Source organism: Myxine glutinosa, chromosome 5 (assembly GCF_964187855.1).
Source record: "Myxine glutinosa chromosome 5, kmMyxGlut1.1, whole genome shotgun sequence".
NCBI lineage: Eukaryota > Metazoa > Chordata > Myxini > Myxiniformes > Myxinidae > Myxine > Myxine glutinosa.
In genome coordinates, this window is record NC_136265.1 from 90,988,831 (window position 1) to 91,112,220 (window position 123,390).

Sequence of the window (123,390 nt, forward strand, 5' to 3'; positions counted from 1 at the left end):
AAAGAAATGAATATCAGGTTAGAGGGGAAGGAAATCAGACGGGGAAATATGTTTGATTACCTGGGGAACAGTGACCAGGACATGGTGGTGGTGGTGCCTCCGGCTGCTTGGCTACATCATTTTCTGGGGTGTGGCTGTGCCGCTGATACAATGCCCCCGTTACCATTCAGCTGGTACTCATTTTGCCGACGTCGGAAGGATGACAGGCTGAGTCAACCCACTTGGTGTTAATTCAACGGCTGACAGGGGCTTGTATTCACGACCCTAAGATCTCAAGCCAGCCACTTTAACCATTAAGGCAACACCAGGCTTACCAGTGATGGTGGGTTGGAAGCATAGGTGCACAGGAGGACCCAGGTGGGTGTGAATGTGTTTATGAGGGTAGAGGGAGTAATGACAGACAGAAAGATGTCAATGAGTTTGAAAGGGAAAGTTCTGATGCCGTGTGTCATGACAGCCTACCTTCATGTTCTGGAAACTGTGGCACTGGCAGAGGGACAACAACAGAGGCTGCATGTTTGTAAGAACAACTCGGTGAGGAGGATTGCGGGAGTGAAGAGGGTGGATAGAAAGAGGATGGATGAACTGAGGGAGGAGATTGGTGTGCAGATGAGTTTGACGGGGAGATTGGTGAAATGCCGGCAGAGTTGGGCTGGACACGTGGTGTTGATGGGGGAAGAGAGACTCGCAAAGATAGCGGATAGGTTGACTGGGCAAGGTAAGAGGAAAAGAGATAGGCTACGGTTGAGATGGGAGGATTGTGTGAAGCGGTATATCAATAAGGTGTGTGAGCCTGGTGTTGGCTTTCAGTTAAGGTGGTTGGCTTGATGGTCTTTGTGGTCCCGAGTTCAAGCATCTGTCATGGCATTGGATTATCACCATGCGGGCCTGTCATCCTTCTAAAGTTCACAAAATGAGTACCAGCTTACTGGTAATGGGGGGTGTTGCATCAGTGGTACAAACGCACCCACAGAAAGTGATGTGCAGCTCAGCAACCACAGACTGCATATGAACCACCACCACCCGTAACGTGGGAGTTGCTGGGGAGTGGAGAGAGTTGGCGTAGAACATAACAGAGTGAAGTGGAGGTGTATCGTGGTCAAGGTAGGGCAGAAGCTTGGAGCCATTGGACCCTCCCCCCTTACAACGGGAAGAGGACGAGGAGAAGAATTATTCTTCCTATTTCCTGAGAAAATATACTGCATTTAATAATAATAATAAATTATGCATTTTTCCACATTGCATTTCCAAAAAACTTAACTTTCCCACAGGGTTCAAAATATCGAACTTTACAAATGCTCTTCCGAAAAAACTTTAATACAGGTGAGTCAGTCCTACTTCCCAGTGTGATGATCTTGAACTGAATTCCCATGGACATGTCCCAGAGGAATGTTGTTGTTCCATCCGATTTTATTATTTATCTTATTTCTATTATTTTATTGTTTATTTCATCCTATTATGTTTTCGGGTTGTCCGTCCGTGTGGTCTAAACCTCGTTTTTCTCAGTAACCACATGTCCGATTGAGACGAAACTTTCAGGGTAGGAGTGACACCCATGCAGAATATTTTTGTGATAATTGTGATGTCATAGGTCATGTGGTATGGCAGCCATCTTGGATTCAAAGCAAATAATTAAAAAATTATTTACCGCAGAATGGAAAAATTTGAAACTTCACACATTGTCAGGTCCTCCCAAAGGGAAACAAAAGTGTGATAATGATGACATCATTGGTGAAGTGGTATACCAGCCAAAAATATTTTATTTGAATTCCTTATCCGAAAAATCTGAGATTGCATGCACATGATCTGTGACCCATTTGTATTGAAATATTAAATTTATGACATCATAGGTCACATGGTTTGGCAGCTTTATTGGATTGAACCTAAAACCTGAACAAAACATCTTCTCCCAAACCACCAGATCGATTGACACAAGGCTTTATGTGTGTCATTGACTGGGCATGGCGATTAAAAGATGATCACGAAAACATCATTGGTCAAATGGTGTGGCAGCCATATTGGATTGAACCTAAAACCTGAACAAAACATCTTCTCCCAAACCACCAGATCGATTGACACAAGGCTTTATGTGTGTCATTGACTGGGCATGGCGATTAAAAGATGATTACGAAAACATCATTGGTCAAATGGTGTGGCAGCCATATTGGATTGAAGGAAAATATAAAAGAATTACATCTCTGAAACTGCTTACCCCATTGATGTGAAATTTAACAGATATCATCTAACACCATTGTCGCACATAGTTTGAAAATGATGTCGTAGGTCACGTGGTTTGGCAGCCATCTTGGATAGAAAAACGCACCTTATCCGTTCAATATGAAACTTCACAAACGTTATCCCCGACCCACACATATGCAGAGTGTACAATTTTTTTAAGGTCATATGTCACGTGGTATGGCAGCCATCTTAGGCTTAAAGCCAATATTTAAAAAATTCCCTTCTCTGAAAGTGCTTCACCAATCGATGTGAAACTTGTCATGGCTGGTGAAAATGTGATATGTGAAAACAGCTGAAGGGATTTCAATCAAACTTGTTTATTTTTACGACAGTGAACGAGGGCATATACACGCTGTGGGACAATGCGGAGGCATATTGGTGACACAATCGCATTGTTCTCATTTTACATAGTTTTATATTTGGCTAAATCAACATTCACATCAACATGTAATACAATCAGAGTGTTGTCTTAAGAATCTGCACCATGTACACTTTCTTTTTGGGGGTGTCACATGGTGTGTGTTTGTGTTTCATGAAAGTTTAAAGGGCCACAGACACAGAAAATCATGCTTGGTTTAATTAATAGATGTTGCTTCACTTAACACTTAATCGTCCTTTTTTTTGAATAAATATCACTCGATTGGCCCCCGCCACCCAAAAAACGGCGATTTGATTGCTCATGTGACTGGCTACGTCATCGAGGGAATTTTTGTTGCTGCTGGTAGTTTTTAGCTGGTAGTGGAGTCCCGCCCCTAAAATCGTGATGTTCATTCATGATGTCACCTGTGTGATGTAATCGAGGGAAAGGTTTCTCAGCACGCAATGATAACTGCCCGACCAAGAATCTTCTGATAGTCAAAATCATTATTAAAAACTACCAGCAGCATCAAAAATTCCCTCGATGACGTAGCCAGTCACATGAGCAATCAAATCGCCGTTTTTTGGGTGGCGGGGGCCAATCGAGTGATATTTATTCAAAAAAAAGGACGATTAAGTGTTAAGTGAAGCAATATCTATTAATTAAACCAAGCATGATTTCCTGTGTCTGTGGCCCTTTAAGTGCTTGCTGTAACTGATGTTGGGAGAGGATAATGTGTCAAGTACAGAGGTACTTCACATGTAGGTACTTTATCAGATCAAAGTACTCAGAGTGGAGCAAACATCAGGAAGAGCGGTATGTTTCTTGCCCCTCTCAAGGTTCACTGACGATGTATGCTCAAGTTGGCTGTTGGAAGGATTCCTATCGTGTGCAGCTGAAATCGGAACAGCCGGCTGTGCTTGCGTGTGGAATGAAGGTTGAGAATCTGGAAGGATTTCCTGAGATTGTGCAGATAAAAATAGAGGATGTGAACTCCTTTGGCGTGGAAGAGGAGCAAAGCGACCAGCCGAATGGTGAGTTGTGTGATCGACATGACTTCTGACGGGATCTGTGTTTGGTTATTGTCAAGTTTTTTATGTACATGATGGAGGCTCGTGGAAGAAATGGAACAGAATGGAAGGGAATGATATGGAGAGGAGAAAACAACAATTTGCAGAGTCAACACAACAAACACAACAACATGCATTTTAAGGCCATTTTCCCTGCTAGAGCGGGGGTTAGCCTTGCGGTCCCCATGACAATCTTCTCCATTTTGCCCTATTTTCTGCCTCTCTCCTTGTTAACCCCCTTGCCCGCATATCTTCTTCCACCATCTTTCTCGGTCTTTCCGGTCCTCTACTTCCTTCTACATTCATTTCCATCACTCTTCTCAACCAGTCACTTTCATCCTTCCTCAACACATGACCAAACCATCTCAACCTGTTCCTCTTCACAGCATCAATCACAGGCTCTATTCCCATCATCTTTCGCAATTCATCATTTGTCTTCCTCTCTCTCAACGATACTCCGCCCATCCACCGAACCATTCGCATTTCCACCCTTTAAAGCCTTCGTTGCTGCTCTACATTCATGACCCATGTCTCGCTCCCATAAATCATAACACTTTCTCACACATACAGCATACACCTTTCCCTTCAACTTCAATGACACTCCCCTCCTCATCAGCACGCCACTCAGTTCCCGAAACTTCTTCCGTGCATATCTCTATAGGGTTGGTTTTCTAAGGCTTATATCAAAATATTAACTTATATCAAATGTCTTTTAAGATGAAAGCGCGATGACGTCACCACGTCACGCGGCACGAATGCACACCTGTGTCGTTGGAGGTATTGACGTCTATAGGGTTGGTTTTCTAAGGCTTATATCAAAATATTAACTTATATCAAATGTCTTTTAAGATGAAAGCGCGATGACGTCACCACGTCACGCGGCACGAATGGGTCCATTGTGCACGCTTTCGTTTTATTTCCAAATTAAAATCTGTTTTCACTTTTGCCGTAAAAATGACATCAGTGCATCGAATGTGGTATCTTATTTGGTGAAATTCGGTCGATTGGAAGTTGTGAAAATAAAATGTGATCGTGGAAAATCGTAGCGAGGGGCCATTTTGAATCGGTTTTCGATTATTGCACCGGATTATTGCACCCCCCATCACCCTCCCATCACCCTCCCATCACCCTGCCCCAACACCCTGCCCCATCACCCTCCCCCATCACCCTGCCATCACCCTCCCATCACCCTCCCATCACCCTGCACCCTGCCCCATCACCCTCCCCCATCACCCTCCCCCATCACCCTGCCATCACCCTGCCATCACCCTGCCATCACCCTCCCATCACCCTGCCATCACCCTGCCATCACCCTCCCACCACCCTCTCGTTGGAGGTATTCACTTATATAGGGTTGGTTTTCTAAGGCTGTCGGCCGCACCTCATTTTGTCGAATAAAGTGGTATTCGGGTGGTTCCGGTATTTGGGACCGCAGGGACAGAAAGTGCAGGTACGGGGTGCCTGGCACTCCCCAGCCATCCCGCTCTGAAGGTTCGGATCGGGACACCGGGATTCATTCCGGTCGCCCGGTCGGCCCGGAGGTGGGGGTGCGGGGCCTGTCACGGAACGTCAAAACAAACGGCCTGCCGGGGCCGCCCAAAAGTCGGGCGTGAGGGGCGCATCAACTAATGGAACGCCTCTCGCTTCCCAGATCGAGGGCCACGTGGTCAGGAGAACCTCGTCCCTTCTGGTTGCCCTGCCGTCCCACCGGGAGCGCTGGCAGGGTGTACTTCAAACTAAGCTTAAGTGTCAAGTGTTAAGTTCCTCCTTGCCCTCGCAAGGGAAAGGCTAGGGTCAAGCTCTTCCAAATTTCCAAACACTAGAAATCGGACGTCTCAAATTAATTAACTAATTTGTTAAAACATCTCAGTCACCCGCGACCTCTCTAGCGCGGGCGTCGAACCAGTTCATTTCCGGGCGACCGGGCCGAGTATCGGCTCGGCCGTGGCCGAAGCCGTTGATTCCGCCGTAGCACACTAACGTGTAGGCTTGCGCGTCCCTGGTCCGCCGGGGCTCCGCGGGTGGCCTACCGTGCCCACGTCGCCATGCTCCCTGAATAAGAGAGTCAGACGTGGTGCCCGGGGACGGAGTTCGCTGTCTAAACATGGTAGCGCTAGGCCAGTGGGACTGCCGGGACCCACGTGCACTCACAAGTTGTTCTGCGCGTGGGCGGCAGTATCAGACCGGGGCGCCGAAACGCTCCCCGGCTAAAGTTCATCCTGAAAGCGCCCACATTGTGCGGCCAAACCAAGTCAAGGGCCACGTGGTCAGGAGAACCTCGTCCCTTCCGGTCACACTGTGCCTATCGGCCGGCCTCGAAGACCAAAATTGTGACGGTGTCACCCGAAAACAAGATAAGAGGTAAGAGGACAAGGTAAGAGGTCTCTCCATCGAACCTTCCGCTGTGTCATTTGCCCTTGTAAAAGAAAACTTACGCAACCCAAATGGAGGTCTTTTTGTTTCGGAAAACCATTGAATCCTATGCTAAAGGAGGTACAAGGAGGAGAGTTGGCAAGAGAAAACTTGCAAATAAGTTCAGGAAAGGTAGCAGGAGAAGCACCTTGTTCATTGTCTGCTTGGACTTGCTCCCAATTAGGTGCAAGCTGTGCATAGGTATGAAGCACACAGCGTAACATGCGTGCCACAACTCTGGAGGATCGCACGCCAACCAGGCTTGCCAGTGCATCAGCTCCAATCCAACTGCCATTTGGGCTTAAAAGATCGGCGACCGATTTTATGGTCTTCGCGACACAGCATTGAACGAGACACCTATCAGCAGGCATATCGTGGAAAATTGAATTGTAAAACAAAGGCTCCATCAAGAACATTTGCTTTGTGTACGAATGCGTGGCTCTTGTTGTCATTAGAGCTCGCCATGCGTTTAGTACACTCTGATAAAACCGAGAAAGGGGAGACATAGCAAGATGCGAAAGATCCATCAAGAATAGAGCGTGGTCATAGCCTAGTCTCCCCGCCTGCTGCAAAAGGCGATGAGCGACGTTAACCCAAGGTGGAGAGGGGTGCATGTACAGCATGCATAGAGCAACCGAAAGTCGAAAGGCCATTAACCGGCTCTTTATGTCAACCAGGCCTTGGCCTCCATCGGTCAGTGGCAAGCTGAGGACCTCGGGTCGCAACCAGTGCTTTCCATCCCAGAAGAAAGACACAAAGCACTTCTGGAGCTGTTGAAGCAGCACTACCGGAGGGTGCAGCACAAAGAACCTGTGCCATAGGGTAGAGGCCACCAAACTGTTGATCACCAAGACCCTTCCATGATAAGACAGTTGTGTTATCAGATTTCTTCATTTTTGCAGTTTTCCTTCAACAAAATCCGACACACCAGCCCAATTCTTTGCTACTGTGGCGTCATTACCCAAGAACACTCCAATATATTTCGTGCCATCAGTGGCCCATGCAAGAGGAGCAGGAAGTCTTGGTGCCAAGTGACATGACGGACCAAGCCAAAAGGCACTCGTTTTGTTCCAATTCACTTTGGCTGAAGAAGCCTTTTCAAACACGGATAGACAATAACGGACAACGTTTATGTCATTGAGGTTCCGCGCAAAGACACACACATCATCGGCATATGCCAGCACCTTAATAGGCCGTTCAAGATGAGAAAACCCAGCCCCGGTTAGTCCAGCATGCAAATAAACCAGTAAGAGTTCGATGGAGAGAGCATAGAGCAAGCCAGAGAGGGGGAAACCTTGTCGAATTCCCCTGTTAACAAGCAAGGGTGTAACAAGTTCATTGTTTATCTTAAGCACACTAGAAATATTGTTGTACAGCTTCTTAATGTAAGAAATGAAGGTCAGACCAAGTCCAAACCGTTCAAGCACTTTGAAGAGGTACCGATGATCGACGCGGTCAAAGGCCTTCTCCTGATCAAGGAGAAGAAGTCCCAAATCTGTGGGGTTTTCTTTGCACAGTTCAATCATGTCTCTTACGAGGGAGATGTTGTCATAGATGGAGCATTTGGGTACACAATAGCATTGGTCTTCTTTCAACAATGAGGAGAGATGAGGAGTAAGTCGCGATGCCCGGGCTTTCGAGAATAACTTATAGTCTGTGCATAACAAAGAGATTGGGCGCCAGTTTTGAATAAAGAGCAAGTCTCCTTTCTTTGGAATTTTTTTTTTTTTTTTTTTTTTTTTTTTTTTTTTTTTTTGTATACAAGGTCGAGGCTCGTGAAAGAGCGAACATTAATCACACAGAAAGACAAACCGACACAAAAAACATATAACATAGGGAGCGGTAGACAAGATGGGGAGAGAGGGGGAAGGACACAAACACAACATTTGAGAGCAGGGACCGAGAGACATGGAGACATCGAGAGATCTGAGAGAGGGCGAGGGCTTTGGGGGGGGGGGGCGTGGGAAGGGGGCGGTGGGAGAGGTATAAAACATATGGACACTGCCAGGACTTCCAGGAAAGAAGTTGGAATTTCAAACAAGGTGGATCTGGGGTGAATTAGCGGGGGTAGAAAAGATCAAGGTTTTGGATGGGGGAAGATAAGAGATGGTGGTGAACAGCTGTTTTAAAGACCTGGAGGGAGGAGTGGGATTGAAGGGAGTGAGGGAGTTTGTTCCAGAGGCGGGAGAAAAGAGGAATGAAAGAGTGAAGGTGAGCAGAGAGCCGAGATTTCGGCAGTTTAACCATCAGAGGGTTGCTGGCAGATCTTGTGCGACCTGTAGGAATATTTGGGGGACAGAGCACAGAGAGAGCTGGGGGTGCAAGGCCGGAGAGGAGTCGGTAGAAGACAGAAAGACCACCTACCTGCCTGCGGTGAGTGAGTGAAAGGCCCTCAGAGATAGCTTCATCGCGGGAGATTCCAATAATTCTGAAAGCTTTGGTTTCAACAGCGTGAAGCCGAGCTAGGTGTGAGGCAGGAGCACCGGCCCATAGGGGAGAACAGTATTCCATTGAGCTGCGGATGAAAGCCTTGTATGTGGTGAGGAGCTCAGGTGTGCCGAGGAAGGACTTCGCACGACGGAGGATGCCCAGTCGGCGACTGGCTTTGGAGGCCAGCTTGGAAATGTGGTTTTCCCAAGAAAGATCATGGCAGATAGTGAGACCCAAAATCTTGAGCGACAGAACTTCTTGGAGAGGATTGTTGAGAAAGTAGATGGGAGGGTTGTCCAGTCGATCTTTTCGGAGAGACATAGTAAGAGTGTGAGATTTGTCAGGATTGAAAGACATGTTCCACTTGTTTGACCAGTCTGTGATTTTGTCCAGGTCTTCAGAGAGTGAGGAGGCAGCAGACTGCCGATCTGAGGGAAGAGGAATGGAGCGGCAGAGAGTGGAGTCATCAGCAAAGAGATAGAGAGGATTTTCGAGAGAGTCAGAGAGATCATTGATGAAGACCAGAAAAAGCACGGGGCCCAGAACACTGCCTTGGGGAACTCCAGCCTGAACAGGAAGAGGAGATGAGAGAAACCCATTCAGGGCCACACGTTGACGACGACTAGAGAGGAAGTCCGCCAGCCATGCGTGGAGATTTCCATGGATACCAAAGGAGGAGAGTTTGGTGAGCAGAGCGGGGTGCCAGACCGTGTCGAAGGCACGTGATATGTCGAGGGAGACAGCTCTAATTTCCTGTTTGGCATTGAGGATCTCCATCCATTGTTGAGACAGCAGAAGCAGCATGTCCAGAGTAGAGTGACCTGGTCTGAAACCAAATTGATGATCAGAGATCAAGCCATTGGAGAAGAGGAAAGATTTCATATCCGAAGCAATGATGGATTCCATGACTTTGCTGAGAATAGCCCGTCGGCAACTCTGAGGGAGCTCTCCAAGCTGGCAGCTTGCGTTCAAGGTGTTGAGGAGTTCGGGACCCAGTAGATGCCAGAATTTTTTATAAAATTCAGTTGTAAGTCCGCCCAATCCAGGCGCTTTCCCAACAGCAAGGCTGTGCAGAGTGGCGCCAAGTTCGTCCAATTGGCCGCCTGCACAAACCAAACGTCGGCCTGTGCTTCCCAGAACTCCGGGAGTTTGACGGCGACAGCGTTGGTAGCCATGGCGCGTTCAGGGGTCAGCTGCGGCTGAACCAGTCGGGGTCAGCAGTGTGGTGCCATGCACACACAACTCGTTTGCCAAGAAGGTAGGCCACCATGCGTTGAACAAAACCAAACACTTTATTCTATGCTCGCACGTAAGCACTCGACTCGACTTTCGAGCCCGCGTATATATCCCGAGGCCACGCCTTGCCCTCGGGCGTGGCCGGTCGGCCGAAAGGCGGGGCATGTATTCCAGTTCAACCCTGAGCCTCATGACTCCTTTGCTCCGGGCATGGCCCGAGCCTTGCTTCCACGTCCGGTCGCTCGCGTCACCCACTGGTGCGCGGAATTATGACCCGCTGGCATTGTGTCCGCCACAGGATATTCAATAAGTGAACAGAAAAATTCATGCTAAATTCAAAAGGCAATGTGGGGATGACAAACTACAGTCTATAAAAGGTCCGAAACAAGATGAGGATGATGTTGGTTTAGAGAGTAGCTAACAGTATCGGTGAGGGCGAGACTACCGGAAGTAAGCTGGAACACGTGCCCTGTTGTGGTTTGTTTTCAACGTATCCAATCACGTGACTGTTGTCGCGAAGGGTGCACTAACCGAAAGTTTCGTAGGTCTGCGGGCGTCTATTGCCATCACAAAACAATCCCTACAGACAAAAATACAGTCACGAAAAACCATCAGAAAGGCGTTCGTCAAACACAATGTACACGTGACACGCTTTCTTATCTGCGCATGCGCATAGCACGGTTCAGGGTTGATTGAGTCGGTGTAGGGAAGGGCGTGGCCGTGTAAAACTACAATGGCCTCGGTTGAGCACGAGAGAACACGCTCTCCGAGGGTATCTGTAAATATTTAACTGGAGAAATAAACTGGAGAAACAAATGATAACAAAGGATTCTGCACCAAGTAAAACTCCAGTCATTGCCATTGAGAAAGGCCCAGCTCAGAAATACACCATCTGAATAAGTATTATAATATTTGAGTAGATGATGTTCTACTACTGATTTACAAATGTTGTAGTACAAACTTTACAGACGTGCTCACCAGTGGTGTACTGAGGGTGTCCGGCATAATTTGTAATTTTTTAAATAACATCATTGTTCCCCCTCCACCGCCAGCTTCCACCTCCCTCTCCCAAATCCCCAACCCCAGTAGCCATAGGTAACACTAATAGGGCATAGACATAAGGAAACTAGGATCTTTATATTTAAATATCCATTAATTGACCATTGACCACTCCAGGCGATGCAGTATGCCAAAACAAAAATGAAAGAAAGACGGAATGTCAGTTCAAATATTTATTAAACTAGTGGGCCTGTTGGTCTATTGGACCAAATTTTAATTGGGGACTTTTGGGTCTTCGGGGACTTTTGGGTCTTTGGGGACTTTTGGGCATTCAGGTACTTTTGGGCATTCAGGGACTTTTGAGTCATCATTGTCATCTGGGTCCTTTTGGTCCTCGGGGACTTTTGGGCGATTTGGGTCCACGGAACTTTTGGGTCATCTGGGTCTTTTGGGCGAAGTGTTTAAGGGTCTTCCAAGGTTTAAGGGGTCTCAGCAGTCTAAAGGGTTAAAAGGCACATCTGAACAGTACGTAATTAATTGACATGAAAAAGTATCTCACACACACACACGTGCGCACACAAACACACCTCCATTTATAGTAGATTCAGTTTGAGTGGATTCCTTGTTCAGGTTGTTTTATACGACTGCATCAGTGATGCACCGACGTAGTGAATCTGGTGCCGAGAAACCGTGACTCGAGATGGTTTGTTGATCAGGTGGTTTACTTTTACCTTGACGAGAGGGTTCGTGATCACCTGTCCCATGTGCAGTGTGCAGCACTGGTACCTCGCCATTATTTTATTTTCACAAATGTAACTGAAAAACAAGGCATTTCCCAGAGGCATGATATTTCTGCTGATATTATTTGATCCCACATAACATTATCACACATAACGCCGACACTGAGGCAAATGTGTCTAGCGGCCCCGCCCCCATCAAGCTGATTGACAGTCATAGCCACGCCTACCCGTCCTATTCTTTTACATAGGATTAGGAAGGTCATTTTTCGTACTTTTCGTGGAATCCTTTCAAGCTATGAGAATTATAATACCAAAGGATGTTGCAGGAAGTAAAACTCTGTCGAATGGTAGCATAATCATTGCCATTGAAAGAGGCAGCTCGGAAATATGCCGTCTGAAGAAGATTGTTATTATTGTTATTATTATGAACAAGAAGATGAATTCCCGGGTTTGACCGATCTCGTTTTTTCGCTTTATTTTGCTTTTTCCACAGTCTGGAGAACTAAAAAGTGATCCCTGCCTCGACAATCAACTGAACAGACCAGGTAGACTCTCAGATGTAGCCTCAGCGAATTTTTTAAAGAAGATAATCCAACTTTAGTTTTGTATGTAGCGGTTGAGAGCGACAATTTTTCCCGCGCCATCCCTACATAGTGAGTACCAGCGTACTCTCCGATAACCACAACCTAAATTAAAATGCGACAGTATACTCTGAAATGCACCTCTCCTTGCTGACACAGTACATCAGTTACAGCTGTTATCAGATTTGTTCCTTCAGTAATCAAACCAAAGACTGGTGATGAATCGTGAACACGACACCAACTAACATATCCTGCGACTCTTGTACACATTTTACTCTTATTTAAATAAATCAGTGTCGGACATGGCTGCAAGTCGTCACTTTATTCAAACAGGTATTTTTCATGCCAGTTCAATATCTTGATGAAAATATTTTTCAATTGAAGGGATCTGTGTCCCTTTTTGCACTTCTTGGTAAGTCTGAGTTCAAAAGGGTGTCCTCCACAAAAGAGGGTTCACCATTATTGGGAAATCTTTGGTTGCAGCTAATCACGTGTCTTTCCGCATGGGATGCTGGTTTCTTGATTTGGGTCACTGATATCACTCAGCGAAATTGTGTCAATCATCATCATCATCATCATCATCATCATCATCATCATCATCATCATCATCATCATCATCATCAAACTACAATGGAGATATGGCCTATGTTTTATGTGTGGAGGTACATATGTGTATGTACGAAGACGAAACTCATTTCCTCAGTTACAATTTCACATTTCCTGAGTTAAGATTTCACATTTCCTGAGTTAAGATTTCACATTTCCTCAGTTAAAATGAATACATGACTATTTTTGGGGAACATCGCTGATCTCATGTCTGATGTTGAGGGCCTCCATCCATTGTTTGGAGAGTAGGAGCCTCATGTCCAAGGTGGAGTGACCTGGTCTGAAACCAAATTGGTGATTTGAGATGAGGTTGTTGGAGGAAAGGAGATATTTCATATCAACAGTGATCATGGATTCCATGACCTCTGAAGAGCGGAAGCGGCTGTGGTGTCATTTGAAGAGAGCGATAGCGGAGGACCACACTCCTGAGAAAGACTAACAAGGCGCCATCAGGTTTTCAAGAAGGGAACAAGTTTGAAAGTTCATTCATGAGGTTGGACAGATGTCATTTTCTGCCTATTCCTGAGAGTGGAACTGAGAAAAAGCATTTCACACAATGGACATTTCCACGGGTGTTTTCAATTGTGAAATTTTAAATCTCCTGCGATGACGCACAAATTAGTGAATTATTTGCTCAAACTGTGCATTTGTATGAACGTTCTTGTTGGTTATTATCTCCATAATTTGGGTTTCAGGTCGAACCTTCCCAACTCTCAAAGTATCCACCTCCGCGTGTGTGTGTATGTGTGTGTGTGTGTGTGTGCGTGCGTGTGTGTGTGTGTGTGTGTGAATCTAATATGTAAAAAAAATCAAAAAAATCTACGAACCCCATCCCCTCCTTTAAGGCTTATCCCCCCTTTCTACACTCGTGCTGCACCCTGCAGATAATGCTCCTGTGCCCCAATCTCTCATTGTGTATTCCCATGTATATTTTAAGGGTGGATAGATGAATGAGAGACTTTCCACAAATTGTGCGTTTCTCCAGGCGTTCTCCATTTTGAATTTTCATGTGCATTTCATTTAAGGTGAGGTGACTCGTTAAATTTTTTTCCCAGAAATTGTGCACATACATACATACATACATACAGGCGTTCTCCCGTTCGTTATCTCCATTTGCAGGTTTTCGAAGTTGACGAAGTTCTCTTTGAACTCAAAATCTCCCCCTCCTTTTTCGGCAAAGGATCATTATTCAGGAACGTCCATTGTGAATCATCATGTGCCTTTTAAGGTGAGATGCCTGATTAAAAGATTTTCCACAAACTGTGCATTTGAACGGGCGTTGTCCATTGTGAATTCTCATGTGCAGTTTAAGGCCGGATGGCCAATTAAAAATTTTTCGACAAATTGAGCATTCGTATGGGCATTCTACATTGTGAATTCTCATGTGTAGTTTAAAGCTGGACGGCTGATGAATAGATTTTCCACAATTGGTGCATTTATGCGAGCCCTCGCCCTTGTGAATTGCCAAGTGCCTTTTAAGGTGGGATGAATGATTAAAAGATTTTCCACAAACTGTGCATTCGTAAGGGCGTTCTCCATTGTGAATTCTCATGTGCAGTTTAAGGCCGGATGGCCAATTACAAGATTTTCGACAAATGGAGCATTCGTATGGGCATTCTCCATTATGAATTCTCATGTGTAGTTTAAGGCTGGATGGCTGATGAAAAGATTTTCCACAATTTGTGCATTTATGCAGGCCCTCGCCATTGTGAATTGCCATGTGCCTTTTAAGGTGGGATGAATGATTAAAATATTTTCCACAACTTGTACATTTGTATGGGCGTTCATCATTGTGAATTCTCATGTGGTGTTTAAGGGTGGATGGTCGATTAAAAGATTTTCCACAAATTGTGCATTTGTGTGGGCGTTCTCCATTGTGAATCATCATGTGTTGTTTAAGGTAGCATGAATGATTAAAAGATTTTCCACAAGTTGTGCATTTGCATGTGCGTTCACCATTGTGAATTCTCATGTGTGTTTTAAGGTTGGATGAACGATTAAAAGATTTTCCACAACTTGTGCATTTGTATGGGTGCTCGCCATTGTGAATCATCATGTGTGTTTTGAGGGTGGATGGCCGATAAAAAGATTTTCCACAATTTGTGCATTTATGCGGAAGCTCGCCATTGTGCATTGTCATGTGTGTTTTAAGGGTGGAAGAACGATTAAACGATTTTCCACAACTTGAGCATTTGTATGCCCATTCTCCATTGTGAATTATCAAGTGACTTCTGAGGCTCACCCATGCTCGATAAGATTTACCACAAACTTTGCATTTGTATGGGCATTCTCCACTGTGAATTGTCATGTGTGTTTTCAAGTTGTCTGGGCGACGGAAAGATTTTTCACAACTTGTGCATTTGTACGGGCGTTCCCCACTGTGAACTCTCATGTGTATTTTCAAGTTGTCTGGGCGACTGAAAGATTTTCCACAATTTTTGCACTTGTATTGATGTTCAGCTTTCTTTCTTGGGTGAGCGTTGTGAAAATTATTCTGTGCAAACATTTCCACATTCATTTTGTCTTGTTTGTAAAAAGTCCTCTTGCTTGTTTCATCTGGTGATTCCTGCGGGTGTGCGTCTGCACTGTTCATAAAAGTTGGTGCAGTCTCCCTTGTAGATTCAGTGGATTCACCTGTAAATACAACAGCACATGATCTGTAAAAAAAATGACATTCACATGACCAGACAAATGTGCCCACTGCCCAAACATGTGCATGGTATTTGTTCCACTGCAGGAAAGTACAAAAAAATATTGTTGTGTACATGCAATAATGTGAAAAAGTTTGGGTTATTCCATGATAATCATACTGTTATGAATTTTGGGGTAGAGTGATATGAGTCATTTCACCAGGTTGGGTCACACTGTGACTTGGGCATAGTTCATGCATGAAAGGGGCAAAATATCACAAAAATTATATATATGTATATATTTTTTTGAAAACTGAATCGAGGCTCGTGAAAGAGCTAAAAGAGCTAAAAGAGCACAAAAATTCTATGTTTTCTGATGTAAACTGGTTTGTGGTAAAAGGTGTGTGTATACTTGTATATCTCATGAACAATACAAAATTTTAGAGAGAAATACTATATTTTAGATTTGAAAATCATACTGGTGTCCAGGGCAAAAAAAAATGGTACCAAAGTGTGACATTATTTCTGTGATAGATTCAAATTTACATTTCATGAAGAAAGTTTCGACAACAATCAGCAATCCTCATGAATAGTAGGTCAGTAGCATAGACATGAGTGTGCACAAGTCGGAACATTACATGTCATGTCAGTGCACAAATCATGTAACCCCGTTGTGGGGAAACATCGACGTAACGCATGGTGTCCATTAATAAAAATCCTTGTTACATCGATGAACCGGCACGTTATCAAGAACCCTTATGATATTCGTAGGTCTCGGCAAGTTTAACTACTTTAATTGAGGGAGCATGATGGTTAGAAGTTTTTCTGAAACGTTCTTCTTTCCCACCAACTCATAAAAAGAATATTTGCCACGTGGGTGTCTTGTTGATTTTATGTTACGTCGGAGTATTTCATCATCTTCATCATCGTCATTTCATCATCATCATCATCATCAATAATATTTGCCACGTGGGTATCTTGTTTTGTGGCAACGGTTGCTGGAGTGAGAAGTGCATGGAAGAAGTTTCGGGAACTGAGTGGCGTGCTGACGAGGAGGGGAGTGTAGTTGAAGCTGAAGGGAAAGGTGTATGCTGCATGTGTGAGGAGTGTTATGATTTATGGGAGTGAGACATGGGTAATGAACGTAGAGCAGCAACGAAGGCTGGAAAGGGTGGAAATGCGATTGGTTCGGTGGATGTGCAGAGTATCGTTGAAAGAGAGGAAGACAAATGATGACTTGCGAAAGATGATGGGAATAGAGCCCGTGATGGATGCTGTGAAGAGAAACAGGTTGAGATGGTTTGGTCATGTGTTGAGGAAGGATGAAAGTGACTGGTTGAGAAGAATGATTGAAATGAATGGAGAAGGAAGTAGAGGACAGGGAAGACCGAGTAAGACTTGGCTAAAGGTGGTGGAAGAAGAAATGCAGGCAAAGGGGTTAACAAGGGGAGATGCAAAAAAGATCGGGCAAAATGGAGGAGATTGTCATGGGGCCCGCAAGGCTAACCCCCGCTCTGGCAGGGGAAATGGCCTTAAAATGCCTGTTGTTGTTGTTGTTGGAGTATTTCATCATCTAAATAATAAAATTCACACCTTCTACGGAAATGGTATGAACCAATCAATGATCGTAGCGCGAACATCTCCACTCGATACCAGACGACTTTCCTGGCATGATATTGGGTCATTTCCGTGGGAGTGGCATCGCTAACTTTAATCAGATTAATCAGATTTAATAATCAGTTAATCGTCAGAGACCGTGATGAAAATGATTAACTGACACATTAGAATATCATTTTTAGACCTTTCTTTGTGAATAAATGTTGTATAAAAGGTTCAATAATTTGGGAACAGGCAAATTAATACATTTCGTTTTCCTTTGAAGCAACTTTTCCTTTGATGTTGAAACTTTTACGTTAATGTTTCAATTTTATTGAAAAAGCCACAATAAAAGGATTTTAAAATCCATTTTTCCTCAAAACACTGGTTTGATTCTTTGAATGGTTTTAATTACATTAACCCCCTCCCATAAGGTTATGTGACAGTGACTGAAGAGAGAGAAATATGTATGCAATAAAAATGTACAGGAGCAAAAGTTAAAAATATGGTGTCGATGTTACTTACGTCTGCATAATATGTGCACACACAGTCATTAATAACATGCTTACATTTTTTTGCAACAAGCTTTCCACTAAATCTCTTGGAATATGAAAGCAATGTATGTACTCTGTCGTTTGAGGTGCAAGAGTATGTAATTCATTGCCATTAAAAAATTCACTTTCATGTCACACACTGTGTCCCAACCTGTTGAAATGACCTACTATATATAGATCAGGTAGATCTGTATAGGTAGTGTGCTCCGATTATCGTGGTAGGGAACCCCACATGTAATAAGTTTGTTTCGGCTGATTGTTCGCGTAAGTGTATCTTTGTGATCATTCAAGGATGATCCTTGGGATAATTATCGTAGGGATTATGTTAATCCCCCTGTGTGTGAGACCTTGTGATTTATCCATTGTCCCTTATGGCACTACACCAATAGACACGAGGCAGGCCCAATAACACCACACATACTAATTAAATTCCCTCCACAATAAAACTCACCGGAAGTGCAAGCAGGAAGCGCGCACGCATTGCGCCAAAATGGCGCTAAAACATTGTTCAGGCCGGCTGAGGCCACGCCCACCTCGCGACGCATCAGTCGAGGGGTTTGATGGGGGAGATCACACCAATGAAAGGCCAGAGTAAGGAAGGACTTGTGATTGGCCAGGGGCAGAGCAAGGACACGCTGATTGGTAGAAGGAAGCAACGGACTGATTGGCCACCGACCAATGGCATGAGGAGGAGAGCGCGAAATGCTCGGCCAATGGTGAGGGACTGATGTGGGAGGAACATTCTAGAGGTCGAGAGGCGACGGACTGATTGGAAGGGAGGACCAATGACGTCAAGAGACAGGACGTAAAAACCACGGCTGGCCGGCATTTAGCCTTCTCGTTTTGGATCACTTCGTGGTCGGACCTTGTTCCCTACTGCCCTCGTGATTCCTCGACCTCGACCTCTTGCCCCTCTCGATCACCACTGCCCTTGACTCTTGCTGACGGTGTTCCTTTGACGAGCGAAGAGCGGGGTCTCATCAAAGCGGCTGGGAGACAAGCTGCACGCCTGCCGCTCGAGATGGTTGGTGGGGCCTGGATAGCGTGCATGCGTGCCAAGGACGTGCGGTCATTCCAGAGGAGAATGCCATACACCTCGGCTGGTTGAGTCAAGCCTTTTCCCCCCCCTCCCTTTTCCACACATATCCCCAGACCCCCCCCCCCCACACCCTCCCCTTCACCACACACACACACACGCACACACACACACACACACACACAAAAACACATCCCCCTCCCCCCCACACACACACACAACATTTCTTTTCATTTAAATTATCCCGTCGTCCGTATGCAAGTCTGGTGTGTGGGATCCCAAACTAGGTTCTAGTTTCATCGTCACGTTTTCCTTGTTCTCGGGTTCCAAAAAATAAACCTGTTTATTTTTGTACATAAAATCCGGTTCATTTCAGTTACTTTTGCAGGGTTGAAGAATGCTTGGAGATCGCGTCAGGTAAAAGCTTCCAGCTTCTTGTTTTTCTTCTTCTTTCTTCCTCCCATGCTTGTATGGCGAAATCCGCTATTTGAACATAACGCCTTCGTTAACGCTCGATTGCTATCTGTGATTTCCCGGTCTTCACTGAGGGGGACCACGCGACAATCCTTTAGGTATCAGAGTTTTGAGTATGCACATGATCTATGACCAATTTGTGTTGAAATATTAAATTTATGACATCATAGGTCACATGGTTTGGCAGCCATATTCGATTTAACCGAAAAACCTGAAAAAAACATCTGCGCCCAAACCACAAAATCCATTGACTGAAAGCTTTACTGCACGTCATTGACTCGGCATGGTGATTGAAAGTTGATCGTGAAAACAAAATTGGTCACATGGTGTGGCAGCCATATTGAAATGAAGGAAAATATTAAACAATTATATCTTTGAAACAGCTCACACTATGATGCAAAATTTTAGAAATAGCATCCAACACCATTTGTTGAATTTAATTTCAAAATGATGATATCGGAGGTGATGTGGTTTGGCTTTGATAGAAAAACAAACCTTATCCGATAAACACGAAAATTCACAAAAACATGAGACCCCACCCATACATATGCAGAGTGTACATTTTTTAAGGCCATATGTTACGTGGTATGGCAGCAATATTAGCTTGAAAGCTGTTATTTAAACAAAATCCCTTCTCCGAAACCGCTTCACCGATCGATGTGAAAATCGATGTCATGGATGATTCTTCACCTTCACCGATCGCTTCACCTGTCCTGCATGGTGAAAATGGGATACTTGAAACCAGCTGAAGGGATTTAAATCAAACTTGTTTATTTTTAGGACAGCGAACTAGGGCATCTACCCATGACATGCGGATACCTTTTGATGACAGAGTTGCATTGCTCTAGCTTTTTTGCTCACCTGGAACAAAGTTCAGCTGAGTTCATGAGATGGCACGTTGTCCATCCATCAGTCAGTCTGTCCGTCCGTAAACACTTGAAACTTCTTCTCCGAAACCGCTGATGGGATTGCGACCAAATTTGGCACAAATTACATTTGTTGTGTTGTGACTAAAGTTTGTTCACGGCATTGAAAGAAATCGGGGTCGAAGGGAGTCTACCGGGGTCAAAGTGGATTCAGGTTTGACCCCCCAAAATAGGAATTTGCTTTCTTCTCTGAAACTACACATACAATTTTGATGAAACTTGACCACAACCTTCATCACCCGTGATGTACCGAAGTTTGTTCACGGCACGAAGGAAATTAACGTCTTAGGGCGTCTATCGGAGGTCAAAGTGGGTCCAGGTTTGACCCCACAAAATAGGAATTTGCTTTCTTCTCAAAAACTTCACACACAATTTCAATGAAACGTCACCAAACCTTAATCACCATTGATGTACCAATGTTTGTTCAAGGCATTCCAAAAATTGGGGTCTTGGGAGGTATATGGGATGGAGGGGGAGTTGCCCCCCAAAATAGGTATTTTTTTCTTTGTTTGTTTGAAGTCTGATTCTGAATGAATGAAATGACTGATTCTGACTGATGATTATGTTCGTATGATTCTACATGCTGCCCTGTCTCCAGTAACCATTGAAATTGGTTTTAATACCTTTAGTCGGTGCAGTATACTGTTTATTCTACCAGGTGAGTGCCAGGGGTATTGTCCCTATGTTTCTTAACACCAGAGTTCATCATCAAACTGTTCAAATCAAAATGTATAGACATTCACAGAAACCTTCGTGGGGATGGTTCTTGAAGAAAGAAGCTTCAGCATCATTGGGTTCGGGTCGACCCAGGTGAACATCAATGTCGTGCTCAGTTTTCACTTCCACTTTCACAAATAAATCTGGAAAAGGTAACTTTTATTAAATGCAGGCAGTGTTGTGTTACATGCATAGCTGGTTCCAGACTCTTAAAATAGCTAAATAAATATAAATTTTGCATTAAAATAATTGATTTGAGGTCTTACTTGGAGAGAAAATAAAAACTATCCCCATGGGAATAGTGTCGTGTCAAAGCACTGTGATATTGTGGGAGAAATTAGTAGCAGAATAATGATGACATCCACCATCAAAGGTGGATGGAGGTTATGTTTTCACCCCGTCTACCTGTTTGTCTCTTTGTCTGTCCGTTTATGAACAAAATATTCTGACGGATTCGGACAAATTTGGCAGAGATGTAGCGTATGTGACAAGGACGAAATTAATACATTTTGGTGAAGATCCAGATTCGGATCTGGCTACGAGAATTTTTTAAGTGATTCTTCACCATTGGGAGATTGGGCGAAAAACTATACATGGCAGGATATCTCAATAAGTTATGGATGGATTTGGACGAAACCTATTGTACATGTGTCCGCGGAGTCGTGGAGACGAGGAAGAATCAATTCAATTCAACTGAATTTCTTTGTTTAAATTCATTTCTCAAGATAGGGAATACTAACCTCAACAGAGACGATGTTAGACAACCTCTTGTCATGGTTCCTTAGGAAACAAGGCAATGATGAACCATTTGATGTTATCTTTTATTTTGTAATTATGTCATATGAATGAAGGGAACTGATTGAGTACATGTATGTTATTGTGCTTTGACATTTCAGCATGATGTTTGGGCAAAGTCTTGTCAGTGGTGGGTTTATTGGGGTCCTGTTACATACATGACGAATTGAATCTTGTGACATATTAAACATGTGTATGTATTGATGAAATGTCTCACGGCACTGGCGTCATAGTGTTTGAAAACAGATTGGGGCCGAATCTGCATATTCTGTTCATCTAATCTGCATGAACAACACAACAACAACAACAACAACACAACCGGCATTTTAAGGCCATTTTCCCTGCCAGAGCGGGGGTTAGCCTGGAGGTCCCCATGACAATCTTCTCCATTTTGCCCGATTTTCTGCATCTCCCCTTGTTAACCACCTTGCCCGTATTTCTTCTTCCATCACCTTTTGCCAAGTCTTTCTCTGTCTTCCCCGTCCTCTACTTCCTTCCACATTCATTTCCATCACTCTTCTCAACCAGTCACTTTCATCCTTCCTCAACACATGACCAAACCATCTCAACCTGTTTCTCTTCACAGCATCCATCACAGGCTCTATTCCCATCATCTTTCGCAATTCATCATTCGTCTTCCTCTCTCTCAACGATACTCCGCACATCCACCGAACCAATCGCATTTCCACCCTTTCCAGCCTTCGTTGCTGCTCTACGTTCATGACCCATGTCTCGCTCCCTTAAATCATAACACTTTTCACACATGCAGCATACACCTTTCCCTTCAGCTTCAACGACACTCCCCTCCTCGTCAGCACGCCACTCAGTTCCCGAAACGTCTTCCATGCACATCTCACTCGAGCAACCGTTGCCGAGTCTGCTCCACCTTCTCCATTCAGCATGTCTCGAAGGTAGCAAAATGTTTTCACACCTTCCAGCTTCACACCGTCTCCAAGATCCAACTCAATATTTCCTCCATCTGCAGCCCCTTCTGTGCACACCTTACACTTGAATGTGGCTACCACACTGGTTAATGACCCTCTCAGACCACTACATTTTTGATGTACACACACAGTGCACATTTTACATGGAATGGAGTTCACTCAGCCACCCTTCCCGCACACAGCACACGGTCACTTCCCAGTTTTTTCCACCTCACCACTTGCTTTACCACTTGCCATCACCTTCGTTTTTCCAATATTCACCTTCAGACCTTTTGTCTCCATACATTCCTTTCAGTGCACAGTTGACCGAATGAGGGAAATCTTATGAGGGAGGACGGAACAATGACTCAAAACACAACAATTCTTTGAAAAGTTCAGATTCACACCCAGTGACTCGACCATAAACGTTATTCTTCTGCTCTCTCAACAATGGATGGAGGCTTTCAATGTCACACATAAGATCAGGGTTTTCTCCCCAGACATGTGTTGAGCTTAACTCTCAATGGAATCCTCTCATCTCCTGTCCCTGTTGAGGTTGTTTTGCCCCAAGGCAGAATGGTGGGTCTCGTCCTTTTTTCCATCAACCATCTCTCCGACTCTCTGGAAAATCCTCCATCTCTTTTCTGATGGCACCACCCTTTGTCGTTGTTGTTGTTTCATATACTCATTTATGATCATTAACATTTAGATGCCGACCCTGGAAGGATGACAGACTGAATCAACGCACCTGGTGTTATTTCAATGGAACAAGAGGGGGTCGCAGCTATTAAGCAAACACCAGGCTTACCTTTTGCCCTGACATGCCTCATTCTTCGGAGAAGCAGCAGCCTCTTCCCTCTCTTCAGACATGTATAGAATCAAAAGTAGCTCAAACACTTGGAATGCGTCTTCTCAATTCTGACAAATCTCACCCTCTCACTCTCTCTCTCTCTCTGTGAAAAGGATCATCTGGCAAACCCTCCAACCTCCTTTCTTAACAATCCTGATGAAGTTCAGTCACTCAAACTTTTGGGTCTCATCATCAGCTATGATCTTTATTGGGGAAACCACATTTCTCAGTTGGCCTTCAAAGCCAGAGTGAGCATCCTCCAGTGTGCAAAGTCCTTCCTAAACACACTTGATCTGTTATCCACTAACAAGGACTTCATCAACAGCTTCATCAACATTAAAACTGCTCCCCCCTCTTGCCTAGCTCTTTTGCCTCACATCTTTCTCAGCTTCACTCTGTGGAAACCATGGCCTCAAGATAATTGGAATCTCCCGCGATGAAGCCGAGTCTGCGGGCCCATGAGGTTCACACCACAGACAGGCTGGTGGTGTCCCTTATCCTGCCTTCTTTCTGGTCTCCCCTTTTCATGCTTTGTCCCACCCCTCCAGGTTTCTGCGGTAACATGTTCACCAGCAAACACCTTTTTTTTCCTTTTTTTTTTTTTTTTTGTATACAGAGTCGAGGCTCGTGAAAGAGCTAACATTTATCAAACAAACAAATGAAACAAACAAGCAAACAAAGTATATAAAAAATGGGAGCGGTCGACAAGATGGGGAGAGAAGGGGAGGAAGCACACAAACACAACATTTGAGAGCAGGGACATCGGGAGATGTTTTTGGAGGGAGAGGGCCTGGGGGGAGGCAGGATAGGTATAAAATGCAAGGACACGAAGGACTTCCAGGAAAGAAGTCAAAAGTCACCTCAAAAAAGTGGAATTGGGGTGAAATTAGCGGGGGTAGAAAAGATCAAGGTTTTGCATTGGGGAAGATAAGAGATGGTGGTGAACAGCCGTTTTAAAGACCTGGAGGGAGGAGTGCGATTGAAGAGAGTGAGGGAGTTTGTTCCAGAGGTGGGAGAAAAGAGGAATGAAGGAGTGAAGGTGAGCAGAGAGTCTTGATTTTGGCACCTTCTGGTGAAATTCTCAAAATCTAGAATCACTGCTCACCTCCACTCATCCATTCCTCTGTTTTACCACCTGTGGAAACACATTCCACATTCTCTTCAATCTCATTCTTCCCTCCAGGTCTTCAAGACAGCTGCTTATCACCATCTCACATAATCCCTGATCCAACCATTATCTTTTCCACCACAAATTACTCCATTCCAAAGCATTCCATTTTTCCAGGTCATTGTCATTTTCCGCCTTTCCCTCATCTCTTTTCATTTGTTCATTGGTTGTTGTTTGGTTTGTTGTCCCCCGTCGCACCATGGAGCGAAAGGGGGACTATGGTTTTCCCCTCCGTCTGTGTGTGCGTCCGTCTGTCCGTGCGTGCGGGCGTGCGTAAGCGAAGGACCGAATTCTAATTTGGTGTGTGGGTGTATCTTAGCATAGGGAAGAAGGTTATTGAAAATTGGGTCGCCACGTCAAAATCCAAGATGGCCACCACCATGTATGTCTGAACCTTGTGAGCGGAATATCTTGAAAAATAAGCGAAGTACCAACTTCTAATCTGGTGTGTGGGTGTATCTTAGCATAAGGAAGAACCCTATTGAAAATTGGGTCGCCACGTCAAAATCCAAGATGGCCGCCACCATATATGTCTGAACCTTGTGAGTGAAATATCTTGAAAAATAAACGAATTACGAACTTCTAATCTGGTGTGTCTCCAACCCACTCGCAAATATCAGATTCTTCCCTGTTTTCTGTGTCTTCCACTTTGTCAACTCACATCACTTCACCGACGGGGGACCTAGGCGTAACGCTTGTTACTTTTCTGTTTCATCTCCACTTTCCCCTTCTCATTCTTGTGTTTCATTCAAATTGTTTGCAGCTTGTTAATCTGCATGTGTCCTTCTCCCTTCTCCCTTCATTTCACTTTCACATTGACTCTGCTATTGTTGTTTTCTCCAATCTATTTTATTCTCTTCCATTCTGTTCCATCTCCTCCACGAGCCTCGATACAACAACAACAACAACAACATGCATTTTAAGGCCATTTTCCCTGCTAGAGCGGGGGTTAGCCTTGCGGTCCCCATGACAATCTTCTCCATTTTGCCCTATTTTCTGCATCTCCCCTTGTTAACCCCCTTGCCCGCATTTCTTCTTCCACCATCTTTAGCCAAGTCTTTCTCGGTCTTCACCATCCTCTACTTCCTTCTACATTCATTTCCATCTCTCTTCTCAGCCAGTCACTTTCATCCTTCCTCAACACATGACCAAACCATCTCAACCTGTTCCTCTTCACAGCATCAATCACAGGCTCTATTCCCATCATATTTCGCAATTCATCATTTGTCTTCCTCTCTCTCAACGATACTCCGCACATCCACTGAACCATTCGCATTTCCATCCTTTCCAGCCTTCGTTGCTGCTCTACGTTCATGACCCATGTCTCGCTCCCATGAATCATAACACTTCTCACACATGCAGCATACACCTTTCCCTTCAGCTTCAACGACACTCCCCTCCTCTTCAGCACGCCACTCAGTTCCCGAAACTTCTTCCATGCACATCTCACTCTAGCAAACGTTGCCGAGTCTGATCCACCTTCTCCATTCAGCATGTCTCCGAGGTAGCAAAATGTTTTCACACCTTCCAGCTTCACGCCATCTCCAAGATCCAACTCAACATTTCCTCCATGTGCAGCTCCCCCTGCGCACACCTTACATTTGAATGTAGCTGCCACACTGGTTAATGACCCTCTCAGACCACTACATTTTTGATGAACCCACTCAGCGCACATTGTACATTGAATGGAATTCACTCCGACACCCTTCCTGCACACAGCACAGGGCCACTTCCCAGTTCTTTCCACCTCACCACATGCTTTACCACTTGCCATCACCTTCGTCTTTCCGATATTCACCTTTGGACCTTTTGTCTCCATACATTCCTTCCACTTGTTCATCTTTTCCTTCAGTCCATCCATACTTTCCGCAATCAACACCAGATCATCTGCATACAACAACTCCCACGGTAAACCCTCCTTTACGTTCTGAGCCAGCACCTCCATCACAGCTACAAATAGTAGTGGACTTAGTACCGACCCCGATGCACTCCCACCTTCACCTCAAACTCACCACTGTTCCCGTCCTTCGTCCATACAGCTGTGCGCGCTCTTTTGTACATTGCCATCACTACTCTGATCAACCATTCCTCCACTCCTAACTTCCTCATTGCCCATGTCAATACTTTGCGTGGAACCCTATCGAATGCTTTCTCCAGATCAACAAACCCAAGAAACAACTTCTTCCTCTTCTCCATGTACTTCTCCTGCAACTGCCTCACAATAAAAAGCGTGTCTGTCGTTCCTCTTCCTGCCATAAATCCAAACTGCATTTCGTCGATCTTCACTTTCTTCCTTATCCTCCTCTCCAACACCCTTTCCAATACCTTCATTCCATGCTCCAATAACTTTATCGCTTGGTACGAGCCACACTCTAGAAGGTCACCTTTCCCCTTGTATAGAGGGACGAGGGTACTCAGTTCCCAATCCACTGGAATGCAGCCTTCTTTCACCACCAGATTACAGATCTCTGCCATTCTCTTCACACCCCAAATTCCTGCTGCCTTCAACATATCTCCCACAACTCCCGTCGGCCCTCCCGCTTTTCTACTCTTCATTGCTTTTATCGCTTCCTCAACTTCCTTCTCAGTTATCTTCTCTGCCGGTCCTAAAACTGGGTTACTCTCTACGTTGCCATCCCATTCATTCTCTGTATTCAACAGCATTTCCATATATCTTTTCCATCTTCCTTTAATTCCATCTGGGTCCACAATGATTTGTCCCACTTCATCCTTCAAGCAACTCACCCCCATCACATCACACCTCTCTTTCGCTGTCTGCTTTGCAATCCTGAATACTGCTTTCTGACCCTCTTCGGAATCCAAGCGTTCTCCGAACATTTTCCTACATGCCTCCTGCGCCTTTGCTACCTCTTTCTTTGCAGCCTTCCTGGCTGCCTTATAACTTTCATGCTCTGCTGTTTCTGCTCCTGTACCCTTCGCCTTCTGCCACTCCTTGAACTTCTTCCGCTTCTCGTCAATCCTCTTTCCAACTTCATCATCCCACCACCATGTTTCCGAGTGCCTCGGTGGTCCTTTTGTCCATCCACATACCTCACCAACGGCTCCCAACAGACTAGCTTTCATTGACATCCAACCACTTTCAAGCTCAACCACATCATCCTCTACCATACTCAGCCTCTCTTTTAATGCCTCCCTTACTGTCACCTCTTTCAACCTTTCAACGAGCCTCGATCATGTATATAAAAAAACTTGGCAATAAACAAACTCAGATCCCATCAGAAGTCATGTTGATCACACAACTCACCATTCGGCTGGTCGCTTTGCTCCTCTTCCATGCCAAAGGAGTTCACATCCTCTATTTTTATCTGCAGAATCTCAGGAAATCCTTCCAGTTTCTCAACCTTCATTCCACACGCAAGCAGAGTCTGCTGTTCAAATCCCAGCTGCACACGATAGCAATCCTTCCATCAGCCAACTTGAGCGTCCATGGTCGGTGAACCTTGAGAGGGGCAACAAACATACCACTCTTCCTGATGTTTGCTCCACTCTTGAGTACCTTGATCTGATAAAGTACCTGCATGTGAAGTACCTCTGTACTTGAGACATTATCCTCTCCCAAAATCAGTTACAGCACTTGAACTTTCACCAAACACAAACACACACCATGTGACATCCTGAAATAGAAAGTGTACAATGGTACATGGGGCAGATTCTTAAGTTAATACTCTAATTATTTTACACTAGGGCGTGCCCGTACGTGGGTGCAAAAAAACATGCGTGCAAACAACAACAACAAAAAAAAAACTTTGAAACCACGTGGCAGTAACGACCACAGAACCCCCCCCCCCCCCCTCTATTTACATGAAATGGTTTGGTCCATTCGCAAAGCCAAAGCGAACGGCTTGCGAGTACGGTAGAACCCCCCCCCCCTCTATTTACATGAAATGGTTTGGTCCATTCGCAAAGCCAAAGCGAACGGCTTGCGAGTATGGTGACCATATCTTGGGAACCACTGGTCCGATTAATTTCAAACCTTGACCTCGGGTCCCCAGCAATATACCTGGCAAGTTTCAAGTATATCGGACCCGTGGTTGTCGAGAAACAGCGGTCACAGACAAACACACACACATACACACAGAGATTACTGGAATTATAGATAGATGTTGATGTGAATGTTGATTTCACCAAATATAAAACAATTAAAAGTTTAGATGTTGATATAAAATCTGGGCGTTTCAGCAATTTTAGGATGAAGACATTCAATGGTGAGAAGGCCTTACACACAATCACAGGGGATGTGTATGAAGGAGTATTTGTGTTCAGATGTAATCCATGCCACAGGTATGCTGATATGCAGACAGTTTTCCCACATCAATAACTTTCAGGTAATAAATAAGAAACCACTTTAAATAAAATTGGATGGAACAACAACATTCCTCTGGAAAATGTCTGTGGGAATTCAGTTCATGTTCATCACACTGGGAAGTGGGACTGACTCACCTGTATTAAAGCTTGAAAGGAAGAGCATTTGTAAAGTTAGATATTATGAACCCTTTGGGAAAGCGAAGTTTCTTCGGAAATTCAATGTATAAACTGCATATAAATATTGTTGCGGTTTTGTGGTTGTGCAATAAAAGGTTAATTTCCCCCCCCCCCCCCCCCCCCCATAGTTAGTTACACTACAACATATCGCCTCATTTAAAGCTCAGTTATTTCTTAGTAAATGTCAGCGTAGTCCTTTTCCTGTGTTAGTTTTGCGTTGAGTAGCATAATGAGAGTTAGGTCTCCTACCAATGAATAATGAGAGTTAGGTCTCCTTCCAATACAATGATGCCTTGATTGCAGTGGTTTTGGCACGAAATACCACGAGGCTGGCCTGACAAATCGATCCAGGCTGAAGGAAGGTGGAGCAGGGAGAATGGGAGTGACGGTAAGCACGAGCCGCCAATCAGGGCTCAAGGGGAGTGGCTTACCACTGTGTCAAAAGGCGTGACTTGGAACATTCGATCGGGCTAAGGGCGTGGCAATATAACCCTTTGCGCGAAGCCCACCACCTCAGTTATGGGAAGGGAGGCATCCGAGTTCTGAGAAGAGGTGCGCTGAACCAAGTTATGGGAAGGGAGGCATACAAGCTATGAGCCGGGGTCCTCTGTTGAACAGTTCTGAGAGTGCGTGGTGTTGAATTGGGTTACAAGTTAAATGCTCGGTTGAGCTTGAGGCAGATCCTCTGTTGAGTTATGAGGGCGAAAGCGCGCTGTTGTATAAATCGCGCTGTAAAGGACCGCCGTGCCGGGCGAGAGACGCGCATATTTCCTGCCTGCCTTTGTACGAGATACGCGCTGCGAGGATTCCTCCCGCCTGCCTGCCTGCCTTCGTCGAGGGACGTGCTGTGACCGCATAGGGCCATGCCAGCTGAGCTGCTCCTGAACAACAAAGCCGGCGCATTCAGCGCATGAACATTTCCTTCCTTCATCCCCCCCTGTGAGTGTGAATGGTCCCATTGTCTGGGGGATAAGTAAGACTGTATAAGATCTGCTCTGTGTCTCTGTTCTTCTACCGATCATTGTAAATAATAATAATTAAACCTGTGTTCTTCCTGCTATTCAAAGTTTCGTCCCTTCCATTATTCACAAAGCGTGGTACGAATTATATCGCTCCAATCGGGTTCCAATAGTAAGATAATAGCACGGACCACGTGGTGCGCCATCCGCTCGGGTGCACTCACATTACGCGTGGTTCGTGCGAGACTTGATCCCCGCTTCCGCAGCGGCGTAGGTACTTAGGTACGTGCGAACCTAGTCCCGAAACCCTGTCCTGCGTCTGCCCGGGAGTGGCGACTCAAGTCTCGCGGTTGCGACGACCCTAGAACAAGGGGCTTAACCTCCCCTTGGTAAGGGAACGAGGGTCGCGCGAAACCGTAACAATATTTATTAAGCGCAGTATATTTGCTCAGGAAATAGGAAGAACAATTCTTCTCCTCCTCCACTTCCCGTTATAAGGGGTGAGGTTCAATGGCTCCAAGCTTCTGCCCTACCTTGACCACGATACACCTCCACTTCACTCTGTTCTGTTGTCAGCCAACTCTCTCCACTCCCCGGCAACTCACATGTTACGGGTGGTGGTGATTCATATCTGTGGTTGCTTAGCAACACATCAATTTCTGTGGGTGTGTCTGTACTACTGATGCAACACCCCCCATTACCAGTAAGCTGGTACTCATTTTGTGAACTTTAGAAGGTTGACAGGCCGCATGGTGTTAATCCAATGCCATGACAGATGCTTGAATTCAGGACCATAAGATCTCAAGCCAACCACCTTAACTGAAAAGCCAACACCAGACTTGCACACCTTATTGATATACCGCTTCACACAATCCTCCCATCTCAACCGTAGCCTATCTCTTTTCCTCTTACCTTGCTCAGTCAAACTATCCGCTATCGTTGCCATTCTGTCTTCCCCCATCTGCACCACGTGTCCAGCCCATCCCAGCTAGCATTTCACCAATCTCCCAGTCAAGCTTATCTGCACATCAATCTCCTCCCTCAGTTCATCCATCCTCTTTCTATCCACCCTCTTCACTCCCGCAATCCTCCTCACCGAGTTGTTCTTGCAAACCTGCAGCCTCTGTTGTTGTCCCTCTGCCAGTGCCACCGTTTCCAGAACATGAAGGTAGGCTGGCATGACACACGGCATCAGAACTTTCCCTTTCAATCTCATTGACATCTTTCAGTCTGTCATTACTCCCTCTACCCTCATAAACACATTCTCACCCACCTGACCCTGGGGGAGACATGAGAATAATGATCCCTGGGGGAGACACATTCACACCAAAATGAGTACCAGCTGAATGGTAATGGGGGGCCTTGTATCAGCGGCACAGCCACACCCCACAAAATGATGCAGCCATCAGCCACAGGCTGCACACGAACCACCACCACCACCATCCCTGGTAATGTCCCCCGTAAATAATTAATTAATTATTAAGAATGGGCCGCTTCCGCTTCCGGTCTTGCCGGCAAGGTTTCATATATTCGCAGCTGTCCACGCTCTCCACCGAAATCGAAGTTAAGTAATTGTTCCCATTTGTATTTTCGTTATAACTGTATTTATTTTATGGTGTGTGTCCGTATAGTGTGTCCCGAGGAAGATTTTCGGTGCAAATCTTTCATACCTGTACAGAAAATCGTGTTAATTTGTGTCGTGTCTTTTGAGGCCTTGTACAGTGTCCAACCTTGAGGCTTTGTTTTTCTCTCAGCGGTCCGTCGTTTGTGCTCCAATAACTTTCGTTCTCTGTTTTTCCCAGTCTTTTCACCCCATAGCCTACTTCCTTGTTTAAAATCTCAACTAAAAAAAACAACAAAAAAAACAATTCCTTCTCTGTTCTTATTCGTTGTTCTCATTCGTTTATTCGTTCTTATTCGTTCATTCATTCTTCGACCATGTGTTTCTCCCCCATTTCCCCAGATAGTTTTCACTGTTAAACTTTAAAATGTTCACACTTTCCCCTCAAGTTCTGTATTCTGTCGTATATTATAACACCTTTTTCTTCTTCTTCTTTAAAAGGTTGCTTTCGACTTGCTCACCAAATCTATTCATCCCAAAAAAAAAATTCCATCTCTTACAGTGCCTCTTTTCTACATTCCCTAAACTATCCTGCACTCCATCCTCCCTCCAGCGTCCTTAAACGTATTTTTGACTCGAAGGTCACAAGAAATTCATTTTGCAATAAATGTTCGTTTCCCATTAATCGTACACTTTCTAAAATCCAATCTCACCCCTCCCCTCCAAATCTTCCCCATAACCCCTCCCCTCCAAATCTTCCCCATCACCCCTCCCCTCCAAATCTTCCCCATCACCCCTTCCCTCCAAATCTTCCCCATCACCCATCCCTTTCAAATCCTCCCTATCACCCATCCCTTTCAAATCTCCCCCCCTGCCCCTTCCCTCCTAAACTACCCCCACGGCCCACACCCCTCCCCACCAAGACTGCCCCTCACCCCTCCCCTCCTAGACTCCCCCCTCACCCCTCCCCTCCAAATCTCCCCCATATCCCATACCTTTCAAATCCCTCCCCTTGTCCCTTCCCTCCTAAACTCCCCCCTTGCCCCTCCCCTTCAAATCTCCCCACCCTCATTTCTTCTCAATTTCCCCCCTCTCACTCCCCCTCCTGAAAGCGTCCTCCCCGCTTCTTCCCCCTTCTAACTCTCACCTCCATCTCCCCCAACCTTCTGCCTCGCTCTTCCCCCTCCTCAAATAACACCTCATTGTGCCTCAGCCAATCACCATCAAACCTTTTGTCCGCCCCATCCTTCCCTTTCTCCGAGCTATTCTGAAATCTCTGACACACCTTCAACAGCTCTCCCTACCTCTTACCCTTAGCCGATGCTCCCCCTTCCTCTTCATTTACGTTATGGACCTCAAACATCCGAGGCCTTTGTTCAAACTTAACTGATCTCTCCATACAGGTTGTTTCTGACAAACCAGATGTGATCTGCTTAACAGAAACTTTCCTCCTTCATGATGTCTCGGATTCCTTAGTATCTCTCCCGGGTTACTCCCTCCTCCAGTATGATAGACCTGAGCCTCGTCCTGGAGGTGGGGTTGCTATCTTTATCAAAAACTCTCTTCCTCACTCGCCCTGCACTGCACTCTCTCCACCTGACCCCCAGGAATACCTCTGGCTACGGCTTCCCCTTCGCTCCCACCTCTTGTTCATAAGTGTGTTGTACCGTCCACCAAACAGTGATGACTCCATCTACATCTCGCTGTCTGATAATATGGACCAACTTCTATCTACTCATCCCAACTCTCTCTTCCTCATATGTGGTGATTTCAATTGTCACCATGCCAGTTGGCTGGGTGTGGGTACCTCTCTCACCAGCCATGGCTCCTCAGCAAAGGACTTCTGCGACTCACTGGGACTGACACAATCTGTCAATTTCCCGACCCGGATCTCAGTCAACGGAGCATCTTCTCTTCTGGACTTGGTTATGACTAACTTCCCTGAAAATGTCTGCTGCTCTTCTTCTGCTCCAATCGGCTCATCTGATCATGTGCTTGTTAAAGTGGACATCTCTCTGACCATTCTCAGGGAGCCTGCTCAGCGTCCGACGAGTCAGGCATTTCACTCAGGCCAACTGGCACGGTCTTCAAGCAGCCATCAATCATCTGGACTGGTCTCCCATCTCTACCACCTCTGACATCAACTCATCCTGGGAATTCTTCCAAAGTAAATTGCTCTCTCTCATGCACAGATTTATCCCATCTCGTCTTCAGTTGTCATACCCTTCCTCCTGTCCATGGTACACGGAATCTTGTGGTGAGGGTGTTGCCCAGAAACAACTTGCCTTCGTCTCCTGGAAAGCAAATCCAACGGAAGGAAATCTCATTACCTTTCACAAAGCCCGAAACAAGTGTGTGTCCACCCTCAGGAGAGCCAGGAAACAATATCTCTCTGTTCTCAAGACCGAACTCTCTTATCTGTCTCCCTCTTCCAAATCCTGGTGGCGTCTGGTCAAATCAGTTTCTGGTGTTTGTTCCCCCTCCATCCCCTCCCTTACCTCAAACGGCTACACAGCTGACTCCGCACATGAAAAAGCTGAATGCCTCAACTCTGTGTTTGCCTCTACATCTTGTGTCCCAAATCCATCCCTCTCTGTACCCACCTGCTCCTGGACTCCGTGTCCTTTCCTCTTGACAAGGTGGAAAAGTTTCTGTCAACCCTCGACTCTAATTCTGCAACTGGACCTGACGGCATCAGCCCATGGGTCCTAAAATCCTGTTCTTCCGCTCTTTCACTCCCTCTCTCTGTTCTCTTCACCTTCTCTTTTGCTCAAGGTCAACTGCCATCTGCTTGGAAATCAGCCAACATCACCGCTTTACACAAAAAAGGTGCAAAAACAGATCCTAGCAACTACAGAGCAATCAGCCTTCTCCCAATTATCAGCAAAGTCATGGAATCCATCATTGCTTCGGATATGAAATCTTTCCTCTTCTCCAATGGCTTGATCTCTGATCATCAATTTGGTTTCAGAGCAGGTCACTCTACTCTGGACATGCTGCTTCTGCTGTCTCAACAATGGATGGAGGTCCTCAATGCCAAACAGGAAATTAGAGCTGTCTCCCTCGACATATCACGTGCCTTTGATACGGTCTGGCACCCCGCTCTGCTCACCAAACTCTCCTCCTTTGGTATCCATGGAAATCTCCACGCATGGCTGGCGGACTTCCTCTCCAGTCATAGTCAACGTGTGGCCCTGAATGGGTCTCTCTCATCTCCTCTTCCTGTTCAGGCTGGAGTTCCCCAAGGCAGTGTTCTGGGCCATGTGCTTTTTCTGGTCTTCATCAATGATCTCTCTTGAAAATCCTCTCTATCTCTTTGCTGATGACTCCACTCTCTGCTGCTCCATTCCTCATCCCTCAGATCGGCAGTCTGCAGCCTCCTCACTCTCTGCAGACCTGGACAAAATCACAGACTGGGCAAACAAGTGGAACATGTCTTTCAATCCTGACAAATCTCACACTCTTACGATGTCTCTCCGAAAAGACCGACTGGACAACCCTCCCATCTACTTTCTGAATAATCCTCTCCAAGAAGTTCTGTCACTCAAGCTTTTGGGTCTCACTATCTGCCATGATCTTTCCTGGGAAAACCACATTTCCAAGCTGGCCTCCAAAGCCAGTCGCCGACTGGGCATCCTCCGTCGTGCGAAGTCCTTCCTTGGCACACCTGAGCTTCTCACCACATACAAGGCTTTCATCCTCAGCTCAATAGAGTACTGCTCTCCCCTCTGGGCTGGTGCTCCTGCCTCACACCTAGCTCGTCTTCACGCTGTTGAAACCAAAGCGTTCAGAATCATTGGAATCTCCCACGATGACGCTATCTCCAAGGGCCTTTCACTTACTCACCGCAGGCAGGTTGGTGGTCTTTCCGTCTTCTACCGACTACTCTCCAGCCTTGCTCCCCCAGCTCTCTCTGGGCTCTGTCCCTCAAATATTCCTACAGGTCGCACAAGATCTGCCTGCAACCCTCTTATGGTTAAACTGCCAAAATCAAGACTCTCTGCTCACCTTCACTCCTTCATTCCTCTTTTCTCCCACCTCTGGAACAAACTCCCTCACTCTCTTCAATCCCACTCCTCCCTCCAGGTCTTTAAAACGGCTGTTCACCACCATCTCTTATCTTCCCCAATCCAAAACCTTGATCTCTTCTACCCCCGCTAATTTCACCCCAAATCCACTTTTTTGAGGTGCCGACTTCTTTCCTGGAAGTCCTTGGGGTCCTTGCATTTTAATTTTATACCTATCCTGCCTCCCCCCAGGCTCTCTCCCTCCCACACATCTCCCGATGTCCCTGCTCTCAAATGTTGTGTTTGTGTGCTTCCTCCCCTTCTCTCCCCATCTTGTCGACCGCTCCCCTTTTTATATACTTTGTTTGCTTGTTTGTTTGTTTGATAAATGTTAGCTCTTTCACGAGCCTCGACTCTGTATACAAAAAAAAAAAAAATTATTGTATGAAAATCACCAAACCTATTTCCCTCTCTGATCTCCTTCCCCTCGAACCTGATATTCATTTTTTTTTTCTCTGCTGCCCAACCCACGTGATCCTCAGTCTTCTCCATACTCATCTTCAGATCATTTTTCTCAAATATCTTCCAATCCCTCACATTAGTTACATGAGACCTCTGAATGACTGAAGCCTTCACTGGTCACGTGGTGGGTCGAAAAAACATGGACATCGCGGACCAAGTCACGAGCTTAACCTTCTCGATCGCTGATATCGAGTGAAGAAACATGTTAAACTCTATCAGAACGGTATCTTTAGCGCAACTCACGAATGTGTTTAAAACCCCAAATCTCCACAACATTTCCTCACCTCACAACTCGCTTTCTATAAAATGTTTCTTTCGCTGCTCGTTTCTTGGGAACCGCCTCCACGCTCGCCTCTTCTTCAGTTCTTCTTCTTTATCCCAATACATGATACTTCCGTCGAATCCCGCTCTATCATTATCTCACCCCCAACAGCGTCTATTACGAGATCATTATTTCCAATATTTAATGTTGTTAAAATGTATTTCACACAAAAATATCCATTGCTCAAAGAAAAGGAGGAAAAAGAAGGTTCGACAAGCCAAGCTAGAATATACACCCCCGGTGGTGTTTTCAGAGTGCGACGTCACTGAAAGGTTGTTGTTGTTTATTTTTGGAGCCCGTCTGTTGGAGGACCAGGTACCTTTCTCTCAAGTGCTCCGCATTCCAGGGGTGTGTTCAGTTACCAAGCAGCTAGCTATCGCTTGCCAAGCTAACCGTTCCTTATCAACGGTATCAAATGGAGTGTTTTAGTCACTTGGTGAGCGTTCTCCAAGAAACTTGGTAACTGAAACGACCTCTTGGTAACTGAACCCACCCCTCCTGGAGAAACTTGAAGTCCCACAAGCCACGGTCGACATGCAGGGAGAGGAAGAGTTTGACAGAAAGTAATCGGGTGGGTGAAGAGGAGGTAGAAAGGAAGAATGTGAGGGGAAAAGAGCGGGAAAGAAAGGAACGAGATCGGGATTGGCAGAGTTGGAGTGAGAGAGTGGTGGAGTCCAACAAACAAGTGACTCGACAGTTGCGATCCGCACATTAAACAAATACAAAATAATAAAATACAACTACAAGAAGACATTTGAGAAAACATCGCTACAAGTAATAATTGAGAACAGTTTGACGAGAAAAAATACAAAATGGCTGCCTTAGCTTTGAAAGTTTTTCTTTTGGAGCAAAAGGGGAAATCAGAACACAAACAAAACCAGAACCACAAGTTCAGGATGAACACGTGACATTTCCAGGATAAAATCATTTTGAAGAGGGAAGATGACAATGTGAGAATTTCTTGGATTGAAATATTTTCTTGGCTGTGGAGAACTCAAACTTCATATGGGATTGGAGATGAAAGGACACTCATCACCAGGTACCATTCTCTATCTCCACACAGAGTGTCGGGGATTACAATCCTGGGTGGGTCAACACCATCAGGTTACAAGATAGAGTGAGCAGGTATTTGCAAGTTGTCCAGCGTGTCCGTAATAACTCACTCATACTTCGCGAAAGACACCATGGTATGTGTAACATCCACCAACTAATGCTAACAGACAGGACCCCCAGCTTAACCTCCATCCGAGAGATGGTGCACATATTGATGTATTTCCTGCATGTGAAAACCAGGATGGCAGTTTGTAGCTGGGCTGAGGGTCAAACAAAGGTGAGATAGCTCAGAGCCGTGTGCACACCTTTAGGGTATCCGAGCAGCCCAAAAGGATGGTGATTGGAGCAAAATGATGATTGCATACCTGGAGAACATCAGTGAGACAGAAAATAATGTGGCCTTGTGTTCAGACACAGACCTTGGAGAAACTATAGCAATTCCATCCTTTCCCAAACATCAATTTCCTCACCATTCTTGGGATAATTGCTCATCCCAGGTACGCACGATTACCAAACTACCAACACATGAATGAAAGGCCAACTTTTTAAATAAAGGTATCATGGGATATTCAACCATAACAACCATAACCTAAACTAAAACGTGACAGTTTACTCTGACATGCACCTCTCCTTGCTGACACAGTACATCAGAGTTACACGTGTTATCAGATTTGTTCCTTCAGTAATCAAACCAAAGACTGGTGATGAATCGTGAACACGACACCAACTAACATATCCTGCGACTCTTGTACACATTTTACTCTTATTTAAATAAACCAGTGTGGACATGGCTGCAAGTCGTCACTTTATTCAAACAGGCATTTTCATGACAATTCAATATCTTGATGAAAATATTTTTCAATTGAAGGGATCTGTGTCCCTTTTTGCACTTTTTGGTAAGTCTGAGTTCAAAAGGGTGTCCTCCACAGAAGAGGGTTCACCATTATTGGGAAATCTTTGGTTGCAGCCAATCACGTGGATTACCCCACAGGAAGCTCGTTTCTTGATTGGGGTTACTGATATTACTCAGCGGAGTTGTGGCAATCAACATCATCAAACTATAATGGGGATATGGCCGACGTATATATGTATGAAGGTACGTATGTGTATGCACGTAGATGAAACTCATTTCCTAAGTTAAAATTGCACATTTCTAAAGTTAAAATTGCACATTTCCTAAGTTAAAATTGCACATTTCCTCAGTAAAGAGAACACATGACTATTTTTGGGGAACATCCCTGATCTCATGTCTGATGTTGAGGGTCTCCATCCATTGTTGGGAGAGTAGAAGCATCATGTCCAAGGTGGAGTGACCTGGTCTGAAACCAAATTGGTGATTTGAGATGAGGTTGTTGGAGGAAAGGAGAAATTTCATATCAACTGTTATGATGGATTCCATGACCTCTGAAGAGTGGAAGCGGCTGTGGTGTCATTTGAAGAGAACGATAGCGGAGGACCACACTCCTGAGAAAGACTAACAAGGCACCATCAGGTTTTCAAGAAGGGAGACAAGTTTGAAAGTTCATTCTTGAGGTTGGGCAGATGTAATTTTCTGCCTATTCCTGAGAGTGGAACCCAATAAAAAGCATTTCACACAATGTACATTTCCACGGGTGTTTTCCATTGTGAATTTTTAAATCTCTTTCGATGTTGCACAAATAAGTGAATGATTTGCTCAAACTGTGCATTTGTATGAATGTTCTTGTTGGTTATTATCTCCATAATTTGGGTTTGAGAAGGTGGAACAGACCCTTCCCAGCTCACAAGGTATCCAGCTCCACGTGTGTGTGCATACATGTGTGTGCCCGTATATGCATATATGTTTGTGTGTAAGTTGTTGTTGGTGGCTGCTGTCTCCACACGTTGGTGGGCTTCAAAAGATGGAACAGAGACGAGCAGGTCTCAAAGTATCCACCTCCATTGTGTGTTTATGTGGTATTTGTGTATCTAAAATATGATTTTTTTTTTTAACTAACCCCATCCCCTCCTTTAAGGCTTATCCCCCCTTTCTACACTCATGCTCCACCCTGCGGCTAATGCTCCTGTGCCCCAATCTCTCATTGTGTATTCCCATGTATATTTTAAGGGTGGATAGGTGAATGAGAGACTTTCCACAACACTGGCGTTTCTCCAGGCGTTCTCCATTTTGAATTGTTATGTGCATTTTATTTAAGGTGAGGTGACTCGTCAAAAATTTTTTCCAGTAATTGTGGACACACACATACATGCATACAGGCGTTCTCCTGTTTATTGTCATCTCCATTTGTGGGTTTTAGAAGGTGAGGAAGTTCTCTCAGAACTCAAAATTTCCCCCTCCTTTTTCGGTAAAGGATCGTTATTCAGGAACGTCCATTGTGAATAATCATGTGCCTTTTAAGGTGAGATGACTGATTAAAAGATTTCACACAAACTGTGCATTTGAATGGGCGTTCTCCATTGTGAATTCTCATGTGTGGTGTGAGGCTGGATGGCCAATTAAAAGATTTTCGACAAATTGAGCATTCGTATGGGCATTCTCCATTATGAATTCTCATGTGTAGTTTAAGGCTGGATGGCTCATTAAAGGATTTTCCACAATTTGTGCATTTATGCAGGCGCTCGCCATTGTGAATTGCCATGTGCCTTTTAAGGTGGGATGAATCATTAAAAGATTTTCCACAACTTGTACATTTATATCGGCGTTCATCATTGTGAATTATCATGTGTGATTTGAGGGTGCATGGCAAATTAAAGGATTTTACACAACTTGTGCATTTGTATGGGCGTTCTCCATTGTGAATCTTCATGTGTTGTTTTAGGGTGGATGGCCGGTTAAAAGATTTTCCACAATTTGCGCATTTGTATGGGCGTTCTCCATTGTGAATCATCATATGTTGTTTCAAGGAGGATGGCCGATAAAAAGATTTTCCACAATTTGTGCATTTATGCGGGAGGTCGCCATTGTGAATTTCCATGTGTGTTTTAAGGGTGGATGATTGATTAAAAGATTTTCCACAACTTGTGCATTTATGCCGGCGCTCACCATTGTGATTTGCCATGTGCCTTTTAAGGTTGGATGAATGATTAAAAGATTTTCCACAATTTGTGCATTTATACGGGCGCTCGCCATTGTGAACTGCCATGTGCCTTTTAAGGTGGCATGAATGATTAAAAGATTTTCCACAATTTGTGCATTTGTATGGGCATTCTCCACTGTGAATTCTCATGTGTGTTTTATGGCTGGATGCCAGATTAAAAGATTTTCCACAACTTGTGCATTTGTATGGGCGCTCTCCATTGTGAATCATCATGTGTTGTTTAAGGGTGGATGGCCGATAAAAAGATTTTCCACAATTTGTGCATTTATGCGGAAGCTCGCCATTGTGAATTGCCATGTGTGTTTTGAGGGTGGATGATTGATTGAAAGATTTGCCACAACTTGAGCATTTGTATGCCCATTCTCCATTGTGAATTATCAAGTGACTTCGAAGGCTCGCCCATGCTCGAAAAGCTTTTCCACAAACTTTGCATTTGTATGGGCATTCTCCGCTGTGAATTCTCATGTGTGTTTTCAAGTTGTCTGGGCGACGGAAAGATTTCCCACAACTTGTGCATTTGTACGGGCGTTCCCCACTGTGAACTCTCATGTGTATTTTCAAGTTGTCTGGGCGACTGAAAGATTTTCCACAATTTGTGCATTTGTATTGATGTTCAGATTTCTTTCTTGGGTGAGCGTTGTGAAAATTATTCTGTGCAAACATTTCCACATTCATTTTGTCTTGTTTGTAAAAAGTCCTCTTGTTTGTTTCATCTGGTGATCCCTGCGGGTGTGCGTCTGTACTGTTCATTGAAGTTGGTGCAGTCTCCCGTGTAGATTCTGTGGATTCACCTGTAAATACAACATCACATGATCTGTAAAAAAAATGAGATTCACATGACCAGACAAATGTGCCCAAACATGTACATCGTATTTGTTTCACTGCAGAAAAGTACAAAAAAATTATTGTTGTGTGTACACAGTAATGTGCAAAAGTTTGAGTTATTCCATGATGATCATACTTTAGATATCAGAGTTTTGAGTATGCACATGATCTATGACCAATTTGTGTTGAAATATTAAATTTATGACATCATAGGTCACATGGTTTGGCAGCCATATTAGATTTAACCTAAAACCTGAAAATAAACATCTTCGCCCAAAGCACCAAATCGATTGACTCAAAGCTTTACGTGTGTCATTGACTCGGCATGGTGATTAAAGTTGGATACAACACAACAACAACAACAACAGGCATTTTAAGGCCATTTTCCCTGCTAGAGCGGGGGTTAGCCTTGCGGTCCCCATGACAATCTTCTCCATTTTGCCCTATTTTCTGCATCTCCCCTTGTTAACCCCCTTGTTAACCCCGTGATTAAAGGTTGATATAAAAACAAAATTGGTCACATGGTGTGGCAGCGATATTGGATTGAAGGAAAATATTAAACAATTTTATCTTTGAAACCGCTTGCACCATGATGCAAAATTTTCGACATAAAATCTGACACCATTGTTGCATTTAATTTCAAAGTGATGACATCAGAGGTGATGTGGTTTGGCAGCCATCTTGGATAGAAAAACAAACCTTATCCGATAAACACGAAAATTCACAAAAACATGATACCCCACACATACATATGCAGAGTGTACAGTTTTTAAGGTCATATGTTATGTGGTATAGCAGCAATATTAGATTGAAAGCTGTTATTTAAACAAAATCCATTCTCCGAAACCGCTTCACCGATCGATGTGAAATTCGATGTGATCGATGTTTCTTTACCTTCACCGATCGCTTCACCTGTCCTGTCTGGTGAACATGTGATACTTGAAACCAGCTGAAAGGATTTAAATCAAACTTGTTTTTGTTTAGGACAGTGAACTAGGGCATCTACCTATGACATGCAGAGGCATATTGGCGACAGTCACATTGCTCCAGTTTTTAAGCCCACCTGGAACGAAGTTCAGCGGAGCTTATGAGATGGCGCGTTGTCCGTCAGTCAGTCTGTCCGTCCGGAAACACTTGAAACTTCTTCTCCGAAACTGCTCATGGGATTGCGACTAAATTTGGCACCAATGATATCTGTTGTGTTGTGACTAAAATTTGTTCACGGCATTTAAGAAATCGGGGTCTAAAGGGGTGTGCCGGGGTCAAAGTGGATCCAGGTTTGACCCACAAAATAGGAATTTGCTTTCTTCTCTGAAACTACACACAATTTCGATGGAACGAAACTTCACCAAACCTTAATCACCATTGATGTACCAATGTTTGTTCATGGCATTCGAAAAATTGGGGTCTTATGAGGAATATGGGGTTGGCGGAGGGGGCGTTGCCCCCCAAAATAGGTATTGTTTTTTCTTTATCTGCTTAAAGTCTTATGATTATGTTTGTGTGATTCTACATGCTGCCCTGTCTTCCGGCAACCATTGAAATTGGTTTAAAATACCCTTAGTCGGTGCAGTATACTCTTTATTCTACCAGGTGAGCGGCAGGGGAATTGTCCCTATCAAACTGTTCATTGTCATCATCAAACTGTTCAAATCAAAATGTATAGACATTGACAGAAACCTTCATGGGGATGGTTCTTGAAGAAAGAAGCTTCAGCATATTTGGGTTCGGGTCGATCCAGATTAACATCAATCTCGTGTTCAGTTTTCACTTCCACTTTCACAAATAAATCTGGAAAAGGTAACTTTTATTAAATGCAGGCAGTGTTGTGTTACATGCATAGCTGGTTCCACACTCTTAAAATAGCTAAATGAACATAAATACGGCATTAAAATGTGGTTGAGCTTGAAAGTGATTGGATGTCAATGAAAGATAGTCTGTTGGGAGCCGTTGGTGAGGTATGAGGATGGACAAAAGAACCACCGAGGCCCTCAGAAACATGGTGGTGGGATGATGAAGTTGGAAAGAAGATTGACGAGAAGAGGAAGGGGTTCAAGGAGTGAAAGAAGGCGAAGGGTACTGGGGCAGAAAAGGCAGAGCATGAAAGTTATAAGGCAGCCAAGAAGGCTGCAAAGAAAGAGGTTGCAAATAAAGAGATAGCAAAGGCGCAGGAGGCATGCAGGAAAATGTTCGGAGAACGCTTGGATTCGGAAGAGGATCAGAGAGCGGTATTCAGGATCGCAAAGCAGATAGCGAAAGAGAGGTGTGATGTGATGGGGTTGACATATCACGTGCCTTCAATACGGTCTGGCACCTCACTCTGCTCACCAAACTCTCCTCCTATGGTATCGATGGAAATCTCCACGCTTGGCTTGCGGACTTCCTCTCCAGTCGTAGTCAACGTGTGGCCCTGAATGGGTTTCTCTCATCTCCCCTTCCTGTTAGGCTGGAGTTCCCCAAGGCAGTGTTCTGGGCCCTGTGCTTTTTCTGGTCTTCATCAATGACCTCTCTGACTCTCTTGAAAATCCTCTCTATCCCTTTGCTGATGACTCCACTCTCTGCCGCTCCATTCCTCATCCCTCAGATCGGCAGTCTGCAGCCTCCTCACTCGCTGAAGACCTGGACAAAATCACAGACTGGTCAAACAAGTGGAACATGTCTTTCAATCCTGACAAATCTCACACTCTTACTTACTATGTCTCTCTGAAAAGACCGACTGGACATCCCTCCCATCCACCTTCTCCTCTCCAAGAGGTTCTGTCACTCAAGCTTTTGGGTCCTCTCCAAGGATTATTCACCTCTCCAAGAAGTTCTGTCACTCAAGCTTTTTGGTCTCACTATCTGCCATGATCTTTCCTGGGAAAACCACACTTCAAATCTGGCCTCCCAAGCCAATCACCGACTGCGCATCCTCCGTCGTGCGAAGTCCTTCCTTGGCACACCTGCTCCTCACCACATACAAGGCTTTCATCCGCAGTTCAATGGAATACTGTTCTCTCCTCTGGGCCGGTGCTCCTGTCTCACACCTAGCTCGGCTTCACACTGTTGAAACCAAAGCTTTCAGAATCATTGGAATCTCCCGCGATGAAGTGAACTCCGAGGGCCTTTCGTTTACTCACCGCAGGCAGGTTGGTGGTCTTTCTGTCTTCTACCGACTCTCTGGCCTTGCTCCCCCCGCTCTCTCTGGGCTCTGTCCCCCAAATATTCCGACAGGTCGCACAAGATCTGCCTGCAACCCTCTTATGGTTAAACTGCCAAAATCAAGACTCTCTGCTCACCTTCTCTCCTTCATTCCTCTTTTCTCCCGCCTCTGGAACAAACTCCCTCACTCTCTTCAATCCCACTCCTCCCTCCAGGTCTTTAAAACAGCCGTTCACCACCATCTCTTATCTTCCGCCATCCAAAACCTTGATCTTTTCTACCCCTGCTAATTTCACCCCAGATCCACTTTTTTGAAATTCCAACTTCCTTCCTGGAATTCCTTGCAGTGTCCTTGTGGTTTATACTTCTCCCACCCCTTTAGCAAGGCTGGAGAGGAGTCGGTAGAAGACAGAAAGACCACCAACCTGCCTGCGGTGAATGAGTGAAACGCCTCCTCCCCCCAAGCCCTCTCCCTCCCACAGATCTCCCGATGTCCCTGCTCTCAAATGTTGTGTTTGTGTGCTTCCCCTTCTCTCCCCATCTTTGTCTATCGCTACCCTTATTATACGTTTTGTGTGTCTGTTTGATTTTTTCTTTGATAAATGTTAGCTCTTTCACGAGCCTTGATCCTGAATACAAAAAAAAAGGAGAAAAAAAAAAAAAAAAAAAGCAAGGAAGTGTAGAAAAGCGGGAGGGCCGACGGGAGTTGTGGGAGATATGTTGAAGGCAGCAGGAAGTTGGGGTGTGAAGAGAATGACAGAGATCTGTAATCTGGTGGTGAAAGAAGGCCGCATTCCAGTGGATTGGGAACTGAGTACCCTCATCCCTCTATACAAGGGGAAAGGTGACCCTCTGGACTGTGGCTCGTATCGAGCGATAAAGTTATTGGAGCATGGAATGAAGGTATTGGAAACGGTGTTGGAGAGGAGGATAAGGAAGAAACTGAAGATCGACGAAATGCAGTTTGGATTTATGCCAGGAAGAGGAATGACAGACGCGCTTTTTATTGTTAGGCAGTTGCAGGAGAAGTGCAGTGCATTCAGAATGTATTCAGACCCCTTCACTTTTTTCACATTTTGTTATGTTGCAGCCTTATGCTGAAATCGTTAAAATTCATTTTTCCCTCATCAATCTACACTCAATATCCCATAATGACAAAGAGAAAACAGGATTTTAGAAAGTTTTGCAAATTTATGAAGAAAAAAAAACTGAAATATCACATTGACATAGGTATTCATACCCTTTGCGATGACACTTGAAATTTAGCTCAGGTGCCTTCCATTTCTCTTGATCATCTTTGAGATGTTTCTACACCTTGATTGGAGTCCACCTGTGGTAAATTCAATTGAATGGACATGATTTGGAAAGGCACACAACTGTCTGTATAAGGTCTCAGAGCTGACAATGCATATCAGAGCAAAAACCAAGCCATGAGGTCGAAGGAACTGCCTGCAGAGCTCAGAGACAGGATTGTGTCGAGGAACAGATCTGGGGAAGCCTACAAAAAAATCTCTGCTGCATTGAAGGTTCCGAAGAACACAGTGGCCCCCATCTATCTATAATTCCAGTAATCTCTGTGTGTATGTTTGTCTGTGACCGCTGTTTCTCGACAACCACGGGTCCGATATACTTTAAACTTGCCAGGTATATTGCTGGGGACCCGAGGATGTGCCTTTTCAAGGTTTCATATTAATCGGAGAAGTAGTTACCGAGCTATGTCCAAAAAACGATTCAACCAATCAGAGAGCAGCGAGTTATCACGTGTGCCGAACGTGGCGAACAGACTCTGCCTCGGACGGCACATTTGAGAGCGTATTCATTTATTTCACGTTGGCAAACTATGTTGCCGCTATGTTGGCGTTAAACTATGTTTTAAAACTAATTAAAACTAATTTGCGATTCTTTCGCTTTCCTGCGCGTTTGTGCACGCTATGGCGATTTCTTTACCAAACTCCGCAAGCCGTTCGCTTTGGCCCAAACCATTTCATGTAAATAGAGGGGGGGGGATTGTCACCGTACTCGCAAGCCATTCGCTTTGGACCAAACCATTTCATGTAAATAGAGGGGGGGGATTGTCACCGTACTCGCAAGCCGTTCGCTTTGGACCAAACCATTTCATGTAAATAGAGGGGGGGGGGGGGGGGGGGGATTGTCACCGTACTCGCAAGCCGTTCGCTTTGGACCAAACCATTTCATGTAAATAGAGGGGGGGGATTGTCACCGTACTCGCAAGCCGTTCGCTTTGGCTTTGCGAATGGACCAAACCATTTCATGTAAATAGAGGGGGGGGTTCTGTGGTCATTACTGCCAGTGCCACGTGGTTTCAAAGTTTTTTTTTGTTGTTGTTGTTTGCACGCATGCTTTTTTGCACGCACGTACGGGCACACACGTACGGGCACGTCCTAGTAATTCTTAAATGGAAGAAGTTTGGAACAACTAGGACTCTTACTAGAGCTGGCCGCCCGGCCAAACTGAGCAATCGGGGGAGAAGGGCCTTGGTAAGAGAGGTGACGAAGACCCCGATGGTCACTCTGGCTGAGCTCCAGAGATCCTGTGTGGAGATGGGAGAAACTTCCAGAAGGACAACCATCACTGCAACACTCCACCGATCTGGGCTTTATGGCAGAGTGGCCATTAGTGGCCAACATTGATCACACAAAAAGTCAAACCGAAACATAAAACATATTGTAACGGATTTGGGAAACCCTGCACTTGGTGTAATTATTGTAAATATCACCCTCTGTAAATAGTAATTCTTGTAAATGCCTCCATTTCATGTAAAGATGAAAGGTCGTCCCTTTAGCTAGTCCATCGCATACACGTAGCAAATGATAGGCTTCCCTCAATAGTTATCTCTTTATTCTATGTCAGTTTAAGGCTCTGTTTTCCATTAGTTGACTCTGCATTGCACCAAATGAAATAAGGTAGAATCCCCTTTCAATTGCCAACTGCATTTGCCTCCATTACGCACGTGGTCAAGCCTCGGAGAAGAAGGGGGAGGAGCTACATTACGGGCGTGGCCCGCACCTCGTCATCAAGGGTGGAGCCCCGAATGACCAACCACAAATCAGTGGGTATGGCTTGGTAGGGCGTGTCATATAACCCGCGGCGCGACGCCCCCACCTCAGATGATTGAGGGGGAGAGATTCGTAAGGGGCCAGACGAGAGAGGGAGGATGAATTGCAAGTTCTGTTGAGGTCGAGTGGAGCGAGCAGGGACGAGCGGCAGAAAGAGGGCCACGGGGATTGCCCGGCCGAGAATTGCGTATGCAACATACCAACTTTCCCCTGCTATATAATTGTCCAGTCGCGTCCAACGACACACGGAGCTGTTTGCCGGGTTTTCGCCTCGACCCCAAAAGCGTGGATCGGAGCACGCGCTTGGAGCCGGACCTCGACGCCTACCATCTGCCTGGCCCTTTCTCTGCCTTCCCATGCCATCGATCCCTGGCATCCATCTACCCCCATTCGTGTAAGTCTGACTGTCGTCTGTCTGTCTGTGTTGTCTGGGGAATTAATTTAAGCCTGTATAGATAAGCTAGAAATTGCTTTGTGTCCTTCTGCTCCTTCCATTTTCTGTATATTACTTTGATTTCTTTTCTTCCTTTAGTCTTGTGTAAATAATAATAAATCCTGTTATTTCCTACCTTTGCCTTCTTCTTCTTCCTCGTCCGATCGTCCTTGTCTTTTCCATCATTGAACACCTGTGGCACGATTTGGCCAACCGCATATTAATCGGGTTTAGTCCCTTGATAAACGGCTCGCGCCGCAGTCCGCTTCGCTCGGCATAATCCATTAACGCTGCGGTTCAGGCAGAAGTTATTCCCTCATTCCCGGCTGGCGGCAGTAATTAGGCAAGTAGCGAACCCCTAGGCCTACGGACCCCACCTACCGTCGGTCCGGTAAGGACGTTGTAACTTCGAGGACCACGTCGGTCAGTCATAGACAAGGGGATTAATCCCCCCTTGATAAGGGGAAGAGGGGCCGACATTGAGATCCGTAACAATTGGTGTCGGGGAGTGAGATTCGGACCCGAAGTGTGCTTAACGCACTCAAAATTACGAGTGGCCAAAATTTTATTTAATATTCTAAATTTTAAAATCGTGCCATGGATGATCAAGGCGACCGGATGCCGGATGGGGAGTTAGAGGGTTTAGAATCGACCCAGGACCCCAGGGAGGAGATGGGAGAGATGGAGGAGGAGCGCAATACGCATTGGGTTGCGGAGGGTTCAGGCGCACAAGATGGCGGCCTCGCGCACGAGGTTTCAGGCACACAAAATGGCGGAGGCACGCACATGGCTGCGGCGGCCACGCCCGCTGCACCAATGGGGGTGGTCCAAATGCAGGCCCTCATGGAGTAATTTATGGCACAAATGCAGGCGTCCCTCAACCTGCAGGGGGACAAATCAAGGGCGGAAATCAGAGAAATGAGGGACGAAGCGAGGGGTACCAGTGAGCAATTGAGAGACGGGTTAAGTAATATGGGAAATCGAATCGGGGGGCTAGGAGCCAAATTTGAGGGTTTAGACAAAAAATGTGAGGGATTAAACGGCAAATTGGGAGGAGTAAGGAACAAGTTAGGAAGCAAATTGGAGGGATTCAGAAGCAGATTAGGGGACAAACTGGGGGACATAATTGGCCAAGCCAAAGAAATTAATGAGGGGTTAGCGAGGGGGCAGGCCGCATATGAGATAAGGGAAGCCGAGAGGGAGGTTGACCGCAGGTTGAGCGAGGAGGTTGCGGGGGTGCACGATGAGGTAAAGCGGGTTGAGAAGCGCGGGTTGTGCGAGGCGGAGCAAAGCGCGATTAAAATGATGGGTATAGAGATCGCAACCCAGGGTATGGAAAAGCCGGCGACCGCTGAGTTAGAAGAGGGAATTTTAATAAAGCCAGCGGTCATCGAGGTGAGTAAAGAAAAAGAAGTAGTGGGAATTGAAATTGGAGAGACCGGGGGCTTAGAAAAGCACTCGCGGCAGGGAGAGATGGATATTGTACAAAGTCTGAATTCACATCCTGATGCCGTACTTGCTAATCCTTATAAAGATTTGCATGTGCGCGTGGAGAGGAGGATCCCAAAGGTGAGTCGTGCTGTATATGGTGCTAAGAGGTTTTTCGGCAAAGTGTTTGGCGCGAAAAGAATTGTCGCGCGATTGGGGTCGACATGGCACCCGGTACGTGGGGCGTGGTGTATGAAAGAATGGCACTCGTGTGAGGAAAAAGTGTGCGTCGGCGAGTGAGTGTGTTATAAAGTGTGGGAGTAAAACCGAGTGCGAGCGGGAATGCACGTCGGAGTGTACGGAGTGTGACACAGAGAGTGAGAGCGATACGGAGTGTATGTGCGAGGGTGAGAGTGACCCGGAGAGCGAGTTTGTGTTGGAGCGGGTGCGAGGATGCACGCTTGGGATGGATGGCGAGAGTGTGCGAGAAAGCACACCTGAGTTGGTTGTGGCGCGGGTGCGGGAGAGCCCATTGAAGCGCGTGAGTGGGTGGATGCGAGAGTGCATGCCCATGGTGAGTGTTATGGAGGACGGAACGGAGGAGAGGTGTGGAACGAAGTGTGCGAATGACGAGTGTGCGCAAGAGGGTGCGCGAGAGGTGTGGTGTGTAACAGGGAGTGCTGTGGTGGAATGGACGGAGTGTGTGGAATGTACGGGCGGCGTTGGAATGCCGGGCATGGTGAGTGTAAAACGGGTCGCATATGCGTGTGAGCAGGCGAGTAAGGCATCGACGTTAAACGGGGCAGCGTTTAGGGCGACGGATAGCCGACGCGAGCACTCGGCGCGCGGTGCACTTTGTTGGATGCGAGTCTCGGCGCGGATCGGTGCTGCGTCGCTTCTCTTCGAAGCGTCGTGCACGATTCGGGCCTGGCCCCGACCCGCACGGTCGAGTCTGGGCCTCGCCGGGCAAGGCGACCGGTCCGGTTCAAGGGCAGGTATGAGGGACCGGAGCGGCGCCCCCTTGTGGTTGCGGCGTTCTGGCCGGGCGGGATCGAGCCATCGGGCCGGAGACCGAAAGGTTCCGCGCCGAGATGGTGCGTGGAATTTCAGGCCGAGCATGCCACCTGCCTTGAACCGAATGCCGGATGGACTCAACGTGCAGGCGACCAAACCACCTGAACTCATTGCTCGGCTTTGCAAAGCCGAGTTTTAATGATGTCATGACGTACCGAGAGGCTCAGATATAGCGGACTGTGATGATGATAGTGTTTTGATCCGAAATTGAGAATAGTGAATAGGATTGGCAGAAATGATTGGCAAATTTGATGAGCAAAATTTGATTGGCAAATGATTGGCAAATTTGTGATTGGCAGAGTTGGAATTTGATGGGCAAAATTGATAATGGGAGATGCCCGATGTGCAAGGATGGTAAATCCACCATCACTCACAACACCAGGGCACATGAGCACTAGCTATGGGGTTTATGGCAGTGTAAGCTCGCCGAGGGAGGGTTTGGATAATGTGTAGGGACTTAGACATGACCATAGGTAACTGTAGAGGGTAGGTAGCGACATTGTACAGGTAGTCGGGCACGTAGAGAGGTTAGAATGGTTGTTAATGACATGGTATGTGCTTAGTTTAAAGGGAAGACGGGGAGCACCAAGTTAGAAGGGCACCAGGTAGATCAGATGATGCCGTATGTGTGAGAATCTTGATATTGAGCAAATGAGGATTTGCTAGGCAATGCTCGTGAATGGTGCCGTGTATGAGTGTTGAAAGTGTTTTCGGAAGTGTATGGTGAAAAGTGCGATTGTGGGTTGTATTGAGCGTGGAAGTGTATGGAGCAGTGTATGAGGAATAATTGTGATTGTGCATTGTATTGAGTGAATGAAGAAGCCTGGGAGGAAGGAGGGTGCAGGAAGCACCAGGTGTAGGAGTGATGGCACAGGTGTGCAAGCGAAGCACAGGTGTATGGAGAATGGTTTTCGGAATGAATGGTATGGAATACATGGAGTATGGAATGGATGGTGTGGAGTGAGTATGGTGGAAAATGTGGAGTGGAGTGGATGGTGCGAAGGAGTGTATAGGGAGGATGGACCCCCATCACGAATACCCGGGGAGGGTAGTTTAAGAGTTAAGTAGAGGGTATAGGTAAATTGTGGTTGGATATTGGCATCTGTGGTGCGTGTGGAAGAATGGTGTTTGGATGGGTGCATTAGTGACGTGGAAAAGACTGGGCGTGTGGCCTGTTAGAGGGATGGTTGGTTGAGCGCTCCGCCACTGGTAGTCTGTCGGCCAGGTGAGGCCGCAGGTAGGCTCTGGGAGCCAGTTAGAGTTCAATGGGGCCCGAGGATCCAGAGGAAGGACCCGGGTAGCCCAGTGCCAGAGAGGGCACCGAGGGGGGTAAGCGCCAGGGAGGGCCTTCCCCAGGTAGGTTAGCGAGGGGCAGGTACGCTCGGGAGGCAACTTCAGTGGCGGAGGTGCACAGGTAAGTAGACCTGTTAGGGGAGCCACACGACTCAGTCCCGAAATTGTGCAAAGGCACAGGGAGTTGAACCGGGGGAGTGAGACCCCATATTGATGAGCACCACAGTTTGGTCAATGGGAATTGGTTTTTAGAACCGCATCGAGTAAGATGGCCAATGGATTGGCAGAAAAGACCCCGGGTAGTGTAAAGTGTGTTAAAGTCATTTAGAAGGTAGATAGGATTGAAATCTCCTCGCACCATCTACATCCACTCACCTGAGGTGATGTAACTCCACACCATGCCATGTTTTGGTTATTTTTGTGCAAATGTTTTGGATTGTGAGACGCATCATGACGTGGGTGTGACATTGTGCTTAATGTTCCATCTCTTCCTCCTTAAGAGGAATTGATGAGGAATTTGGATGATGGCAAATTTGGTTAGAGGGATTGTGACGAATTTGGTATTAGGAGATATGGGGAAGACATGACGATAGAGACAAATTGTAAATTGTTGTAAATATGGGTAAGGGCAGGGGTGGAGTAGGTGACAGGGGGGGGGGGGGGGGAGGGTGGCGTACTGTAGGGACGAGCTTTCTCACTTCGCTCTCCGTGCGCACCTCACCTTGCATTGCCTTTGTTGATGTGTATCCTTGTGACCTTACCCCTTGCTAACTCTGCGGCTTTGTCTTCCTTCCCCGACCCGAGGATCGTGCTCTCTGGACACTGAGGGGAGCGTGCGGGGGGGGGGGGGGGGCGTCTGTGTGCCCGAAATTCCCGCAACCAGCTGCTTGCATCGATGCACCACTTGATGGACCACGTTGTTGTGGCCGAGCACCACCATATGGACCACATGTCTGTGGCCGAGCACCACTCATGGACCCCACGGGTTGAGGCATGGCCCCTCTGCTGGGACCGGCCAGGTTGGCCGGAGGAAGATCTTGCTTGCGGACCTCGGTGAGGTTGCACCAAGCCTACAGGTGAACCACCCATAGTCGGCCCCTGTTGGCCATAAATAAAAAAAGATGGACGCATTGTGTGCCTTTATATTTCCACCAAATAGGCCGCAAGCAAAGAACATGACAACATCAGGAAGAACAACGGCCAGCAGAGGGAGCAGAGAAGAGCAAGATCATCAGTGTTGTTTTTTTTAATTGTATTGGGCAATGTGCACTGCATGGTGCTGACTGTGCACTGACTGGTGCTTTGGTGTTTTGGTGCTCTATATTGGTGCTGGTGCGTCGATGCAATGCATGCTGTCTCCTCCCCTCCCACAGGATTTTCTCTTTTTGTTTCCCTTAAGAGGAAAATCACAGGTCCTGGGTTGCAGTTTTGTAAATAATCAAAATAGCGTCACTTGTAAACAAGTGAATCCTCTTGGATTGCGCTGAGGTTCGGGCTTGGAATTTCTAGGAGGAAGTATAATTTGTATGCAATGAAAGTACATGTAATATGGGATCGTGTAAGATCGAGTAAGCTTCACCAGTGCGCGTGCGCGAATTTACGTCACGTCGGCAGCGAGAAGGCGTTCCCCAACACGAACCAATCAGGAACTGCCACGCCCACTTATATGATCTCCGAATTCCTGTGACAGGAATTAGCGTTACACTGGCTGGAAGTCAATCGCTAAAGGCGCTTCCTCAGCGCCAATCACCAGTGCGCGTGCGCGAATTTACGTCACGTCGGCAGCGAGAAGGCGTTCCCCAACACGAACCAATCAGGAACTGCCACGCCCACTTATATGATCTCCGAATTCCTGTGACAGGAATTAGCGTTACACTGGCTGGAAGTCAATCGCTAAAGGCGCTTCCTCAGCGCCAATCACCAGTGCGCGTGCGCGAATTTACGTCACGTCGGCAGCGAGAAGGCGTTCCCCAACACGAACCAATCAGGAACTGCCACGCCCACTTATATGATCTCCGAATTCCTGTGACAGGAATTAGCGTTACACTGGCTGGAAGGCAATCGCTAAAGGCGCTTCCTCAGCGCCAATAATGCTCCACACCGTTCATGTGTAGTTTGAAAACCATTCCGCAATTTGGTTATGCTGTGGGCGTGAATCTATTAGGCAGGGTGCAATGCAACAGCGGGACATACTTATTTGTGTTTTAAAACTGTCACACTCAGGGTCAGATTAATTGTAGAGGGAATTACACCTGCGTGTCACATTAAGTAAAGTTTTATAGGCCCGGGACGTGCCTGGAGGATGAGGGTGCAGTGTAACGGATTTGGGAAACCCTGCACTTGGTGTAATTATTGTAAATATCACCCTCTGTAAATAGTAATTCTTGTAAATACCTCCATTTCATGTAAAGATCAAAGGTTGTCCCTTTAGCCAGTCCATCGCATACACGTAGCAAATGATAGGCTTCCCGCAATAGTTATCTCTTTATTCTATGTCAGTTTAAGGCTCTGTTTTCCATTAGTTGACTCTGCATTGCACCAAATGAAATAAGGTAGAATCCCCTTTCAATTGCCAACTGCATTTGCCTCCATTACGCACGTGGTCAAGCCTTGGAGAAGAAGGGGGAGGAGCTACATTACGGGCGTGGCCCGCACCTCGTCATCAAGGGTGGAGCCCCGAACGACCAACCACAAATCAGTGGGTATGGCTTGGTAGGGTGTGTCATATAACCCGCGGCGCGACGCCCCCACCTCAGATGATTGAGGGGGAGAGATTCGTAAGGGGCCAGACGAGAGAGGGAGGATGAATTGCAAGTTCTGTTGAGGTCGAGTGGCGCGAGCAGGGGCGAGCGGCAGAAAGAGGGCCACGGGGATTGCCCGGCCGAGAATTGCGTATGCAACATACCAACTTTCCCCTGCTATATAATTGTCCGGTCGCGTCCAACGACACGCAGAGCTGTTTGCCGGGTTTTCGCCTCGACCCCAAAAGCGTGGATCGGAGCACGCGCTTGGAGCCGGACCCCGACACCTACCATCTGCCTGGCCCTTTCTCTGCCTTCCCATGCCATCGATCCCTGGCATCCATCTACCCCCATTCGTGTAAGTCTGACTGTCGTCTGTCTGTCTGTCTGTCTGTGTTGTCTGGGGAATAAGTTAAGCCTGTATAGACAAGCTAGAAATTGCTCTGTGTCCTTCTGCTCCTTCCATTTTCTGTATATTACTTTGATTTCTTTTCTTCCTTTAGTCTTGTGTAAATAATAATAAATCCTGTTATTTCCTACCTTTGCCTTCTTCTTCTTCCTCGTCCGATCGTCCTTGTCTTTTCCATCATTGAACACCTGTGGCACGATTTGGCCAACCGCATATGAATCGGGTTTAGTCCCTTGATAAACGGCTCGCGCCGCAGTCCGCTTCGCCCGGCGTAATCCATTAACACTGCGGCTCGGGCAGAAGTTATTCCCTCGTTCCCGGCTGGCGGCAGGAATTAGGTAAGTAGCGAATCCCTAGGCCTATGGACCCTACCTACCGTCGGTCCGGTAAGGACGTTGTAACTTCGAGGACCACATCGGTCAGTCACAGACAAGGGGATTAATCCCCCCTTGATAAGGGGAAGAGGGGCCGACGTTGAGATCCGTAACATTGATCACACAAAAAGTCAAACCGAAACATAAAACATATAATAAGGGGAGCGGCATACAAGATGGGGAGAGAAGGGGAAGGAGACAAACACAATATTTGAGAGGAGGGACATCAAGAGATCTGTGGGAGGGAGAGGGCTTGGGGGGAGGTAGGAGAGGTATAAAACATATGGACACTGCAAGGACTTCCAGGAAAGAAGTTGGAATTTTAAAAAAGTGGATCTGGGGTGAATTAGCGGGGGTAGAAAAGATCAAGGTTTTGGATGGGCAAAGATAAGCGATGGTGGTGAACAGCTGTTTTAAAGATCTGGAGGAAGGAGTGGGGTTGAAGGGAGTGTGGGAGTTTGTTCCAGAGGCAGGAGAAAAGAGGCATGAAAGAGTGAAGGTGATCAGAGAGCCTAGATTTTGGCAGTTTAACCATAAGAGGGTTGCTGGCAGATCTTGTGCGACCTGCAAGAATATTTGGGGGACAGAGCCCAGAGAGAGCTGGGGGAGCAAGGCTGGAGAGGATTCGGTAGAAGACAGAAAGACCACCAACCTGCCTGCGGTGAATGAGTGAAAGGCCCTCGGAGTTAGTTCGTTAGTTTGGAGATTCCAATGATTCTGAAAGCTTTGGTTTCAACAGCGTGAAGCCGAGCTCGGCTCGGGTGAGGCAGAAGCACCGGCCCAGAGGGGAGAACAGGATTCCATTGAGCTGCGGATGAAAGCCTTGTATGTGGTGAGGAGGGAGCTCAGGTGTGCCAAGGAAGGACTTCGCATGATGGAGGATGCCCAGTCGGGCGACTGGCTTTGGAGGCCTGATTGGAAATGTGGTTTTCCCAGAAAAGATCATGGCAGATAGTGAGACCCAAAAGCTTGAGCAACAACTTCTTGGAGAGGATTGTTGAAAAAGTAGATGGGAGGGTTGTCCAGTCTTTTCTGAGAGACATAGTAAGAGTGTGAGATTTGTCAGGATTGAAAGACATGTTCCACTTGTTTGACCAGTCTGTGATTTTGTCCAGGTCTGCAGAGAGTGAGGAGGCTGCAGACTGCCGATCTGAGGGATGAGGAATGGAGCAGCAGAGAGTGGAGTCATCAGCAAAGAGATAGAGAGGATTTTCAAGAGAGTCAGAGAGATCATTGATGAAGACCAGAAAAAGCACAGGGCCCAGAACACTGCCTTGGGGAACTCCAGCCTGAACAGGAAGGGGAGATAAGAGAAACCCATTCAGGTAATGCACATGTTGTTGTTATTGCCCATCCTCCTTCCACATCTGGTTGAGCACTGTAAGCCGTTGAGCTGTCTGCTTCTTGTGGCAACACTTCCGGGTTGGACGTGCTGACTGGGAAGAAGGTGGAGCAGGAACATGCGCACTCTGATTTCCTGTTCGGAGGAAGGTAAATGTGGTTTCATGGATGGAGTGTCTTCAACGATAAAGGTCCATTTTGGGTTTTGGGAGAATACACCTCTTTAATGATGAGAGACTGGTTGAACGGCGTCAGTACACTCCAGCACGATTAAGAGAAATTTCTACATGTCTTGCGGACCAAGGATTAAAAAACGGGAAACTTATCGCCAATGAGACTATGGGTATGGTGAATTGCCGGATGTTGAATGGAATTGTGGGTCGGTTGGAGAAGACGCCATCTTGAAACTAGACGCGTGTTGCTGGGTCACGTGGTGGAACAGATTAACAACTTCAGATTAACAACTTCAGAACAGAACAGATTCAAATCAGATTAACAACTCTGAAATTTGTAATTTTTCACAAATGAAGCCACTTTGGAGCGAGGCTTTTCTGCAATGAGACGATTGTGCCTGCTTTAGTCATTAAGGGGGAACTTTGTTGAAAATTCTGACGACGAGACTTAAATGGTGGAAGGAGTTATGGCCTGGACACACACATAGGCGCACACACACACACACACACACACACACACACACACACACACACACACACACACACACACACACACACACACACACATGCGCTGTGCTGGGGCGGGCTAAGAAATTTGGCTGGCCGCGATGTTATGATATTAAATTGAGACCAGAGGCCTTAGACCGGAGGAGAAACATGAATTTACAAATTGTTAAACGCACTGTTAAGTAACTTTAAATCAGAACGTGATGTTGCCTGCACCTGCAATGTATACTTTTAATAATTTGGGAACACACACATTTACATACCTGTGTGTGGCATTCGTGCTCACCAGCTAATTAGAAATGGAGATAAGAAATAGCTATATGGGACTAACACTTATTTTGCTGTTTTTCTGCAACATGCTGAGGTTTTCTACAACATGCATAGCAGTTTATTTCATAAAGCCGGTCTTTTTGTACATTTTAACCCTGTGGCGTTTGAGTCGATAAACTAATCCAGGTGCGAAGAAGTCAGGTAGAAGCTGTCCAGGTAAGTTTGTCATCCCCCTTTCCCTCGCGTGCAAAGAATACCGTCATTTTGGATTGAACGCCTGGGAGTAAAGCTTGTTTGGACATCCATGTCACGCTGTGGTGTTCATCAGAGGGCAGGCACACGACAACTGGTGTCAGGACAGTGGGATTCGAACCTCGGACACTCGGGGTCTGAAGGTTGCGAGTTCGACACCCGCTGAGGGCGAAATTGCGCTCAGCTTTCAGAATCCAAATTTTGAACGATTGTCTTTCTCTCGTCGAGGGTGAGGCGATTGTAGTGAGGGGATGTCCAAATTTTGTCGTAAATTGGTGTGCGAAGCGTAACATCCCGTTTTCGAAAAATCCCCCAAAAAAATAATTCTGAGGTAAAGTACGCGCGAGGGAGAATTGCTTGGTCAGCACGTAATGGCGGACGTGAGTGAGATGGCTGAGCGAGTGGGGGACCCCAAAGAGTATGGAAGCGAGCCAGAGATAGAGGGATTTGAGGATAGGATTGGAACTTCCCCCGTCCCGAGCATGAGTCCACCCCCTCTCCTATGAGGGAGCCGGGGACAATGGGAATGGATCCGATGGATTTCCAGGCCATGTGCAAATTGTTAATGGGAATGGATGCTCGGAGCGAACAAATGAATGAAAAAATGGATGCCCATACTGAACAAATGAAAGTCATTATGGATGGAATGATTGCTGAAATAAAAGCCCGAAGAGAACAAACAAACAAATTCAAGGAGGAAATAAAGAATGAATTGAAGGGACAAATCAATGGAATGGAAAACAAAATTGATACAATTGTGGCACAGGAGGGGAAATGTTTCGTTAAAGATAGCCTGAGTGAACAAATTAATGCTCAGAATGAGCAATTGGAAGGCAAAATTGATGGAATGGAGGGAAGGAAAAATGGAGGGAACAACACAAGAACTGGGGGAACGAATTAACAAAGTAGCAAGGGAAGAGATTGTATTGGGAATGGAAGAGGGTGCAACCCAAGCTGATACACTTGGGGTGCAGGAGATGGCATGTTTGGAGGTAAATGGGGAGTGTCTCGAGGTAAATGGGAGAAACTCAAATTTAAATGGGGAATGTTTGACTGGAAATGATCTGGAAGGCTGTCGGGCTGGTGTGGATGTCACAATGCAACAACAGGGAGAGGAATTGGGACTTGTGCAGCACCAGGGCAGTGGCATGGAGCAACAGGGGTTCTAGATATTGGAGGTCCGTGTAACGGAACCGGACCGGGTGTGTATAGATGAAGACCTGTTGGGGCCAGAAGTGATTGGGGATGACAATGTGAACGAATTTGGACAGTATCATCAGGGAGGGGATTGATCGAGTGCAGGAGAGTCTGGGAGATGAGGTGAGTCGTTCCATTGAATGTTCCCAGGATGAGATTAAAGTGACAGAGGGGACCCTCAACATAAACATCAATTGGGTACAAGAGGCTCCGAAATTGAATACCCAGCAGGGGGGATGTTTTGGCTCCGAGTTGGATTCGGACATGGAAGAGTCGGGAAAGAGAGCTTCGGAAGAACTGGTCCCCATAGAAAATTTGGAACAGCTGCAGGGAGGGGCAGAGCAACCCGAGGAAGGGGTCGTTACCTGCAGCTGCGGTTGGACACAAGGCGCAAAAACATTTTGAAGGAAATTTCAAATTAAATTTAAATGGGAGTTTGATTTGGCACAGCTTTGGAGGGAATTGTTCCCCGGGCTGTGGAATTCGGACCAGGAGAGGTCATTGAGGTCGGCCTTGAGGAAAAGTTGCCCCTTTCAAAATTTGATTTTGCCAGCCAGCTGGGGGGGGGGGGGGGGGGGGGCTGTGCTGGCGAGATTTGGGACGTGGGGTCCAACCATGGGTGTTTGGTGCGCTGGTGCTGACCATGGTGCTGACCCATGGTCTGACCATGGGTCAGCTATCGCTGAAATTTCGCTAATAAGTGATGAAATAAGTCCAGTGGCTCAGCTGATATGAGTTTGGAGCATTGGGGTTTTCAAACTTTTGCTACTTCCAATTGTCTGCAGCTGTGAAAGAACCAGGTATGGGTGCTGAACAGGCTGAGAATGCATATCTCATTCTCTGTGAGCTTTTTCTCTTTCATTTGATGTTCTGACCACAAAGCTGGTCTGTGTTTCTCTCCACTTATCTAAGATTTTAACAGCACATTTTGAGTTTCGCAGGAGTACAGACTGCCCCGTGTTGGAAGCTGACCTTCAAGATTGCATGCGTGGCACTATGAGTGTGTGGCATGTTCTTGGAGGGAAACATACTCTTGGATGTTCTTATCTCTGCTGCACTAATTTCTGAATGGGCTATTGTTTTGAATGGGCTTTTGACTCTGGGTATATAAACAGAGTCCATGGTAAGGGAAGCTTTGAGAAGGGAATTGGCCAGATTCGAGCTGATGTCCCTCTCCCACATGTGTTTTTACAATTAAACGGCTTGCATACTCAGTGCGGTGTCTTTCGTGTCTGCGGACATCGGACATCACACTTTGTCAATGGGTAGAGCGTAAAACAGCAAAGGCCTTATCTTGTGCAGATTTTCTTAGATGCTTTATTCAGCTTTCTGTTACGGATTCGTCACTTCCGTTGTTGTGGTTCTCATCCACTGTAAACATTTTTGGTTCCATGTACTATTATTGTTATCGTTTAAGTGAATTGGAGATAACTGTTTTCAAAAGGTAAAAAAAATTAATGTTTTAAAAAGAAACTGGAAACCGGATCGGGAACCGGACGAAGAAGAAGAGGAAGAAGAAGAGGAAAGGAGGCGGAGCAAGTGAGGTGGACAAGGAGCCGAGCTGCTTTGAGGTATTGAGCAAACGCTGGTGAACGAGGGTCACAAGTGAACTTTGGGTTTCCTGGGAAAGGGATTCCTGCGACAGAGTTGTTATCGCTGTGACAGATAAACCTGCGTGACAGGTTTTGCGGTTGATTCCGAAGAGAATCATTGGAGTGCGACGTGATGTGGCGGAGTTCTGTAAATCTTGCCATTCTTGCCAGCTGGTGAGAAAACCTAATCAGAAAGTCCCATCCGCACATTTAAAACCAATTCCAGCTTTTGAAGAGCCATTCAGTCGTGTCATTATTGACTGTGTAGGCCCTTTACCTAAAACTAAGGCTGGACATCAGTATTTGCTGACCATCATGTGCACTTCCACAAGGTTCCCAGATGCAGTGCCTCTTAGAAAAATTACTGCGGCAGTTATTGCGAAGGCCTTGATTAAATTTTTCACTTTGGTTGGCCTACCTAAGGTCATCCAGTCTGATCAGGGTTCCAATTTCATGTCAACGCTTTTTCAGCAAGTGGTACACCTGTTTGGAGTGGAGCAAGTAAGATCAAGTACTTACCATCCCGAGAGCCAAGGGGCATTGGAAAGGTTTCACCAGACATTGAAGAATATGATCAGAACGTATTGTTTTGAATGTGACAAGGATTGGGATGAAAGAATACCCTTATTGTTGTTTGCTACGAGGGAATCTGTTCAGGAGTCATAGGGATTCAGTCCTTTTGAACTTGTGTTTGGACACTCAGTGTGAGGACCATTGAAATTTGTGAAAGAACAGTGGCTACAGGAGGAGTCACAGTCAACATTGGTGGAGTATGTGTCAACGGTTAGGCACAGATTGGCAAAGGCTTGTGAAGTTGCAAGAAGAAACTTGAAAGTGACACAGGATAAAATGAAAGTGAGACATGACAATAAATCTCAGATAAGAAATTTCAGTCCTGAGGACCGAGTGTTAGTGTTGCTTCCTGTTCCAGGTCAGCCACTACAGGCTCGATATTTTGGTCCCTATGCAATCGAAAGGAGGGTTAATGAAACAGATTACGTGGTGACAACTCCCGACCGACGGAAAAAGCGGCAGCTGTGTCATGTCAACCGACTGAAGAAATATTATGAGAGGAAGCCTGTGGAGAAAATGGTTCCTGTCTCACCTGTCTTGCCTGCAGTCGGGGTACAAGAGAATCCAGAGGTTGAGGCCGGTGTAAAGTTTGATAACTTTGATGACCAGGCTTGTCCCAGATTGACGAACTCGGAAGTGTTGAGTCATTTAAATGAAAAATTAGGTCATTTGACGAGGGAACAACAAGGACAACTATCCAGCCTAATTTTTGAGTTTGCACATTTGTTCACAGATGTACCTGGTCGGACTGACTTGGTATATCATGATATTGAGGTGGGGGAAGCCACTCCTGTGAAGCAACACCCCTATCGGATGAACCCTGTGAAGATGGAGTATCTTCGGAAGGAGGTTCAGTATATGTTGGAGAATGACATCATCGAACCAAGCAGCAGTGAATGGAGCTCACCATGTGTGTTGGTTCCAAAACCCGATGGCAGTTTTCGCTGTTATACGGATTTAAAACGGGTTAATGCAGTGACCAAGACCGACTCATATCCCATCCCGAGGATTGATGACTGTATTGATAGAATAGGCCCAGCTAAATTTGTAACTAAATTTGACTTGCTGAAAGGGTATTGGCAGATTCCTCTTCCTGATAGAGCCAAGAAAATCTCGGCTTTAGTCACACCAAATGGGTTGTATCAGTACAAGGTTCTTCCCTTTGGATTGAAAAACGGGCCTGCTTCATTTCAACGGCTGATTAATAAGCTCATTGCAGACCTTGAGGGGGTGGAGGCTTATCTGGATGATGTCATCATCCACTCTATGACCATGGAAGATCATATTAAACAAATTCATGCATTTTTCAAGAAACTGACCGAGGCAGGGTTGACCATCAACTTATCTAAGAGTGAGTTTGTAAAGGCACAGGTGGTGTTCCTAGGTCATGTGGTAGGTCAGGGTCAGGTGCAACCGGTGACAGCCAAGATAGAAGCCATTGATCGCTTCCAAGTTCCAAAAGGGAAGAAGGAGCTGATGAGATTCTTGGGTATGGCTGGTTGGTACCGGTGGTTCGGCAGGAATTTTTCTTATGTGGTAGCCCCTTTAACGAATTTGCTGAGGAAAGAGACCAAGTTTGTTTGGGATGACAAATGTCAAGCCCATGTCAAAGCGATATTAATGAGCTCTCCTGTCCTAGCAGCCCCGGATTTTCAAGAACCATTCAAGTTGGCCATTGATGCAAGTGATGTGGGGGCTGGGGCAGTTATATTACAGGAAGATGGTGATGGTGTGGATCACCCAGTGTGCTACTATTCGAAAAAGTTTGACAAACATCAGGCAAATTATGCCACCGTGGAAAAAGAGACCCTTGCTCTCCTGCTAGCGCTTCAGCATTATGAGGTGTATCTTGGAACTACTACCTTTCCTATAAAAGTCTTCACTGATCACAACCCCTTCACCTTCATTCAAAAATGAAAAATAAAAATCAGAGGTTGATGAGATGGAGTTTGGCTTTGCAGGAGTTCAACTTGGAAATTGGGTATGTAAAGGGCAGGGACAATGTCGTTGCTGATGCTTTATCCAGAGTGAACTAACGTTGGAAATTCCTGTAGGTTGTTTGGAAGTTTTGTTGCTTTATTTTGGGGAATATTAATTATTGTTGCTCACGTGAATTGTTCATTTGGGTGTGAGTTTTACTTTTGTTTGTTAAAAGAGTTTTTGCAGGAAAAGAACGTTTTCACTATGTTCCAACTTTCTTTCTTGAGGGGGGGAAGTGTTACGGATTCGCCACTTCCGTTGTTGCGGTTCTCATCCACTGCAAACAATTTTGGTTCCATGTACTATTATTGTTATCGTTTATGTGAATTGGAGATAACTGTTTTCAAAAGGTAAAAAAAATTAATGTTTTAAAAAGAAACCGGAAACCGGATCGGGCACCGGACGAAGAATAAGAGGAAGAAGAAGAGGAAAACGAGGCGGAGCAAGTGAGGTGGACAAGGAGCCGAGCTGCTTCGCGGTCTTGAGCAAACACTGGTGAACGAGGGTCACGAGTGAACTTTGGGTTTCCTGGGAAAGGGATTTCTGCGACAGAGTTGTTATCGCTGTGACAGATAAACCTGCGTGACAGGTTTTGCGGTTGATTCCGAAGAGAATCATTGGAGTGCCGTTACGTCTCGAGAACGGACCATTGGCCATTTTGCCTCGCGCCTGATTTCGCATCGCTGCAGGTTTTTCACTTCGCTCCAACCATTTCAACGCATCCAGCCGTTAGCTTGGTTTGCATGTGCAACGTGGATTTCGAGTGGGAATTTGCGGTTCGCCATGTGGGGAGCCGTTGAACATCCATACTCGAAGGTGTGATTTCCCAGTCGCCTCTTGAGGACACCTTTGCCCATTTTTGGCAGTGTGACTGTCAACCGAACGGGATTCTGGTCTCGATACAACATCGTTCTGACGATCACTGGAGCGTGGATCGACTTTGGTTTGAAGCTGGGACAGAGACATTGGGAATGTTATTTTCGCTCACTTGGAGCACAGTGAGTTATATTGTACGAAACTGATGGTACCATCATAGGAATGATATATTGGTTGTACAATTGATTACTATTGTTTTTGTGCTGTTATTCTTGTGACACATTCATACAATATTTGTTTGTTGGTAACAATTGGTGTGGTTTCACCATTGATCTTTGACACACAGAATAAAACATCTTTCTGCCGTGACTCCTCTCGGGGCTCGGAGGTACACCGTGACCGGGGTTTTGGGAGGAGCACGTAACATTTATTTGATGAGAGGGCCTAAGTGTTGACTACCTGTCTAGTCAGAGTCACACCTGGGGATGATTCTTGAGGTGAGAGTCCATTGATTGTTTCCTCCAATTACAAATGAGAGAAGTTATTGGACTCTGAATAGATGTAAATTGTAACGGATTCAGACTCCCAAACAGGAGACATGAGAATATTACCTCCTGATAGCAATCACCTCCCAGGACAGTAAGTGGAGGCGAATGCACACGCATGAATAATTATCAGCATGTTATGGTTTCATGAATTTCACCGCGTGGTCATTTCAATGTGCACAGTTGACCGAATGAGAGAAACCTTCTTGTGATGGAGGACGGAGCCACAACTCAAAATGCACAGCAAATCTGTGAAAAGTTCAGATTCACACACAGTGACGACCATAAACGTAATTATTCTGCTCTCTCAACAATGGATGGAGACTTTCATTCAATGTCACACATAAGATCAGGGTTTTCTCTCCAGACATGTGTTGAGCTTAACTCTCAGTGGAATCCTCTCATCTCCTGTCCCTGTTGAGGTTATATTGCCCCAAGGCAGTGTGGTGGGTCTAGTCCTTTTTCCATCAACCATCTCTCTGACTCTCTGGAAAATCCTCCATCTCTTTTCTGACGACACCACCCTCTGTCGTTGTTGTTGTTTCGTATACTCATTTATGATCATTTACCATTTTGATGCCGACCTCGGAAGGATGACAGGTTGAATCAACCCACCTGGTGTTATTTCAATGGAACGACAGGGGATCGAAGCTATTAAGCAAACACCAGGCTTACCTTTTGCCATGACATGCCTCATTCTTCAGAGAAGCAGCAGCCTCTTCCCTCTCTTCAGACCTTCATCGAATCACAAGCAGCTCAAACACTTGGAATGCGTCTTCTCAATTCTGAGAAATCTCACACTCTCACTTTCTCTCTCTCTGAAAAGGATCATTTGGCAAACCCTCCAACCTCCTTTCTTAACAATCCTCATGAAGAAGTTCAGTAACTCAAACTTTTGGGTCTCATCATCAGCTATGATCTTTATTGGGGAAACAACATTTCTCAGTTGGCCTTCAAAGCCAGTGTGAGCATCATCCAGTGTGCAAAGTCCTTCCTCAGCACACTTGATCTGTTATCCACTAACAAGGACTTCATCAACGGATTCATCAACTTCATCAACATTAAAACTGATCTCCCCCCTGGACTGGCTCTCTTGCCTCACATCTTACTCAGCTTCTCTCAGCTCCATCTGTGGAAACCAAGGCCTCAAGATAATTGGAATCTCCCGCGATGAAGCTGAGTCTGCGTGCCTATAACGTTCACACCACAGACAGGTTGGTGGTGTCTCTCATCCTGCCTTCTTTCTGGTCTGCCATTTCCATGCTTTGTCCTTCCCCTCCAGGTTTCTGTGGTAACACATCCACCAGCAAACACCTTCTGGTGAAACTCTCAAAATCTAGAATCACTGCTCACCTCCACTTATCCATTCCTCTGTTTTACCACTTGTGGAAACACGTTCCACATTCTCTTCAATCGCATTATTCCCTCCAGGTCTTCAAGACAGCTGCTTATCACCATCTCACATAATCCCCGATCCAACCATTATCTTTTCCACCACAAATTACTCCATTCCAAAGCATTCCCTTTTTCCAGGTCATTGTCATTTTCCCCCTCTCCCTCATCTCTTTTCATTTGTTCATTGGTTGTTGTTTGGTTTGTCACTTTTCTGTTTCATCTCCACTTTCCCCTTCTCCTTCTTGTGTTTCATTCAAATTGTTTGCAGCTTGTTCACCTGCATGTGTCCTTCTCCCTTCATTTCACTCTCACATTGACTCTGCTATTGTTGTTTTCTCCAATTCATTTTATTCCCTTCCATTCTGTTCCATTTCCCCCACGAGCCTCGATCATGTATATAAAAAAAACTTGGCAATAACCAAACACAGATCCCATCAGAAGTCATGTTGATCACACAACTCACCATTCGGCTGGTCACTTTGATCCTCTTCCATGCCAAAGGAGTTCACATCCTCTATTTTTATCTGCAGAATCTCAGGAAATCCTTCCAGCTCCTCAACCTTCATTCCACGCCCAAGCAGAGTCGGCTGTTCTGATTCCAGCTGCACACGATAGGAATCCTTCCAACAGCCAACTTGAGCATACATGGTCGGTGAACCTTGAGAGGGGCGACAAACATACCACTCTTCCTGATGTTTGCTCCACTCTGACTACCTTGATCTGATAAAGTACCTGCATGTGAAGCACCTCTGTACTTGAGACATTATCCTCTCCCAAAATCAGTTACAGCACTTGAACTTTCACCAAACACAAACACACACCATGTGACACCCCGAAATAGAAAGTGTACATGGTGCAGATTCTTAGGTTAATACTCCAATTGTTTTACATGTTGATGTGAATGTTGATTTGGCCACATATGAAACAATCAAAAGTTTAGATGTTGATATAAAATCTGAGCCTTTCAGCAATTTAAGGATGAAGACATTTAATGGTGAGAAGGCCTTACACACAAGCTCAAGGGATGTGCATGAAGAAGTATTTGTGCTCAGATGTAATCCATGCCACAGGTATGCTGATATGCACACAGTTTCCCCACATCATTTACTTTCCTGTAAAAAATAAGAAACCACTTCAAAGAAAATCGGATGGAACAACAACATTCCTCTGGAACATGTCCATGGGAATTCAGTTCAAGTTCATCACAATGGGAAGTAGGACTGAGTCACCTGTATTAAAGTTTTAAAGGAAGAGCATTTGTATTGTTACGGATCTCCGACGTCGGCTCTCCCCTTATCATGAGGGGGTTAATCCCCTTGTCTCTTATCTGGCCGACGCGATCCTGGGGGTTATAACGTCCTTCCCGGGCAGCGTTAGGTAGGGTTTTTAGGCCTAGGGATTCGCTATTACCTAAGTACTAACGCTGACCGGAAACGAGGGAATAACTCCAGCCCGAATCACGGATATTGATGGAAACGCCGAGCGGATAGCAATCCGCGATCTGAGCTGTTAACCAGTGACTAGACCCGATTCTAAGCGGTTCCTAATCGTGCCATGCTTACCCAATTGAGAAAAGACTGATATGATCGGATGGAGAGGAAACCAGGAAAATAGGAAGAACAGATTGGTTTATTAATTATGTACAAATAAGAAGAGGAAAAGAAAGAATGTACAAGAAAGAAAGAGGAAGGAAAAGTACACAGGGCAGTCTTAAACAGTCTTATTCTATTCCCTGGACATGGGCCCGATCGCTCTCAGATTCGGCCTCAGACTTCAGACTCACGCGGGGGGTGTAGATGGTAGGGTGGAAGGTCCGGCGATGGTGTCCAGGCTCCGGTCCGGCTCCGGTCCTCGATCCGTACCAGCAGACGAAACCCGGCAGGCAGCTCTCCATGTAGTGTAGCGCGAGCGGACAATTATCGTGACGGGGAAAGGTAAGCTGGGCTAGCGCGACTTCGTAATATGTGGACCGGTGCTTTGACACGCACTACCGGTCTTACTCGCCCCAAGCGCCTCTTCCCCAATGTGTTTCGGCACGCTGCAGTTCTCGGCAATGCGTGCCGCGCGCTCGCCCTTGGTAGAGATGGTGGCCACAGCGCGTCTCTCCCTCTCGTAAAGCGCAATTCCTCTCAATACCAATCTTTGGCTTCAGTCCTTTCGCAATGAGTGCTGCTCCGTAAGTTCTTTTCATGAGCCAACCTTCCCACAAGTCCTCATGCAAAGCGCAAATTGTCCAACCACGATATGTTCTGGACAGTCCTCTCGAAGGGCTTTGCGTGCGCGCTTTTATAACCAAGCCAGCGAACGCTCTCGTAGCCCAAAACCACGCCCCGTCAGGCGACCTCACCTCAGCCCTGGTTGGCTGGTGTTGGCTTACCGGCTCCGCCTTGATGGCTGGTTGGCGTGGCCACACCTCCATCCTGGCGCTCCGCCCCCTTTTTGGGCCTTACCTCATGGGTTTCTGGGCTAGTTTGAGCGGAAGCCCAGCGAGGTTGCAAACGCCGCTGGCCCTAAAGGGCGAGGGCGATGGCTAGCGCTTAATGGCGTCGCTTGGAGGGGAGGCTGCCAAAATGAACGAGGGGCCTACTCTTATTTGATTGACACAATGCAGATTCAACTATTGGGAATAGCCTTATCTAAACACATACTAAGAAATAACTGACGTCCTAAGGTGACCTACGTGTTGCTTGTGGCCTACCCATGGGGTGCTACCTTTAACCTTTAATGATGTTATATTTACAAGTGTGGGTTCTCAAAACTGCAACAGTATCGTTAGATATTTTGAACTCTGTGCGAAAGTGAAGTTTCTTTGGAAATTCAATGTATAAACTGCATATGTTGCATCAGCGGCACAGCCACACCCCAGAATATGATGCAGCCAAGGAGCCACAGGCTGCACACGAACCACCACCACCACCATCCCCTGGTCACTGTTGCATCCCCAGAAAATCAAACATATTGTCGTGTGGACTGCTCTCAGTTAAGACCGAGAGTAAGCCACGGATGGAAACGAGCGTTAAGGAAAGTGTTCACTTCAATTGATGGCGGATGATACGCGAGCCTAGATGAAGAATACCGACTCACCTGTACGGGCCCCACGCAGGCGTTATCACACTGCAAATCAACTCAACCCGAGACGGATGTAAAATATACAAAAATAATATTTAATAAACGGAACCCGAAACAATGGAACGCACCGATAAAAACTAAAACCTAGGTTGGGATCCCACACACCTCACTTCAACAACAGACAAAGGAAGAATTAATGAAAGGAACCGTTGTGTTCTGTGTGGTGCAGCTTATCTCTGTCTGCAGTGTCAGGGATCGTCAGGCTCGAGCACAGTCCGGACGTAGCTCCGGTGGTAGTGGGAGGAAGACCGACAGGTTGTTGGTGCGAACCAGGCTTCGACGCGCCCTTGCTCGCACGCTACGAGGCCAGCACACGATGCCGCGGCAAGCCTTGTGTCCCCGCGCAATCGCTCGCGATGTCCGGAACCAAAGGAGAGAGAGTCGATGGCGGAGGAAAGCGTAAGGGGCAGCAGGAGAAGAAGGGAAGAGAGTCCAACGTGAGAAGGGGTCCAGAGCAGGAAGGCAGTCCAAAACGACAGAGAGGGGCCAAAATGTCGGCCAGCGAGTTGCTTTATCGCTTGTCGTCTGAGGTCACCGGCCCTCTGTACCAATCAGTGCATCGCTTCTTGCTCGCCCCTCACGTCCCCCAATCCGAGGGAAGCTTCTTGCCCCTCCCCTGGCCAATCACCAGTCCTCTCCCACTCCACCAATCGGTGGCCCTCGTCCTGTGGTGTCTTCCTTCTACCAATTCCAGGGAAGCTTCTTGCCCCTCCCTTGACCAATCACGATCTCTTCCTTACTCTGCCAATCGGCGGCCTGCTTCTTACTCGCCCTGCCTCGATCTCCCCATCAACCCTTCGATCAACCCTTCGAAAGGTGGGCGTGGCCTCAGCCTGCCTGAGCAATGAGTGTTGCCATGCAAGTTTGTGATGTAGCTGGCTGCAGCTCCAGCGGCAGTGCCCCGAACTGGCTTCCGGTGAGTTTTATTGTTATGGTGGCGGAGGGGAATTTAAGTAGTGTGTGTGGTGTAACTAATGGGCCAAACTTATGTCTATGGTGCATTGCCATACGGGACAAAGGAATGATCACCAGGTCTGACACACAAGGGAATTAGCGTAATCCCTATTCTACTTATCACAAAGCCATCCTTGTATGACCACAAATATACACTTAATCCGACATCCGGGCTACAAAACTTATTACATCGAGATTCCCTACCATGACAACCAGAGCACGATACCTACACAGATCTACCTGAATCTATATAATTATGTCCCCACCCCAAAATTCATAACAATATTTACCTCTCTGATCTCCTTCTCCTCCAACCTGATATTCATTTCTTTTCTCTGCTGCCCAACCCACATGACCTCTGTCTTCTTCATACTCATCTTCAGCTCATGTTTCTCAAATACCTTCCAATCCCCCAGTACTACCTGCATCTCCCGCCTTGCATCCTCGCCAGATCATCCACATACAACATCCTCCCAATAATACCTGTCATGTTTACCTTCCTGCTTATCAGCTCCATCACCATGATAAACATGAGTGGGGTGAGAGAGCATCTCTGCCTCAAACCGATGTTCACACTGAATTCTTCCGACTTTCCATGACGAATCAAAACTCTTCCTTTCGTTCCCTTGCACATCCTTTCACCAACCTAACTTCTGCTTCCAACACTACCATTCATCTCACTATCAATATCACCATCTCTCTCGCTGTCCACTCATACAGGTAATCTTGTGGCTCTCACGCTTTTAAAAGAATGAACCTGCTATGACCAACCTATTCCTCGACTCCAGCTCTTGAACCCCTTTATTCCTCATTTCCCAACCAAACTTCCCAACACATTCCTCTTTACCCAGCTCCGCAACTTCCATGTGCGTGTTACAGTCTCTTGCAATGCACAGCATCACCTGCAGGTCAACCATTCCCATCATCCTCTGCAGTGCGTCCCTGAATTCCTTCTTCTCTGCCCTAGTCCTCCGTGTTTGTGACCCACACAGCGATATAACACACACCATAACTATCCATCTCTCCTATTTTTCCACTTTGACCACCTGTTTGTTAATGTCTTCCAAATCTATTATTCCCAGGCCATTACTCCTGCCATCATAACCCACATTCAACAACTTGCACCCTCCTACCAACCTCCTCTCCCAAAGCCTCCTTTCCATTTGGTCTCCTGCACACACAACACTTTCAACCTCCATCTCTGCATCTTCTCCATCATGTCCACCACCTCAACCCTTCTCCAACCCCCTATTGATCCCACATTCAAACTACCAAGCTGACCTCACTTCCAAACCACTGCCAGTCTGACAGAGATAGTACCATCTTAAATAATTTGGGGGCGTTCAGGTCATCAATCAACAGCCCTAACCTGACTGATCTGCTGTCCCCATCATGTGTGCACACACTCATACCCACTTCCTATGCCGCTCACCCCACCACCTCCTTGTTCTCATTTTCACCGTCCAATCGATGTGCTCCACTCCTTCCTCACTTAACTCACTTCTCATACGCCAAAATTTTCAAAGTAAACACAGTAAATGCATTTCCCCGCCACTCAGTTCAACCTTCGATTCCCTCGCGCAATCCTTCTCACCTCCCTCGCGCAATCCTCCTCACCTCCCTCGCGCAATCCTCCTCACGTCTCTCGCGCAACCCTCCTCCTTTTCCTCACACAATCCTTGTTCAGAGTCTCTGCCAAACCTCACACTCTCGGTCCACAATTCCCGATCGTGCAGGGCCAACCCACAAAGGAAAACTGAGCCCAAGTGCCCAAGAACGAAACTCAGACTGCCCTGCCACACCACTCCACATCACCGCCCATCGAGCTGAGTCCACAGGCTCAAGGGCAAAACGCATCCCGCCCACCCCCGAACCACTCCACTGCACCTTGTATACAGCCAAGCGCACAAGCACAAAAATGAAACTTAGCCACATCTGCCACATCACTGCACTGCACCACTGCTCGGCGGGCCGAGCCGAGTCCACAAGCACAAAGATGAAACTCAGCCCGATGTGCGGGACCACTCCACTGCTCCGCAGACCAAGCCGAGCCCTCAAGCAAAAAGATGAAACTAAGCCCGGTCCAGCAAACCACTCCACTGCTCTGGGAGCTGAGATGAGTCCACAAGCACAAAGATGAAATTCAGTCCGATCTGCTGCACCACTCCACTGTTATGAGCGCTGCGCCGAGTCCAGATGCACAAAGATGAAACTAATCCTGATCCACTGCACCACTTGATGAACATATTTTTTAGACAGCATGTAATAGATGAATCAAGAATTCAATGTCCATAAACTTTTGTCAGAAGAAGAATCACAAATTTTAATTCCCGAGGAGGACAACACTTTTGTTTACAAGGGAATACACAGCAAGGAACAATAACCTTTATCAAACCAAGAAGAGCATACTACAATTCACGAAAGCACATTGCAAGATTCACAAGAAGTCCCAAGTGAAAATCCTGGTACAGTAGAGATGTACATCAAAGGAAACATCATAAGGATACACCAAATAACAGTAGCATGCACAGTATACAGTCAACATACAGTGTAGACAAACCAAGTAAAATCCTAAGTACAACAAACCAACATTTTACAAACCCAGTGAAAATCCTACTATTTGGACGTCAGTCCTGACCTTTATACTAGTTGAAAATGGGAGGAGAAAGTGGCGAGGGAGGAGTGAAAAAAGGGGAAGAGAGCAGTATGATTGGTTAGGCAAAGTGTAGGTGGGAGGGATGAGGGCAATGGGGATTGGTCGAATGAAATATTGGAGTGGGAGGGAACAAGGATCGAGGGATACAATGTGATTGGTTGAATGAAATATTGAGATGGGAGGACTCCCCGCCAAGAGCAGGTCTGCATTTCAAATCCTTTAATGAGGCTTTCTGTTTCCCATTGTCTCCTGCCAGACATTTCGGAGCAATCATCCTTTTAATTCTGCTTGGAGACTTCAATAACATTTGAAGGTCATTCATTGACTATCTCAGTGAAGCATAAATAAGAAATAAGTGGATATATCTTTACTCATGTTTACTTACCTTATATTATGTCAATATAAACTACAAAAAACTTTATATATTTACTGACTAAACTTTTAAATATAATCTTAGAAACAAGCATATCAAATTCATCTTTGTCAACCGCAAAACTCATTTTAACATTATTAAGTCGAATATAATATAACATTACATTACAAAACCTATATATATCTTGCAGTGTAAGAAAAGTAAACATATATATTTTGCAGTGTAAGAAGAGTAAACATATACATATATTGTTGCGGATTTGAGAATCCTGTGGTTTTTTTTTATTGTTGGAAGTGTAATGAATCTTGTTGTAAATATCACCCTCCGTAGTGTAAAGGTCAAAGGTCGTCCTCCTAGTTAATCCATATACATGCACGTAGCAAATCATATATCCTTCTAAATAGTTATCTCCTTAGTCTATGTAGTTTAAGGCTGTGTCTTCCATTAATTGACACTGCATTGCACCGAATTCAAATAAGATAGGTCCCCTTTCGTTTCTCATCCCGGTGGTGCGAGTGGTTTTCTCATCCCAGCGGTGCAAGTGGTTTTCTATCCCAGTGGTGCGAGTGGTTTTCTATCCCAGCGGTGCGAGTGGTTTTCTACCCCGCAAGACGCCATTGGCCATGTGCTCTGTCTCGAAGAAGGGGGAGGAGCCGCCAAATCACGGGCGTGGCCTGCCCCTCGTCACCAGGAGGTGGAGCCAGGAAGCCCTCGCGCCCAACCAGGACTCTGTGGGTATGGCTTGGTAGGGCGTGGGATATAACCCGCAGCAGGACGCCCCCACCTGAGAGGAGATGCGAGAGATGATTGAGGGAGAGCCGAAGCACGCGCAGCTTTGAAACCACCGCAGCTTTGAAACCACCGCAGCTTTGAAACCACTGAAGTTTTGAGACCACCGCAGTTTGACCACGGCAGCTTTGAGCGGTGACGGCAGTTGCAGCCCCGAAGCAACGTTGCCGTACGAGAGACGGTTGAGGAGAGTCGGCGGCTGCTCAACTCGAGCCGCGATCATCCCAACCACCCGCATCCTTCCCGCCTCGTGATCCCACCTCCTCGTCCGTCCAGCCATTCCTCTGCTCCAGCTGAACCTTCCTCTCCTTCCGCCATTCATTCCTGCCTTCATCCCCCCGTGTAAGTCTGATTGTCGTCCGTCTTTTATGTTGTCCTGGGGTTAAGTAAGACTGTTTAGTATAAGCTAGAAATTGCTCTGTGTCCTTCTGGTCCTTCCATCCTTTCTGTCTTTATTTTCTTATCTTTCCTTCTCTTTGGTTACTTTTCATTGTGTACATAATAGGTAGTAATAGTAATAAATCATATTTGTATTTCCTACCTTCGTTCTTCTTCTTCATGCTCGTCCGGTCGTCTTTGTGATTTCCCCATTGAAAACCTGTGGCGCGATTTTGGCCAACGTTTCAGGATCGGGTTTAGTCTCTGCTAATGGTTTGTGTCGCGGTTGCTAAACCGCTCGGCAATTAACATCTGTCCGCGGTCGCGAACGAGGTTGCGCCCCTGCCTCTCCGGAGGGAGCTGTGCAGCTTCAGGACCACGTCGGTCAGTCATAGACGAGGGGATTAATCCCCCCTCGATAAGGGGAAAAGAGGCCGACGTTGGGTTCCGTAACAATTGGAGTCAGGAGTGGGATTCGGACCTGAAGCGCGCTTAGCGCGCTCAAATTACGAGTGGCCCACAATTTTATTTAACATCTTAAATTTAAAATCGTGCCATGGATGGTCAAGGCGACCGGATGCCGGTTGGGGAGTTAGAGGGGTTAGAATCAACCCAGGACCCCAGGTAAATGTATATGGGGGAGAGGGAGGAGGAGAGCAGTGAGGATGTGGTTGCAGAGGTTTCAGGCACACGAGATGGCGCTCTCGCGCATGAGGTTTCGGACGCACAAAATGGCGCTTCGCACGTGGTTGCGGCAGCCGAGCCCGAGATGCCAGAGTACATGCGAGTCTTTATGATTCAAATGATGGCAAAAATGGATGCCCAAAGTGATAAATCCACCTGAGAGCGAAGAGAAATGGGTGGTTAAACAATTTGAGAGACGGGTTAAGTAATATGGGAAATCAAATCGGGGGGCTAGAAGCTAAATTTGGGGGTTTAGACAATAATTTTGGGGGTTTAGACAACAAATTTGAGGGGTTAGACAACGGGATAAAAGGGGTGAAGAATGGGTTAACGGGGTTAGAAAACACAATGGAAGGTAAATTGAGGGAAATAGGGGAGCAATCAGCCCGGGAAATTAAACAGATGGGAGATCAAATAGAGGAGGTGAAAATCGGATTAGAAACCAAATTGGATGCCCAGAGGAATGATTTGGAACAGATGAGGGCAGCATCTACCAAAGAGATGGGAGAAATGGGGGAGGAGATCAGACGAGGTGTGGGCGAGGAGGTCGCGGGGGTACGCGAGGAGGTAAAGCAAGGTGAGGAGCGTATGGAGAAAGAGGTGAGAAATAGTACGGCTAGGTTACAGGGGGGCATAGAGGATCTGACGAGGGGAGTAGAACAGCTGACGGTGGGGACAGAAAGAATTAGTGGATCAAGTGGAGAAGAACACTGCGATAATCGGGGGGTTAAAGGCGAAGCAGAAAGACATAAAAAAAAGAACTGGTAGCAGCGAAGAGGGAATGTCAGATGGTACATGAGGGGTTGACAAAGAGGTTGGACGAGGTAACAGAAGTAATGGAGACGAAAGAACGGGAGGTGAGGACGCACATATAAACGATCAAGGTGGCCTTAGAGGACGAAATTGAGGGGGCGCACCGGGAAATGAAAGAGGTGAAGGAAAAATTAGAGGAAGTGGAAGAGGGGGTAAGTGAAATTAAGAAGAGACGGAGGGAAACTAAGAGGGAGATAAAGGAGGAAGTGATGGAATATGTACAAGGTCTGTGCTCAAATCGTGATGATGTGCTTACTAACCAAATAAAGAGTTTGCAGGTGGCGGAAGAGGAGCGACGACGAGGTGCCGAGGTGAATGGCGATATACTCGGAAATGTATATGGTGTGAGGGGAGATTCAGTCGGCTTGGATGTTGGTTTAGACCCGGGTGTTCGTGAGAGGTCGCTGGTAAGGTGTGCGACAGGTACAGAGTGTGAAGGAGGAGGTGTGCGAGGATGTCCGACTATGGGGTGTGTGAGGAAAAAGTGCGTGCCGAGGAGTGAGTGTGCTGTCGAGAGTGAGTTGGTCGTGGCGCGTGTGCGGGGGAGCACATGGAAGCGCGTGATGGGGAATGTTACAGGGGATGTAACGGAAGAGTGCACACCTGCGGTGAGTGTTATGGAGGGCGTAACGGGAGAGTGTGCACAAGAGGATGCACGAGAAAGGTGTGTAACAGAGGAGTGCATGCTTACAGAGTGCGCTCTCAAGAGTAAGGGTGAATGCGCAACCGAGTGTGGTGGTGAGAGTAGTGAGAGTGACACGGAGCACGAGTTGGTTGTGGCAGGTGAGAGAGAATGCACACCTGGAATGAAAGGATGCACACCTGGAATGTAAGGATGCACACCTGGAATGGTCGAGCGGTGTGGGAATGCACGCTTGAATTGGTAGTGAAGCACGTGATTGGGTGTACGGAAGAGAGCACACCCGTGGTTGTCACGGAGGATGTGACCGAGGAGTGGGCGCGAAGAGGTGTGTTGATGAGGTGTGCGAATGACGAGTGTGTGCCAAGGTGTGCGGTGGTCAGGTGTGTGACAAAGGCTGTGAGCGTAATGTGTGTACCTGGGGGGTGTATAAGAGAAGGTGCAATGACAGAGTGTATGGAGACACCTGGATGTGTGGATAAGGGACGGAACGCGGGGTGTGAGCATGCAAGTGGAGCATCGACGCTAAACGGGATTGCGGTTAGGTCGACTTTCAGCCAAAGCGAGCCCTCGGTTTGTGCCGGGCTTTGTGTGCAGCGGGAACCAGCGGGGATCGTAACCCCGGTGGTTTCGAAAGAACCGCCGTGCAGGATCCACGCCGGGCCTCGCTCCAAACAGTCGCGTCCGTGCTCCGCTAGGCGGAGCGGGTGGCCCGGTCGGAAGGGTCGGCACGGCGACCCCTTGTGGTTGAGGCGTTCCGGCAGGGCGAGATCGGGCCATCGGACGGCTCCGTGCCGAGATGGTGCGTGGAATCTCGGCACGAGTAAGCCCCTTCCCTGCACCGAATGCCGGACGAATCCAACCGCCGGCAACAAACCACCCGCATTCATTGCTCGGCTCCGCGAGGCCGGGCTTTGAAAATGTAACGACGCACCGAGGCTCGAGTTAAAGGACATTTGGTAGGGATAGGGAATTTGTGATTGGAAAATTTTGATTGGTTAGAATTGGATGAGCCAAATTGATAGTGGGAGATGCCCGATGTGGTGGGATGGCAACTCTGCCATCCCTAACATGGGGCACATGAGCGCTAGCTATGGGGTTTATGGCAGTGAAAGCTCGCCGAAGGAGGGTTAGGATAATGTATAGGGACCTAGAGATTGACCATAGGTAACTGGAGATTTAAGTAGCGACATTGGACAGGTAGTTGGGGACATAGAGAGGTTAGAATGGTTGTTAATGACGTGGTATGTGCTTAGTTTAAAGGGAAGACGGGGAGCACCAAGTTAGAGGGGAAACCAGGTAGATCAGATGATGCCACAGGGGTCAGGAACCTTTTTGACTGGGAGAGCCATAAAAGCCAAATATTTCTAAATATATTTCATTGAGAGCCATATAGTATTTTTAACGTATAATAAATTAAATATGTCTTACTTTTAATGCGACTTCTGGTGCTGCATGGTTTTGCTGATGGCCTTGTAGTCTGGTTCATACGTGGTGAGGTTGAGCTTCATGCAGGCGTTGAGGCTTCCATCAGTTAAACGTGAGCGTAGGTTGGTCTTAATGTTCCTCATATGCGAGAATGACTGCTCACATGCATATGTAGAGCCAAACATGGTCAATATGGCAATACTCACACGCTGCATTGTGTGGTATGTCACAGGAAGCTCGTTCCAAGTTTTAAGAATCAGCTGGTCTTCAGGTTGAAGATTTTTCATTTCTGTCCACTTGTGTTCCCTCGCCAGCTCTGCTCGCTGTCGCGCAAGACTTTCCAACTCTCCATTAAGTGACTTGAACTTACTCATCCACATGTCTGATGCCTTCAGGTCAGCAACTTCCAGCTCAAAGTCTCCGATAGAGACCCCGGGGATGCATGTCAGGTCGATTTTGTCCACTGCACACTCATGTGGATGAGTGATGAACTTGAAAAGACCAGTGCGCAAGAAATATCACAAGTATTTTAAAATCAGTTCCAAACTGTTTTTTTTTTTTTTTTTTTTTTTTTCAACTCAAAATTGTCTGGGAGCCATATGCCGTCCCCGGAAGAGCCATATATGGCTCGCGAGCCATAGGTTCCCGACCGCTGCATGTGCTTGAGAATTGAAAGTGCATTCGGAAGTGTATTGTGAAAAGTGTGACGTGATTGTGAGTTGTATTGAGCGTGGAAGTGTATGGAGCAGTGCATGAGGAACAATTGTGGTTGTGCATTGTATGGAATGATTGAAGAAGCCTGGGAGGAAGGAGGGTGCAAGTGCCACCAGGTGTGTGATTGCACAGGTGTGCAAGTAAACAGGTGGATGGAGCAGTGTATGAGTGAGTAATGGTGATTGTGTGTTGTGTTGACCGAATGGTCCTGGGAGGAAGGAGGGTGCAGGAAGCACCAGGTGTGAGCACAGGTGTGCAAGTGAAGAATAGGGGTATGGAATAAATGGTCTGGAATATATGGAGTATGGAATATAGGGATTATGGAATGGATGGTGTGGAGTGAGTATGGTGGAAACTGTGGAGTGGAGTGGATGGTGCGAAGGTGTGAATGGGGGAAAAGTGGACCCCTATCACGAATACCCGGGGAGGGTAGTTTAAGAGTTAGGTAGAGGGAGTAGGTAAATTGTGGTTGGATATTGGCATCTGTGGTGCGTGGTGGAGGAATGGTGTTTGGATGGGTGCATTAGTGTCGTGGAAATGGCTGGGCGTGTGGCCTGTTAGTGTGTGTAGTTGAATGGGCACGCCGCCACTGTTAGGATGTCGGCCAGGTGAGGCCGCATGTGGGCTCTGGGAGCCGGTAGAGTTGTGGATGGGGCCCGAGGATCCAGAGGACGGACCCGGGTAGCCCAGTGCCAGAGGGCACTGAGTGGGGAGAGCGCCAGAGGGCCTTCCCCAGGTAGATAGGTTAGGGTAAGGAGCAGGTAAGCTCAGAGGCAACTGCAGTGGTGGAGGTGTGCAGGTGGGTAGACCTGCTGGGAGAGCCACACGACCCAGTCCTGAAATTGTGCAAAGGCACAGGGAGTTGAATCGGGGGAGTGAGACCCCAAATTGATGAAGCACCACAGTTTGGTCAATGGGAATTTGGTTCTTAAAACCGCATAGAGTAAGATGGCCAATGGATTGGCAGGGAAGGACCCCGAGTAGTGTAAAGTGTGTTAATGTCATTTAGAGGATAGTTAGGATTGAAATCTCCTTGCACCATCTGCATCCACTCACCTGAGGTAACGACGGTGCTCCACACCATGCCATGGTTTGTTGGTTTTATTATTTTTGTGCAAATGTTTGGATTGTGAGACGCATCATGACATTGGTGTGACATTGTGCATAATTCCATCTCTTAGGAGGGACTGATGATGAATTGGGTGATGGCAAATTTTGGATTAGTGGGAGTGAAGACGAATTTGGTAGAGGGGAGATATGGGGAAGACGAGACAGATAGTGACGAATTTGTAATGTGTAGATTTTTGTAAATATGGGGTAAGGGCAAGGGTAGAACAGGTGACGGGTGGAGTGACGTACAATTGGGACGAGCTTTTCTCCGCTCGGTCTCCAGGCACACCTCACCTTGCATTGCCTTTATTGACGTGTACCCTTGCGACCTTACCCCTCGCTAACCTGCCCTCTCTGTCTTCCTTCCCCGACCCATGGATCGTGCTCTCTGGGCACCGAGGGGAGCGTGCGGGAGTCCGCCATTGTGTGCCAGAACCCCCGCAACCAGCTGTCTGCATCGATGCACCACTTATGGACCACATGTCTGTGGCTGAGCACCACTTATGGACCCCACGGGTTGGGGCATGGCCCCTCTGCTGGAACCGGCCATGATGGCCCGAGATCTTGCTGGCAGACCTCGGTAACATGGCACCTATGTCATACAGGTGAACCACCCCTCGTCGGCCCCTGTGGGCCATAAATAAAGATGGACACGTTTTGTGCATTTTTCATTTTATTATGTCCAAATAGGCCGCCAGCAAGAAGAACATGAAGAAAGACAACACCTGGAAGAACATTGGCCAGCAGAGGGAGCCGAAGAGCAAGAACACCAGGGGTTTGTGTTGTTTATTATGAACTGTGGTGACTGTGCACTGACTGGTACGTTTTTTGGTGCTTTATGGTGCTGATTGTTGGTGCTGGTGCGTCGATGCAGCGCAGGCTGTCTCCCCACCCCCCCCCCCCCCCCCACCCCTCCCCAAAAGAACAATCACAGATCCTGGGTTAATTTTGTAAATACCATTAGCGTCAATTGTAAATAATGCTCCCCACCGTTCATGTATAGTTTGAAGACAATTCCGCAATTCGGTTAGCTGTGGGCGTAAATCTGTTAGGCAGGGTGCAATGCAGCAGGGGGCCATACTTATTTGTGTTTTAAAACTGTCACACTCAGGGTCAGGTTAAATGTAGAGGGAACTACACCTACGTGCCACACTAAAGTTAAAGTTTTATAGGCCCGAGCACGTGTCTAGAGGATGAGGGTGCAGTGTTGCGGATTTGAGAATCCTGTGGTTTTTTTTTATTGTTGTAAGTGTAATGAATCTTGTTGTAAATATCACCCTCCATAGTGTAAAGGTCAAAGGTCGTCCTCCTAGTTAATCCATATACATGCACATAGCAAATCATATATCCTTCTAAATAGTTATCTCCTTATTCTATGTAGTTTAAGGCTGTGTCTTCCATTAATTGACACTGCATTGCACTGAATTCAAATAAGATAGGTCCCCTTTCGTTTCTCATCCCAGCGGTGCGAGTGGTTTTCTCATCCCAGTGGTGCGAGTGGCTTTCTATCCCAGCGGTGCGAGTGGTTTTCTATCCCAGCGGTGCGAGTGGTTTTCTACCCCGCAAGACGCCATTGGCCATGTGCTCTGTCTCGGAGAAGAAGGGGGAGGAGCCACCAAATCCCGGGCGTGGCCCTCCCCTCGTCACCAGGAGGTGGAGCCAGGAAGCTCTCGCGCCCAACCAGGACTCGGTGGGTATGGCTTGGTAGGGCATGGGATATAACCCGCAGCGGGATGCCCCCACCTGAGAGGAGATGCGAGAGATGATTGAGGGAGAGCCGAAGCACGCGCAGCTTTGAAACCACCGCAGCTTTGAAACCACCGCAGCTTTGAAACCACCGCAGTTTTGAGACCACCGCAGTTTGACCACGGCAGCTTTGAGCGGTGACGGCAGTTGCAGCCCCGAAGCAATGTCGCCGTACGAGAGACGGTTGAGGAGAGTCGGTGGCTGCTCAACTCGAGCCGCGATCATCCCAACCACCCGCATCCTTCCCGCCTCGTGATCCCACCTCCTCGTCCGTCCAGCCATTCCTCTGCTCCAGCTGAACCTTCCTCTCCTTCCCGCCATTCATTCCTGCCTTCATCCCCCCGTGTAAGTGTGATTGTCGTCCGTCTTTTATGTTGTCCTGGGGTTAAGTAAGACTGTTTAGTATAAGCTCGAAATTGCTCTGTGTCCTTCTGGTCCTTCCATCCTTTCTGTCTTTATTTTCTTATCTTTCCTTCTCCTTGGTTACTTTTCATTGTGTACATAATCGGTAGTAATAAATCATATTTGTATTTCCTACCTTCGTTCTTCTTCTTCATGCTCGTCCGGTCGTCTTTGTGATTTCCCCATTGAAAACCTGTGGCGCAATTTTGGCCAACGTTTCAGGATCGGGTTTAGTCTCTGCTAATGGTTCGTGCCGCGGTTGCTAAACCGCTCGGCAATTAACATCTGTCCGCGGTCGCGAACGAGGTTGCGCCCCTGCCTCTCCGGAGGGAGCTGTGCAGCTTCAGGACCACGTCGGTCAGTCATAAACAAGGGGATTAATCCCCCCTCGATAAGGGGAAAAGAGGCCGACGTTGGGTTCCGTAACAATATTTTGCAGTGTAAGAAAAGTAATCTTATATATATATATATATATATATATAAATATATATATATATATATAGCTACTCGGACGAAGTAAATTTACATGCAATTGTATGAATTACAGGTATATTATCTCCGAACAGTTGTTCAGTTTAGTTTTGTTTTAAAACTCAATACTGCACGCAATTTTATAGTTCCACACACAATTTTCTCAAAACCTAGTTGTAACATCAAATTGGAGATGGATACGTGAATTACCATCCCCCAGAAGTTACGTAGGCAAAAGTGGGAGGGGACACACCTTACAAATATTTACATCTAATTTATTAAAACAATGGTAGTTTCAGACCTCGTACTGAGACGATTTGTCATCACGAACACTTGTTTACCAAGCGCCTTGGCAAACAAGCAAGAATCAAGTGATTAGTTTAATCAAACAATGGACATTGTAAACCAGTTAAGTGAATGCTAATTACTTCAGATAACCTGGTTAGACAACGTGGCACCAGCTGTCAATTGTATTATTTACCTTGAAAACAATATCCTTCGACAACTTACTTATAGAACTCAATAAAAACATTTCATAAAATATATTTGACTATATTTTAAAGACATAACGTAACGGGATATCCTGAATCATTATTTGATATTATTATTATGATATGATTTATTAAATACATTGTTATGATGCAGAATTATGACAATAAGTGGTGTAAAGTTGCCTTTACTTTCTTGAGCACACAAATTTGGTCAGAGTGTCAGAGATAATTCGCCTACTGGAGGAAATCTCAACTTCTGCATGGAAATCACAAAAAAAACTTGCACACGAGGTGAGCAGGTTGTAGCTCATAAAAAATACTCGATAAATTTACACTTCCACACACTCCACTGTCATTCAAATCATTGTCAAGCAAGAAGAATTATCAAAACCCAAAATTCTAAATGTTCAGTAACAGACAAATGGGCAGGATTGTGAGGTTTTAACATTCATTTTAACATTTCTAACATCACCCAAATACCCCTCAGACACCTAAACTTTCTTGAAACACTTATTGACCCAGAAACCCTCGGATCCCTTCTTGAAACAAAGCAAAACATCCCTCAGACACCTATCGTGCATCCAAGTACATTTTAGTCTGCTCGTGTCACTGATTTAAATTATAAACAACAACAGCCCTACTGATCTGTGAGGAACTCCATGACTTATACCTTTCCAGTATGACATTGTCCCACTACCAACCACCCTTTTCTTCCTTTCCCCAATCCAGTTCTTGCTCCATTTAGCCTCTGTACTCAATGGTGGATTAACGCATGGGCACACAGGGCAAGTGCCCAGGGCTCCCAAATTCAATGAGGTCATGCAACCAATGCAACCCGGGATCACGAGAGCTGAGAGATAATGAGAGAGCGATCGTGGTCCATGTAGGAAAATGTTTGGAGAACGCTTGGATTTGGAAGAGGGTCAGAGAGCGGTATTCAGGATTGCAAAGCAGATAGCGAAAGAGAGGTGTGATGTGATGGGGGTGAGTTGCTTGAAGGATGAAGTGGGACAAATCATTGTGGATCCAGATGGAATTAAAGGAAGATGGAAGAGATATATGCAACATAGAGAGTAACCCAGTTTTAGGACCAGCAGAGAAGATAACCGAGAAGGAAGTTGAGGCAGCAGTAGTGTATATATGTTGCTTCGGGGACACTCTCATTTTCCCATTGACTTACATGTTAATTTTCCTCTTAACCTCATTGCCCATTAACACCTCTATTTCTGCCACCCTGATCTTTACGAACCTTTTGGCCTTTTGACATAATAGCTATAGTGAAGGATAACCAACTCTTATCCTTAATGTTGTTCATTAGACCACTCAAACAATGATCCTACGAATATTTGCTCCCTCTCACCATCACTTTTCTTCATTTCCCTTTAACACCCCCTTGGCCTTGTGGACCTTTTAACCTTTTACTCTTAATATCGATGATCATTGTTGTTGTTTAGTAGACCACTCATAAAAACGATCCTACAAATATTTGTTTATGCGTAGGAAATAATTTAATTCTCCTACAACTGTCTTCACCATCTAATACATTAACAAAGTATATGTTTGAGTTTGGTTCTTTATCAAGATATTTTAACTGAGCTCCAATAAAATGATAAACCTCCCTCAATGTCCTTGTCTTTGCACCTCCAATGCCACACACTTTTTGGTAGGCTCTGCCCACTTTTTGTTAGGCCTGCCCACTTTTTGTTAAGCTACGCCCACTTTTTACTAAGCCCCACCCACTTTTTGTTAGACCACGCCCGCTTTTTACTAAGCTCCTCCCACTTTTGCTAAAGCCCCACCCACTTTATAAACTCTTCAGCATTGTAGCATTTCCAGGTAATACATTACATCATTTTCAGGGAATTTCCATCACATCATTTCCAGTTAAGACGCCCAGGGAATTTCCACAGGAAATGACACACCCAGTCCTTCTTATAAAAGGTACCGACCACACAGGCTTTTTCAAAAACGCTTTCTGCTTCACTTGAGAATGGATTACTATGCCGAAATGGAATGGGATAACTTTGCTATTCCTTGGAGTCCTACTACCTGTGTAGAACTCAACCTTCAGATTGATGAACTGGACTCGAACCTCTTATCAATGGAGGTAAGTTTATTTTTTATTATTATTATTTTTTTTTTTTTTTTTTTTAGATGAGACTCGTGTAAGAGTTAACAAAGTTTATTTTAATATTCATAGAGCTTGATTTATACAAATAAAAATATTGTATTAAATTAATACATTGTTATTTTCTCCCACAGGAAATTGTATCTGAGATACGAAATGAAAATTCTACTTTTAACACAACTTGGGATAAAGTTATTTTTTTGTTTGAAGATCTTTTGAACAACCACGATCCACAGAACAAGTTCTACCTTGATGACCCAGCAAAAGAGTTATACCTTGGAGATCCACAAAATCCTGGACTCGTTCTGGTCCAGATCGTTGGTTAGGGATATATGACTCATTAGCCATAAAAGAGTTTTACCATGATGATACTTGTTGTGAGTTATCAAAACAAAACCCACTGAACAAGTTCTACCTTGATGAGCCAGAATACAAGTCATACATTGGAGACCCACAAATTTCTGAAAATTGGGAAAGGGGAGTTCTCCCTGATGGTCCGCAGTTATACTATGTGAGACACATCATAGAAACCCTAAAAAATTGTGAAACGGGAATTCTCCCTGATGGTCCGCAGTTATACTATGTGGAGACACATCATAGAAACCCTAAAAAAATTGGGAAAGGGAAGTTTTCCCTGATGGTCCGCAGTTATACTATGTGAGACTTATCACGGAAACCCCCAATATTTCTGAAAATTGTGGTTCTACCTTGGAGACTTGGAAAGATGGTTATATTTTTGGAGACTCGAATTGGGGGTTTTGTTTTGATGACTTGGAATGTGCTACCTATCTTGGAGGCTCAACAGGAATTTGGTTATACCTTGGGAACTTGGAAAGTTGGTTTTATTTTGGAGACTCTACCTGTGGGGTACATCTTGGAGACTCTTTGCATTCTAAAGCAATGAACATTGTTTAAAGATGCTGGAAATTAAAAAAATGAAAGAATTAAACATTCTTTGTTTAATGACGCTTGATTTAAGCAATATCAAGAAAGTTCGAGGAAGAAAATGCTGGAAAATTCTTTCTTCCCATTTCTACTTCTTCAAACTTGAAAGCCTTGAAAGACAGAATTGGCAGGAAGAGAAAAAAAATAAATGAAATACGTATTTAAAAAAGAAGAAAAAAAAAGATTATGTTAGGGTTAGGGTGGGATTTTGAATGTGAGGGTTAGGGATGGGGTTGGGTTAGGGATGGGGTTGGGTTAGGGTGGGATTTTGAATGTGAGGGTTAGGGTTGGAGTTGGGTTAGGGATGGGGTTGGGTTAGGGTTGGGATTTTGAATGTGAGGGTTAGGGATGGGTTGGGTTAGGGATGGGGTTGGGGATGGGGTTGGGTTAGGGATGGGGTTGGGTTAGGGTTGGGATGTTGAATGTGAGGGTGAGGGATGGGTTGGGTTAGGGATGGGGTTGGGGATGGGGTTGGGTTAGGGATGGGGTTGGGTTAGGGATGGGGTTGGGTTAGGGATGGGGTTGGGTTAGGGATGGGGTTGGGTTAGGGATGGGGTTGGGTTAGGGATGGGGTTGGGTTGGATTAGGGATGGGGTTGGGTTAGGGATGGGGTTGGGTTAGGGATGGGGTTGGGTTAGGGATGGGGTTGGGTTAGGGATGGGGTTGGGTTAGGGATGGGGTTGGGTTCGGGATGGGGTTGGGTTCGGGATGGGGTTGGGTTAGGGTTTGTATATTATTATGACTCACTCACACATACACACACACACACAAAAGTTAAGCCCCAACTGAAAAGTTGAGGGATTCTGTGTTTGGGGTTCACAGATCTCAATAACGTATCCCCATTATACACACAAAAGTTAAGCCCCAACTAAAAAGTTGTGGGATTCTGTGTTTGGGGTTCACAGATTTAAAAACGTATCCCCATTATACACACAAAAGTTAAGCCCCAACTAAAAAGTTGTGGGATTCTGTGTTTGGGGTTCACAGATTTAAAAACGTATCCCCATTATACACACAAAAGTTAAGCCCCAACTAAAAAGTTGTGGGATTCTGTGTTTGGGGTTCACAGATTTAAAAACGTATCCCCATTACATTTTATTTATTTATTTATTATTTTCAAGGGTATTAACTACTTACTTGTGTTTTTTGTAATTCTTGCGAGTAAAATGAACCCAAGATTTCTTCTCCATTTAAATCATATAATTTGTAGGTCCAAGGGACTGTATCCATTACATCAATGATTTTAAATAATTCACGGGTCCATTTTTGTGTATAACCTTTCTCAAAATGACTTTTCCATTTGTATATTCTTACAATATCACCAACTTTAAACTTGGGCTTTCTCAAATTAATCTCCTTTTCATATTCTAATTTTGTAAATGTTTCCGATGGTTTTGATTTTGTTGATGAATTAACTGTATTATTGTAATTATCTACAATATCCTGAATTAAATACACCCATTTTTGAGAACCGAGTTGTGTGAATTTTTTATATAGTCTCTCTTTCAAAGTACGATTAAAACGCTCAATAACAACTGCTTTTCCTTCATTAAAGGTGCTGTATAATTTAATACCCTCCCCCTTTAGAAATTTCATAAATATTTTGTTCTAGAACTCTGTTCCCTCGTCAGTCCATAACTTCTTTGGTTTCCTTTTATCCCTATCAAATATTAGCTTAAAGGCTAACATTAAAGTATCACCTCTCTTGTTTTTCAAAGGAACAACCCAGGCAAATCTACTCCTCAAATCAATAACGGTTAAAGCATACCTGTATCCCTTATCATTATTTAGTTCGATTAAATCAGCGGACCATATGTAGTCAGTGTATTTAGAATAAGCTTTCCTTCTTTTAAACTTTGTGATTATAGGTTTATGTAATTCATTAGCCAAAAGCTCCTCAGTCTTGATAACATCATTGGAGTTTAATAGTTTTTTGGGGAATAATCAAGACCAAGTTTCAATTTAACACTTATCATTTTTTTCACATTAAACCTATCAACTTTCTCTCTCAATGTAGGATTTTGTATCAAGGACAAATTATACAACATTTCTCTGTCTGCTTCATGTTTTTCATCCAATGTAGTGGTATTCCCATAAGCAATATCATGCTTCATACACACTTCATCAACCCTATTTATAGGTTTAGACCAAGGTTTAGGATTGTCAGCCTCATCTAATCTTTTATCCAGGTTTGTTCCAGGACCACAGAAAGAATACCCTGGAAGGTGTAATTCCCCCGGAATTCCAGTTGTTGTAAATTTACTTCCTGACAGAAACTTTTGTATGTCTCCTCCACTTTTAGGAGAGATGAATTGGCACTTTTTAGAGCCACACACTTGACATATTCCTTTTTGATAAACTCTATTATTTTTAGCTTTAACATACGAGATATTTTTAGATTTAGTTTTCTTTTTACATTTGAGACAATAACTCATATTTATTTATCAGAAAAAGTCCGACAGAGTATCAAAACCTTTTTGGTTTTCAACATATACATTTCTATCTTAATTTTTAAAACATAAAGAATCCATAGGAATGCCTTCACTCTCTCCTCCATTTATTTACAAATAAAAACCAACTAAAGTCAATAACACCAACATCATCAACTATATGACCTTTGTCATCTTCATGGAAATCTCCTCGCTGAACTCATCTCAACCATTTTTTAAATCATTATCTTAGTAAGAGTCGTTAATTCTTTATTTTCCTCTTCGGTGGGTTAAGATTGATTTATTTGCTGTAATACACTCAATCTTTTACGAATCTCACTGATTTCCATCTTTTTATATTTTTCCTCCCTCTCTCTTTGCTCCCTTTCCTCCCTCTCCTCCTTCTCCTTTTTCTCCCTCTACTCCTCCTTTTTCTCCCTCTCCTCCTTCTCCTTTTTCTCCCTCTCCTCCCTCTCCTTTTTCTCCCTTTCCTCCTTCTCCTTTTTCTCCCTTTCCTCCTTCTACTTTTTCTCCCTTTCCTCCTTCTCCTTTTTCTCTCTTTCCTCCTTCTCTTCTTCAACTCCTTCCTCATCCCTTGCTACCCTTGAGTTTGAGCCCCAAATAATATTATACATATACTCATCTGGATTTTGAGATATTCTTGTATCGATAATTATTTTTCTCATAATAGGATACCAATAAGATTTGTTGATGATTTCTAAGAGTTTTATATTTCATAACTTTGAGAAGTTCATTTTTATTTAATATTTTAAACAAGTCTCTATTTGTGGCTTGTTTATTGCTTGTTTAGCAATATCAGTATCAGGCCAGTTTTTTATGACAAAATTCCCATGTATATGCTCCAAATCATAAGGTATGTAATACCGAGCACCCTTTTCTTGTAGGTAGCCTTGAATACAAAAATTATAATTCTCTTGTAGTCTTCTTCCTGCCATTTATGTGTCAGAAATATATGTGAGATTAATATTATGACAGGTAATACCACCCCATCTTCCCACTACCAAATCGGTTTGCATTCCTCGGCTTTCTATCCTTATCTCATTAGTCATTACCTTCCTTCTTTGTAATGCTAACCATCGCTATACTATCATATATTTTTATTTTCTTAAAATCATGTATTTGTTGTTTACTAATTGTACATTCCACATAAATCCTTATCCTCGCCAAGCGGATAATATTCTCCTTTACGAGACTGATTCAAATCATGTAGGTCTTCTAAGTTTATTGAAAAATACCAATTATACCCTAAATCAGGCATATCATACCCCCATTTATTAATTCGCATATTAACTATATGTCCTTCTTTATAAAATTCAATTGTAAGCAGGTAGTTAAATTCAATGAGGAAAGGTGTATGGTCAATATAACCAGGTGTTGTGGTTGTAAATTGTACTTGTTTAACAAAATGTGCTGTTTTCTTTAAATATATATATTGTGATAAATCACTGAATCTAATTAAGTCATTCGCATCTGTAGGGTTTGGATAATTGATTAATTTATAAGTATTCTTCATATTAATATTTTTACTTATACTATATTTTTGTCGCTCAGCCTGTGCCTTTGTATAATAATTTGATAAATCAATATCCTGAGAGGATTCTCCAAAGATAGAACCATCTTTTCCAACATAAGTCATTTATATTAGATTAAAAATGATATCATAAAAATTTTCATTATTGTTGAGTTGAAATAATACATATAAACATAATTGACCACAACATTTAGAATTAATTTCTTGAACTTGAAATGTTTGATAAACACCATTCTGTAAGAATTGTATTACTTCAACAGGTGGTGGCATACCATAACGATCAAAATAATATTTATCCTGACTATTATGAATACAAACCCAATGAGAACCATTCTGTGTGTCTAAATTCATAATAATATTCTTTGTATTCTTATTTATATGTATTAATTCATCTCTCATACAAATAACCACATTATCAATTTTTAGTGTTTTACAATACTTAGCTAGTTTTATATTTGACGTTGTATTCTTTCCAAATTGTTTAAACCATTTATCCATTTATTTATGAGAAAGATACAATCCATTACCCCGTTTAGTTAGTTTAACACCCGCTTGAGCGATAGAGGAAAGCATATCTCCAACCAACAATCTAGCTTTATCAGGTATACTTTCAAGTTTTTGAGCAAAATCTACAATTACACCACTTCCACTAATTTGTTTCTCCAACTCCTTGTTATGTCTTTCCAATTCTTTTTGAGCTTTTAGTTGTGCCTTCCTTTCGTTAGCAGTTTTTACCGCTGCTGAAATACCACCAGTCAATGCTCCCGCCGCACTTAAACCAGCAAATAAAGGAATTAGAAACGGGAGAAATCCTCCTCTTGACTCGTCTATTGAATATTTCTTTAACATAGGTTTTGTCATTTTAATTTTAAGTGAACCAGTATCATTTAGTGTTTTTACTTGTGTGTGTGTGAGTAAAACATCAATTCTTACAGCTCCTTTTCTTTGAATTGTATTAACATTAATAATACAAGGCTTTTGATTTTGAATACAAGATGTTAATTTATTAAGATTGATTTGATTAACATATACCCCTACCATTTATTTATGAGAAAAAATCTATGTGATATTAATCATAACACCATTATCTGTATTAATCTGTAATTCTGTCTCTTCCAAAAGCAAACAATATGCATTAACCTCTTCACTCTCCCCTCTTTCAATGTATAGAGAAGTATCCACTCTATTAGACTTTATAGTTTCTTTTTGAGAACTCAGGTCAATTGCGTAGATCGTATAAAGTTTTTGAAACGCAACCATATCCAAAATAGGGTCATTATTACTGTTGCTTTCACACACCTTTTGGTAAGACTTGTAGGCTTCCGCATAATCATTTTTTCCCAATCAATTTCCAATCTATCTCGCGGATAAAATGTGCCATCAAGAGAAACCCGAAGTTGTTTCACCTTAGCATTATCACTCAGCGCATTATTCTTATCAGTACCTTCATCTCCATCTGGTTTCTTAAAAATGAGCCATAGGTATCGTGGCTTTCCTTGAAGAACACCTAAATTCTAAGTGTAGGTAGTGTGTTCCAGTTTAACGTGTTGACATCTTCTTTTAAGGTATGATACATTTAGTGGTTTCTTTGAGTTAAGTCTTCTATTTAACATCTCTTCCGTTTTAAGATTAGGAGTATATTCACTAATATACCAACACAAATCATTAATAACAAATTTATAATTATCACCAAAAGCATTTTGAGCCCCAAAAAGCAGTCTATTTACATTATCATTCCTTTGTAGTTGAAATCTAATTTTAAGCCCATACAAAACTTTATCATAATCACAAAATCCAAATATACCTTTAAGAGGTACTGCTACGGTAAAACTATTCTCTGCTTTTGTTTCATCATTATACATTGCCTTCCTTTGACTATAACCAGGGTCAGCATTTGTTCCCGTTGACATATCAGGAATAAAACCTTCAACAGCTCCCTTACCCATTCTATCACTAAACGAATATAGTGTAAATTTCATCATTTCAGATGTAGCAGAGACATAATCAACCGCTTCAACCTCTTGTGTTCCAATATACAGGCGAACACTATCATACATTTTCCAGAAGAAATCATTTACGAGTGTAGCATTAGTATTATTTGCAGCCTTAGTGAATTTAAATTTACACAGCAAGAAACTATCAGCTATATTCAAGTAAGTTTGTTGATTATTTATTTCAAAACTTTTTGTTCCGTTTGAATTCCAGTCTGTTCCTGTTATAGCATTTCCCTGAAAATAGTCTTCCTTTTTCGTGGAGTTTGAAATGATAATTGTATCATCCAAATCATAGATACTATCAATCGCTTCCATACTTGTATTTATATAGTATTAAAATCGTTGAAACCCTGACCCAAGTATTTTAATGATTTTTTGTCGTTCTTGTGAAGATAGTAGAGTTTTACCTTTTTTATTTCTTTGATTGCTTGTAATTTATGAGACTCCTTTTGAGCATCTTTTATACTCTTTATAGCACCCGCAATGGCAGAACCGCAATGGCAGTTCTGCCCATGGCAGAAGCAGTTGAACCAATTAGGTCTTTATGTTTAAGGATGGTTGAACCAATACCCATTAGAGTATCAATTATCCCATCTCCTTTATTTCGAAATTGATGTCCCACACCCCGTTGTCTCTTTGGTTTATAGTATCCTCTACCAAGAAACATACCTTCACCCTTATAGTATGGTGAAAGGAACATCCCATCCCCTGTAATTATTTTATATTTTCCCAATTCGTGTTTTCTCACAATAACCATTATTTATTTATCAAAAAAAACTTCACGAAGGTGAATTCTGATGGATATAATTTCTTCATTAAAGGAGATCATACGATTATCTTGATCGGTTATCCTAAAATTTACTCTGTATATGGTTTTTCCTGACACCGGTAAATAGACAAGATTTTTTGGTTCCATATTGAATTTATAACCAATCGGTGGAGAGTATGCGCTGAATGAAAATATTGTATTTGTTCTTATTCCATCGTTATAAGCACCATCAATCAAATCACAATGAATTAATACTGAATTTATACCGGAGGATATTTGAATGACATTATCACTGTAAGACGTCCCGTTAGTTTCAATCTTTTTTGAAGAGAAACCCAATAGCTCTGTGAACGAATTTTCAATTGTGAAATCAACTTTATAATTATTTTTAAGTTTAATCGTTGATTTTGAAGTGTGTTTTTGAATATCTATTGCCATATTTTTTGGTTCATCACCTTTTTCTTTCATAAGGCGAGAGACTTCTGAAGATATTTGAGAAATCTCGTAAGCTCCGGGTGAAACGGTTATAGTTTTATATCCACTTCCTGGATTATAACTAAACTTGTTGTTTTTCTCTGTGATATTAAAAAGGGTATTGTAAGTCTCCATTGACAACAAAGAAGCCTCATATGAGGTAAGGGGGTCAAGTTGTAGTGGGTAAGGGAATGATGCTGTGTAATCACTCGTTGTGAAATTAAAACTAAGAATTGTGCTTCTCATCTTATTTAATATCTAATAAAATATCTTTGTATTGACATTTATTAATTATTTTCATATTCATCAACTGGTCTAAAATGGCGGATGTTTCATTAAAACAATTGTTGTTTCCAGCCTTCTGACTACCTAACAACAATAATAGCCTATTAACTAATTGTGATGGGTCATTTGGAAGAAAGCTAACACCCGAACCAAGCTTACTTAAAGCATCAATAATATGTTTCTCCTTCTCATTCTTCTTACTTTTACCAGCAACAGAAACTCTATAATCAAGTGCGTTTCGTAAATCAATATATACCCTATCTTCCTCTCTTTCCACATCAAGTGGTTCCTCAAAATATTTCGAACCGCTGAATCTGGAGTTTGTTAGAAGAAACATTAATCTTGGAGTTAATTCAACATTTGGTTGAGCAGAACTTAAGAACACCAATTTATCATTAAATATCAATAACGTTTCTTTCACAAGATGGAACTGTGCTGGTCCTTCTGTTGGAATGAGACCTGCTCTGGTTTTTGAACCCGCCGAATACTCATTGTTTTGAAGAGCTTCCACAACATAATTAGGGGGTTGATTTACCTCAAGTTTCCGAAATAATCCCTCGTCATCATATTCTAATTGACCAAGTTCTTGCTCTGTCATTTGACTAAAATCTTTGATCATTTGAAGTTTTTTTGGAGTAAATTCTACCGTGGGGACTGTAGGTGAGTGTTGAGTTTTCAAAAGTGGTTTAAAGAATTTCTCTTGTTTTCTTTCAAAGACTTCTTCACCAGTCAGTTTTTGTCTCCGTTTCTTCTTTATCCCTTCCTGTTGTTTAACAACTTTTGAAACTAATTGTTGATGTTCCTTAAACTTTCTTGCTCTTTCTTCGGCATTCATTTAGTATTGAAAAATATCATTTAATGAATTGTAAAGGTCAATGGGAAAATTTTCCTTTTCTTCATCATTATAGTAAATGTGTTGAAATAAATCCTTTTCTTTAAATATTTCATCAAATTCTTTATTGGTATTAATACGAGTTGTTATTTCTTCTTCACTAATACTTGTATCTCTGCTTTTCATACGTTTGCGTTCAGTCTCCTCATCGATATCAAAACCGAATGATAAAATCTTAACTCCATCACCACACAATTGTTTAATAATTTGTCTCATTCCTTCAGGATTCGTTTCTAAAATCCCAACACCGTGAGATTTTACTTTATTTAACTCACTCTTACAATGTGAATATTTTGTAGAACCAAGAGAGACCTCCTCAAATATTTGACCTTCGTTCCTCAATCGCATATGTTCCTCCATTGAAATGTAGTAATAATCTTTCCCTTCTACTTCTCCTGGTCGCTTTGCTCTGGTTGTAGTACTCACAAAACGAATCATAGGGTGTTTTTTTTTTAAACTTACAATCTTTTCATTTTTACTATTCAAGAGTTTAGATTTATGAAAGTTCTTTCCTGAAGCAGATTTACCCACAAGATTAATAATAATAGTTATCATTTATGTGTGTAAAATATCAGTGAGCATCTCATCTTGTTTCACAACAATATATTTATATTTTCCAATCGTGTGTTTCATATAATTTTCAAATTCTTTTTACTACATAACGTAGAGCAATTATCTCTCCAAAAATTATTTACATCTATTGAATTTAACTTAAATAAAATAAAAGTATTGGCATTGTTTCTTATTGAGCGTCGAGGGAGTTGAAAATATGATTGACTAAGATAAATACTATTACAAGAACAATGTCTCCCTCTTGTATAGTAGCTATCCATTACGGTTTGGTTTCTCTCATTAACACAATCATCAAAGATAACGAGGTTCTTTTTTGATTTATCTAAATCTTGAGGTGAAGGTACATCATCCGTATTATCACTGAGAATACAAGTTATGGGTTTTGGTTTTGGTTTCTGTGTATCACAAAATAGTTGTATTATATCCTCAATGTTAAAATCATTTAGTTTGTTTTGAAGTTTAAATAAACCGATAATGTCTTCCTTTTTAAGACCCGCATTAAAACCTTGTGAGAGTAGTTGATACTCGGGTTGAAAACTTGACTTTGTAAAAATTATTAAATTATCATAATCTAAAAAATTAGGACGAAGGAGCATCTTTAAAAGCAAACAGGTTTTTCCACATCCGCTTGAACCAACTATTAAACATCTCAATGAATTTGGCATATTTTTATGGTTATTAAATTTTATCTTATTTTCCCAAATGGGTAAAAAATCATTCATTTATATATTTGGAAAACAAGTCATCTAACTTTTTTTGAGCTATTTTAGAAACTCTATATTTTATCCTGAGTTCAGGTTTAATTTCAAAATAATTCATTATTTTATTTATATAGTATTAACATTTCCATTTAAATTATTTTTAATAATAAATATCATTAAACCCTTATACATTTCCTCAATACAAATAGTCTCTTCCCTTGTAAGAAATGGTGTATTATCATCATAATACTTATCATTCATCTCTCTTATTAATCTTGTAAAGTAATTCATTTTTGGTTCTAATTAAAAAGAGTTATATATTTTTTTATATTTTTTATTATGATTAATTAAAATTAAATCACAGAAAATACATTGTTTATATGAACCCTCATTATTAAGCCCTATTTTTTCACAAGCCGGACAATTCTCTAATCTATCATATGGAGAGTCTGGAAATTCTAAATATCCTTCTATCATATTTATACAGTAAATTTTTACTTCAACTAAACGCAAGTTTATTCGTTAATAAATACAATGTTTCAAAGCACAAAAGACAAATTTCAATCAATCTCTACTTCGGTGGAAGATATAGAAAAATATGTCAAAGATGTTAAATTGAACAAAGATAAATATGGACATTTTTGGGTAAAACCAGTTATGGAAAATAACATGAGCCCCTCTATTTCATTAAGGAAGAGCTCTAACTATACCTGGAAAGACATCCATGAAAGTAAATCTAACAAAAGTTTCTCCTCTACTCCTGGCAATTTATTCAAAGCTTGAAAAAGTGATCGATCGCGATACTTTGAAAAAGAATGATAAGACCATGAATAATTCTAGAGGAGACATTTGTATTTTCTTTAATAATCCAAAGGGTGTAGATCTAAGTAAAATGAATGATGTTAATATTTCTGGTGAAATGTCATTTCGTTCTATGATATTTAGAGATTATTTAAAGGTAACTTTTGATATTAAAAATGTAGAGATTGAATCTGTTAATGAAAGAAAGTATATAGATATTGATGGGAATATTTTTCCTGCTAATTAAATATGAGTCATTACAGCAGTGAAGATTTTACTATTTTATTGAACTCGGATGATAGTGATGATAGTATTTCATTGAACTCGGACGATGGTGATGATAGTATTTCATTGAACTCAGATGATAGTTATGATGCTAATAGTTTGTGCTCAAATGATAGTTATGAGAGTAGCTTTATTGATGACTCTGAGTATGATTCTGAGTATTCATGTGATAGTTATGACTCAGATGATTCTGAGTGAAAAAGTGTTTTAGTTTAAGTATAGTTTCATCTATCTATAATTCCAGTAATCTCTGTGTGTATGTATGTATGTATGTATGTATGTATGTATGTATGTATGTATGTCTGTTTGTCTGTGACCGCTGTTTCTCGACAACTACCGGACCGATTTACTTTAAACTTGCCAGGTATATTGCTGGGGACCCGAGGATGTGCCTTTTCAAGGTTTCATATTAATCGGAGAAGTAGTTACCGAGCTATGTCCAAAAAACGATTCAACCAATCAGAGAGCAGCGAGCTATCACGTGTGCCGAACGTGGCGAACAGACTCTGCCTCGGACGGCACATTTGAGAGCGTATTCATTTATTTCACGTTGGCAAACTATGTTGGCGTTCAACTATGTTTTAAAACTAATTAAAACTAATTTGCGATTCATCGTAACTGCGATATGCGACCTTCCGGACAGTGAAGACTGCACTTCCGGCAGCCAATCACAGAACGCGTTGTTGCATAGGCGTGGCCGATGTGAGAGCGAGCCGACGAGCGCGTGCGCCATTACGGTTCGTAATTCGATTTCTTCCGGAGAAAATAATAATTTCTCGATTTCTTATGCGCATTATTTCTCCCAATTCAGTCAGAGCGAAGGGCGGAAGCGAAGAGCGTTGTTTTTTTTGTTTATGGGCGTACGGGCGTACGGGCGGGGTAGAGCGTACGGGTAGCGTTTTTTTTTTTTTTTGGCAAGGAATGGGCACCCACGTACGGGCATGCCCTAGTATATAAAAAGCCTGTAAAAAGGCACTTTCTTCTATAAGTGTTTTACTTTAAGCACAGTTTCATCTTTTAAAAAGCCTCTAAAAAGGTGTTTTACTTAAAGTATAATTTTGCTCTATAAATATGATCAAAGCAACGTATTGTGACGTTTGTGAACAAGAATATAAACAATACAAAAGACACCTTAAAACTAACAAACACACATTTAATCTACTTCACCTACTATCTCCTATTCAGAAGGAAACAAAACACTGTTCTGCCTGTAATAAAAATATCCTCAAGAAAGGCTTCGAAATACATCTTAAAACAAATCAACATTTATCAAATTTTATCACAACTAAAAACTCTGATGGTGCATTCAAAGGACATATTAAAATAAGAGTCTTTAACTTCAAACCTCCTGAACCAGAGTCTATAGTTGATGCTGGAGAAATAGTTAAACCTGCTGTTCAAACGTTGATTGAAAAAACACTAAAAGAAATGAAACCACTTAAATTTTATATGGGAGTAAAATTAGAAATGACAAAGGACGAAGGAGTTATAGATACACCATACATGAGAACTGAGCCACACTTTATATCTTCATATCAAGATTTTAAAACATCAGGAGTCTATGATGAACTTATTAAACAAGAGCAAGATGTGGATAATTCAATCGTAGGAAGTGCATTCAATATAGGAAAAATTATTTACATAGACATTCATATTCTTAAATCAGATCCTCTAAAAGCTTCTTCTTACATTGATTTACCCAGTGTTATCAAAAATAGAAAAGCAGTTATCAATATCAAAAATAAAGACAATAAATATTTTCTCTGGTCTATTCTGGCACATTTACATCCTCCACATTTTCATGATGAAAGAGTATCTCATTATAAAAAATATGAGAATACATTAAATACGAAAGATCTAAAGTTTCCTATGGCTTTAAATGATATTCCTAAATTTGAAAAGATGAATAATTTATCAGTTAATGTTTATGGTTTAACAGAAACGAACAACATTCATGTTTTAAAGCTTTCTGACAATTGTAAACAAACTCATATTAATCTTCTATATTTTAATTCAGACGAAAATTCACATTACACATACATCAAAGATATTACAAAATTAATAAAACCACAAGTATGTAAAAGAACAAATAAAATATATATTTGTATGCGTTGTCTTAACTTCTTCCAAACACAAGAAAGATTAGATAAACATTCAAATTATTGTGGTGAACATAAATCAACGGTAATCAACATGCCTAAAAAAGGCTCAAAGATCACATTCAAAGATGAAAAGAAAACAATAAAACATCCATTTGTTATATATGCTGATTTTGAAAGTATTTTAGAAAAAATTGATACTGCTTCTCCAGATCCAAAAGAATCATACACAAATAAATATCAAAAACATACTCCTTGTGGTTTTTGTTATTACTAGGGCATTGCCCGTACTATATCTATATCTAAAATTATATCCCCCCCCTCTATTTACATGAAATGGTTTGGTCCAAAGCGAACGGCTTGCGAGTGGTGACAATCCCCCCCCTCTATTTACATGCAATGGTTTGGTCCAAAGCGAACGGCTTCCGGAGTTTGGTAAAGAAATCGCCATCGCGTGCACAAACGCGCAGGAAAGCGAATGAATCGCAAATTCGTTTTTATTAGTTGTAAAACATAGTTTAACGCCAACATAGTTTGCAAACGTGAAATAAATGAATACGCTCTCAAATGTGCCATCCGAGGCAGAGTGTGCCCGCCACGTTCGGCACACGCGATCGTTCGCTGCTCTCTGATTGGTTGAATCGTTTTTTGGACATAGCTCGGTAAGTAATTGTCCGATTAATATGAAACCTTGAAAAGGCACATCCTCGGGTCCCCAGCAATATACCTGGCAAGTTAAAAGTATATCGGACCCGTGGTTGTCGAGAAACAGCGGTCACAGACAAACAAACGTACAGACGTACAGACGTACAGACAGAGATTACTGGAATTATAGATAGATATCAAATCATCCGTTTGTGATGAATATAACAAGTTAGAGATGTATAGAGGCTCAAATACCCCAGAGGAGTTTGTGAAACGACTAGAAAAAGACTGTGTTCGATTAACCAAGATAATGAGAGAAACCAATAAACCAATGTCCTTAACAAGTAAAGAAAAAAGGGAATTTATAAAAAACAATGTCTGTCATATTTGTGAGGAGAAAATTGGTAAAGGTCTAAAGGTTAGAGACCATTGTCATCTCACTGGTAAATATAGAGGTCCGGCTCATCAAAGTTGTAATATTAATTATCAACTCCCCTCTTTCATTCCTGTTTTTCTTCATAACAACGCTCATTATGATACACATCTATTTATCAAGGAACTCTCAAAGACTTCTGGAAGTATCTCGGCAATTCCAAACACAGATCAGAAATACATTTCATTCACAAAAACAATTCACACATCTCCTATTACTCATATAAGATTTCTTGATACATTTAAATTCATGGCAAGTCCATTGGCTAACTCGGTTCAAAATCTAAAAGAGTTTCCATGTCTTTCAGAGTATTTTTCAGATAAAGATTTACTAACACAAAAGGGAATTTACCCCTATGACTATATGGACTCATTTGAGAGATTCAATGAAACACAACTTCCTTTAAAAGAAAATTTATATAACAAATTAAATAATAGTCATATATCTGATAAAGATTATGTACACGCACAAAATGTTTGGAAAAAATATAACATTAAGAATCTTGGTGAGTATCACGATTTGTACCTCAAAACTGATGTGCTTTTGTTGGCTGATGTGTTTGAGGCTTTCAGAACAATCTGTCATTCTGGATATGGATTGGATCCTGCTCACTATTACACTGCTCCTGGATTGGCTTGGAGCACAATGTTGAAAATGACAAAACAAGCTTTGGATTTGATAACCGATGTTGATATGCTTTTGATGATTGAAAAGGCAAAGAGAGGAGGAATTTCACAAGTCTGTTCAAAGAGATATGCTAAAGCAAATAACAAGTACATTCCAAATTATGATCCATCGGTAGAGAGCTCCTACTTGATGTATTATGATGCGAACAACCTGTATGGCTGGGCAATGTCTCAGGCTCTTCCTTATGGAAAACTTAGATGGGTAAAGGAAAAAGATTACAAAAAGGTTTTACAAGATGTATGTATCTCTACACAAAAAGAATTGGATGATTCAAAGGTTGGTTATTATTTTGAGGTCGATTTGAAATATCCAGAGGAACTTCATAACCTACACAAAGATCTCCAATTTGCTTGTGAAAAGGAAAGTCCAAAGCAGGAGTGGTTAAGTGATTATCAACAATCATTTAATATAGGTGAATCAACAGAAAAATTACTTACTACATTATATAACAAGAAAAATTATGTTCTACACCAAAGAAATTTGCGACAATATTTATCAAAAGGTCTAAGAGTAGAGAAGATCCATAGGGTTCTAAAGTTCAATCAAAGCCATTGGTTAAAGGGGTACATTGATTTTAATACACAAAGAAGAACAGAGTCAAAAACAGATTTTGAGAAAGACTTTTATAAATTGATGAATAATGCGGTCTTTGGTAAGACCATGGAAAATGTGAGGAAAAGACAAAATATCAGACTATCAACATCTTGGAAACAAGCATCAAAATTAATTAATAGACCGAGTTTTACTAGAGCTGAGGTCTTTACTGAGAACTTTTGTGCGATCCATTTGATTAAAGAGAGTATTGAAATGGACAAACCTATTTATATTGGAACATCAATTCTTGATTTATCAAAGTCATTAATGTATGATTACTTTTATAATAACTTGAGGAAGAAATATCAAAATGATGTTAATCTACTTTATATGGATACAGATTGTTATATTTTGCAAATTAATACTGATGATGTTTATTGAGACATGAAAAAGGACATTAATATCTATGACACTAGTAATTACAGTCCAGAGAGTGAGTTGTTCTCTTCTAAAAATAAAAAGGTGATTGGAAAGTTTAAGGATGAATTTCGGAGGAAATGTCATGAGTGAATTTGTGGGATTGAGGTCAAAGGCTTATGCTTATAAATACATTGTGAATAACGTTGAAAAGACTGATAAGAAGTTAAAAGGTGTAAAGAAAAATGTTATTAAAGAAACAATAAACTTTAAGGATTATTATAACTGTTTAACAACAAAGAAAGAAGAGTTTAGAAAGATTAATGGAATAAGAATTTATAAACATAAATTATATTCAGAAGAGGTGAATAAGAAAGCATTGGGGGCTTTTGATGATAAGAGGTTTATTTTAGAAAATGGAATTGATAGTCTCCCTTATGGTTATAAAAGTATATAAGTGATAAGCTAAAAGGGGGGGGGGGGGGGGGTTAGGGATTTTAACGGGCTACCGCCACCTTTTTACTATTATATAAATGATAGAACCAAGTACCAACCAGACTAAAGAGGGGAGGTGTAATCAACCTTGGTATATAAATGGTAAACATAACGAATGTGAAAAATATCAAATAGGTATAATTGAAAAGACAACTGGTAAAAAAGTTCACAAAACAAATAAGAGAATTAATTTAAATACTGGTGAGTTGGGTAAAAAAGATGGAAATATTTTTGAGTGGACGGAAAACTTTGATGGTTGTCAGGAAAATATATACTTTAATTTTAAAATGGTGTGTGGCACAGGAGGCGCTCAAAAAAGAACATTGAGGGAGGTTTATCATTTTATTGGAGCTCAGTTAAAATATCTTGATAAAGACCAAACTCAAACATATACTTTGTTATTGGTGAAGATGGTGAAGGTGAAGATGGTGAAGATGGTGAAGTTGGTGAAGTTAAGGTGAAGTTGTAGATGGTGAAGTTGTAGGAGATTAGATGGTGAAGAGAGTTGTAGGAGAATTAAATTATTTCCTACGCATAAACAAATATTTGTAGGATCGTTGTTTGAGTGGTCTACTAAACAACAACAATGATCATCGATATTAAGAGTAAAAGGTTAAAAGGTCCACAAGGCCAAGGGGGTGTTATGGGGAAATGAAGAAAAGTTATGGTGAGAGGGAGCAAATATTCATAGGATCATTGTTTGAGTGGTCTAATGAACAACATTAAGGATAAGAGTTGGTTATCCTTCGCTATAGCTATTATGTCAAAAGGCCAAAAGGTTCGTAAAGATCAGGGTGGCAGAAATAGAGGTGTTAATGGGCAATGAGGTTAAGAGGAAAATTAACATGTAAGTCAATGGGAAAATGAGTGTCCCAGAAGCAACATATATACACTACTAAAAAGCAATGAAGAGTAGAAAGGTGGGAGGGCCGACGGGATTTGTGGGAGACATGTTGAAAGCAGCGGGAAGTTGGGGTGTGAAGAGAATGACAGAGATCTGCAATCTGGTGGTGAAATAAGGCCACATTCCAGTGGATTGGGAACTGAGTACCCTCATCCCTCTATACAAGGGGAAAGGTGACCCTCTGGACTGTGGCTCGTATCGAGCGATAAAGTTATTGGAGCATGGAATGAAGGTATTGGAAAGGGTGTTGGAGAGGAGGATAAGGAAGAAAGTGAAGATTGACGAAATGCAGTTTGGATTTATGCCAGGAAGAGGAACGAAAGACGCACTCTTTATTGTGAGGCAGTTGCAGGAGAAGTACATGGAGAAGAGGAAGAAGTTGTTTCTTGGGTTTGTTGATCTGGAGAAAGCATTCGATAGGGTTCCACGTGAAGTCGTGACATGGGCATTGAGGAAGTTAGGAGTGGAGGAATGGTTGATCAGAGTCGTGATGGCAATGTACAAAAGAGCGCGCACAGCTGTAAGGATGAAGGACGGGAACAGTGGTGAGTTTGAGGTGAAGGTGGGAGTGCATCAGGGGTCGGTACTAAGTCCACTACTATTTGTAGCTGTGATGGAGGTACTGGCTCGGAATGTAAAGGAGGGTTTACCGTGGGAGTTGTTGTATGCAGATTATCTGGTGTTGATTGCAGAAAGTATGGATAGACTGAAGGAGAAGATGAACAAGTGAAAGGAATGTATGGAGACAAAAGGTCTGACACTGAAGGTGAATATCGGAAAAACGAAGGTGATGGCAAGTGGTAAAGCATGTGGTGAGGTGGAAAGAACGAGGAAGTGGCCGTGTGCTGTGTGCAGGAAGGGTGTCAGAGTGAATTCCATTCAATGTACAATGTGCGCTGGGTGGGTTCATCAAAATTGTAGTGGTTTGAGAGGGTCATTAACCAGTGTGGCAGCTACATTCAAGTGTAAGGTGTGCACAGAGGGAGCTGCAGATGGAGGAAATGTTGATTTGGATCTTGGAGACGGTGTGAAGCTGGAAGGTGTGAAAACATTTTGTTACCTAAGAGACATGCTGGATGGAGAAGGTGGATCAGACTCGGCAACGGTTGCTAGAGTGAGATGTGCATGGAAGAAGTTTCGGGAACTGAGTGGCATGCTGACGAGGAGGGGAGTGTCGTTGAAGCTAAAGGGAAAGGTGTATGCTGCATGTGTGAGAAGTGTTATGATTTATGGGAGCGAGACATCGGTAATGAACATAGAGCAGCAATGAAGGCTGGAAAAGGAGGAAATGCGAATGGTTCGGTGGATGTGTGGAGTATCGTTGAGAGAGAGGAAGACAAATGATGAATTGCGAAAGATGATGGTAATAGAGCCTGTGATTGATGCTGTGAAGAGGAACAGGTTGAGCTGGTTTGGTCATGTGTTGAGGAAGGATGAAAGTGACTGGTTGAGAAGAGTGATGGAAATGAATGAAGAAGGAAGTGGAGGACGGGGAAGACCGAGAAAGACTTGGCTGAAGATGGTCGAAGTAGAAATGCGGGCAAGGGGGTTAACAAGGGGAGATGCAGAAAATAGGGCAAAATGGAGAAGGTCGTCATGGGGACCGCAAGGCTAACCCCCGCTCTTGCAGAGAAAATGGCCTTAAAATGCCTGTTGTTGTTGTTTTTGTTGTTGTTGATGATCGTGGTCCACAATCTTTCGATATGAGATCGAGGGTGGGTCTCACTTTGCCGACAAAAATATCACCTTGTGAGTGGTGATAAGCACAGCGTAAAGGGAATGCTCCATCTCAAAGAAAGAAAGCACTGTCACGTGATGAATCATGGGAAAAACAACGTTTCCCCTGATGTTTAACTCGACAGGACTATTAGAAAATTATGACATGAGTTTAGTATTTGTAGAAAAATCATGTTAAGTGGATTAACAACTCATTTAATGTGAACAAATTCAATAATCACAATAAAAATCTTTTCATTCTTAAAGTAAATATTGTACGATCATAAAACAACCCTCATTAGTAAATGGACTACCATGTGAGTGCGACATAAGTGGACCATTGCTCATTTTTAAATCAGAACACCTGTCCCAAGGATGAAACAAAACTACCCCAGCGATGTTGAAGAGCTAAACATAGCTCAACAAGGACTACATTCGGTGGAGATCATACCTCCACCAGGTGAACTGTTTTTGTCTTGTTTGGTTTTTGCAAATCTTTGTCAGTGTGTTTAGAATAGGTACACCGTATCCCTTTGTGTAAGAGGGGACTAAACGGTTGGCGTCAGGAAGGGCATCCGGCCATCATAAACATTGCCTCAAAAAGGGAAACATGATGATTGCCATGGGGCATGCAAGGCTAACCCCCACTCTAGCAGGGAAAATGGCCTTAAAAAAGGGAATTTAACCTTTGAGTACAGATGACGTCCAGTGCCACAACCCGCGAAAAAGGTTTGCGTACGGATGACGTTACAACACGTCATCGACTATACCTATAAATAGATCGTCAGTACATAGTGGCATTCCTGTACAAAAATGCCAAATTTATTCCGTTTTATCAAATTTATCGATGTTCGAGAATTTTTTTAAAATTTCTTTGGGTTACTGGGGATCCCGGGATTATCAAAAAAAAATCCCGCACTGAAAGGGTTAAAAAAGGGAATTTGGTCAGACAATGATAGGTTGGTCTGGATTTGACTTGAACCAAAATCGAATCGCTTGTTCTTGTCACTTACCCAACTCATAAACCAAGTTTTGTCCGAATCTGTCCACAACTTTTTGAAATAACGTGTTATATGTCGCCTTTGGTTCTCCCTCAATGGTGAAGAACCACTTTCTCGGACCTGGATGCAGATCTTCAGCAAAATTCAATTATTTCTTCCTTTTCACTTACCCAAATCATCCGCCAATTTCCGTCCGAATCTGTCCAAAACCTTTTGAGATATCTTGCTATATATATTGTTACAGAAACGGAGCACGGCACTCCCCTTAGCGGGGGGGGGGGGGGGGGGGTTAATCCCCCTTATATTTGCACTGGCCGTCTCCACTCCTGAAGCCACCCCGCTCCCTCCAGAGAGGCAGGGGGGCAACCCCGTTTGAGACTGCGGACAAGATGTTATTTTGCCGAGCGGATTACCAGCCCGCGGCTCGAACCATTAGCAATACTAAACCCGATCCTAAACGTTGGCCAAATCGTGCCACAGGTGTTCAATGATGGAAAACTCTAAAACGAACGGATGTGAAGAAAAGAAGGCAGAGTAAGGAAGAACAGGAATTTATTACTAACTATTGTACAAAACCAAAGAAACCAAGGAGAAGGAAAGAAATGAAAATAATTTACAGAAGAGGAGGACACAGTGCAATTCTACTTATCCAGGGACAACACGGACAAACAGACGACAGTCAGACTTACACGGGGATGATGACAGGAATGGCAGGAGGTGGATGGCTGGACGGATGAGGAGGTGGGACCACAGGGCTGGAAGGGTGCGGGTCCGGTTCGTGTCAAAGGCAAGGCTCGAGGTGAGCAGCCGCCGACCCTCCTCACTCTCGTTCGTACGGCGGCGTTGCTTCGCGGCCGCGAGTCGAACTGCCATTAAAGCTCAACTCCTTCTCAACTCAACTCAGCTGCGGTGGACTCAGCTGCGGTGGACTCAGCTGCGGTGGACTCAGCTGCGGTGGACTCAGCTGTGGTGGACTCCTCATTCATCTGCTGTGGGGGCTTACTCAGTCATCTGCTTCAACTGGACTGAGGTGGGGGCTCCGCGTGACGGGTTATATAACCACGCCCTAGAATCTTATTGAACCTCCCCAAAGTTTCTTTCCTCCGCCCTCTCAGGCCAAATCCCTCATGCTTGGTTGGTTGATCGGGGGTTGGCTCACTCCTCCTTCTCATGACGAGGTGGAGACACGCCTTTCTTCTCCGAGCTGACCGCGTGCGTAATGGAGTTTTGAGTGAAGAAAACCGCCCAATGCAACGGTGGCGAACGCCACAGAAAACCGCCCAATGTTACGGTGGCGAATGCCGCAGAAAACCACCCAATGTTACTGGCACTTTGAAGAGATGATTTGGGGGAAACTTGAAAAGGGAACTATCTTATTCGATTCGATGCAATGCAGAGTCAACTAATGGGAAACAGAGCCTTATACTGACATGGAATAAAGAGATAACTATTTAGAAGGGTACATGATTTTCTACGTGCATGCGATGGACTAACTAAGGGGACGACCTTTGACTTTTACAATTAACGGAGGTATTTACAAGGATCATTACATTTACAGAGGGTGATATTTACAAACAGGATTCTCAAATCCGCAACACTGCACCCTCATCCTCCAGGCACATCCTGGGCCTATAAAACTTAACTTAGTGTGGCACGTAGGTGTAATTCCCTCTACAATTAACCTGACCCTGAGTGTGACAGTTTTAAAACACAAATAAGTATGTCCCCCTGCTGCATTGCACCCTATCTAACAGATTCACGCCCACAGGATAACCGAATTGCGGAATGGTTTTCAAACTAAACATGTACGGTAGGGAGAATTATTTACAAGTGACGTTACTTGGACTATTTACAAAACGCAACCCAAGACCTGTGATTTTTCCTTTTGGGAACAAAAAAAGAATAAATCCTGTGGGAGGGGAGGAGACAGCATGCACTGCATCGACGCACCAGCACCAATAATCACCAAAGCACCACTCACCAAAACGCACCGGAGTGCACAGTCACCACAGTTCAAATTTTTAAAAAACCCTGTTGGCGGTCTTGTTCTTCGGCTCCCTCTGCTGGCCATTGTTCTTCCTGATGTTGTCTTTCTTCACGTTCTTCTTGCTGGCGGCCTATTTGCAATAATAATAAAAAGCACAGAACGTGTCCACTTTTTTTATTTATGGCCCACAGGGGCCGACTATGGGTGGTTCACCTGTGGGCTTGGTGCCACCTCATCGAGGTCCGCAAGCAAGATCTTCCTCTGGCCAACCTGGCCGGTCCCAGGAGAGGGGCCATGCCACAAAACTGGTGGTCCATAAGTGGTGCTTGGCCACAGACTGTGGTCCATAAGTGGTGCGTGGATGCAGGCAGCTGGTTGCGGAAATTCCGGGCACTCCGACGCGGCCCCCGCGCACGCTCCCCCCAGTGCCCAGAGAGCACGGTCCTCAGTTGGGGAAGGAAGACAGAGATGACAGGTTCACGAGGGGTAAAGGCGCAAGGGTACACATCAACACAGGTAATGCAGAACAAGGTGCGCACGGAGAGCGAAGTGAGAAAGCTCATCCCTACCGTACGTCACCCCCCCTGTTACCTACTCCACCCTTGCCCTTACCCATATTTACAACAATCTACACATTACACTACAATTTACAAATCCGTCGCTACCGTCTCGTCCTCCCCATATTTTCCCGAATACCAAATTCGTCACAATCCCATTGTCTAAATTTGCCATCACCAATTCATCATCAATCCTCATAAGGAGGGAGAGATGGAACATCAGCACAATGTCACACCCACGTCATGATGCGTCTCACATTCCAAACATTTGCACAAAAATAATAAAAACATGGCATGGTGTGGAGTTCTGTCACCTCAGGTGAGTGGATGTCGATGGTGCGAGGAGATTCTTAATCCTAACTATCCTCTAAATGACTTTAATACACTTTACACTACCCGGGGTCTTTCCCTGTCAATCCATTGGCCATCTTACAATCTATGCGGTTTTAAGAACCAAATTCCCATTGACCAAACTGTGGTGCTTCCTCAATTTGGGGTCTCACTCCCCCGGTTCAACTCCCTGTGCCTTTGCACAATTTCAGGACTGGGTCGTGTGGCTCTCCCAGCAGGTCTACCCACCTGCACACCTCCACCACTGCAGTTGCCTCCGAGCTTACCTGCTCCTTACCCTAACCTATCTAACTGGGGAAGGCCCTCTCTGACACTTACCCCCCTCGGTGCCCTCTCTGGCACTGGGCTACCCGCGTCCGTCCATTGGATCCTCGGGCCCCATCCACAACAACTCTACCGGCTCCCAGAGCCCACCTGCGGCCTCACCTGGCCGACATCCTAACAGTGGCGGAGTGCCCATTTAACTACACACACTAACAGGCCACACGCCCAGCCATTTCCACGTCACCAATGCACCCATCCAAACACCATTCTTCCACACGCACCACAGATGCCAATATCCAACCACAATTTGCCTACTCCCTCTACCTAACTCTTAAACTACCCTCCCCGGGTATTCGTGATAGGGGTCCACTTTTCCCCCATTCACACCTTCGCACCATCCACTCCACTCCACAGTTTCCACCATACTCCCTCCACACCATCCATTCCATACTCCATGTATTCCATACTCCATGTATTCCACACACCTGTTCATTTGCACACCTGTGCAATCACACTTGGTGCCACCTGCACCCTCCTTCCTCCAGGACCATTTGCTCAACACAACACTCAATCACCATTACTCACTCATACACTGCTCCATACACTTTCGATTCTCAAACACACGTCATCATCTGATCTACCTGGTTTCCTTCTAACTCGGTGGTCCGCGTCTTGCCTTTAAACTAAGCACATACCACGTCGTTATCATCCCAACTAATCTACCTACGTCCCCACTAACTGTATAGTGTCGCTACTTAAATCTCCAGTTACCTATGGTCAATCTTCTCTGGATCCCTATCATTATCCTAACCCTCCCGGGCTAGTTTTCACTGCCATAAACCCCATAGCTAGTGCTCATGTGCCCCGTGTTGTGAGGGATGGTGGATTTGCCTTCCCACCACATCGGGCATCCTCTACTATCAATTTGGCCCATCCAATTTCCTGCAAATCAAAATTTGCCAATCACTGCCAATCATTCTACCAATCATCAATTTGCCAATCATTACAGCCAATCCTATTCACTATTCTCAATTTTGAATCCAAAACACTATTACCATCACAGTCCGCTATATCTGAGCCTTGGTGCATCGTTACATTATTAAAACTCGGCTTCACAAAGCCGAGCAATGAATTCGGGTGGTTTGGTCGCCTGCAGGTTGAATCCATCCGGCATTCGGTTCAGGGGAGGCGGTTTGGTCGGGCCGAGATTCCACGCACCATCTCGGCGCGGATCCTTGCGGTCTCCGGCCCGATGGCTCAATCTCGCCCGGTCGGAACCCCGTCCCCACCAGGGGGCGAAGGTCCGACCTGGCCCCCCTCCCCCGGAATCGCGCCGATCGCCGCTCAGACGCGGCACCGACCATTCAGTGCGGGATCCGGCCCGAATCGCGCACGATGCTCCGAAGAGCGACGCGCTTACGGTCCCAGCCGGTCCTCGCTGCAAACAAAGCGCACCGCGCACGCTATCCGTCACCCTAAACGCAGCCCCGGTCAACGTTGATGCCTCCTGGACATGCTCACACCACTCGTTCTGTTTGTTGCTCATACATCCCATGCACTTCGTCAATTCCACCACCGTACTCCCTGTTACACACCACACCTCTTGCGCACACTCATCGTTCGCACACTTCGTTCCACACCTCTCCTCCGTTACACTCACCATGGGCGTGCACTCTTGCATCCACCCACTCACGCGCTTCCATGGGCTCTCCCACACCCGCGCCACAACCAACTCAGGTGTGCTTTCTCGCACACTCTCCCCGCCAATCCCAAACGTGCATCCTCGCACCCACTCCTCCACCAACTCACTCTCCGGGTCACTCTCACCCTCGCACGTACACTCCGTATTGCTCTCACTCTCTGTGTCACACTCCGTACACTCCGACGTGCATTCCCGCTCGCACTCGGTTTCACACTCGTGCTCCGATGTGCCCTCTCGCACCTGCGCCATCACCAACTCACTCTCCGCGTCACACTCCGTACACTCCGACGTGCATTCTCGCTCGCACTCGGTTTCACAGTCGCGCTCCGATGTGCCCTCTCGCACCTGCGCCACCACCAACTCACTCTCCGCGTCACACTCCGTACACTCCGACGTGCATTCTCGCTCGCACTCGGTTTCAAACTCGCGCTCCGATGTGCCCTCTCGCACCTACGCCACCACCAACTCACTCTCCGTGTCACACTCCGTACACTCCAACATGCATTCTCGCTCGCACTCGGTTTCACACTCGTACTCTGTCGTGCATTCATTCTCCGACGCACAATCTTTCCTCACAAGCGCGCCATTTACACTCACACCACTCACAGGGGACCCTTCACCAATGCCCGGATGCTTTCTCGATCCCAAGCGCGCGGAAATTCTTTTGTCGACAAACATCCTTCTACAAAATCTCCCCGCACATTATACAGACCGACTCACCTGGGGATTCTTCTTCCTCCTCGCTCCAACACCTGCAAATCTTTATTGGGGTTAGGAAGTACAACATTATGATGTGAGCACGGACTTTGCACATATTCCATCTTTCCCTGCCGCGAGTGCTTTTCTAAGTCCCTGGTCTCTCCAATTTCAATTCCCAATACTGCTTTTTCTTTATTCACCTCGACGACCGCTGGCTTGATTAAAATTCCCTCTTCCACCTCAGCGGTCGCCGGCTTCCCCAAACCCCATGGTCGTGATTTCTACCCCGGTCCAGTTACCTGTGCCTTGCTCCGACTCGCTCAACCTGCGCTCCTCGACCCGCATTACCCCGTCGCGCACCCTTGGGACCTTCTCGCCCAACCCATACGCCGATTTTATGGTTACCAGTACTTGCGCCAAAAAGCTCTGCAGGTCCACAACCCCTACTTGCGCAGCGGGCATGGCCCTCGTCGCCACGTGCGAGCCGCCACCATTTTGTGCGCCTGAAACCTCGTGCGCGAGGGCACCATCTTGTGCACCTGATACCCCCGCAACCACATCCTCATTGCTCTCCTCCTCTCTCTCTCCCCCATATACATTTCCCTGGGGTCCTGGGTCGCTTCTAAACCCTCTAACTCTACCCCCACCGGCATCCGGTCGCCTTGACTATCCATGGCACGATTTTAAAATTTGGATGTTTTAATAAAATTTTGGCCACTCGTAATTTTGAGTGCGCTAGGCGCACTCCAGGTCCGAATCCCACTCCTGACACCAATTGTTACGGAAACGGAGCACGGCACTCCCCTTAGCAGGGGGAGGGGGGTTAATCCCCCTTATATTTGCACTGGCCGTCTCCACTCCTGAAGCCACCCCGCTCCCTCCAGAGGCAGGGGGGCAACCCCGTTCAAGACCGCGGACAAGATGTTATTTTGCCAAGCGGATTAGCATCCCGCGGCTCGAACCATTAGCAATACTAAACCCGATCCTAAACGTTGGCCAAATCGTGCCACAGGTGTTAAATGATGGAAAACTCTAAAACGAACGGATGTGAAGAAAAGAAGGCAGAGTAAGGAAGAACAGGAATTTATTACTAACTATTGTACAAAACCAAATAAACCAAGGAGAAGGAAAGAAACGAAATTAATTTACAGAAGAGGAAGACACAGTGCAATTCTACTTATCTATACAGTCTTACTTATTCCCAGGGACAACACGGACAAACAGACGACAATCAGACTTACACGGGGATGATGACAGGAATGGCAGGAGGTGGATGGCTGGACGGATGAGGAGGTGGGACCACAGGGCTGGAAGGGTGCGGGTCCGGTTCGTGTCAACGGCAAGGCTCGAGGTGAGCAGCCGCCGACCCTCCTCACTCTCGTTCGTACGGCGGCGTTGCTTCGCGACCGCGGGTCGAACTGCCGTTGAAGCTCAACTCCTTCTCAACTCAACTCAGCTGCGGTGGACTCAGCTGCGGTGGACTCAGCTGCGGTGGACTCAGCTGCGGTGGACTCCTCATTCATCTGCTGTGAGGGCTTCCTTGGTCATCTGCTTCAACTGGACTGAGGTGGGGGCTCCGCGTGATGGGTTATATAACCACGCCCTAGAATCTTCTTGAACCTCCCCGAAGTTTCTTTCCTCCGCCCTCTCAGGCCAAACCCCTCATGCTTGGTTGGTTGATCGGGGGCTGGCTCACTCCTCCTTCTCATGACGAGGTGGAGACACGCCTTTCTTCTCCGAGCTGACCGCGTGCGTAATGGAGTTTTGAGTGAAGAAAACCGCCCAATGCAACGGTGGCGAACGCCGCAGAAAACCGCCCAATGTTACGGTGGTGAACGCCACAGAAAACCACCCAATGTTACTGGCACTTTGAAGAGATGATTTGGGGGAAACTTGAAAAGGGAACTATCTTATTCGATTTGATGCAATGCAGAGTCAACTAATGGGAAACAGAGCCTTATACTGACATGGAATGAAGAGATAACTATTTAGAAGGGTATATGATTTTCTACGTGCATGCGATGGACTAACTAAGGGGACGACCTTTGACCTTTACAATTAACGGAGGTATTTACAAGGATCATTACATTTACAGAGGGTGATATTTACAAACAGGATTCTCCAATCCGCAACAATATATATATACAGTGAACCCTCGTTTATCGCGGGGGTTACGTTCCAGAACCCCCCGCGATAAACGAAAATCCGCGAAGTAGCGACCATATATATATTTTTTTATATATATATTTTAAAGCATTATGAACTCCCCACACTCTTATTAACCTTTCCCATGCTCTTATAAACACTTCCTATACTCTTAAACACTTTTTACACTCTTAAACATACGTAATTTTAACAACATATAAAATTCTAATGGGTACTCACCATTGAAGATACTGTAGCTACCCATGGGTTCCCCAAGCAAGACCAGCATCAGAATCTCCTTGCTCCAGCCGGTGACGTCACCGGCGGGGATTCCCGGCGCGAGAGTGGCTGGTCACGTGACCGCTAAAGCGTGCCGCGCTTTGCGGGTATAATCAGCAACACCTGTTGATCACGTGACCACCGATTCACCGAAGCACGCCACGCTTGAGAGGCGTGGCTTTCGGTTTCTGGTTGTGCTTTATAATGCAGCCCAATAAATGGGCTTTTCAGTGTTCCCGAGTTGGTTTTGAGAATAAATATCTTCTCGGACGAGTTTGTGTCTTGCCCGTCATTTCGTCCGTATCAAGCAAGAGCCCCGGCTCTTCAATACTACAACTTGCGTGATGAAGATGATGATGAATTAGCTGTGCAGTACTGATGACGATGAAGGTGATGACGATGATGAATGTACTGGCGTTTTCCATACGCACGACTCTTTGTCTACCCTTCTACTGTACACTATGTACAGTATTTTATTTCTTGTAATATGTTTTAAATACTGTATTTTTCTTATTTCTTTACGTTTTTTAATTTTTTAGGCTAGAAAATGCTTATTTTACCACAAAAATATTTAAAATAATAGTATATAAAAATACATTTATACCGCAAAATCCCGCGATATAGCGAAAAATCCGCGATATAATTTTACATATACTAGCGAGAAAAAACCGCGATGTACCGAATCCGCGAAAAGTGAACCGCGATATAGCGAGGGATGACTGTATATATATATTTTTTGCCTTATCTCTGAATGGTGAAGAATCACTTTAAAAATTCTCAGATCCAGATTCCAATCTTCACCAAAATCTAATCATTTCGTCCTCGTCACAAACCCAACATTTCCACCAAATTTCATCCGAACCCATCCACAAATCTTTGAGATATCCTCTTCACAAACAGACAAACAGACGAGGGTGAAAACATAACCTCCATCCACCTTCAGTTGCGGAGATAACAAAAAGGTGAAAAGTGTTGAAAATCGCCACAAATAAACTTTTTTCATTGCACAAGCGGCAGAATCAGGAAAGGGCCCTCGGTCTGTCTCGCTCATCTAGATGTGTGCAGTTCCCAATTGGCTTGCTATCGCTTGCCAAACCAGCCGTTCCTTACCAACAGTTTTGCTGTAGTGCTTGCTCGAGTGCTTTTGCCACTTTTTGCCACTTTACAATAAACTTTTTGTTCTTAAACGAGCCTTGTCTATGTACACAAAAACAAATAAAAAAACGTCGCGCATAATCCACCCCCTATGCCCCCAAAGAAAGTTGCCATGGAGACATCAAATTATCCATTTCATTGAGATTTAAATTGACAATCTTAATCAGAGCTCGGATAAATTAGATGAAAATAGATTTTCAGATGAAAATTTATGATTTTGAAGTTTGACCCTCGTTGTCCTTTCACCTTTTGACCTCAAAAAAGTTGATTTCCCAATTCAGTGACTCAATATGCAAATGCTGTTCAATTTTCATGGCAATCGGATAAAGAATGACAATTTCAGAAATTTGACTTCAAGATGACCTTCGACCTCAAAATCAATAGGCTTCTCAGTTGTGGCTACCTTTACAACTTGCTAATGTTTCATGGCGATTTCATGACTTCAGAAATAATTGGTGGTACAATTCAGTGATCTAATGTGCAAATCATTCTTCAAATTTCAAGTGAATCGGATGAAATTTGAGGATTTTAGAAATTCCACCTTAAGTTTTTGTTTTTTTTGTATACTGAATCGAGGCTCGTGAAAGAGCTAACATTTATTTCACAAACAAATCAACCAGACAAACAAAATATACAAAAAGAGGGAGCGGAAGCCAAGATTGGGAGAGAAGGGGAAGCACACAACCACAACGTTTGAGAGCAGGGAAAAGTGTGGGAGGGAGAGGGCTTGGGGGCAGGAGGCGTGGGAAGGGGAGGGGGGGGGGGGGGTGGAGAGGTATAAAACACAAGGGGACCGAAATTAGCAGGGGTAGAAAAGATCAAGGTTTTGGATGGGGGAGGATAAGAGATGGTGGTGAACAGCTGTTTTAAAGACCTGGAGGGTGGAGTGGGCTTGAAGAGAGTGAGGGAGTTTGTTCCAGAGGCGGGAGAAAAGAGGCATGAAGGAGTGAAGGTGAGCAGAAAGTCTTGACTTTGGCAGTTTAACCATAAGAGGGTTGCAGGCAGACCTTGTGCGACCTGTAGGAATATTTGGGGGACAGAGCCCAGAGAGGGCTGGGGGGGCAAGGCCAGAGAGGAGTCGGTAGAAGACGGAAAGACTACAAACCTGCCTGCGGTGAGTGAGTGAAAGGCCCTTGGAGTTAGCTTCATCGCGGGAGATTCCAATGATTCTGAACGCTTTGGTTTCAACAGTGTGAAGACGGGCTAGGTGTGAGGCAGGAGCACCAGACCAGAGGGGAGAGCAGTATTCCATAGAGCTGCGGATGAAAGCCTTGTATGTGGTGAGGAGCTCAGGTGTGCCAAGGAAGGACTTCGCACGACGGAGGATGCCCAGTCGGCGACTGGCTTTGGAGGCCAAAGTTGAAATGTGGTTTTCCCAGGAAAGATCATGGCAAATAGTGAGACCCAAAAGCTTGAGTGACAGAACTTCTTGGAGAGGATTATTCATAAAGTGGATGGGAGGGTTTTCCAGTCGGTCTTTTCGGAGAGACATCGTAAGAGTGTGAGATTTATCAGGATTGAAAGACATGTTCCATTTGTTTGCCCAGTCTGTGATTTTGTCCAGGTCTGCAGAGAGTGAGGAGGCTGCAGACTGCCGATCTGAGGGATGAGGAATGGAGCGACAGAGAGTAGAGTCGTCAGCAAAGAGATAGAGAGGATATTCAAGAGAGTCAGAGAGATCATTGATGAAGACCAGAAAAAGCACAGGGCCCAGAACACTACCTTGGGGAACTCCAGCCTGAACAGGAAGAGGAGATGAGAGAAACCCATTCAGGGCCACACGTTGACTATGACCAGAGAGGAAGTCCGCCAGCCATGCGTGGAGATTCCCATGGATACCAAAGGAGGAGAGTTTGGTGAGCAGAGCAGGGTGCCAGACCGTATCGAAGGCACGTGAAATGTCAAGGGAGACAGCTCTAATTTCCTGTTTGGTGTTGAGGACCTCCATCCATTGTTGAGAAAGCAGAAGCAGCAAGTCCAGAGTAGAGTGACCAGGTCTGAAACCAAATTGATGATCAGAGATCAAGCCATTGGAGAAGAGGAAAGATTTCATATCTGAAGCAATGATGGATTCCATGACTTTGCTGATAATTGGGAGAAGGCTGATTGGTCTGTAGTTGCTGGGAACTGTTTTTGCACCTTTTTGTGCAAAGCGGTGATGTTGGCTGATTTCCAAGCAGATGGCAGATGACCTTGAGCAAAAGAGAGGGTGAAGAGAACAGAAAGAGGGAGTGAAAGAGCGGAAGAACATGATTTTAGGACCCGTGGGCTGATGCCGTCAGGACCAGTTGCAGAATCAGAGTCGAGGGTTGACAGAAACTTTTCCACCTTGTCAGGAGGAAAGGACACAGAGTCCAGGAGCAGCTGGGTACGACTGGGTACGGTGGGTACAGAGAGGGATGGGTTTGGGACACAAGATTTAGAGGCAAACACAGAGTTGAGGCATTCAGCTTTTTCACGTGCGGAGTCAGCCGTTAAGCTGTTTGAGGTGAGGGAGGGGATGGAGGGGGAACAAACACCAGAAACAGATTTGACCAGACGCCACCAGGATTTGGAAGAGGGAGACAGATAAGAGAGTTCGGTCTTGAGAACGGTGAGATATTTTTTCCTGGCTCTCCTGAGGGTGGACACACACTTGTTTCGGGCTTTGTGAAAGGAAATGAGATTTCTTTCCGTTGGATTTGCTTTCCAGGAGACGAAAGCAAGTTGTTTCAGGGCAACAGCCTCACCACAAGATTCCGTGTACCATGGACGGGAGGAAGGGTATGACAACTGAAGACGAGATGGGATAAATCTGTGCATGAGAGAGAGAGCAATTTACTTTGAAAGAATTCCCAGGATGAGTTGATGACAGAGGCGGTAGAGATGGGAGACCAGTCCAGGTGATTGATGGCTGCTTGAAGACCGTGCCAGTTGGCCTGAGAGAAATGCCAGACTCGTCGACGCTGAGGAGGCTCTCTGAGAATGGTCAGAGAGATGTCCACTTTGACAAGCACATGATCAGATGAGCCGATTGGAGCAGAAGAAGAGCAGCAGACATTTTCAGGGAAGTTTGTCATAACCAAATCCGGAAGAGAAGATGCTCCGTTGACTGAGATCCGGGTCGGGAAATTGACAGATTGTGTCAGTCCCAGTGAGTCGCAGAAGTCCTTTGCTGAAGAGCCATGGCTGGTGAGAGAGGTACCCACACCCAGCCAACTGGCATGGTGACAATTGAAATCACCACATATGAGGAAGAGAGAGTTGGGATGGGTAGATAGAAGTTGGTCCATATTATCAGACAGCGAGATGTAGATGGAGTCATCGCTGTTTGGTGGACGGTACAACACACATATGAACAAAAGGTGGGAGCGAAGGGGAAGCCGTAGCCAAAGGTATTCCTGGGGGTGAGGTGGAGAGAGGGCAGTGGAGGGCGAGTGAGGAAGAGAGTTTTTTATAAAGATAGCAACCCCACCTCCAGGACGAGGCTCAGGTCTATCATACCGGAGGAGGGAGTAACCTGGGAGAGATACCAAGGCATCAGCGACATCATGAAGGAGGAAAGTTTCTGTTAAGCAGATCACATCTGGTTTGTCAGAAGCAACCTGTATGGAGAGATCAGTCAAGTTTGAGCGAAGGCCCCGGATGTTTGAGGTCCATACCGTTAATGAAGAGGAAGGGGGAGCATCGGGTCCAGAACAGGGGGGGGGAGGGGTAGGGTAAGAGGAGGAAGAGGTAGGGAGAGAGGTATCAAAGAGGTATCAAAGATTTCAGAATAGCTTGGAGAAAGGGAAGAATGGGGCGGACAAAAGGTTTGATGGAGATTGGGTGAGGCACAGTGAGGTGTTATTTGAGGAGGGGGAAGAGCGAGGCAGAAGGTTGGGGGAGATGAAGGTGAAAGTTGGAAGGGGGAAGAAGCAGGGAGGATGCTTTGAGGAGGAGGGGTGAGAGGGGAGTCTAGGAGGGGAGGAGCAAGGGAGAGTCTCAGAGGGGAGGGGTGTGGGGGGAGTTTAGGAGGGAGGGGAGGGAAGGGGCAAGGGGGGAGATTTGAAAGGGATGGGTGATGGGGAGGCTTTGGAGGGGAGGGGTGAGATTGGATTTTGAAAAGTGTACGATTCATGGGAAACGAACATTTTTTGCAAAATGAGTTTGAGACCTTCGAGTCAAAAATACGTTTGAGGACACTGAAGGAGGGGTGGAGTTCTGGATAGTTTAGGGAATGTAGAAAGGAGGAAATGTAAGAGATGGTATTATATATATTTTTTGGAATGAATAGATTTGGTGAGCAAGACGAAAGCATCCTTTTGTAGGAAAAGAAGAAAAGGGTGTTATAATATATGAGAGAAAACAGTTGTTCAGGGGAGAGATTATACATTTCTAACCACGTGATCGAAGAACGAACGAACAAAAAAGAACAACAAATAAACGAATAAGACCTGGGAAGGAAATATTTTTTGGGGTTTTTTTTTTTTTTTTGAGTAGAGATATTAAACAAGGAGGTATGGGGTGAACGACTGGGACGAAACAGAGAACGAAAATAATGGCAGCGCATTCGACGAATCGCTGAGAGAAAAACAAAACCACAAGGTCGGAGACGGTACGGTAGCCTAAGCCTACGAGTACTAGGCCGCAGAATACTCGATACGCATTAACCGACGATTGTGTATACATTAGGGTGGTCCTTATTCCTCAGCATTCGGATTTTCTAAGCTCCAACCCCCGGGATTCATTGGAATAGTCGAGAAAACTCTCCTGGTGAACTTTTTTTTCCAATCGGACAACATTTACCCCTCCCTCATCGACCTTGAAGTTTCACCCTGAGGAATAAAAACAACAATCCTTGAAAAAAAAATTTGTGCCATTTATTCCCAAAATGTTAGCTTATAACACACAACATACAGTATTTTATAAATGGTTACCTCATTACACAGTTAAATGTATTATACTATAACAAAAATCTTAAGCAAAATGTCCCACAAGGCTCCTAGGCCCGTCCGACTTAGTGCTCCTGCTCCTGCTGGGCCGCCACACCAGCAGCCACGGTCTTCTTTCTGGAGTCCGGGAACTCCGCGCGATGACGAGAGACAACTTGGAGGAGAAATTGCAGTTGCTCATCAGCCTGAGTTAGCATTCGGTTGTATTCCTGGATGAGGGCAACTCCTCGCTCCGCGTTGTCGTTGATGACTGCTATCCCCTGCACGAAGGCCGCCGCTGTCCGGAAGTCTTCCCGCTGCAGCCAGGTCGCGGGATCGGTGTCGAGGAAGCCGTCTTCCAGGCGCAGCTTCTGGAAGAACTGTCGCGTGTTGGTTGATGCCATGTCTTGCAGTTGGAGTCCTGAGACGTCTTGGCTGGGCAGCTTTGGGCGCTTCGCTGGAGATTCATCTCCCACCGTAGTGTGAAGTGAGGTGAGTATTTGCCTCTTCTCCTCCACCGTGACCAGGGGGTCAAAGAGCGCCAGAGCGACAAGCTCCTCCGAGAGGTACCACAGGTGCCCTTGCAGCTTGGTCAGAGCTGCCTTGCCCACGTCCCGGTTGACGTCCATGCAGGTCGTCAAATCCTTCAGCAGTTGCAGGTCGTGTCGATGGGCAGCTGCGGCCTCCGGAGCCAGTGTCCAGGCTTTCGCGTACAGGCGACTGTTGCCCTCATCCAGGAATACAACCGAATGCTAACTCAGGATGATGAGCAACTGCATTTTCTCCTCCAAGTTGTCTCTCGTCATCGCGCGGAGTTCCCGGACTCCAGAAAGAAGACCGTGGCTGCTGGTGTGGCGGCCCAGCAGGAGCAGGAGCACTAAGTCGGACAGGCCTAGGAGCCTTGTGGGACATTTTGCTTAAGATTTTTGTTATAGTTTAATACATTTAACTGTGTAATGAGGTAACCATTTATAAAATACTGTATGTTGTGTGTTATAAGCTAACAGTTTGGGAATAAATGGCACAAAAAATTTTTTTTCAAGGATTGTTGTTTTTATTCCTCAGGGTGAAACTTCAAGGTCGATGAGGGAGGGGTAAATGTTGTCCGATTGGAAAAAAAGGTTCACCAGGAGAGTTTTCTCGACTATTCCAATGAATCCCGGGGGTTGGAGCTTAGAAAATCCGAATGTTGAGGAATAAGGACCACCCTAGTATACATGTACGAAAAATTAGCACCGAAAATTTTCCAAAAGATACGCTATAGGTACATACACCGAAAGATAGATACAGTCTCGACAAAAACACAATTGAGAAAGATCACTTAGCTTCGAAAGCGTGAGCGCATGGAACAGGTTCGAAAAGACGTGACCTCGCCGTGATCTCGCGAGATCTCCCTTTGGCCTATGCTCACCTTTGGCCTATGCTCACCTTTTGGCCTATGGTGACCTCAAAAATTATTGGTGGTTGAATTCGATGACCTGACATGTAAATCTTCTGCAAATTTCTTCTTCAAATCATATGAAAATTGAGCATTTTAGAAATTCAACAAAGTTGTGACCTTTGGCCGATGTTGACCTCCATATCAATCGGCTTCTTCCTTATGACCAACTCTACCATTTGGTGAAGTTTCATAAAGATCAGTTTAAAATAAAGACGCAGGAGACAACTTACTGCCTTTGCCCATCATGCCTCTGCTGTATTAACCCCACATTGATTCAATATATTGAAGCCATTTTATGGAAGATACAAGAAGACTAACAGCACAGAGACATGAGCAGGGTTTATATTGTGCAAAATATATTTCCGACATCGTGATTATGGGCTGGCAGCATTTATGTCTATTTATATATATATTTAATTTTAAAGGGAAAACTATAACACTTCGGTGGAATTTGTTTTGAAAGCCATTAACTAGACCTATTAGCCAATGTATATTCCAAGTTTCAGCTCGTTTCAATTTATAGCCCTTGAGATTTGAGCGCCAACACATTTTGGGCGAACAGACGGACAGACGGACAGACACCAACGTGATTTTGAGGGTTTTATTCATAAATGAATGCAGAATGGTCACGTGGTGGTTCGAAAACATGTGGACATCGCGGACCAAGTCACGAGCTTAACCTTCTCGATCGCTGATATCGAGTGAAGAAACATGTTAAAATCTACCAGAACGGTATCTTTAGCGCAACTCACGAATGTGTTTAAAACCCCAAATCTCCACAACATTTCCTCACCTCACAACTCGCTTTGGATAAAATGTTTCTTTCGCTGCTCGTTTCTTGGGAACCGCATCCATGCGCGAATCTTCTTCTTCTTTACCATAATACTCATACATGATACTTCCGTCGAGTCCTGCTCTATCATTATCTCACCCCCAACAGCGTCTATTACGGGATCATTGTTTCCAGTATTTAATGTTGTTAAAATGTATTTCACACAAAAATATCCATCGCTGAAAGAAAATGAGGAAGAAGAAGGGTCGAAAAGCCAAATTAGAATATACACCCCGTTGGTGTTTTCAGAGTGCGACGTCACTGAAAGGTTGTTGTTGTTTATTGGAGTGCCGGTTATTCGAGGACCAGATACCTTTCTTTCAAGTGCTCCGCATTCCAGGGTGTGTTCAGTTACCAAGCAGCTAGCTATCGCTTGCCAAGCCAGACGTTCCTTTTCAACGGTATCAAATGCAGTGCTTTAGCCACTTGGTGAGCATTGTCGAAGAAACTTGGTAACTGAACCCACCTCTTGGTAACCGAAGTCCCACAAGTCACGGTAGACATGTGGAGAGAGGAAGTTTTACAGAAAGTAATCGGGTGGGTGAAGAAGAGATAGAAGGAAGAATGTGAGGGGGAAAACAGCGGGAAGGAGATCGCGATTGGCAGAGTTGGAGTGAGAGAGTCGTGGAATCCAACAAACACGTGACGAGACAGCAGAGATCCGCCCATTAAATAAATACAAAATAATAATTTTTAAAAGCACACAAGAAGACACGGGTACCATTTGAGAAAACATCGCAACAAGTAATAATTGAGAACAGTTGGACGAGACAAATACAAAATGTCTGCCTTAGCATTGGAAGTTTTTCTCTTGGAGCAAAAAGGAAATCAGAACACAAACAAAACCAAAACCTCAAGTTCAGGATGAACACGTGACATTTCCAGGATAAAATCATTTTGAAGAGGGAAGATGACAATGTGAGAATTTATTGGATTGAAAGATTTTCTTCGCTGTGGAGAACTCAAACTTCATATGGGATTGGAGATGAAAGGACACTCATCACCAGGTACCATTCTCTATCTCCACACAGAGTGTCGGGGATTACAATCCTGGGTGGGTCAACAATCCATTAGGTTACGAGATAGAGTGAGCAGGTATTTGCGAGTTGTCCATGGTGTCCGTAATAACTCACTCATACTTCGCGAAAGACACCATGGCATGTATAACATTCACTAACTAATGCTAACAGACAGGACCCCCAGCTTAACCTCCATCCGAGAGATGGTGCACATATTGATGTATTTCCTGCATGTGAAAAACCAGGATGGCAGTTTGTAGCAGTGCTGAGAGTCAAACAAAGGTGAGATAGGTCAAAGCCGTGTGCACACCTTTAGGGTATCCGAGCAGCCCAAAAGGATGGTGATTGGAGGAAAATTCTGACTGCATTCACGGAGAACATCAGTGAGAAAGAAATTAATGTGGCCTCGTGTTCAGACACAGACCTTGGAGAAACTATAGCAATTCCATCCTTTCCCAAACATCGATTTCCTTATCATTCTTGGGATCATTGCTCATCCCAGGTACACAATATTACCAAACTACCAACCCATGAATGAAAGGCAAACTTTTCAAATAAAGGTAACATGGGATATTCAATAACCATAACCTAAATTAAAATGTGGCAGTATACTCTGAAATGCACCTCTCCTTGCTGACAGAGTACATCAGTTGACACAGTATATATATATATATATATATATATATATATATATGTATATATATTGTTACGGACGCGGTTTAGATGTTATTTTTGACCGAGCAGTTGGTAT

At 44.6% G+C, this 123,390-nt stretch overlaps 2 protein-coding genes across 3 annotated transcripts; both read right to left on the reverse strand.

The window, feature by feature from the left end:
- Positions 1 to 12,371: 12,371 nt before the first annotated feature.
- Positions 12,372 to 121,623, reverse strand: LOC144892335 (uncharacterized). 2 transcript variants are annotated; one of them, XM_078778358.1, is made up of 4 exons: positions 121,582 to 121,623; positions 27,605 to 27,799; positions 20,636 to 20,746; positions 12,372 to 15,304 (listed from the first exon to the last, which is right to left on the reverse strand). In XM_078778358.1, exons 2-4 carry the CDS (start codon positions 27,705 to 27,707, stop codon positions 13,860 to 13,862), a joined length of 1,659 nt encoding a protein of 552 aa, XP_078634484.1. In that variant the 5' UTR covers positions 27,708 to 27,799; positions 121,582 to 121,623; the 3' UTR covers positions 12,372 to 13,859. The 2 variants fall into 2 exon arrangements, with proteins under 2 accessions (XP_078634484.1, XP_078634483.1); XM_078778357.1 differs by lacking the exon at positions 121,582 to 121,623 and adding an exon at positions 36,176 to 36,286.
- Positions 39,555 to 40,923, reverse strand: LOC144892338 (uncharacterized). The gene has a single exon (XM_078778377.1). The coding sequence runs from the start codon at positions 40,890 to 40,892 to the stop codon at positions 39,606 to 39,608; it is 1,287 nt and encodes a 428-aa protein (XP_078634503.1). The 5' UTR covers positions 40,893 to 40,923; the 3' UTR covers positions 39,555 to 39,605.
- Positions 121,624 to 123,390: the final 1,767 nt, after the last annotated feature.

What these genes read in the sequence shown, in the direction of transcription:
- LOC144892335 (XM_078778358.1), bottom strand. Translation starts at nt 27,707, where the DNA reads ATGAAGGTTGAGAAACTGGAAGGATTTCCTGAGATTCTGCAGATAAAA. An exon ending in GCAAAGCGACCAGCCGAATG is followed by an intron (nt 20,747 to 27,604) that starts GTGAGTTGTGTG and finishes TACCTTTTCCAG; the next exon opens with ATTTATTTGTGAAAGTGGAA. An exon ending in CAAGAACCATCCCCACGAAG is followed by an intron (nt 15,305 to 20,635) that starts GTTTCTGTGAAT and finishes TTGTATTTACAG; the next exon opens with GTGAATCCACTGAATCTACA.
- LOC144892338 (XM_078778377.1), bottom strand. Translation starts at nt 40,892, where the DNA reads ATGAGAGTTCACAGTGGGGAACGCCCGTACAAATGCACAAGTTGTGGG.